Source organism: Akebia trifoliata, chromosome 1 (genome assembly GCF_017979445.1).
Source record: "Akebia trifoliata isolate Shusen 1 chromosome 1, ASM1797944v1, whole genome shotgun sequence".
NCBI classification, from domain to species: Eukaryota; Viridiplantae; Streptophyta; class Magnoliopsida; order Ranunculales; family Lardizabalaceae; genus Akebia; species Akebia trifoliata.
Window position 1 is genome coordinate 25389652 of NC_141375.1, and position 102928 is coordinate 25492579.

Below are 102928 nucleotides of genomic sequence, written 5' to 3' on the forward strand. Positions count from 1 at the left end.
ACATGATCCACGTATTTCGAAGAAATTAAAATGCATTTGTGGGTGTCTGATTTCATTGGTTTAAAGCCACGTAGATTTTGGTTTTTCTAGAATATATAACAACTATATCACTAATATGAATGGTCATTAAACACACCGTGACTTTGATCGGTGGATGTGAAACCAACCAACTGTTTATTTATCTAAATTCCAGTAATTTCTGGTTATAGCAATGTATTTCAACATGTGAATTTCAAATCTTAGTGGTAATCATATTTCTCCATACCTAACTATATCTCCAACCACAATTTATATAGTCAATAATTTGCAGAAGTAGGAAATGCAATCAAACCCACTAAGGGTTAGCTGAGATAGCAAGATTGACTGGGTTTACTCTCCACCTAGGCCTTAAGGGGGTCTAAAGGTGTCAATGGATAGTCAAAAATTTGAAACCGATTTGAATTCAAATTCGAAAACTCGGATATTATTTAAAAATTTCGAATATTTACATCTTGAATCCGATAATATTCTATCTGAAATAACATATGTCTGAAATAACATATATATAGGGTCCTGTTCGGCACCCAACCATTTACCCAACAATTTGCCCAACATATTTTGTCCTACATGGGTTAGAAGTTTTGGAATAGACTGATTTTTGGTGAAGATGATCTTTATGGTGAGGAGATCATCCGCACCAAAAATCAGCCCATTCCAAGACTTCTAACTCATGTAGGACAAAACATGTCGGGCAAATTGTTGGGTAAATGGTTGGGTGCCGAACATTTCCCATATATATATATATAGTGTCCCATTCGGCACCCAATCATTTACCCAACAATTTTCCCAACATGTTTTGTCCTACATGGGTTAGAAGTTTTGGAATAAGCTGATTTTTGGTGAAGATAATCTCTATAGTGAGGAGATCATCCTCACTAAAAATCAGCCCATTCCAAAACTTCTAACCCATGTAGGACAAAACATGTTGGGCAAATGGTTGGGTGCTGAACATTTCCCATATATATATATATATATTGAACGCAAGGTTTTATTTATTTATTAATTTTGATTTTGATACAAATGAAGATGAGGGTTTTTTTTTTAAATTTTGATTATGAAAAATTAGTCGGATTAAAAAAAAATTGAGATTTTTATTTTTTTCTCAACAGGTTATTCGAATTCAAATCGGATATTTTTGGATATTCGATAAGAAAATCAGGTTCAAATTTGAATAGTGTATTAGGGATATCTGTCGGATTCAAATTTCATATAAACTTTTCAGATTGAAGACAACTCTAAAGGGGTCCATCTCTTAGGTCTTCCCTAACACTTTTAACAATCTTGCTTAGGAATACACGTAAATTACACACAAATGTGATAAAGTTGTTATCATGGTGTTTGATAAATTGCATCCACTAGATCTAATCTTTTGAAAAAGAATTTAAATCGATCTATTAGAAATCATTCTCTAGGACAATTCTATAATATGGATGAACATCACAAATCAAACTGATCTTTTTTTGGTAGATTGACCAAAGGATGGACCACATATGCATGTGGTCAGTCAGTCATATGAAATGGCATGCAGCATAAAATGGGGTGCCACCTGACCTTGGCTAGGAACGGGACACGTAATTGGATCCCTACTCTAATTATATAATTGTTTAAAATAATTGTCCAAGTCAAAAAGTAGCGTAGATCCCTTTTGGCTAAACAATATGGAGACGCATATCATGGAATTGAGATTTGTTGTTTTGAAAGTAATGTGCTTAGCTGATGAACTAATGTCATGATACTAATGTCATAAAATGGGGTGCCATGAGAGAAAATTTGGGGGCAGCTTAAGTGGTTTATCTGTAGTAACTTTTCAGTACACATGGTATTGTGCCATTAGTTCATCAGTTTAGCGTATAACATTCAAAATCGCAAATCTTTGTTCCATTTCATGCATTATATATATACATATATAACAAACTTAGAGTGATTTTTAGCTTACAATGGTCAAACTCTCTAGCCTATGCCACATCAAGCCTAATGAGGGTAATTTTGTAAATTGGGGATGTCATTTAATACACATCAACACATGTGATTGGTGGATCCCCAATGCCGTGAGTAATTTTTATTTATTTTAAATTAATTATATAATAAAGTATTTTATTTATTTATGGGTAAGTTAGACTTGAACCCTCGACATCAAACTTGCTTTTCAAAATATCAAATCAACTAAACTATAGGTCTAAAAGTCCATATGATAAAAGAATCTTGGGATCACACCAAATTTATATAGGAGTGGAAAAAGTCCATATTATAAGCTGGACTTGAACCCATGACGAAGATCAATTAAACTATGGGTCTAAAAGTCCATATGATAAAAGAATCTTGGGATCACACCAAATTTATACTGGAGTGGAAAAAATCCATATGATAAGCTGGACTTGAACCCACGACGAAAATCAACTAAATTATGGGTCTAAAAGTCCATATGATAAAAGAATCTTGGGATCGCACCAAATTTATACGAGAGTGGAAAAAGTCCATATGGGTAAGCTGGACTTGAACCCACGACATCAAACTCGCTTTCCAAAATGCCAAATCAACTGAACTATGGTTATAAAGTCCATATGATAAAAGAATCTTGGGATCACACCAAATTTGTACTCTTACAAGAGTGGAAAAAGTCCATATGGGTAAGCTGGACTTGAACCACGACATCAAACTTGCTTTCCAAAATGCCAAAATCAACTGAACTATGGGTCTAAATTTATGGTCTAAATTAAATTGATAAGGTAGAGATTGTGACCTTTTGACTAAATAATGGAGATGCAAGAGTTGCTTCAAATAATTTGGGACCACACCAAATTCAAACCTAATCACAATTTCTCACCACGTTAAAATGCACCGCATTCTAGGGCCAAAAGAAAATTATATTGACACACCAAAATTTTCTTATGATACTCCCATTTTCTTGCTATCCCACCAAAGGATAAAGCCACCTGTTATATTTCTGTAATCTTTTTTTAGAATTTCAAGGGCATTTAATTTACCTTCTTTACATAGTGTTTAAAAGAGTTGTGTCGGATTTACCCCTATTTCACGCTGCTATAAAAAGATTTAGAGTTAAGGACAACGGAAGTGGTCGCGCGACTCTCAGTTGCTCTCTCACTCTCCCTCTATTTCTCTCCTTGGCGGATCAGGCCACGAGTAGTGGCAATTGGTCATGCATTATGTGAAAATTGGAAAATTAGATAGGCCAAGGCCACATATTTTAGAAATCGAATTTCAATGGTTCAGAGTTGTCTTAAAATTCTTGATGTTCTCCAAGTTAGATAGTTTAGAGCAATTGAATTTCTCCCATTCTTAATTAATTTGACGATTTCGACCTGTTGTAAAAATAAATTTGATAATGAAAAATTCGACCCTTTGATCCGTCAAATTTTATGAAATTCGAAAATCTTGTAATTTAATTTTATAATGGTCTGATACAAGAAAAGGTTGGTGTGGCAAAAGATTTCTTAAATTTTACTCTTTTGGTAAATGAGTAGGTAAATAGCAACTATAATATTTTACTAACATTATTTGTTAGAGTTTTAAAAATCAAAATTCTCAAGGTACGGTAGAATTTTTTTCATAACATTTTAATATTTAAATGAAAATTTATTATGATTTTCTCTAAAAAGATGTGGACAATTAATTTTGTCATAAATGTACCTATTGAAAGTAGTTAATTACATTTTGAAAGATCCAAACTATGACAAATAAACTTTGCATAATGCTGTAACGTCAAGATTGAACCTCACAGTGCACACTCTGACATGAAAGTGTATGGGAATCATAAGAGTTTTTGATCCGAGGAAAAACATATACGATTCCCATACACTTTCATGTCGGCGTGTGTGATCTGAGGTCCAATCTTGAGGTCACTCCAGCCTGACTCATAAATTTTCTAAGGGGTTTTTTTTTACTAAGTTGATATATATCAAATACGATTTTAAAATATTTATGTGACAAGATAAATTCATCCTCTTTCCGCTAGACTTTGGTAGTGAATTTACCTTTATACCATGGTATAGAAATAAATTAATTGAGAAGGAGAAAAAAAGCTGCTTTTTCTAAAAAAGTAAAGAAAAAAAATACTATTCTGTAAATATTTAGGCAACATTTACCCATATTATCCCTTTTCTGAGAGTGAGAAGTGAGAGAAAATATGCAAGTGCTTCAAATAAAATAGTTTGGAATGTCTGTTATTGTTGGTTGATTTGATCCAATTTCCCTATTTGGGTGATTTGGGTGCCCCCTTGTATCTAAATTTTTAATACATCGATGCCCGATAAACTGATAGAGGTCTAAAGCAATGAAATGGCATCAATTCGGGATCATGGATCAATTAATTAATGGTGGAGCCTTCCCTTCTCAATATATGACTTAATTATTATAAAATTTTAACCATGTGATTAGCAATTACAATGTGAACCTTGAACTTTCCCTTGACTTAGATTTACCCAAATCTCACTAACAAAGACAACTCCAAAATTTAATTGTTTGTTGGATAGAATAAACAAAAATTTGGAGTCATTATTACTTTATCATGAAACATGTAAAACTTAAAAATAAATGCACTGTCAGGTTATACTTTAAATATTTCATTTTGTTTCTTGATACTTTTTTGGGTCTCGTTCGGCACCCAATCATTTACCCAACAATTTGCGAAAACATTTTTGTCTTACATGGGTTAGAAGTTTTGGAATGGATTGATTTTTGGTGAGGATGATCTCTATGGTGAGGAGACATTCCTTACCAAAAATCAGCCCATTCCAAAACTTCTAACCCCATGTTTACAAGTTGAAAAATCGTGAACCATTCATTTTTTGTAAAGCATTTGTGATGGGGTTAAAAGTTTTGGAATGGACTGATTTTTGGTGAAGATGATCTTCTCGGTGAAAAATGATTGGACAAATGGTTGGGTGCTAAACATTTCCCTACTTTTTTATTTATTTTTTCCTACTTTGACGGGTCGCACAGAACAACTCAGCCGACAGGTGATGGGTGGCAGAACGACCACAAACTTACTTTTCAAGATGTCAAATCAACTGAACTACGGGTCTAACAGTCCATATGATAAAAGTATCTTGGGACTACACATATAAATATGCCTTTATATAAGCATGACTTAGATATAAGGAGTTCTTGAAGAAAAACAAAGGCAAGATGGATATTATTGATGTGGAGGGAGGAAATGAGTTACTTAAAGCGCAAGCTCACATATGGAACCACATGGGTACCTTCGTAAGCTCCATGTCACTTAAGTGTGCAGTTCAACTTGGCATACCAGACATCATACACAACCATCACAAACCCATGACCCTCTCACAATTATTAAAATCACTTCCAATCCCCCAATCGAAATCCGATTGTGTGTACCGACTCATGCGCTTATTGGTTCACTCTGACTTCTTTGCCCTGCAAAAAATTGATGGAGATCAACAAGAAGAAGGATATGTTCTCACACCTTCATCTAGAATTCTCTTAAAGGACCACCCTACGAGTTTATCACCATTCTTGCTACTGGCGCTAGACCCGGTCATTATAAAACCTTGCCATTTGTTAAGTGGTTGGTTCCAGGTGAATGAGCTTACACCGTTCGAGATGGCACACGGAAGGGGGCTTTGGGACTATGGGACACAACGTCCTGAGTTCAACAAGTTATTCAATGATGCCATGGCTTGTGATTCTCAATTGGTGATCACTGTAGTTATTAATGAATGTAAGGCGATGTTTGGGGGATTGAAGTCATTGGTTGATGTAGGGGGTGGCACTGGAGCTGTGGCCAGGGTCATTGCTGAGGCATTCCCACATTTGAAATGCACGGTGTTTGACCTTCCTCATGTTGTTGTTAACTTGCAAGGGAGTAAGAACTTGGAATTTGTTGGAGGGGATATGTTTGAGTCTATTATGCCTGCAGATGCAGTTCTATTCAAGGTATGGTTACCTTCTTTTCTTTTAATATTTCTTTCTCATGTATATGAGTAAATATTTTATATATCTATATATATATATTATCATGTGTGTATCGAACCATAGATCTTTTCCTTGTGTATCATGAGGAAAAAGATCTATAATTCTGTGCACATGCCACATCAGCGAGTGAGTTTTCAAGTGGCTTTTTATGAGTAGTTTATCGCGAGTCTTTATGAACATGTTGACGGGTGGATTCCAAACACATATAAGTCCTAAAACGGGTCGGATATGATCCAGATACAAATATATCCATATTTGAATTTTTTATTCGGATTCATATCCAGATCCGAATCCGACTTGGATCCTAATAGCTAAAATCATATCCGAACCATTTTACTTTTATCAAATCCATATTTGGATCCAATCTGATCGAATTAATTGATTCAGGGTCGGTTAGATTAGATAATGTAAAACCATTTGAAGTTATATTAAATAAAGTTGCCAAAATGTGATCAAATGGTGACTTAAACTCAAAACTACTCCATTTTAAATAGAAGTCTTGACTACTATTTAGTTGATGAAAATAACTTTAAAAATATAAAAATACAACTTACAAAATAATATATCATTCAAATTTTGGCAGATATAGTAATGAATCTGTATACGACCTGGATCTAATTCGGATCAAGGGACACCAACCCATATTTGAATCATATTTTAATTCAGATATATTTGATGAGACCAAACCCGTTAAATTTAGATTTTGTGCACTCGAATTTCAAATAAAATGCATTCCATTTTAAGCCTTAAGCACATATGACACGTCACTCATTTATCATATTCAAGAATGAATGGATAATTTTTTTTTACTTTCAGGAAAGTCAAACCAGGATTTCATACAAAATGTGAAAAAATCCCAAAAACAAAGGGGTCGAATTGGTGTCAAATTTTTCATTGTCAATTTTTTTTTCGATGGGTCAAAACTGTCAAATTAATGAAGGAGGGGAGAAATTCAACAGATTTAAGCTGGCAAATCTACAAATATATAGAATTTCGACAGTCTTAAACCGTCAATATTCAATTTCTAAAATTCACGGGCCTTGACCCGTCTATTTTTTCTGTTGAATTTTCCAGTTTCACATAGTGATAGAATCCTGAATTGACCAATCACACGAGCTTGTGCTTATTGTGCATCCCCAAATTACAAAATTACTCACATTAGGTTAGGCATTGTGCAATTGGTAGATTGGAACTTCATGAAATCCCGTATTGACTTTTTTTGGAGTAAAAAAATTCTCATTAATGAGCGTTTAATTTGTACATGGCTCACTTAGCATATTCTTCCATTGGTTAATTAATTTTTGACTAATGAAAAAATGACGTGCTAAAACGTAGGTAGTGCTGTGACAAATGCACAGAACCAAAGACCTTTTTCCTTATGTATCCCGAAGAAAAAGATCTATCGTTTTGTGCACTTGCCATGTCGACTGTGGACAGACTGCATAGTCTTGACACATCATTTTATTGCAACTCTTAACTTTTATTTCGATTGGTGATTTCAAGAGGTTCTGATTTTACTCACAAACATTGACTCGACAGTCTATTATGCACGATTGGGGCGATGAAGAATGCGTGAAGATACTGAAACGAAGCAGGGAAGCGATTTCCTCCAAAGCTGAGGGAGGGAAGGTGATTATAATAGATGTAGTGATCGAAGAGAGCAAAGGAAAATATGAATCAACTAAAACACAACTCTTTTTTGATATGATGATGATGGTTTTGGTGGCTGGAAGAGAGAGAACTGAGAAAGAATGGGAGAAACTCTTCTTAGAGTCAGGTTTCACTCGCTATAAGATAACTCCTATTCTGGGTTTTAGGTCCCTCATTGAGGTTTTTCCTTAATGAGGTCTACTCCCTACTATATCCATATGTGTGCTTCTATAGTTTATAAGAATATTTTAGTGAAAAATGTAAGGATATTTTGGTCTTTTCGATATTAGATGATTGTATTTTATTGAGAAATCCGACGATAGAGTGACAGGGGTCTACTTTTATATTAGGAATTTGGTCGGTTCCTACTGATCTGACAATAACATCACAGATTGTAAAAAACTCATATATTTATGGGTTTCATAAAAGTTGATGGGAATTACAAGCTATGTTTGAAAATAGGAGTTGTCTTCACCTGATCACATGTGCACAGATGTGAACCAAAGCCATGCATGCAGCTCACCTGGTGGGTTTGTAATTCTTTCTAGTTGGCATGAGAAAGATGACTAGTGAAGCAGCTTGTGAGATATTGGTCGTGCATCAAAATAAAAGAATTCACAAGATCCAATAGCCAAGTGTAATCTAATAACGAAGTGTGGTGCTGTCATGGAACATCGTTCATGTATTATTTACGTTTAATTTGATTTTTTATTTAGAGCTTGAGATAGTCGCACACAGCAATCTCCTCTTGCAAGGGAATGCCACGTGTCTCTTTTAGCAACTCATTCAGAAATAAGCATACATGGATCAAGATTATTACCCGATTATTTGTGGTATCCCTCATTAAAGAGGGTTGTCACCTTAGCGAATCCAGATTAGGATCCGACACAGCACCCATTTAATGCCTCAGAACACTAAGTAATTTGACTCCAAGGTGAATAGACTAATTGGCCCAAAATTTCAGTACTCTTTGCCACAAATTTCTGACTTTCCAAGGTGATCGATCGTTGAACGTTGGTCCTTGATCATCAGTACTTGACACAGTCATGTACACAAACAGTGATTAATCAACAATGATTGACAATCTCAAGTAAAAGATAAGACTCAATCAAATATGATCGGGTGATAGGAGTCTAGACGACTTCTACCGCGGTACAACAATCTGCCATGCATATGGTCAAAGAGGCGCCTCAGTGCAAATTTTGGAACCCCACACAAAGCCTCTAGTAACACTTTTACAACAGGGAAAAAAGGCACCTTAGTGGAAGTTTTGGAACAGCAAAAATCATGTAGCCTTGAGAAAAGGCTTGAGAAGTTTGAAAGATGCAATTCAATAGAGTAGATTGAAAATAAACCACTCATCCCCCAAGCCCAAACTCTCTTACCCGCTAAAAAAGAGGAAATATTTGCATCATTAAGCAAGCAATAAGGATAGATAGTGTCCAACACCTAATCATTGAGTTCCCTTACCAACCCAAATTCTAAGAGATCCCCTCACCTCCGCCATCCAAATGTTCAAAAGAGAAACTGGATTAAAGTTCATTCACTCTCAAAACCAGAACAAAGTAGGGGAAATCCTGGTTTCACCTGACCATCATCAAGAATTATAAAGAGATCTTTACCAGGCTACGCCCTCCTGCATAATGACTTCCTAATCCCCCCAACATGAACTTGGCCAAAACCCTACTCAACACTTACGAAAAGGATGTCAAAATATCAAATTTGCTCCAACTAGTACCTTTCTCAAACAACATACCTACTAAATATTTTTGACCATGCACGATGTAACTCAAGGGGGAAAAGCCAATGGATCCACTAATCACAAGGAAACTAAGATGCACAATATATTCATGAATATCACAGCCAACATGTTTCAATTCTCGATCATGGAAACTAAAATTATAAATAATATATCACGAAATTAAACTAGAATTTCATTTTTGTAAGCAGTCCAACGTGTGTTGGTTTAAAAATTAGAAGAAGTTAAGGTCCAAATTCATTATAAAAAAAAAAAAAAACATTGAAAGATTAAGGCAGAATTTAGATCATTAAAGTTCAATTTAGCATTTTACAAATAAAACAAATGAATAGCATGAGTAAGAGGGTTTTAAGTCCATTATAAGGCTCCTGTCAAACATCAACAGAGGAACAAACAACCTACACAGTTTAATTAATTAGCCAACCAAGCTTAACTTATATTAGGAATCCCAACACCACTACTTATAATTAATTTGAAAATGGCAATAACACAAGCAATACATAGAGATCTATAGTGGTTTTTTATGGTTTTTGAGAGAGAGATATAAGATTTGGAGTGGTTTGATCGGTGGCATTGATAAGTGAACTTCAGTTCTTTGGTTTTCAACTTGAGCTCTGAGAGATTAAAAATCTATTGACGAAGTGAGTTATCAATCCGAAATGGGAGATTGAGGGACGTGAGTGAGATTGAGAGATCGTTCGATGTTGAAATGGGAGATTGAGAGATCGTCCCGAGTGTCTGGTTTGATCGAATCGAATCAAGAGGGATTTTTGAGTTGCCGATTGAAATGGAAGAAATTCCTTCGAACTCAAAAATCGGTAAAGATGGCTGAAAAGGAAAATCGGTAAAGATGGAAGAACCTTTGCTCTGAGATCTACAACTTGGATTTGCTGGTTTCGTTTTCGCTGATGGCTGAGAATCAAAATGGGTAAAGAAGGTTTAAGGTCAAATTTTTTTATTGGGCTGGCAAAAATAAGCGTGAGATTTGGGCCGTCGACTTTAATGCTGTAATAGTTACGAATTGTAGCTTTTTTGAGGTAGTGCTTTGCTCTATTGAAGAAAATCCTTCAATGGTTCTTGATTTCTATTGGTTTATTTGTCTCTGTGCATGTGGGTGCATTTTTTTTTTAATAGATACGATAAAGAAAATAAACAGAACAAAGGGGAAGGTCAAGATAGCCCTCCTAAAAAGCAAACAAAAAATAAAACAACAACAACAATCACTAAGGCAAAGCAATGCTACAAATGACATCCCAACTTCTTAGGAAATTCAATTACTAATGCTCTTCTGATTGTTGTATTTTAATTGTAGTAATATGTTGTGCATGATATTTGAGTGATGGATTTTAATTAGTATCTTTTGCATGGTTTTATACAGGGCTATCAGAAATATAAGCAGGGAGACACATGTCTTGAGTTTTTGTGGAACATAAATCAACATATCCCAAAGAAATGAGTTGAGGTTAATGGCAGGGGACAACCTGTTGGCGATGATTAGCTTCTACTTCACATTGTCAAGAACAACCTTCTGAAACCAATTGTTGAGGTTTTTGTTGCTAATGGCAATCATTACAACCTGTTGAACTCTGCAGTCCTAGAACTTTTTTGAGTATATGCGGAAGGTACCCATCTCTCTTATACCTATCTTTTCCTGCATTAAGAGTACAACTGGATGTTGAACTGATGTTTAATTGTTTTGTACAGGAAACTCTTAGTACTTTAATTACATATTTAATTGATTCTTTCTGGAAACAATTAGCTGAATTTGAGTGCCTATCGATTATCCATGCACTAAAAGTTAAATATGAGCAGGTCTCTCTCTCTCTCTCACACACACACACACAGGAGGGGCATAAAAAGGAGACAATATCAAGCTATTGACAAGAGAACTCCAAGAAGAGGCACACTTGTTAGGCTTGGGACATGTGAAGAACTTGTTCTTCCTGCCCATGTTATAGGACCCCCACCTATGATATCTCCTCAGTGGCTGAGCCAAATAATCAAACTGAGAAGATGATCTTGACTTTCCTTTATACAGACATTTCTCTTGGACCCTGGGAGGTTCTAGCTATATCTTGTTACTATCCAAAGGAAAAGAAAGATTGTTAGAACGAGCCATCTGGATCAATATTTTGACCCAAAATATTTAGGTGGGAATCATCTAATTGTGTTTCCCAAGCGCTTGCATCGTTTGTGTCACATGGTCTCCCATCCAGACATTACTATTTTTCATCGAATATATTAGAAATTCAGTATACATAACTATGAAAGGCCTACAATAGCTAATGAACAATCCTCACACTCTTACTACTTTTTATCCTTTTTTTAGTGGATGCCAGTCGAGGAATTTGCAGCCCAACGTTGACCAAAGATCGACAAGGGGTATGCCGGATTTTCACCAGTGCTAACAACATCAGCTTTTTCTATTTGTCAAAGGTACATGTACCTGAACTGCCATGATCTGAATTAGTTTCTATTAAGTTCTAGTAATCGGAGCCTATGAAAAAAAAATAGTTTATTGGGTGATGTTAGATGCCAATATAACATTTTGGTTCTCTTTATTATTAGCATATTGTTTAATAGAGAGGGATTTGAGGGAGAGTTGTAGTCTTAGGAATTTTTTTTTTTTTTTTTAATTTATAAATTCAGAAAAATAATTTTTTATATATTATAAATCCAGAAAAACGACTGTCCAAAACCGTCGTTTTTCCGTCAGTCCACAACTTTTTTTTTCTGACGGTTGAAAACCGTCGTTTTTTCCATCTTTTATCCATGTGTTGTCTCCTAATTGTTGCATTATGATGTAGTGTTAGTCTTCCCACTCATCTATATATCCCATCATTGTTGCATGTGTTGACTCCTAATTGCCCAACATTTAGGTCCATAAAATCTAACTGCTCTTATACTACTTAAAAGTAAATCATCCTTAGACATGATCCACGTATTTCGAAGAAATTAAAATGCATTTGTGGGTGTCTGATTTCATTGGTTTAAAGCCATGTAGATTTTGTTTTTTCTAGAATATATAACAACTATATCACTAATATGAATGGTCATTAAACACACCGTGACTTTGATCGGTGGATGTGAAACCAACCAACTGTTTATTTATCTAAATTCCTGTAATTTCTGGTTATAGCAATGTATTTCAACATGTGAATTTCAAATCTTAGTGGTAATCATATTTCTCCATACCTAACTATCTCTCCAACCACAATTTATATAGTCAGTAATTTGCAGAAATAGGAAATGCAATCAAACCCACTGAGGGTTAGCTGAGATGGCAAGATTGACTGGGTTTACTTCCCACCTAGTTCACTGAGGCCTTAAGGGGGTCTAAAGGTGTCAATGGATAGTTGAAAATTTGAATTCAAATTCGAAAACTTGGATATTATTTAAAAATTTCGGATATTTACATATTGAATCCGATAATATTCTATCTAAAATAACATATATATAGGACCCGTTCGGCACTCAACCATTTACCCAACAATTTGCCCAACATATTTTGTCCTACATGGGTTAGAAGTTTTGGAATAGACTGATTTTTAGTGAAGATGATCTTTATGGTGAGGAGATCATCCTCACCAAAAATCAGCCCATTCCAAGACTTCTAATTCATGTAGGACAAAACATGTCAGGCAAATTGTTGGGTAAATGGTTGGGTGCCAAACATTTCCCATATATATATATATATATATAGTGTGTACCCAATCATTTACTCAACAATTTTCCCAACATGTTTTGTCCTACATGGGTTAGAAGTTTTGTAATAGGCTGATTTTTGGTGAAGATGATCTCTATAGTGAGGAGATCATCCTCACCAAAAATCAGCCCATTCCAAAATTTCTAACCCCATCAAAAATGGTTTACAAAAAATGGACGGTCCATGATTTTTCAACTTGTAAACTGGGGTAAAAGTTTTGGAATGGGCTGATTTTTGGTGATGATCTCCTCACCGTAGAAATCATCCTCACTAAAAATCAGCCCATTCTAAAACCTCTAACCCATGTTATGAAAAATGTTTTGCCAAAATGTTTGTTGCTGGACGGTCCACGATTCTTCAACTTGTAAACTAGGGTTAGAAATTTCAAAATGAGCTGATTTTTTGTGAGGATGATCTCTTCACCGTAGAGATCATCCGCACAAAAAATCAGCCTATTCCAAAACTTCTAACCCCATCAAAAGTGATTTACAAAAAATGTTTGGCACCAAACTTGGCAAACTTTAGGGCTGCTGAAGCGCTCCCTATATATATATATATATATATATATATATATATATATATGGAAAATGTTCAACAACAAACATTTTGGCAAAACATATTTCAAAACATGGGTTAGAGGTTTTAGAATGGGCTGATTTTTGGTGAGGATGATTTCTACGGTGAGGAGATCATCATCACCAAAAATCAGCCCATTCCAAAACTTCTAACTCATCAAAAATGATTTACAAAAAATGGACGGTCCACGATTTTTCAACTTGTAAACATGGGGCTTTAAGTTTTGGAATGGGCTGATTTTTGATGAGGATGATCTCCTCACCATAGAGATCATCCTCACCAAAAATCAGCCCATTCCAAAATCTCTAACCCATGTTTTAAAAAATGTTTTGCCAAAATCAGCTTATATATTGAACACAAGGTTTTATTTATTTATTAATTTTGATTTTGATACAAATGAAGATGAGGATTTTTTTTAAAAAAATTTTGATTATGAAAAATTAGTCGGATTAAAGAAAAATTGAGATTTTTATTTTTTTTCTCGATAGGTTATTCGAATTCAAATCGGATATTTTTGGATATTCGATAAGAAAATCAGGTTCAAATTTGATTAGTGTATTAGATATATCTGTTGGATTCAGATTTCATATAAACTTTTCAGATTGAAGACAACCCTAAAGGGGTCCATCCCTTAGGTCTTACCTAACACTTTTAACAATCTTGCCTAGGAATATACGTAAATTACACACAAATGTGATAAAGTTGTTATCATGGTGTTTGATAAATTGAATCCACTAGATCTAATCTCTTGAAAAAGAATTTAAATCGAACTAGTAGAAATCATTCTTTAGGAAAATTCTATAATATGGATGAACATCACAAATCAAACTGATCTTTTTTTGGTAGATTCACCAAAGGATGGACCATGTATCCATGTGGTCAGTCAGTCATAAGAAATGGCATGTAGCATAAAATGGGGTGCCACCTGACCTTGGCTAGGAACGGGACACCTAATTGGATCCCGACTCTAACTATATAATTGTTTAAAATAATTGTCCAAGTCAAAAAGTTGCTTAGATCCCTTTTTTGCTAGACAATATGGAGACGCATATCATGGAATTGAGATTTGTTGTTTTGAAAGTAATGTGCCAAGTTGATGAGCTAATGTCATGATACTAATGTCATAAAATGGGGTGCCATGAGAGAAAATTTGGGGGTAGCTTAAGTGGTTTATCTGTAGTAACTTTCAGTACACATGGTGTTGTGCCATTGGTTCATTAGTTTAGTGTATAACATTCAAAATCACAAATCTTTGTTTCATTTCATGCATTATATATACATAGATAACAAACTTAGAGTGATTTTTTGCTCATAGAATTTCTTGTTACAATGCTCAAACTCTCTAGCCTATACCGCATCAAGCCTAATAAGGGTAATTTTGTAAATTGGGGATGTCATTTAATACACATTAACACATGTGATTGGTGGATCCCCAATGCCGTGAGCAATTTTTTTTTTTTTAAATTAATTATACAATAAAGTATTTTATTTATTTATGGGTAAGTTAAACTTGAACCCACGACATCAAACTTACTTTTCAAAATGTCAAATCAACTAAACTATAGGTCTAAAAGTCCATATGATAAAAGAATCTTGGGATCACACCAAATTTATATAAGAGTGGAAAAAGTCCATATTATAAGCTGGACTTGAATCCATGATGAAAATCAATTAAACTATGGGTCTAAAAGTCCATATGATAAAAGAATCTTGAGATCACACCAAATTTATACAAGAGTGGAAAAAGTCCATATGATAAGCTGGACTTGAACCCACGACGAAAATCAACTAAATTATGGGTCTACATGTCCATATGATAAAAGAATCTTGGGATCGCACCAAATTTATACGAGAGTGGAAAAAGTCCATATGGGTAAGCTGGACTTGAACCCACGACATCAAACTTGCTTTTCAAAATGCCAAAATCAACTGCACTATGGGTCTAAATTTATGGTCTAAATTAAATTGATAAAGTAGAGACGGGTCTAAATTTATGGTCTAAAATAAATTGATAAGGTAGAGATTGTGACCTTTTGACTAAATAATGGAGATGCAAGAGTTGCTTCAAATAATGGATGTCCATTTCAGGCGTTATCTTGGGACCACCCCAAATTCAAACCTAATCACCACGTGAAAATGCACCGCATTCTAGGGCCAAAAGAAAATTATATTGACACACCAAAATTTTCTTATGATACTTCAATTTTCTTGCTATCCCACCAACGGATAAAGCCACCTGTTATATTTCTCTAATCTTCTTTTAGAATTTCAAGGGCATTTAATTTACCTTCTTTACACAGTGTTTAAAAGAGTTGTGTCGGATTTACCCCTATTTCACGCTGCTATAAAAAGATTTAGAGTTAAGGACAATGGAAGTGGTCGCGACTCTCAGTTGCTCTCTCACTCTCCCTCTTTTTCTCTCCTTGGCAGATCAGGCCATGAGTAGTGGCAATTGGTCATGCATTATGTGAAAATTGGAAAATTCGATAGGCCACATGATAAAAGTAACGACCACAAAATGTCAAATCAACTGAACTACGGGTCTAACAGTCCATATGATAAAAGTATCTTGGGACTACACATATAAATACGCATTTATATAAGCATGACTTAGATATAAGGAGTTCTTGAAGAAAAACAAAGGCAAGATGGATATTATTGATGTGGAGGGAGGAAATGAGTTACTTAAAGCGCAAGCTCACATATGGAATCACATGGGTACCTTCGTAAGCTCCATGTCACTTAAGTGTGCAGTTCAACTTGGCATACCAGACATCATACACAACCATCACAAACCCATGACCCTCTCACAATTATTAAAATCACTTCCAATCCCCCAATCGAAATCCGATTGTGTGTACCGACTCATGCGCTTATTGGTTCACTCTGACTTCTTCGCCCTACAAAAAATTGATTGAGATCAACAAGAAGAAGGATATGTTCTCACACCTTCATCTAGAATTCTCTTAAAGGACCACCCTACGAGTTTATCACCATTCTTGCTACTGGCGCTAGACCCGGTCATGAAAAAATTACCAAAACGGTACAGTTTTGGAAATTATTTACCAAAACGGTACACTGTAGCAATTAATTCCGAAAACGGTAAATTTACCGTTTTCGGAATTAATTTATTTTACCAAAACGGTAAAAACAGTAATCCATTGTTTTTTTTCTTCCGAAAATACCCTTTTATTACTTTAGACTGAAATTACAGTTTTATCGTCGCCTCTTTCATAAAAATTTCTATAATTTCAGTAGAAAGGGTTTTCTTGTTCTGCAAGAAGTCCAAGACGAAGAGTACTACCTCCCTCTTTCTCTCTCTCCGTTGGGGAGATCTTGAAAATATTGCAAGTTACCCTCTCTCTCTCTATCTCTTTCTGTTGTGAGAACGTGAGGAACTTGTAAGTTTCTCTGTATTTGTCTTTCTTTATTGTGGAGATTCTCCGTTGAGGAGATGTAGAAAATATTGCAAGTTTCCCTCTCTCTATCTCTTTCTGTTGTGGAGAACGTGAGAAACTTGCAAGTTTCTCCATCTTTGTCTTTCTTTATTTTGGAGATTGATAAAATAATTTCGATTCAAGTCTCTTTCTATCTCTCTCCGTTGTGGAGATTTTGAGAAATTTTAATCGAAAGTGTTTGTGTATGTGTTTTGGAGTAGTCGAACCCTAAACTTTCCATAATATTTTGTCTAAATTATTTTTTGACTTTTTATTAATTATTGTCATTATTTGCATGTTGTTAAATCTCTTTCAACAGGAACCTTGGAAAAATTGAATACTTCAAGGTGACAATTTTATTTGATTTTAATTTATAATTTTTTTCTTTCTACCAATGGAATGCAAATTATTCATAGTAAAAGTTTATTATTGATGAATTTAATTACGTTTAGGAGAAAAAAGATGTAGTCCTCGTATCATTAAACCATGATATTTTCAGGATAATGAAAGGGCTGTAACAAGGTGCTTTTTGACATAAGATCAAAATTATTTTAGTCAATGTCAAAATGTGCTTTTTGACATAAGATCAGAACTATTTTATTCAATGTCAAAAGACACCTTTTGACATTAGATCAGAACTATTTTAGTCAATATCAAAATGAGCCTTCTGACATTAGATCAGAATTATTTTACTCAATGTCAGAAGGCTCCTTTTGACATTAGATCAAAACTATTTTAGTAAATGTCAAAAGGAGCCTTTTGACATTAGATTAGAACTATTATAGTCAATGTCAAAAGGCTCCTTTTGACATTAGATCAGAACTATTTTACTCAATGTCAGAAGGAGCCTTCTGCCATTAGATCAGAACTATTTAACCAATGTCAAGAGGAGTCTTCTGACATTAGATCAGAACTATTTTAGTAAATGACAGAAGGCTCCTTCCGACATTATATACAATACATAGAGAATCATTTTGATATAATTTATTTTTGTTATGAATTTAATGTCAGAAGGTGATCGGTTGTAAATCTTGCTAAATAAATGCAGAGATTAAGATGTGAACTAAGACTTTGGGCAAGTCGAATTCGTTCCACAGGGACAACGAAGATTCAAAGATTCATTCAGTTAGAACCAAAAACAAAATTAGAAAACAGATTTTTCTTAAAACAAATTGATTTGTAAAAACAAAATAGAGAAGAAAGTAGCAACTAAGTTGTAAAAGAAATTGAAACTGAAAAAGAAAGATTGAAAATCTAAGAGAGAGAGATTAGAGAGTTCAATGTAGCCTTTGCAAACCATCCACGATGCAGATTAATTCTGAATCTAACTCAATCCATGTAGCAAGTCATTGCTCATGGACCGGAAAGTGGAGCCGTTTAATCAACGAAAGTAACTAAAGGTTATTCATGTAAATCCTAATCTGATTGAGATTGCTTAATCTATATTCCGATTCTTCACAGAGCATAGTCATTCTTGAACTTATCTAAGTAATGGCTATCAAAGTTGAATTAGAAATATAAGCTAATGAATCTAATCAAAGAAGAATTTACAGAATGTTTAACAAGATAAGCAAGAATAATGAATTTGAAACTATATTAAATGGATGGACTTGCTCTGGCATTATTGAACTCTCTAAGGAGATTCTAGCCACTCATTGCAAGATTCATAGTTGCAACAATACTAAAAATAAGAAGATAGATGGAAAGAAAATGTAAAATAGAAATGCAACTTGATTCCTTTCTTGATAATCTCTCAAAAGAGTTACAATAGAGCCAATGGCTTACTCTTGATGTTCTCACTACACTCAAAAGCTCACCCAAAGGAAAAATTACAGAGAAGAAAGAAAGAAAAATCAGAAATTATGGAAGAAGAGAAGAGCCCCCTTTTCTCTAAAATCAACCTCCCAATTTATAATGTTCATATTCGGGTAATCGGGGTGGTTTGACGGATGATTCGACTCAAATGACCCAATCAATTACAACCATCGAAACTTCTAGAAGCTTCTGTAAAAATCTCGAAGATAAATTCCTCGAAATAACCGCGGTGCGGTCTTAGCTAGCCGCGGCGCTCAAAATCCTCGAGATTTTGCCGGATGCTTCCTTTTTGCTCGCATGTTGTAACAGTAATTGTTACACCGTTTGTTGGTTTCCGAATATGCCATTTTTACCTGAAATTAGTAACAAACTATTGTTAGCCACATTAATTTGGGATTTAATAAAATTTATTATTATTTTAAGGGAACTAGTATTTATACGATGGTAATCTCGGTGAAATTACGGTCCCAAAGTGAGATTATTGGGACCTTATCATACCCCCAAACCTCAATTTTGCTAGTCCCGAGCAAAACTTAAATGTAAACAATTCCTTTTTCGTGAGGTTCCCGACTGCATTTAGCTTATGCAGTAAGCCCTTAAACCCCTAGTGAACGAGTTTGACTCGTGAGGGTTTGCAGTGAATATACCCACAAAATTCTAACATTTTAAAAGATAACAACTTCAAAATTATTGTATATAATGCCATCACACCAATTTTCAAAAATCAAGTCAAAGGTCTATTTGAGCAGAAATTCTTTTTATTCCTCATTTTCAGAAATATCTTGATTGTGTGCACAAATTTTTCTGATTGTAACATAGATTTTTCGGAACAAGGTTTCCCTTCTTAACTGCTAAGACGGTTGGGTCTGCCTAACTTCTAACTCGAAACTGAGCCTCCTGTCTGGGATTGTGAGAAGTATGGATGTTCACTTTAATACCTCTAAGGGGCTTTATCTGTGATATTCCAATGTACTCACGTTTTTACCATTGACGGCTTTCACCCTACTGAACTATTTTGGTCTCATTGGACTCTTTTCACAATTTGCACTTTTTCAGTTCTAACCTTCACATCTTTCTGCTTTTCTTTTCAACATTTTTCATGCTTTATCATTTTTTTTATATTCTTTTTTCAAAAAGCAGGTAGCCCTTTTCAAGGTACCCAGTCTAATCCTATGGTTGCTGTCTCAAAAATATCAACTACAGTTCTGTTTTTCTTCTATTCAGCCAACCAAATGACAAGGAGGTCAAAGTTCAGTATTTTTCAGGCTCTCCCTCTCATTTTAGACAGCGAAGAAGACAACTCTTAATCCAAAATAACATTTTCACTACAATCAGAAGTGACGTGAATTTTATTTTTCAAAATATCTTGTTTTTGAGGAATAAGAATATATAAACAAATTGAACATGAGCTTGGTTTAAAAATTCGTATGATGACAGTACATATAAAATTTTTTGATGAAGGTATTTTTGAAAATGTACCGAGAATAATGTACAAAAAGTGAAAATTTGAAATGTGCTATCCCACACCCCCAAACCTAAATTTAGCATTGTCCTCAATGATTAAAGAGTAGATGTTTAGAGTACACCTGAAAGCGGATGTCATTACGTTGCAAAAGTCGTAGGTACAACCAAAAGAAGTGTTCCACACATGGTGTAAAAGTGAAAAGCACACTACACAGGGTGTATACTTGCAAGAAAATGAGTGAATGCAGAAAGAATTGAAAAATAAATCCTATATGGTCACGTAGAAGATGTACAGAAATCAAGGGTTGCCTTCCGAAGTAGCGCTAAGTTTAATGTCTTCAATCAGACATGAAATTAGAGCTAATCTTGGTACACAAGATTACTCAAAAATGAATCTTTTTCAGATGAATAAGGGAGAGTCTGAAATGGCTTCAGCCTTTGACCATTGACTTGGAAAATATTTTCATTGGCTGGATTGAACACCTCGATGTTTCCATGATGGTGAATATTGTAGATTAAAAATGGTCCAGTCCAACGAGACTTTAATTTCCCTGGAAATAAATGAAGGCGAGAGTTATACAGGAGCACTTTCTGGCTTACGTGGAAAGATTTTCTCTGAATGTTCTTATCATGCTAGATTTTCGTTCGATTTTTGTAAAGTTTTGCGCTATCGTAAGCATCATTCCTTAATTCTTCCAACTCAGTGAGTTGAAGTTTTCTAAGCTCTCCGGCCTTCGCTAGATCAAAATTTAAATGTTTGATCGCCCAATAAGCTCGATGCTCGAGTTCGACTGGCAAATGACAAGCTCTACCAAAGATTAAACGATAAGGGGACATTCCTATTGGAGTTTTGAACGCTGTTCTGTAAGCCCACAAAGCATCAGATAATCGTAAGGACCAATCTTTACTAGTCGGATTGACGGTTTTTTCAAGAATGGTTTTGATCTCACGATTAGAAATTTCGACCTGCCCACTGGTTTGTGGGTGATACGGAGTAGCTACCTTATGAGTGATTGAATATTTGCGCATCAAGCTTTCGAAACTCGGTTACAAAAATGTTTCCCTCCATCACTAATGATAGCACGAGGGGTACCAAATCGGGCAAACACTGTATTTTTGAGAAATTGAACAACAACCTTATGATCATTCGTTCGACAAGCTGTGGCTTCAACCCATTTTGACACGTAGTCGACTGCGACTAAAATGTATTGGAATCCATGTAAAATGGGGAAGGGACCCATGAAGTCAATACCCCAAACATCGAAGATTTCGATGATCAAAATTGGTTGTTGGGGCATCTCATTTCTTCGATTGATTTTTCCTAGACGTTGACATCTATCACAAGATTTAGCAAAGAGATGAGCGTCACGAAAGATTGTGGGCAAATAAAACCACACTGTAGGATTTTAGCTGCTGTTTTCTTTCCTCCAAAATGTCCACCACAAGCATGATTGTGGCAGAACTCGAGAATACCACTCTGTTCTCTTTCATCAACACACTGACGAATTATCTGGTCTGGGCAGTATTTAAATAAATACGGATCATCCCAGAAGAACCATTTGGCTTGGGCGAGGAAGCACAGGTGATTTTGTTTACTCCAAGAGGTGGGAGTTTGACCTGTCACCAGGTAGTTGACAATGTCAGCGTACCAAAGTGTGTCAGAATTAGAAATTGCCATGATTTGCTCGTCAGGAAAATTTTCAGAAATCGGAAGAGAGTCAGAGAGAGTTTCAACTACTAGCCTAGATAGGTGGTCTGCAACCACATTTTCGCATCCCTTTTTGTCTCGAATTTCGAGATCAAACTCTTGAAGAAGAATGATCCATCGTATCAACCTCGCCTTCGCATCCTTCTTGGCAAGAAGGTATTTCAGCGCTGAGTGGTCAGTGAAAATGACTACTTTTGACCCTATAAGATAGGAACATAATTTATCTAAGGCAAAAACTGCTGCTAGTAGTTCCTTTTCCGTGGTGGAATAATTTTTTTAATATTATAAATCTAGAAAAATGACTGTCCAAAACCGTCATTTTTTCGACAGGCCAGAACTATCGTTTTTTTTTCCTGACGGTTGAAAACCGTCGTTTTTTCCGTCTTTTATTGGCAGTTGCAATTTAAATGCAATTCCTTTTAAAACGACTGTCCAAGATAGTCGTTTATTGTGCATTATGATGTAGTGTTAGGCGGTGTTTGTTTGCGCTATTTTTCAGCGCTTATTGCTGAAAAAAATTAAATTCAACACTTTTGTCAAAATAACGCGTTTGTTTACTTTATATTTTCAGTGCTTATTGCTGAAAATAAGTGAAAAAAATTCAACACTATTTTGATGCTAAAAAAAAGTGCTGAAGCGGCAAGCACTTCGCTTTTTTCAACACGGACAAGTATGCCCTTTATTTTTTTGAGCATGGACAAGTATGCCCTTATTCTTAAAATGATATTACCTCTTATATCCCATGGATAAGTATATAAACACCCCACAAATTAATAAACCCACGTCATAGCTAAATTATTTTGTCTTATATCGGTTAAAAGTTTTGGAATGAGTTGATTTTTGGTGAGGATGATCTCTACAATGATGAGGAGATCATCCTCACAAAAAATCAGCACATCTTGAAACTTCTAACCCTATCAAAACAAGTTCAAGAACCGTAAATTGTCCCTTTAAAAAAAAAACTATTTTTGATGAGTTAGAAGTTTCAAAATAGACTGATTTTTGGTGATGATGATCTCTAGACCATATAGACCATCCTCAGTAAAAATTTGCTCATTCTAAAAACTTTAACCCATATAAAACAAAACAAAAAATGACTATATTGTGGGTTGCCTTTATTAATTCATAGGGTGCTTTTATAATTACACATCCTTTATTTCCATCGAAAATTATTCATCCAAAATTAAGTTATTTTAAAGTTGATTTCAAATTTTGGTGACTTGTATGACATTATTATTTTTAATTTGAAATTTGTGGACTTTTATAAATAAAAATTATTATTTATAAATTGAAGATTTGAGTATTATTTATTATTTAAAAATAAATTATATTTTAATTTTATAAGAAATAATATATTTTATTGTGTTTGATAATAAATAAGCATTTGAAACATGCAAACAATGTATAATATGATTGTAAATGTAACAAAGATAATTTACTAGTTTCAACAATGTGTAACAAACATGATTCAGCATCTAAACAAACAACTTTTTCAGCACTTAAATTCAACGCTTAATGCTATTCAGCACTTATTTTTTTTAGTTTAACAAATAACACCTTAGTCTTCCCACTCATCTATATATCTCTTCATTGTTGCATGTGTTGTCTCTTAATTGCCCAACATTTAGGTCCATAAAATCTAATTGCTCTTGTACTACTTAAAAGTAAATCATCCTTAGACATGATCCACATATTTCGAAGAAATTAAAATGCATTTGTGGGTGTTTGATTTCATTGGTTTAAAGCCATGTAGATTTTGTTTTTTCTAGTATATATAACAACTATATCACTAATATGAATGGTCATTAAACACACCGTGACTTTGATCGGTGGATGTGAAACCAACCAACTGTTTATTTATCTAAATTCCTGTAATTTCTGGTTATAGCAATGTATTTCAACATGTGAATTTCAAATCTTAGTGGTAATCATATTTCTCCATATCTAACTATCTCTCCAACCACAATTTATATAGTCAGTAATTTGCAGAAGCAGGAAATGCAATCAAACCCACTGAGGGTTAGCTGAGATGGTAAGATTGATTGGGTTTGCTCCCTACCTAATCCACCTAGGCCTTAAGGGGGTCTAAAGGTGTCAATGGATAGTTGAAAATTTGAAACTGATTTGAATTCAAATTTGAAAACTCGGATATTATTTAAAAATTTCAGATATTTACATATTGAATCTGATAATATTCTATCTGGAATAACATACATATATGTATATATATAGGGTCCTGTTCGGCACCCAACCATTTACCCAACAATTTGCCCAACATATTTTGTCCTACATGGGTTAGATGTTTTGGAATAGACTGATTTTTGGTGAAGATGATCTTTATGGTGAGGAGATCATCCTCACCAAAAATCAGCCCATTCCAAGACTTCTAACTCATGTAGGACAAAACATGTTGGGCAAATTGTTGGGTAAACGGTTCGGTGCCAAATATTTCCCATCACCCAATCATTTACCCAACAATTTTCCCAACTTGTTTTGTCCTACATGGGTTAGAAGTTTTGGAATAGGCTGATTTTTGGTGAAGATGATCTCTATAGTGAGGAGATCATCCTCACCAAAAATCAGCCCATTCCAAAACTTCTAACCCCATCACAAATGATTTTAAAAAAATGGACGGTCCACGATTTTTCAACTTGTAAACATGGGGTTAGAAGTTTTGGAATGGGCTGATTTTTGGTGTGATCATCCTCGCCAAAAATCAGCCCATTCCAAAACTTCTAACCCATGTAGGACAAAACATGTTGGGCAAATGGTTGGGTGCTGAACATATCCCATATATATATATATATATATATATATATATATTTTTTGAACACAAGGTTTTATTTATTTATTAATTTTAATTTTGATACAAATGAAGATGAGGATTTTTTTTTTAAAATTTTGATTATGAAAAATTAGTCGGATTAAAGAAAAATTGAGATTTTTATTTTTTTCTCGACAGGTTATTCGAATTCAAATTGGATATTTTTGGATATTCGATAAGAAAATCAGGTTCAAATTTGAACAGTGTATTAGGGATATCTGTCGGATTCAGATTTCATATAAACTTTTCAGATTGAAGACAACCCTAAAGGGGTCCATCTCTTAGGTCTTACCTAACACTTTTAACAATCTTGCGTAGGAATACACCTAAATTACACACAAATGTGATAAAGTTGTTATCATGGTGTTTGATAAATTGCATCCACTAGATCTAATCATTTGAAAAGAATTTAAATTGAACTATTAGAAATCATTCTTTAGGACAATTCTATAATATGGATGAACATCACAAATCAAACTGATCTTTTTTTGGTAGATTCACCAAAGGATGGACCACGTATCCATGTGGTCAGTCAGTCATAAGAAATGGCATGTAGCATAAAATGGGGTGCCACCTGACCTTGGCTAGGAACGGGACATGTAATTGGATCCCTACTCTAATTATATAATTGTTTAAAATAATTGTCCAAGTCAACAAGTAGCATAGATCCCTTTCGGCTAAACAATATGGAGACGCATATCATGGAATTGAGATTTGTTGTTTTGAAAGTAATGTGCTAAGCTGATGAACTAATGTCATGATACTAATGTCATAAAATGGGGTGCCATGAGAGAAAATTTGGGGGCAGCTTAAGTGGTTTATCTGTAGTAACTTTTCAATACAGATGGTTGTGCCATTGGTTCATCAGTTTAGCATATAACATTCAAAATCACAAATCTTTCTTCCATTTCATGCATTATATATACATATATAACAAACTTAGAGTGATGTTTTGCTCATAGAAACAATGCTCAAACTCTCTAGCCTATGCCACATCAAGCCTAATGAGGGTAATTTTGTAAATTGGGGATGTCATTTAATACACATCAACACATGTGATTGGTGGATCCCCAATGCCGTGAGCAATTTTTTTTTTATTTTTAAAATTAATTATATAATAAAGTATTTTATTTATTTATGGGTAAGTTAGACTTGAACCCATGACATCAAATTTACTTTTCAAAATGTCAAATCAACTAAACTATATGTCTAAAAGTCCATATGATAAAAGAATCTTTGGATCACACCAAATTTATATAGGAGTGGAAAAAGTCCATATTATAAGTTGGACTTGAACCCATGACAGAAAATCAATTAAACTATGGGCTTAAAAGTCCATATGACAAAAGAATCTTGGGATCACACTAAATTTATACAGGAGTGGAAAAAGTCCATATGATAAGCTGGACTTGAACCCACGACGAAAATCAACTAAATTATGGGTCTACAAGTCCATATGATAAAAGAATCTTGGGATCGCACCAAATTTATATGAGAGTGGAAAAAGTCCATATGGGTAAGCTGGACTTGAACCCACGACATCAAACTTTCTTTCCAAAATGCCAAATCGACTGAACTATGGTTCTAAAAGTCCATATGATAAAGGAATCTTGGGATCACACCAAATTTGTACTCTTACAAGAGTGGAAAAAGTCCATATGGGTAAGCTGGCCTTGAACCCACCACATCAAACTTGCTTTTCAAAATGCCAAAATCAACTGCACTATGGGTCTAAATTAAATTGATAAGGTAGAGACGGGTCTGAATTAAATTGATAAGGTAGAGATTGTGACCTTTTGACTAAATAATGGAGATGCAACAGTCGCTTCAAATAATTTGCCTAACCCGACAAAGTAGTTTTTACGTCCTTTTTCCTAAATGATGGAGGTCCATTTCAGGCGTTATCTTGCGACCACCCCAATGATGGGGCCAAGGAATTTATTCTTTCTATGGTCTCAAGTTCAAATCCCACTACCCAATGATGGGGCCAAGGAATTTATTCTTTCTATGGTCTCAAGTTCAAATCCCACTACCCAATGATGGGGCCAAGGAATTTATTCTTTCTATGGTCTCAAGTTCAAATCCCACTACCTAATGATGGGGCCAAGGAATTTGTTCTTTCTTATGATACTTCAATTTTCTTGCTATCCCACCAAAGGATAAAGCCACATGTTATATTTCTCTAATCTTCTTTTAGAATGTCAAGGGCTTTTAATTTACCTTCTTTACACAGTGTTTAAAAGAGTTGTGTCGGATTTACCCCTATTTCACGCTGCTATAAAAAGATTTAGAGTTAAGGACAATGGAAGTGGTCGCGCGACTCTCAATTGCTCTCTCACTCTCCCTCTATTTCTCTCCTTGGCGGATCAGGCCACGAGTAGTGGCAATTGGTCATGCATTATGTGAAAATTGGAAAATTCGATAGGCCAAGGCCACATATTTTAGAAATCGAATTTCAACGGTTCAGAGTTGTCTTAAAATTCTTGATGTTCTCCAAGTTAGATAGTTTAGAGCAATTGAATTTCTCCCATCCTTAATTAATTTGACGATTTCGACCCGTCGAAAAAATAAATTTGAAAATAAAAAATTCGACCCTTTGATCCGTCAAATTTTATGAAATTCGACGGCCTTAGACCATCGAATATGAAAAATTTTCACGTTATGATGGATCTCTCTCTCTCATTTTAGATGAACAAAAGAAAATTAGAAAATGAGAGCTTATATTACCACACCAACTTTTATGAAGAGTACCCCAATTTGTGTGCTAATTCTTTGTTGATATCATACGAATTACGATGCTCTTACCAAAGGTTAGTGTGGCAATAGAATCTCTCTAGAAAAATTATTGCACATCATTACTAAAATCTTGTAATTTAATTTTATAATGGTCTGGTACAAGAAAAGGTTGGTGTGGCAAAAGATTTCTTAAATTTTACTCTTTGGTAAATGAGTAGGTAAATAGCAACTATAATATTTTACGAACATTATTTGTTAGAGTTTTAAAAATCAAAATTCTCAAGGTACGGCAGAATTTTTTTCATAACATTTTAATATTTAAATGAAAATTTATTATGATTTTCTCTAAAAAGATGTGGACAATTAATTTTGTCATAAATGTACCTATTGAAAGTAGTTAATTACATTTTGAAAGATCCAAACTATGACAAATAAACTTTGAATAATGCTGTGACGTCAAGATTGAACCTCACATTTCACACTCTGACATGAAAGTGTATGGGAATCATAAGAGTTTTTTATGAGTTTTTTATTCGAGGAAAAACATATATGATTCCCATACACTTTCATGTTGGCGTGTGTGATTTGAGGTCCAATCTTGAGGTCACTCCAGCCTGACTCATAAATTTTCTAAGGGTTTTTTTTTTTTACTAAGTTGATATCGAATCCGATTTTAAAATATTTATGTGACCAGATAAATTCACCTTTATACATTGTATAGAAATACATTAATTGAGAAGGAGAAAAAAAGCTGTTTTTTCTAAGAAAGTAAAGAAAAAAAAATACTATTCTGTAAATATTAAGGCAACATTTACCCATATTATCCCTTTTCTAAGAGTGAGAAATGAGAGAAAATATGCAAGTGCTTCAAATAAAATAGTTTGGAATGTCTGTTATTGTTGGTTGATTTGATCCAATTTCCCTATTTGGGTGATTTGGGTATTTGGGTACCCCCTAGTATCTAAATTTTCAATACATCAATGCCCGATGAACTGATAGAGGTCGAGGCAGATTCTAAATCAATGAAATGGCATCAATTCGGGATCATGGATCAATTAATTAATGGTGGAGCCTTCCCTTCTCAATATATGATTTAATTATTATAAAATTTTAACCATGTGATTAGCAATTACAATGAAAACCTTGAACTTTCCCTTGACTTAGATTTACCCAAATCTCACTAACAAAGACAACTCCAAAATTTAATTGTTTGTTGGATAGAATAAACAAAAATTTGGAGTCATTATTACTTTATCATGAAACATGTAAAACTTAAAAATAAATGCACTGTCAGGTTATACTTTAAATATTTCATTTTGTTTCTTGATACTTTTTTGGGTCTCGTTCGGCACCCAACCATTTACCCAACAATTTGCTTAACCATTTTTGTCGTACATGGGTTAGAAGTTTTGGAATGGATTGATTTTTGGTGAGGATGATCTCTATGGTGAGGAGACATTCCTCACCAAAAATCAGCCTATTCCAAAACTTCTAACCTCATGTTTTCAAGTTGAAAAATCATGAACCGTCCATTTTTTGTAAAACATTTGTGATGGGGTGTTAAGGTCCCAATAATTTCACTTTGGGACCTTAATTTCACCAAGATTATCAAAGTTTAAATGCTAGTTCCTTTAAAATAATAATGAATTATATCAAAATCTCAAATTAATGTAGCTAACAATAAATTGTTACTAATTTCAGGTAAAAAGGGCACATTCGGAAAACAACAAAAAACGTAACAATTATGGTTACAATACGCGAGCCGAAAGGAAGTATCCAGAAAAAACTCGAAGGATTTGACCGCCACGTCAACCCGTCGCGGCTAGGTATGATCGCGCCACGGTCATCTTGAGGAATTTTTCCTCGAGATTTGCACAGAAGCTTCCAATTACTTCGCTAGTTGTAACTGAATAGGTCGTTCGAATCAAATCATCCGTCAAATCAACCCGATTACGCGAATACGAATGTTATAAATTGGAAGGTTGATTTTAGAGAAGGGTTCTTCTCTTGCTCTCTTCTTCTGTAATTTTCTTTAATTTCTTCTTTAATTCTCTGTAATTTTCTTTTGAGAAATCTCTTATTGTTTGTAACTCTTTTGAGAGCTTTTAAAGGAGGATTACAGATTGATCATCATCTTTTTCACCCATGTTCTTTATTCTTTTGTTATATTCTGCAATTAGAACTCTTGTAATGATTGGCTAAATTCTCATTAGAGAAGTTAAGAAAACCAGAGCAAATTAATCCCTTAATGTAGATTTAGATTCTTACTTTGCTTGCATGTTAATATTCTGTAAATTCTCCCTTGATTAAATCCCTTAGCTTATATTTCTGATTCAGCTTTGATAGCCATTACTTAGATAAGTTCAAGAACGACTATGCTCTTTGAAGAATCGGAATATAGGTTAAGCAATCTCAATCAGATTAGGATTTTCATGAATAACTTTTAGTTACTTTCGCTAGATTTAATTGCTCCATTTTTCGATCCATGGGCAATGACTTGCTCCATGGATTGAGTTAATTTCAGAATTTATCTACATTATGGATTAATTGCAAAAGCTTACTTGACTTCTCTAATCTCTCTCTCTTAGATTTTCAGTCTTTATTTCCTGTTTTGATTTTAGTTTCAATCTCATTTCCAAATTAGTTGTTACCTTCTTCTCTGTTTTTACAAATCAATTTTGTTTTAAGAAAAATCTGTTTTCTAACTCTGTTTTGGCCTTTTTATCCGAATGAGCTTTTGAATCCAAACTGTCCCTATGGAACGAATTCGACTTGCCCAAAGTCTTATTTTAATTTCTATATCTCTGCATTTACACAACAAGTGTTACAATCGATCATGAGGTTAAAAGTTTTGGAATGGATTGATTTTTGATGATGATGATCTTCTCGGTGAAAAAGTGATTGGGCAAATGGTTGGGTGCTGAACATTTCCCTACTTTTTTATTTATTTTTTCCTACTTTTGCGGGTCGCACAGAACAACTCAGCCAACAGGTGATGGGTGGCAGAACAACCACAAACTTACTTTTCAAAATGTCAAATCAACTGAACAACGGGTCTAAAAGTCCATATGATAAAAGTATCTTGGGACTACACATATAAATACGCCTTTATATAAGCATGACTTAGATATAAGGAGTTCTTGAAGAAAAACAAAGGCAAGATGGATATTATTGATGTGGAGGGAGGAAATGAGTTACTTAAAGCGCAAGCTCACATATGGAACCACATGGGTACCTTCGTAAGCTCCATGTCACTCAAGTGTGCAGTTCAACTTGGCATACCAGACATCATACACAACCATCAAAAACCCATGACCCTCTCACAATTATTAAAATCACTTCCAATCCCCCAATCGAAATCCGATTGCGTGTACCGACTCATGCGCTTATTGGTTCACTCTGACTTCTTCGCCCTACAAAAAATTGATGGAGATCAACAAGAAGAAGGATATGTTCTCACACCTTCATCTAGAATTCTCTTAAAGGACCACCCTACGAGTTTATCACCATTCTTGCTACTGGCGCTAGACCCGGTCATTATAAAACCTTGCCATTTGTTAAGTCGTTGGTTCCAGGGGAATGAGCTTACACCATTCGAGATGGCACACGGAAGGGGCCTTTGGGACTATGGGACACAACGTCCTGAGTTCAACAAGTTATTCAATGATGCCATGGCTTGTGATTCTCAATTGGTGATCACTGTAGTTATTAATGAATGTAAGGCGATGTTTGGGGGATTGAAGTCATTGGTTGATGTAGGGGGTGGCACTGGAGCTGTGGCCAGGGTCATTGCTGAGGCATTCCCACATTTGAAATGCACTGTGTTTGACCTTCCTCATGTTGTTGTTAACTTGCAAGGGAGTAAGAACTTGGAATTTGTTGGAGGGGATATGTTTGAGTCTATTATGCCTGCAGATGCAGTTCTATTCAAGGTATGGTTACCTTCTTTTCTTTTAATATTTCTTTCTCATGTATCTGAGTAAATATTTTATATATCTATATATATTATCATGTGTGTATTGAACCATAGATCTTTTCCTTGTGTATCCCTAGGAAAAAGATCTATAGTTCTGTGCACATGCCACATCAGCGAGTGAGTTTTCAAGTGGCTTTTTATGAGTAGTTTATCGCGAGTCTTTATGAACATGTTGACGGGTGGATTCCAAACACATATAAGTCCTAAAACGGGTCGGATATGATCCAGATATGAGTATGTCCATATTTGAATTTTTTATTCGGATACATATCCAGATCCAAATCCAACTTGGATCCCAATAGCTAAAATCATATCAGAACCATTTTACTTTTATCAAATCCATATTTGGATCCAATTTGATCGAATTAATTAATTCGGGTCGATTGAATAGATAATGTCAAACCATTTAAAGTTATATTAAATAAAGTTGTCAAAATGTGATCAAATGGTGACTTAAACTCAAAACTTCTCCATTTGAAATAGAAGTCTTGACTACTACACCCAACTATTGTTAGTTGATGAAAATAACATAAAAAATATAAAAATACAACTTACAAAGTAATATCTCATTCAAATCTTGGCAGATATAGGAATGAATCTGTATCTGACCTGGATCCAATTCGGATCAAGGGACATCAACCCATATTTGAATCATATTTTAATTCGGATATATTTGATGGGACCAAACCCATTAAATTCAGAATTTGTGCACCCGGATTTTGGAAAAAATGTGTTCCATTTTAAGCCTTAAGCACATATGACACGTCACTCACTTTTCATATTCAAGAATAAATGGAGAATTTTTTTTTTTTTACTACCAGGAAAGTCAATCCAAGATTTCATACAATTTTTCATTGTCAATTTTTTTTTCGACGGGTCGAAAATTTCAAATTAATGAAGGATGAGAAAAATTCGACAGATTTAAGCCATCAAATCTAGAAATATCTAGAATTTCAACAGTCCTAGACCGTCAAAATTCAATTTCTAAAATTCGTGGGCCTTGGCCCGTCAATTTTTTATGTCGAATTTTCCAGTTTTCAAGTAGTGATAGAATCCTGAATTGACAAATCACACAAACTTGTGTTTATTGTGCATCCCCAAATTACAAAATTACTCACATTAATTAGGTTAGGCATCGTGCAATTGGTAGATCGGAACTTCATGAAATCCCGTATTGACTTTTCTGGGAGTAAAAAAATTCTCATTAATGGGCCTTTAATTTGTACATGGCTCACTTAGCATATTCTTCCATTGGTTAATTAATTTTTGACTAATGAAAAAATGATGTGCTAAAACGTAGGCAGTGATGTGACAATTACACAGAACCAAAGATCTTTTTCCTTGTGTATCTCGAAGAAAAAGATCTATGGTTTTGTGCACTTGCCATGTCAACCGCAGACAGACTGCATAGTTTTGACACGTCATTTTATCACAACTCTTAACTTTTATTCCGATTGGTGATTTCAAGAGGTTCTGATTTTACTCACAAACATTGACTCGACAGTCTATTATGCACGATTGGGGCGATGAAGAATGCGTGAAGATACTGAAACGAAGCAGGGAAGCAATTTCCTCCAAAGCTGAGGGAGGGAAGGTGATTATAATAGATGTAGTGATCGAAGAGAACAAAGGAAAATATGAATCAACTAAAACACAACTCTTTTTTGATATGATGATGATGGTTTTGGTGGCTGGAAGAGAGAGAACTGAGAAAGAATGGGAGAAACTCTTCTTAGAGTCAGGTTTCACTCGCTATAAGATAACTCCTATTCTGGGTTTTAGGTCCCTCATTGAGGTTTTTCCTTAATGAGGTCTATTCCCCTACTATATCTATATGTGTGTTTCTATACTTTATAAGAATATTTTAGTGAAAAATGTAAGGATATTTTGGTCTTTTCGATATTAGATGATTGTATTTTATTGAGAAATCCGACGATAGAGTGAAAGGGGTCTACTTTTATATTAGGAATTTGCTCGGTTCCTACTGATCTGAATATAACATCACAGATTGTAAAAAACTCATATATTTATGGGTTTCATAAAAGTTGATGGACTAAGGTGTCAAAATTTTCATTATCGATTTTTTTTTTTCCAACAAACCAATACTCTCAAATTAATGTAGGATGGGAGAAATTTGATGGCTCTAAGCCGTTGAATCAAGGGAACATCACCAATTTCAATGGCCTTGGAGTGTTGAAATTTGTCGGCCTTGGCCTGTTCTCATCAAATAATATACCCAAACAACTTTAAAGCATTTAATTGTTTACAATCTACATGAAACAATATTTTGAGATTATAGCCTTTATACATCCAATCCTGTTTGGAATGGCTTGACTCAAATCATATAATTTTACTTGACTCAAATTTGATGTGTGTCGAACCAATTTGAAACAAAATGGCTTAAAAACCATGACTCTAATACTAAAATAGGTAGTTCTCCATTACTGAATTTTTTCTAGTTAGTGTAAATATATATTTAAAAGGTATTTATTGAGATGAGAAGCTGTGAGCATAATATCTTTGTTAATTCAAAGGAAGTTTATAATTTAGAATTTTTTTTTTCTTTGGGAAAGCATTTTCTCCCTTTAATTACTTAGCTTTATCTTTGCTAAGATCATTCTTTTATTTTCTTGGGGTGTCATTAGAGATTCCATTAAAATTTAGGGACAATGAAGGCAAAGGCTTGTATTTTGAAAATATGTATCAAGAAGTCCCCTAGTAAAAATACGGACTCTTAATCTTAAGGACATGTTTTATAATATATTAATCTAAAATGGATATCTTGAAATATTCTTTGATTAAAATACCTAAATTATCCTTACAATAGTTATTTTAAATGTTTAAGAAAGACCGTGTTTGTATGAGAGGTGGTCCCTCCACGTTTTGATGAATATTTGAGATACCCCTATGTTGTAAAAATGATTACATGTCCCTTGACCTTAGTCTTCTTACATACTAAAGAAAAATGATCTAAATCAATACTAAAAAGTCATTGATTTTTCCCAAAATTATTCATCTTACTCTAAGATGATGATGATGACGATTGGACTAATTTTTGGTGTGTAGGTAGACTGATGTAAGCTCTAAAGTATTTAGAATCCTTCAAATATATATTGAATTTATTAAAATATATAAAAAATATTTTAAATATTCGAAACATATTTTTAAAACTTGACTCAAATCTCCATTGAATCGAATCAACCTCAAAATTTGTGTGTCGACTCAAATAAGTTAGATAATATTTTTTTAGTTTTATAAATATTTGAATATTTAAAATAAATAAAAATATATTTCTTGCTCTCCACAAAAATATTGTATATAACTAAATAACTCGGTCAAGTTTTTTAACTAACTCGATACATTTTCAAGCTAACTCGACCAAATTGGCTCAAAACGTTGGTTTCACTGAGTTTGGTGACAAGTCAGTGCAAAATTCACTCGAGTTAATAGTGATGTATAGTAGGGGTGCACACTGGATTGGGTAAATCCGAGAACCGAACCAATACGAAACCTTTTGGATTGGATTGGTTCGAATTGAGCATGGTTTGGTTCGGGGTGCGGATTGTTAAAAAAAAAGCCGATTGATTTGGTTAGCCCCCAAATTAGGAGCATAATAGAACCGAACTAATCCGATAACCGAACTAATCCAAAGTATCTATTATAATATATATTTTGTACTAATTTTTATCTGCTTTAACAATAGATTCAAAAAAGAACGAGTTTTTCCTAATGAATTTTAACTTCCTTTCTATTTCATTTTATGAGTGTTTTGTGTCACTCATATTTGAATATGATTCTAATATTTATTTTCTTTCTCTTTTCATTAATTACGGATCTTTGAATTATAAGATTTCTCTATCGATCACTCCTCCACTTGAAATATCCATGAAATTTTCATTTTTTATGATAAATTCCTGTAATTTTTGGTGCATAGGTAGACCGATATAAGATCGGACTAAGGGCTTGTAATTTTTGTGTTATGTGTGATGTTTTGTTTATGTTTAAGTAATAAGTTTGTTGATGTTTTATTTATGCGTGCTGTGTTATGCGTATGCTTTGCTTAATATTTATTTTGCTTAGTTTTAAGTTTTAAGTTTTTTAATTTTACTATTGAAAATAATAAGTATGAGAACCGAGATCCGATCCGAACCAAGGTTGGTTTGGATTGGCTCGGTTCTATAGGGTAATTGGATTGGTTCGGTTTTAAATTTGTAGAACCGATCATGTTTGGTTCGGTTTCAATTTTGTCAAATCCGAACCAATCCGGACCATGTGCACCCCTAATGTATAGAAATTGATTGGTCGAGTTGACACAATTAAATTTCACAGTGACTAGAGAAATTGACATAATTTATCTTATTGAGAAATCGATGTCTTACTCTATGGATAGTTGTCTAGTTACTTGTATCTTTTAGGTCCGATAAAAATCAAAGTTAGGGTCTAATCGGTGAAACCATGTCAATTCAAATTATGAATCAATTGTGAGTCTTCCCTCCCCAAAAAAATTGATCAATCAGAAATTTTCCTTGCCTGAACAGGTACTTAGATTTAACAAATCTTACTGATTAAGACAACTTTGTGATTTATAGGTAGAAGAAACAAAAACGAGGACCCATGAGAATTTAAAGAAACACGTGCAACAAATTGATCAGTCATAAAGATTATTATTGTAGGGCTAATCATGACAATGTCATCTACAATAGAAAATAGAGAAATTGGGAAGTTTTGAATAGGGATGTCAATGGGTATCCATTTAATCGGAATCATAACTTGAATTAGAATTGAAAATCCTGATTTTGGATTTCTTTTTATTGGAATCGATTAGAATCACCGGATCTCTTGGAATCGAACTAATTAAGAACTGTTACTATCGACAGGGACCATGAATTAGAATTGTTTAAGGAGAAATTTTTTGATGGTTCTAATTCTGTGCGTTTCCAGTAATTTGACAACCAAAACCGATAGCAACCAAAACTGATAAAATTTAAAGGAGAACCCCATTGACATTCCTATTTTGGACAATTTTTTATGTATTTTAAGTCTCTCTCTCTCTATGTCTCAAACGAGTGACAAATGATAAGCTAGGGTATGCCTTAGCCATGATGTATGCGATTGATAGGCAATAATTATATTTTTAATATAAATATATATTTATTTGTAAAACATGCGGGCCAAATCAGTCTGAAAATAGCCTCGAATACATGTGGGCTGGTTTGGTCTTGGATTAGATTTTTTTGGACACTTATGACACAGTCGACAGGCCAAAACTATCAAATTAATGAAGGATGGGAGAATATCGACAGTTCTAAGCCCTCAAATCTGTGAATATCTAGAATTTTGATGGTCCTAGATTGTCAAAATTCAGTTTCTAAAATTCATGGGCCTTGCCTCGTCAATTTTTTCTGTCGAATTTTCCAATTTTCATGTAGTGCGAGTCTGGCTGTTTCATACACGGTCCAAACCTCGCCATTGACAGTCCTACCACTATGTGAAAAAGGCCCATATTTGACGGTCTTAGCCCGTCAAATTTTGAGAAATTTGACGGACCTTACCGTCAAATATGCCCGTCAAATATTCTCTTGTAGAATTTTTTTTTTGACGGCCCTAGACTATCAAATTATTGGATAATGAACTTCAAAAAAAACAAACAAAAATCTATAGAGTATGACCGTCGAATTTAGAGGTTTAACAAACAATAGCATGATTATCTAATTCACCAATCATAATAAACGAAATAATAAAGAAAAAATCAAAAACAAAAGAAAAATCATAAAACAAACTCCAAATTAAATTAAACACCACCAAATTCATATTATATATTGAAATTCCATTACTAAACAAACTTTAATAGAAGCAATTAGGCTCTAACAATCCAGATCCCAAGTACAAGACTAAAGCCTCAAAATACCAATTCCAACAACTAAAAGTAAGGGAGTAGAGACAGATGCTAATTGCTTTCTTCCAGTCTTTTCATCAAGTGGTCTACCATTATTGCTTTCTCCTGAAAAACTCCTATCAGCACACCAATCAGCTCAAATTAAGATAGAAAAATAGACAGTTGTCCCAAAAGTATTTCATAAATGTGTAGTGAACTCAATATAAGATGGCATGTTGAGTTCCTTGGAAGCCATTAAAGGATCAATTTAACTTCACCTGAGGCAGAGTCCATGCTGGCATTTTTTGCAATGTCTTCAGCTACAAATGAAGTCGCGACACTAAGGAGAGGAATATTGAATATCTTGGATATAATGTTGAAGATTGATATAGAAACACCTGCTGAAGCTAACTCCACAGGGCCTCTTGAACACAAAACAGAAATGTAAAATCTTTCAATTATTGGATGGTGACTTAAATTTATACCTGGCATTTTAACTTCCATACTTGAAGAATGTAAGAATCATGGAAATAACTATGCAAACAAATTCAATAGGTTGATCCAGGGAGTCAATGAGAACACAACTAAAAGACAGGATACATATATGTAAGCTAATCCCAAACATAGGAAACAAATTGTCTACATCAAATATTGGAACAAAATTAAATCTGTAGCAACCAAACCAGCCAAATGACACACAAAAGCCATATGGATTTATGTTCCTCCATTCAATTTTGTCTAAAGCCATATCTTCTTTACTTTTCTAACATAGATCTCATCAGGTAAAATTACACCAAATATAAGGGTACTCACCATAACAACTTCAGGGAAGGGTTTTTCTTTTTTCTATTTCTTTTTTTTAAATGATCGGTAAAACTTCACGTAATTTAGTTTTCTCAACTTACAAACACCGAGAGGTTGTCAGGTATCTCTATCTATATCCCATTCCACATGATAAAGAATCATTATTATACTACTGAAGATATGTAATCCACCAAATTCATGAACTACTCATGCTGAAGAATCAGCATGCATCATCTCAACTTATAAAGGTACGTTGCTGAAGAATCATTACTCTAATGAAGTGGGTCACAAGTTATTTGATGGTTCTCATTACAAAGTAGAATGGTTGAAGCAAGCTGTTATTGAATAAAGAAAAGGCATGCATAATGGTTATGTTATTGAATAAACAAGTTAAACATAGAAGAAAAGAAACAGAATGTATCCAGAAATTCCAACATTCTAGTTAGACAAGCCCATCAGCTCACATGCTCAATGAGGTTAAGTTAGAAAGTGAGTACCTTTATAAGTTGATACTATGAGAATTCGATTGACCAGCAGGACTAACATTGCAATTATGAAGAATGGGAAAAGAGACAACATACGTTTCCCAGGCTTCACAAGATTGGCAGGTAGAGAACCCCAGGAAAGAGTATCTTTTGTTCTATTTTTGTTTCCATTTTCTGAGAAACAACCCAAGTTGAGGTTCTCCTGTTTAGTTGTGATTTGCTTGGGAGTTAAGCCCTTTGAAAGGATCGATGTCTCTTTAATGTTGGCTCCAACGATGTCTGCCTTTGTTCTAGCGGTGGCATCAGATTGATTGCGGGCAGGAGTTGTTGGCCGTGTCTGTGACACGCAATACTAATTATCATTGTTAAATCATGTTTACACTTATCAAATGTAAAATTTTCTAATAAAATTTGTAAATATTTAATGTATTTATGTATCAGGCTAGAATCATACCTGCCCTATAGCTTCTTCCATGGTTTTTGATGATCCAACCTTCTTACTAGGCCCACCATTTTCAATCCCATTGATCTTCCCAATGTTTGTGGAATCGGTTCCATTTCTTTTTGAATTCGAATTTGAAACAGTAACACTTTGCATGCATCTAGATGCAACCACCACTTTCTCCTCTTTGATAACAATTTTCTGCCTTGGGCTCTCCTCCTCTGTTTCTAATAACTCCCTTGATTTGTCTTCCTCTATATTTTGCTATGCACTATGAAATTTAGCTACTTAGTTTGATTTATGATGGTCTGAGTGCCAGAATGATTAGGACATCAGTCCTTCCCCAGACTCATCTCTTGATAGCACAAGAGGGTCCATAACAAAGCCTAGTGTGGAGATCAAGGGAGAAAGAAAACTACTCTCTTGTACAAAGGCGCAAGTGTATGGAAGAATTCAAGCAAGCCCATGCACAAATCATCAAGCTGGTGATAAGTAATAGAATCTTCAACTTCACATGTGTTCTTGGACATGGGGGATTGAAAATGATGGTAGAATTAGTATATATATATATATATATATATATATATATATATATATAAACTAATAATTGGGATGAAAACAGGTCAAACATCAAGCCATGTTATAGAATATAGATGACGCCAAATTCAAGGCAACCATCAATACTTGGAAATATCTAATTAAATCGTGACATTTCGATGACGTTTATCCATTAGCACCCACACAATACGACTAAGTAGATATCTACTTAAATCATGACATCCGATGACGTTTAAATAAAAATATTAAAAAAGAACCCTCCTAAAAACAATGGATTAATTCTTTTAAGTATTTTATTATTATTATTTTTTTTAAGGTGCAAATTAACTAAGTTTGTTTAAAGTCGTTGAGTGTCGATATTCGATACCATAACCATAAACCATGCCTAGCTATGCTTACCACCATGTAAAGTCCGGACCCAGAGATGTGAGTATGATCTGATGTCTCCTACAATGTTAAAACAAGAGTGATGATAAGATCCTAATATCACAATGCAGCAAGGGTGGTTGCCTCTTGTGGCTGTTAGAATGACAGTCTCACATCGCTTGTGGGAGTCTAATCTGTGCGGTATATAAGGAGAAGGCAACCCTCACCTTATAACCATGGTTTTGAGGTTGAGTTAGGCCCATGAACCTTAACAGTGGTGAGTTTCCATTAGAACAAAAAAATTCACCTTGCGATTCTCACTTGCAAACAAAATCTTAACTTGTTGCTTGCATGATGCCCAACAAAGTCTTTCAAAATGAAAGATCATACTTGTGTGTGAGTATTAAAAAATAACATACTTTCATAAAGGAATCTCACAATGTCAATAATTCACCTTTACTTCTGTGCTCCAAATGATTGGATAATGTAAGTGGCTCCTATTAGCCCTTGAAGAAGGAATGCACATCCATGGAAAAGTTTACAAGTTTGGATTTGATCCAATTAAGATAATCAGGTAAGAGGAATGCTTCACAAACCTTAACACCTTCGGCAATCAGACCTTGTGCAAGAACAACAGAGGTGGTTGTCACATCCCCAGCCTGCCTTACCAACTTAGCACCAATGTTCTCAACAGGGTCCTCCAACTCGACCTAAAAAATAGTTCTTGAAATGTTACAGGGAGGAAAATGTTTTAAATCAATAATTGGGTTCAACACATCTCAATATGTTTAAAAGTATTACACCAAAATCACACAAACTGTGTCTTAAAAAGAAAAGTAAAGCAACTAAATCTAATTATTTAGTGTTGTGCATGTTACGAAGTCTGCTCATGTGTCTATCTGCAGCCATGTAGTATCTGAAGTAATAAGTAATTATATTTTGTTTATTCTCAAAAGTTTTCCATTGAAATCGTGGATGAGCTAAGCATTCATTCAGGTCTCAAATGGTTTAGTAGTATATTCTACGCATGTATGCACTTCTACAAAAGTTTCTTGAATAAAACCTTATGTGTGCCATAAATCATGAGTATGAGCAAGATTACTTCACTAATTAAAGCTGAGCGAGAGAAATTTTAGTTGGAATGAGGTTTATGTCCTAACCTGTAGGGTTCCTTGCATACCGAGTGAACTTCAGTTTTTACTATCACAAGATCTAAAAATTGAACATCGTCAATTTTTCTCATTAAAATTTTCTCAGCCTGGAACATGGGAAAATCAGAGTTTAGTAAGCATGTAACCACATTGCAGGGTGATTTGACAACATTTGAGAGGACTACACCTAGACATTCTCTTCTACAGCCAATGTTTAACATATGGGTTGGAATGTGAAAAGGTGTGTATCTAGGAACAAAAGCAGAAAATAAGAACCAAGGTTTCAAAAAGGGCAGGCATGGACGTACCTTAATCTGATACATCTTAGTAGCTTTGCTAGAGGTGCAAAGACTTGCAATGTCTCCATTGCAATGTTGGACTGCATACAGAGTAATAATGCTTGATAAAAGACAAGAAGGGATCACCTATTAAATACCAAACCAAGAATTTCATTACTTGCTTATGCTCGGGCAAGTATGAAAGAGTATGCATGTTATGTAATTTGTCAGCTAATTTGACGATTATTACACGGACCTGTAAAAAAAGGCTGATTTAGTGGCCATTAGACGAAAAGGCATATCCATAATAAAAAATTGATTATTGGGGGTACCAATGGTTTGAACCTTCACCAAATTAAAAACTATCTAATCACTACTCTAGTAAACGTATTGGTCGTATACCTTCACCAAATGTATATAATTTACCATTAATTGACAAGAACTTACATGCTTCAATATGAATAAAAATCCTTTATAGGGATGATCGGGACGAACCTTCCTTTCTGCTTTAGTTTGCTACTCACAAATTGATTGAAGAAACACATTACCACAAAATTATAAAAATAAAAAGAAAGAAAATAGCATGAGAAATAGTCGAGTTCATATTCCCACATAAATATTGAATTTATCCAAATAAATGGATTCGTCCCAAGTTTTTGGTAACAATTAGGGTGCCTTTGGGTTATTGCTAATGATACCATTACAAGTCACCTTCAAACTATATAAATGAGTCCATAATGATCTCTCTTTTTTTTATGTCTATGAATTCTCTCTTGGTATTACTGCATCTAATGCAATGTTTTCCTATAGAAACTAGGGGGAGCAACTGCAGATATTATTTCTGACCTCCTACCCTTTGAAGCTTATAGGTAGAATTATAATGGAAATCCCATGGTTAGCTTGAGAATTATGATTTGTCTTTTAAGTATGCAGCACACTGCTCATTGATTACATGAATTCTCAAAGACATAATATGTGAATTGATTTTCTTTATTTCCATTCAGGCAATTCATGTGACAACATAGTAGAAACATTACATGAACTAGTATGAAGAAAATAAAAATGAAAGGTGGACTAAAATGAAAGAAGGGGATAGAGAAGGGGACATAGATACCTGTGACCACCATAAAAGAAACCTTATGATATGCCAATCTAAGTTTTCAATCCATCGTCGAAACATTAGAAACATAAACAATACCACTGCTAGTAAATTTGGAAGCAAATATAAAGTCATTGCCAACATATTCCCTAGCTCGCTCTCTCTCTCTCTCTCTCAATTGAGTTTCATTCTTTCCATTATGGACTCTTCCATCCTGACTAGTAAAACTCCTTAATATAGTGTTAGGATTCTCCCAAATATTTTCCTAATCGTTCTCTCTTTCGATAGTTACTTTAATAGGGGAATTGTTTCTCTATTAGGTCTCTATTTATTTGCTTTAGATAGGATTGTTCCTTTGAGGGATTTAATTCCCATTAGGATTGTTTCATTGGGATTATATAAGGATGTAATTGACTCTAAGAAGCCTAAAAAATTTAATAAAAATAACCAAGTTCTAAGGAGGCCAAATCCCCTATTGAGTGAGTAAAAATTCGTTTTTCTGCTTGTTTGATCCCTGAACCCTATTATATAGATACTAGATCCTACAATAAACACTTCTGATTTTTCAAACCTTCGATGAACCCAATGAAGGAAAAGACTTACAAATGTATCGGAGAATCAATTCACCCCGACAATGTTAATTTCAGTAAATCAGGTAAGTACACAAAAAATTACAATTATTAAGATAATTTCTGGATCGAGCACCGTCAAAATCCGATTACAAATATCTCGATTAATATATCAGGGTTCTTTAAGTGAGGGGAGAGGCAAAAGTGCATTTGGCATTAAACAACTAAATTTTTTTTATTGAACTTTGAATTATCAAACTGTATAAGATAATAAAAACATCTGATTGAAAACGTGGATGATCAACTCACCTCAACAATCAAAGTAAGGGAACTTTTTGTTGAGCTTGATCTTGTCTGGTTCTCTTTGATCTTCTGCTTGAAAAAATTCAACTAGAGATTTGTTCTCATCAACTCTTCCTTCAATATCAAACAAACAAAAGCTAAGTGTTGGAATCGTAAAAAACGAAAGGCATAAACCCTAGAAATCCAAAGAAATTCTCTTGCCTTCAGTATCCAGATCTCGTTTTCTAGAATGCAAAAAGCCCTAATAATGTCTTCTAGATATGTAGGCTCCAGTTAACCCTAGATCTCATCTTCACTACTTCATTTTCAATGTTGAGAGATCGAGAGATCAGATATAGAGAGAGATTGTAAAGAGAGATGTGATCAAGGGAGAGACACAGAGAGAGATTCTCACAATCGGGTGAGACTCTCACGAACCAGAGAGAGAGAGAGAGAGAGAGAGAGAGAGAGAGAGAGAGAAGGAAATCGCAGATCAGAGGGAGATTCTCACAAACGGGTGAGATTCTCACGAACCAGACAAAGAGAGAGAGAGAGAGAGAGAATCGCAGATCAGAGAGAGACAGTGGGAGAGAGACGAAAAAAAATTTATACAACTTTCTCTAAATTTCGTGCGCCCGCGCCCGTCAAATTTAAATTTCTAAAATTCGTCGGGCCAAGCCCAACATTTTTTTTAAACAATTTTTATGGTTTTCACGTAGTGTACTTATGGTAGTGTTGTCATACCATGACCACCAATGTATTTCCATTGTTATGTTTCATTCTTGGATTCCCTTATCAAAAGTTAGTCCATTTTCAAGGAAATATACTCAATCGACTCCATGACGTGGATAAGTTCGAGAACCGTAGATCTGTATGTCTCGGGATACACTTTCTACAGTTTTGAACTTATCCACATCACGGAGTCGACTGAGTATGCCACCTATGGCTTTACCTATGGTTCTAGTTCCGTGCGTTTCCAATAATTTGACAATCAAAACCGATAAAATTTAAAGGTTCTGGTTCGGTTCCTTTAGGAATTGAATGGGAACCAACCCACTGACATCCATATTTTGGACAATTTTTATGTATTTTAAGTCCCTCTCTTTATATTTCTCAAAGGAATGACAAATGATAAGCTAGGGTATGCCTTAGCCATGGTCGTATGCGATCAATAGGCAATAATTATGTTTTTAATATAAATATATATTTATTTATAAACATGTGGGCCAAACAAGTCTGTAAATAGGCCCGAATACATGTGGGTCGGTTCGGTCTTGGATTAGATTTTTGAGAGACTTACAAGTCTGGTTTGTTTTATGCTCGGTCCAAACCTCGCCATTGACGGCCCTACTTATGGTTGTGTTGTCACACCATGTCCACCAATGTATTTCCATTATTATATTTGATTGTTGGATTCCCTTATCGGAAGTTAGTCCATTTTGGAGGAAATATACTCAATCCACTCCATGACGTGGACAAGTTAGAGAATCGTAGATCTATACACCTTGGGATACACTTTTTATGGGGAACTGAAATCATGTATCCCAAGGCATACAGATCTACGGTGAAACATGTAGAAGTTAATTAATTAGGGAGCACTACAAATTGTTTAAGACATGAATATATCGTGAAACATGTAGAACTTAATTAATTATGTGTTAGGCTGAAAGAAACAAAAATGACAAGTCATGAATGTATAGTGAAACATGTAGAACTTAAAAAATTGCTCAAAATTATAAGTAGCTAGGAGTATTATTGTAGGCTACATACTCTTAAAATATTCTTTTTCTTTGCTGATTCATCAACAATTTTCACTACTATAAATGCATATGCATCTATACAGGTATGAGTAGTTGTTGAGTTGAAATATTGGGAAGATGAAGATCATTGAGGGAGGAAATGAGTTACTTAGAGCTGAAGCTCACATATGGAACCATGTATTTAGCTTTATAAGTTCCATGTCACTCAAGTGTGCAGTTCAACTTGGCATACCAGACATCATACACAACCATCACCAACCCATCACCCTCACACAACTCGTAGAATCACTTTCAATCCCCCAATCAAAATCCACTCATGTCTACCGTCTAATGCGCATATTGGTCCACTCTGGCTTCTTCGTGCGAAAAAAACTCGACGATGATCAATAAGAAGAAGGCTATGTACTCACACCTTCATCTAAGCTCCTTGTAAAGGACCACACCACAAGTTTGTCGCCATTCTTGCTAATGATGCTTGATCCTGTCTTAATAACACCTTGGCATTTCATGAGTGCATGGTTCCAAGGGAGTGAGATTACGGCTTTTGGAGTAGCACATGGAAAGGGCCTTTGGGAGTATGGGGCGGAACACCTTGAAATTAGTAACTTTATTAATGAGGCCATGGCTTGTGACGCTCGATTGATGATGCCTATGATCATTAATGAATGGAAGCCGATGTTCAGTGGGTTGAAGTCATTGATTGACGTCGGGGGTGGCACCGGAACTGTGGCCCGGGCCATTGCTGAGGCCTTTCCACACTTGAACTGCACTGTGTTTGACCTTCCCCATGTAGCTGGTACCATGAAAGGGAGCAAAAACTTGGACTTTGTTGGAGGAAATATGTTTGATTCTATCCCTCGAGCAGATGCAGTTTTATTCAAGGTATGGGTACCTCCTTTTCTTTTAATGTCTTTGCTTTTGGAATTATTATTTTTGTCCATGGGTGGATTACAACTTCCAACCATATGTGCTGAGACAAGGCACACCCATATCAGCACATAGGCCTAAAATACATAATAAATGGGCCTTTAAGTTGTGCCCCATGACATTGCTAAGAGTTAACTTGGTCACTTGGCATACTCTTCTAGGCCTATTGATTTATGAATTTTTATCCTGACTGGTGATATCGAGCATTCTTTTCATCATGGGCATGGAACCCACCCATGGGTACAGTTATGAAAATAATGGGTTTTGTTAGTACTCACAAACAGAGATTGCATGTACAGTGGATTTTGCACGATTGGACCGATGAAGAATGTGTGGAGATACTGAAGCGAAGCAGGGAGGCGATAATTTCCTCCAAAGAAGAGGGAGGAAAGGTGATCATAATAGAAATGATAGTGGATGACACCAAAGGAAAATATGAGTCAATTGAAACACAGCTCTATTTTGATATGTTGATGATCGCTTTGGTGACTGGAAGAGAGAGAACCGAGAAAGAATGGGAGAAGCTCTTCTTAGAGTCGGGTTTCACTCGCTATAAAACAACTCCTATTCTTGGTTTAAGGTCCCTCATTGAGGTTTTCCCTTAATGTGGTCTATTACCATACTATATGTATGTGTTTCTATGTTGGTTCTTGTATGCTGGTGTGATTCTCCTTGATGTATTCCTGTTGGTTTGCTTTAATAAATTCTTCTTCCACCAATTATTATTATTTTTTATTTTTTAATTTTTATAGCTATGTTACGTAACAAAATAAGATTTATTTCAAATAACAAGGTGATGAATTGAGTTTGATAATAAATTATTGAAATTGCTTCTTCAATCCAAAAATGGAGGGATGTCTAAGATATGATGCAAAATGGATCTTATTCTACCATTGACCGCTCCGCAACACGTGAATTTTAACCCATCCCTTGTTAAACCTATGCATCAATAATTATCCTAATTGGTGATATTACCAATCATTTCTCATCACCGAGCTCAAAAAATCCACATTTTCAATAGACGAAAGTTATAGATTTAGATAAATTTAAATGAAAGAAAAAGAGTAGTTGAACCAACTCTAAATATTTAATAGCGATTATGAATCAATTTTTACAATAATGTATCCATCAGTCGGCTTATTCACAATGTACACAACTTAATTGATAAAAGAAAAGGGTATACTAAAAAAATGACCATATACCCAAATCTATCTAACAATAATTAAACAAGGCCAAATAAAAAATGGGTTGAGATCCGTGGATTCATGAAGAATGACTTATATGCAAATACATGATCCCAACTGATTAGATACAAAATCCAACACTTGAGATTTATGCCTATCTTGATAACATGTATATCAGAGATACTTATTTAGAGGATAAATCTCAACCATTGGATTTATTCCCAAAATCCATTATCTTCAAGTTTAACCCTATTTATGTTCTACCCACCCATGGGTTGCCTATGTGGTAAGGGCGAGCACATGAAGTGTGGGTTAGGCGCACGTTACGGATTCAATTCCCCTCTTAGATTTTTTCATGATTTAATTGGGGGACCATGACGGTGGGTTGCTATGGTAGTCCTCCCCGAGATTAGTCGTGATGCGCGCAAGTTGACTGGGACACTCGGTTAGCCAAAAAAAAAAAAAAAACCTATTTATGTTCTTGAGATTTGAAAGTTGGCCAAGAGGTTGATAAGTAGAAAAAAAAATGTTACCACATTCAGGGATTAATTTTCCTTAATTTTTTTTTTTAATTGGGAGAATTTTGAGAGGTTGGGAGAGAGAACACCTTCAACTGTTCGACTAAATGCTTACAGATCGGCGAAACTTGTCTCTGCCCTCGCACGAGGTGCCGAGTCGGCCTGGGGACTTTTCAGGACCGAACCAATTGAAACAGCAGGTAGGCCCAACAGGACCTTCACGGTTACTGCTTAAGCATTGTGCATTCTCTTATTTTAGAATAAAATATAACTTCATCTCTGGTCGATGTGGGACTATTAAACTCGTTTTTGGATTTATTTTTCCACGTTATTTAATACCATATTATATACCGCTTCACCATCTAGGGGTGCACATGGTTCGGATTGGTTTGGATTTTGGCAAAATTGGAACCGATCCAAACATGATCGGTTCTACAAATTTGGAACCGATCCAATCCAATAACCCTATAGAACCGAACCAATCCAATCCAATCTTGGTTCGGATTGGTTCTCGGTTCTCATACGACGTCGGCAACAAGATTTTCACAAAGAGAGAGAAATTTCTTTTCTAAAATTGCAGTATGAACCGAGGAAACTCTTCGTTTTCGAGACGAACGAGAACGACGATGTCAGCGGCAAGGTTTTCACAGAGAGAGAGAGAAAGAGAGAGAGAGAGAGAGAGAGAGTTACCTCTTCGTTTTCCGTCGAGGTGGCGAGGTGGGGTGAGCGAGGGAAATGAACGAGATCGAGAACAACGGTGGCTGGGTTTTCGTTTTCGAGACGAACGAGAACGACGATGTCGGCGGCAAGGTTTTCACAGAGAAAGAGATAGAGAGAGAGAGAGAGAGTTACCTTTTTGTTTTCCGTCGAGGTGGCGAGGTGGGGTGAGCGAGGGAGATGAACGAGATCGAGAACAACAACGGCTCGATTTTCGTTTTCGAGACGAACGAGAACGACGGCAAGGTTTTCACAAAGAGAGAGGGAGAGAGAATTACCTCTTCGTTTTCCGTCGAGGTGGCGAGGTGGGGTGAGCGAGGGAGATAAACGAGATCGAGAAGAACGGCGGCTGGGTTTTCGTTTTCAGACTCTAACTGGAAGAAGAAGAGAGATAAAGAAAATGATTTTTTTTTTTAAAATAATTTAAAAAATATATATATATATATATATATATATATATATATATATATATATATATATATATATATATATATATATATATATATATATATATATATATATAAGTGGTTCGGATTTCGGATTGGTTCGGTTCTGTTATATCCTAATCCGAAACCGAACCAAATCAATCGGATTTTTTTTTTTCAATCCGTACCCGAACCGTGAGTGTGTTCAATCCGAACCAATCCAATCCAAAAGCTTCGGATTGGTTCGGTTCTCGGATTTATCCAATCCAATGTGCACCCCTATCACCATCCTCCGTATTTTAAAAACTCAGCATTCTATATACACTAATTAGAACGACCCCCCACCCCTTTTTTTTTCAATTGAAATCATTCACTTTGATTTTCATTTTCAACTTTAAGATTCTCTATTTCAACCTTTAAAAGTCAAGAAAAGATTGGATAATTGATGATCTTAACGCCTTCGTCTTTAATCTACAGCCAAAAACCTTCTCTACTTTTCTTTTTCTTGAAAATTGATCATTTGCAATTCTTGATTTATCTAAATCGGTCATTTTCTTCCTTAAAATTTTCAATTTCAACCTTCAATCCTCAACACTAGACACAATTTTTAGAGAAATAAAAAATAATAGAATTTTTGATAGAAAAGTCTGAGTTTAAGAGTAGGCAAGGGTGAAATAGATAGACTAATGATAAGATTGAGTAGATTAAAAGAAATTATATATACTAGAGGTTTATAGCGCTTGAAGATGACAGATTTTGTGATAAAAATCTAAACTTTTTATATTAAAGGTTGAATAGGAGGGCACTTAGGTCATTTAGTCTATAAGATCTTAAAAGGCTTTATGGAGGGCACATACTCAATTTGAAAACAAATGGGTATTTCAAAAATTCACCAAGGTGTGTCTAAATCACCCAATTTTTTATTGGATAAAATTGAAGAGGGGCCTCATCCTTCATTAATATTAAAAGAAGTACATACAAGAATGATAACAAAAACAAAACAAAAAAATAAAAATAAAAATCAATTATAGAATAAAAGCATACAAAACTCGTTTTGGAAGCCCAGAAGACGGAATCCATTCCACGACAGAACCAGCTGTCTGGCAGCTATTTTTACAAGAAAATCAGCTGCTTGATTGGGCATCAAACTTTGACCCAATCTCCCTCATGCTTTGTAGTTCATAGTTATTTTTTTAAAAAAAATTATTGCCTAATCTATGGTCACATTTTTAAACTTTTAGTGTCTTAATCCAATCCTGTTTATAATATATAAAAAAACTAATTATTCTTTAGATATAAATTTATCAAACATGTTTATACTAAGTTAACTCAAACTTGATGGGTAGCCATAGGTAGTTCCATTATGAATGTTTTGATTTTATAAAACTAATAATTAATAAGCCATGTGTATGGTATTTGTAAAAAGAAAATAATCATTGTTTTTAAAAAGTAATCCCTAACTTTTGAAAACTATATATTAAAAATAATAATTAATTAGCCATGTGAATGACATTTACATCTAAGGTTGGGTTCCATTGACTCAAGAAATAACACATGATCCCTATCCACAAACACAAAATCCAATGGTTGAGAACTATTACCAAAATAAGTATTATTGAGATATATATTATCAAGAGGCACATTAAATCCAAACCTTTCAATGGTTATTAAAAAAAAAAAAAGGCTAAAAAATAATAGTTCAAGCCATCGGTAATCAGTTATAATAAAAAAGAAAGATTCGTAACGCAGTTGATCTCAAACTATTCTTTAAAGGAAAGTTCCAGGAAAAGCTAGTTTGGGTTCATAGTTGCGCCTCTCACGAGCTTCCACCCACAAAGTTGGCAGCCAATGCCCTATTCGAGGAGTATATGAGGCCCTTTGTTTATTTCCTATATAGATATTTGAGATTTGGAGTTTATATAAGTCAGATTAGCCTGACTTTCAAAGTAAGATTTCATTATCAGATTAAAAAAGAAATCAAAAAATATATTATATTTTCACCTTGATCCAAGGTATTGAAAATGGATGATTACCAAACTCGTAAATTTAAAACAAAAATTTAACGGTGAATAGTAAAAATTTTCTTTAAAATTTTTATTTCAAAGTTCTTTGAAATCTATCCTCTACAACCCTGTGGCGTCGGATCATGTTATTGTATGCCACAAGCTGATGTGGTCAAGAAACTTTTCTTGCTAACTTAGGAAGGAAAGTGCTTTTATAATTTTATTGATGTGATTCATTTGAAGATGAGTGCTAATAATTTGACTTACTTTAAGCGCACGCACCTAACGCACGTTGACGTGGAAGCACATAACTTATTAAAAAAGAGAGAGAAAGTTTCTCTCTCTTACCCGTTTTTTGCCCACATATTTATTTTTTTAGATTTCAAATCTTAAAAAGGATTGTTGGGCCCACATTGATTATCACATTGATAATCCAACTAGATTTCATGAAAATATTCATATTTAAAAATAAAAAACAATTGTTTTTTGAGCTTAATCCAAGGTGTTTAAAACGGAGGGTTACCAAGTATCCAAATTTAAAAATAAAATTCAATAGTAAAAAATAACTGTTTTTTTATTTTTTTAATTTATTTTATATTTAAGTCCATATAATTTTATCATCTACAACCCCATATCATCTAATCATGATTTTGAATGTCATAAGGTGATCAGATTTGAAAGTTTTTATTTTGTTTTCATTGTGGGCAGGACAGAGAAACTCTCTTTTCCTCTCTCTTTATCTTAAAATAAGTTAAATGCTTCCATGTCAGAGTGCGTCAGGTGCATGCGCCATAAGTACATCAAATTATCAGCACTCTTTAAACAAACAATATATGATTCAGTATGAGATTTGATATTATCATATAATTCAATTTTTGGAGTTTTATTAAAGTAGATAATGATTTACATTTTTGGCTATTCAGTATGAGATTTTTTTTCCCGTCGAATCTAGGGAATATACAAAAATTCGACGGTTCTGGGCCATCAAAATTTGATTTCTAAAATTTGTTGATCTTGACCCGTCGAGTTTTCCTGTCAGATTTTCCAGTTTTCACGTAGTATATTGTATATCATTTCCTAAATTCTTTTGACTCCAGCAGCATGTAATCCATATTAAGAGACCCATAAATATAATATTATTTTTAAAAAAATTAGAAAAATGAAAATGGTATATCGAGTTTTGTTTTAAATTTCTATATGTTTTACTCACACCTTGAACCCTACATGATTACTTATTTAACTTAGCAGCAAGTACAAGAGATAGGCTTTCAGGGATTTGAAGATATATGTTGCATGCGTAGAATTTTATAAGTAGATGCTTCGAACCTTAGATTTGGTCTGTATTTCTTTGATTAGAAAAGTTATTTTAGTTTGGATTGTATGATCAAATTAATCTGGACTTGTTTATATGGTTTGATTGTAGTGTGAATTACTGAGAATTCAAGCAGGTTATTCGAAATGCAAAAACAAAAACTCTTTGTCAATGAAGGGAGAAAGTGATGACACATTTTGATTTAATAGATAATAATTTAATTAGACTAACTACATATATTCAAATATGAGAAAATTTGATGATTAATGGGCTTAGACCCATAGCTCAGTTCGTTCGACACATTGAAAACAACTTTGAGATCGTGGGGTTCAATTAAGTTTGGAGTTTAAAATGATTTAATCAAGAAAAATTCAAAATTAAAAGGTGGGAATTTAGGAATACGTCCAATACTTTAAAGGTATTGGATGAAAAGTGTAATTAAAAGGATCAAACGAAAATTTTAATTTAAAATTAAGGATTTAAATGAGATTACTTTTTAGAGGTTTTAAAAGAAAGATTTAATTTATGGGAAAGTTGGGGCAGTTGTGTTTTGGGGTTAGTGGTAAACCCACCAATTTGTATTTAAAATGGACTAAGATCCATTAAAAAACAATCCTTTTATTGTAATGACAATAAAAGTCCTTGTAACAAGGACAATGGTTATAAAGACACTTATATTTACATTGTGCAAATGACCACCTACCCACCATCCCTATTATATAAAATGAAAAAGAAACTTTTGTGACTTGTAAAAAGGAAAGAAAGAAAAGTAAAAGGAGAAAGGAGAGAGAGAAAAAAAGAGTTTGGAATTTAATGTTGGTAATTTATTTATTTAATAATAAAATAGTATCTTAATATTAAATGTAGGATTCCCATGGTTGTTGAATCCTAGTGATTTAATTAATGGTGTGGGTTAAAATGTGTAATTAATTAGTGGTACTCAAAGTTGCGCATATCCCTACGACGAAAGATGCTTAGGGATCCGTGCATCCTAGAACTATGCCTACTTGGATGGGAGTTAATGTGGATGTTGAGACGAGTTATAACGAGTAAGAGTAACTTATGAAAATACATGGATCGGATAACAATGTATCCCAAAGATCTTGAGGAAGATCATAGAGTTCACACAAGGGAAGCATGGTACCGTAAAAGATAACTATCAATTTGAGAATGGGAAAAATCTCTATAAATAGAGGTGTAATGGTAAGTGTTAGGATCTTTTAATGATAAACTGCGTAATTGTGATTTCAATATAACTTTTGCATAAAAGATTCTTTGGTAGGTACCACACCAATACCCCACATTGGAGCAAGCAAAGAAAAGAGAATGATTTGATTGTTTATGATGATCTCAAGGTGTATGAGGAGATAAATCACTTCTACATTAATTGTATTTAAAATATATGACTTATTGGATTGATATTCAAATTGTTTTTCGACTTTTGGTGATATTAAATAAGGATTCCGATGGTACTTGAGTTCAGGATGATATGTGAGCAACAGAGGTGACATATGGGTGAATTATTTTGTGTTTTGTATCTATTGTAAAATGGAATTTTGATACTCTAATAGGTAGCCCATTGAAAGAACGATATCATGTCAATATGGATATTCTAGAACAGCTCATCTCTGTTGAGAGATGTCTAGTATTCCAAACTAGAAGTAAAGGGGGCTATTCGCCCTGAACCCATAAATCTTACATTCTCTTTGTGATTTTTTTATTTATCTTTTTGGAAACATGTTGATGTGAGATTGGCTCTCTATAGAGGAGGCCTGTTAAAGAAACTACGCATTTTTTTTATATGAGATACACTATGTGAAAAATGGAAAATTCGACGAGCCAAGGCTCACGAATTTTAGAAATTGAATTTCGATGGTCCTGGATTGCTAGATTTTTTTATGTTCCCTGATTCAACCGGTTAGAGCCTCTAATTTCTCCAGTCCTCCATTAATTTGACGGTTTTGGCCTGTTGAAAAAACAAATTCCTCAATTCGATGTCTTGTTCAGTCGAATTTTATAAAAATTGACGATCGTGGGCCGTCAAATATGGGCTTTTTTCACTACCCTTGTAGGTGAATTTTTTTTCAAGTTTTTAATACGTGCAAATATTCAAATCATGGTTCAATGATGAGTTTTCCCTCCAAATATGTAATTTAATTATAAAATTGTAACCATGGGATCAATCAACCAGAATGTGAATCTTGAACTCTCCTTTTCCCGAAAAGGGTAATTAGATATAGCAAATCTCACTGATTAAGACAATTCTTGTAATTTAATTGTTTGTTAGGTAACAGAAACTAAAATGAGGAGCCATGAGTATATCATGAAACATGTAGAAAACTTAAAAAATAAAATATTCAAAAGGATGGTCATCTCTATGTAAAATATTGATTTTCTTTATTGGATGACCAAAGAAGAATAGTTATCTTCATCAGCTCTTTCATGACTACCATATATATATATATATATGCCTCTATATAGACATGACTTGGATATAAGTAGTTGTTGAAGGGTAACACTTGGAAGATGGAGATCATTGAAGGGGGGAAGGGAGTAAATGAGCAACTTCAAGCTCAAGCTCACTTATGGAACCACACATTTAATTTCATAAGCTCCATGTCGCTCAAGTGTGCAGTTCAACTAGGCATACCAGACATCATACACAAACATCACCAACCCATCACCCTCTCACAATTAGTAAAATCACTTCCAATCCCCCAATCCAAATCTGCTTGTGTCTACCGTCTCATGCGCATATTAGTCCACTCTGGCTTCTTCGCCCAACAAAAAATCGACAAAGAGCAACAAGAAGAAGGGTATGTGCTCACACCTTCATCGAAACTCCTCGTAAAGGACCATGCCACGAGCTTGTCACCCTTCTTGTTAATGATGCTAGATCCCGTCTTGGTAACACCTTGGCATTTCTTGAGTTCATGGTTTCAAGGGAGTAAGCTGACACCATTCGAGGCGGCACATGGAAGTACCCTTTGGGATTATGGGGCAAAACACCTTGACGTAAGCGAGTCCTTCAATGAAGCCATGGCTTGCGACGCTCAATTTGTGATGAGTGTGGTTGTTAATGAAGGCAAGGCTATATTTGAGGGGTTGAAGTCATTGGTTGATGTAGGAGGTGGCACTGGAACTGTGGCCAGGGCCCTTGCTGAGGCCTTTCCACACTTGAAATGCACTGTATTTGACCGTTCTCATGTTGTTGGTACCTTGCAAGGGAGTAAGAACTTGGAATTTGTAGAAGGGGATATGTTTGAGTCTATCCCTCGAGCTGATGCAATTTTATTTAAGGTATACTTGGTATCTCCTTATTTTATTTTAATACACCGACTTTTACTAACGCCACCCGAATTCATCAGTAAATCACCAAAGAATTAGCCACATCCTGGAGTGGCGTTAGCAAAAGTTGGTGTGGCAATAGATGCTCTCTTTAATTTCTTGATCTTAGATTCCATTTTTTTTTAATCATGGGCGGGCTTTATAAATATGGGTGGGTTCCAAACACATGTCAAGCGAACTTTTGGTGGGCTGCATGGACCAAACATTCATGGATTAATGATCCTTAATTTTATGAGATATTTACGAAAAGGTGGTCAACTTTTGGCGAATTTACTATTTTCGCTTAGTGCTCATATCAAAACGTGAATGATAACAAATTCGGAGGTTTTTAAAGTGATAATTTCACTTTAAACCTGCGAAATTGTCACTTCATTTTGATTTTTTTTTATAACAAAAACGTGATTGTTCACTTTTTGGTAATTAAAATGAACAATGAGCTGGAATCGTAAATAACTCATTTTCAGCCCACGAAATAGTAATTCACCTTAAATTCATACCATGTGGTGCTCCTAAGAGTTTGGTGATTTCGAGAATTTTTTCCATTGTGGGCTTGGAACCCATGTATGAGTAAAGTTTCGAAAACAATATATTTTGATTGTACTCACACGCGTCTATCAACAGTGGATTATGCATGATTGGACTGATGAAGAATGCGTGAAAATATTGAAGCGAAGCAAGGAAGCAATTATTTCCTCCAAAGATGAGGGAGGAAAGGTGATTATAATAGATATGGTTGTAGATGATAAAAAGGGGAAATATGAAGAAATTGAAACACAACTCTTTTTTGATATAATGATGATGGTTTTGCTGACTGGAAAAGAGAGAACTGAGAAAGAATGGGAGCAGCTGTTCTTAGAGTCGGGCTTCACTCACTATAAGATAACTCCAATTCTAGGTTTGAGGTCCATCATTGAGGTTTTCCCTTGATGAGGTATATTACCTTATAGTACATATGCGTGTCTAAGTTAGTTCTTCCATGCTGGGTTTGAGGTCCCTCATTGAGGTTTTCCCTTGATGAGGTATATTACCTTATAGTACATATGCGTGTCTAAGTTAGTTCTTCCATGCTGGGTTTGAGGTCCCTCATTGAGGTTTCCTCAAAGAGGTCTATTACCATATTGTACGTGTGTTTCGAGTTAGTTCTTGTATGATGTATCCCTGTTAGCTTGCTTTAATAATTTCTTCTTCTACCTAAGAAGGAAAAAAAAATTATAATAATTGATTTTGGAAGATAAATCTAGGGTTGAATACCATGGGCTCTTTGTTGTGCGAAAACGTGCAACAAATAAAACAAACAATGAACAATAAATTAAATGCAAACGAAATAGAGAAAATTAAAAAACATAAGACATGATTTACATGGTTCAGCAAGATGCCGAATGTCCACAGACAACGATGATCAATCTACTATCTTCAACGAAATTTTTACAAAGTTCATCAGAAACCCTAGTCTCCTTTTACACCTATTATTACTTTCTCTCTCTCTCTCTCTCTAGTGGTTGTCTCTTACACATTAAGAATGAACCTTAAAAATACCCTTTATATACTTAGAATTATAAAGAGCAGAAAACATGTCGAATCCAAATTCTTCAACAGTTATGCGAACAGATCAAATGGGCCGTTAACAGATCATCAAAATCCAGGTTGAAGTCATGACGATTCTCCAACACTTTTGTGAAATATATAAAATATGACAAATAAATTTTGAATAATGCTGAATAGACCTCAAGATTGAACCTCACATCACACACTTTGACATGAAAGTGTTTGGGAACCATAGGTGTTTTTGATTCGAGGAAAAACATATATGGCTCAATACACTTTCATGTCGGTGTGTGCGATCTAAGGTCCAATCTTGAGGTCATGACTCCAACACGACTCATAACTTTTTTAATTAAGGGTTTTTTTAACTGTGTTGATATCAAATATGATTTTAAAATATTTATGTGACCTGATAAATTCATCCTCTTTCGTCTAAACTTTGGTAGTGAATTTTACTTTATACCATTGTATAAAAATAAATTAAATTTTGAGAAGAAGAAAAAAAATGCTGTTTTTTTATTATTTATGAAAGTAAAGAAAAAAAAAATACTCCCATATTATCCCTTTTCTAAGAGTGAGAAGTGAGAGAAAATATGTAAGTGCTTCAAATAAAGTAGTTTGGAATGTCTGTTATTGTTGGTTGATTTGATCCAATTTCCCTATTTGGGTGATTTGGGTATTTGGGTACCCCCTAGAATCCAAATTTCCAATACATCAACGATGCCCGATAAACTGATAGAGGTCGAGGCAGATTCTAAATCAATGAAATGGCAACAATTCGGGATCATGGATCAATTAATTAATGGTGGAGCCTTCCCTTCTCAATATGTGATTTAATTATTATAAAATTTTAACCATGTGACTATCAATTACAAAGTGAACCTTGAACTTTCCCTTGCCTTAGATTTTGGCAAATCTCACTGACAAAGACAACTCCAAAATTTAATTGTTTGTTGAATAGAATAAACAAAAATTTGGAATCATTACTTTATCATGAAACATGTAAAACTTTAAAAAATGCAGTGTAAGGTTACACTTTAAATATTTAATTTCTTTACTGATTTTTTTTTGCTTTGACGGACCACATGTAACAACCCACCTGACACATGTACAACAGGTAAATAGTCACCTTTTTTTGTGGAGGTGTATATAGAAATTTGAAGTCATGACCTAGAGAGCAAATCCGATCAATCTTACCATCTCAGTTAACCCCTGGTGGGTTCTTTACTCAACATTTCCACTACTATATATAAAGTACGTCTATATAGGCATGACTTGGGTCCGAGGGGTGTTGAAAAAAAAAAGTGTGAAGATGGAAATTATTGATGTGGAGGGAGGAAATGAGTTACTTAAAGCTCAAACTCACATATGGAAGCATGTATTTAATTTCATAAGCTCCATGTCACTCAAGTGTGCAGTTCAACTAGGAATACCCGACATCATACACAACCATCACCTATCTATTGCCTTTTCAGGAATATCCCTTCAACTTTATTGCTTTTTATTTTTCGATTCAAAGCAATTATTCCACTGTAAATTAAACACTTCAATTAATAGTTCAAAAACCAGTCCACTTTAACGTTTTTTTTGAAAAATTTAGCCCATTTTTGAACATTAGCAAAGTAATTAAGAGATTGTTTTTTTGGTGTTGTTCATAAAAATACAAAACAACATTTAAAGATTTAAGATGAGATGATCAATATTAAATAAGATTTTGTGATTATTAATTAGAGTATTAGTATTCTTGCAAGTTATTAAAATGTTTTGAGATGCACAGAATCATATACAATACGTGAAAATTGGAAAATTCAATGGGACATGGGGATCATAAATTTTAGAAACCAAATTTCAAAGGCCTAGGGCCGTTGAAATTTTAGATGTTCCTTAGATTCAATGGCTTACAACCGTCAAATTTCTCCCATCCTCCATTAATTTGATAGTTTCGACTCATTGAAAACAATTCGACAATGATTGATCCGTCGAATTTTATGAAATTTAATGGCCTTGGCCATTGAATTTGGGTTTTTTTCACATTGTGATAGTTATGGTGGTAGGTTTACATTTTATTAACAACACTCTTTTTTTAAATGAATCTTTCCGAGATCAAGGTCATTTAGGAATTTCAGTTTATCTCAACTCTTCACATATAGCATCTATTATTAATCCAGTTTGTAATATGTATGAAAAGAAAACTGCGAGATTTTATCTGATATTAGTGAAATTACAAAAATACCTTGAAAACAATAAATATGGCATCAATTCAAATCAAGGGTCAATGGTGAGTCTTCCCTTCCCAATTTGTTATTTAATTATTTTAAAATTTTAACGATGTGATTATCATTCCCTTGCCTTAGATTTACACCAAATCTCACCAATAAAGACAACTTCGAAATTTAATTGTTTGTTGGATAGAAAAAAACAAAAATGAGTCATGATTTTATCATGAAACACGTAAAACATAAAAGGAAGTACTCAAAAGGGTATGATTGTAAAATTAAACTTTAAATATTTTTCTTCTATTCATCTGCCTTTTCACCCCTACACATATAAATATGCATCTATACAGGCATGACTTCGATATAAGGAGTTCTTGAAGAGAAACGAAGGCAACATGGAGATTATTGATGTGGAGGGAGGAAATGATTTACTTAAAGCTCAAGTTCACATATGGAGCCATATATTTAACTTCATAAGCTCCATGTCACTCAAGTGTGTAGTTCAACTTGGCATACCAAACATCATACACAACCATCACCCTCTCATAATTATGATGATCAAGGCATTGTATTAATGATACTACAAAGTATTCAAAATAACTTATTAAAACATATTATACCTGTATTACTACTCCCATTTCCAACTCTCATAGATGGTTTAGCTATACTAGATGATGCATCTGAGACTGAATTTGAATGGTTATTTCTCCCATTTATCTATTGAACCACCTGCTTGGATGATTTTCTACGCAACATATATAACCAACAATTTTTCAGATAATTAAAATCAATATATTCATCAAATGACAGAGTAATTTCATTTTATTAAAATGAACTACTACTATAAAAAAAAAATAACAATTTACACAATCAATCATATACTAGATGTAATCGTCATCATCATCATTAATGAAGTCTTGATCATCACCGACATATCCTTCGACAAATACTCCTTGGATATCGTTCATATTCCAAGTGATAACATCATCATTTGTATCAATTGTATTTTGATGCAACCCTACCTCATTATCTTGGAAAGGTTCTGCTACTACATCATCTTCCGGTTCCATATTGTATAAGTCTCGTGGTTGTGTATTTATTACAACACGCCAATCACAATGGGTGTTGTCTTTTATATAAAAAACTTGTTGTGTTTGATTTGCAAGAATGTATGGTTCGTTGGTGGTTAAGGTCCATGAAACATTCACACACTTGAAACCATATTCATCTTGCTTGAATCCCCCACGGTTTATGACATCCCACCAATGACATTTGAATAATATGAACCGATTCCCACCTGGATACTTCAACTCTAAAACATCATTTAAGATGTCATAGTATCCTACATTACCTGTCACCGAATTAATGTCATTAGCGCTTGCAAAACTATGTGTTTCTACAAAAACAAATACTCCACTATTTTGAGTTTTTCTCTAACTATCCATTCTTTGGTGTGAAATTTAAAGTCATTTACAATAAAACCTTAAAACAAATCACATTATGAGAAGGGCTGAGAGCTAACTGATAGATTTATTCATTTAGGTCTTCACCATTTAATCGCATTTGTAAAACCTATTAAGATTAAAGAATGAAATTAATACATTTATAAATATATTTAAGTGAGTTAATTTTGATGATATTTATTACAGACATGATGTTTAAACCACTCGACGAACTCCTTCATATGTTTTCGCTTCACATCTTTAACACTCATGTGATTATGAGTGTCTTTAATCATCTGTCTGTGTTGTCTGTATAATAAATTATTTTTTTTAATTAGGGACTACTATCAATTATGAATATAAATAAAAATGATTTGAAATGATTTATCTTACCGAAAAATTGAGCAATTTCATCACAGTTGTTTAGCATGTACAGACGAGCTTATTCCCACTCACTCTGTCCCAACATTTGTGAGATTGCTTTTCTTATAACACAACCATTTTCTTTGAAAATCGCCAATTTTTCACTTGAATCATCATCAACAACATCGTTATTACACACTGGTTGATTGAACCTTGTTTCAATCTCATGCAAGTACCTCGAGCAAAATGTCAACGATTATTTACAAATATACCCTTTAGCAATAGAACCCTCTGAAAGATTTTTATTATGCACATATGATTTTAACTTGTGCAAGTACCTTTCTATTGGATACATCCACGTATATTGCAATGGTCCGGTCAACTAAGTCTCACTGGCTAAATGAATAGGCAAGTACACCATAATATCAAAGAAAGCCGACGAAAATATCATCTCATTTTGCAAAGTGTTAATGCAATCTGAGATTCAAGGCGTTCTAACTCTTTTATCCTTAGAACCTTACAATATAATTGTTGAAAAATGTACACAACTCAATCAAAACCAAACACACATTCCTAGGTAAGATTCCTTTTAGTGCAAGTGGAATAAATTGTTGCATCAGAACATGACAATCGTGACTCTTGAGCCCTGATATCTTGCATTGTTTGACTTGAATACACCTTGAGAAATTATTTTCAATCCGTCGCTATAGTGCTCTACAACGACGGATACAATTTTACTGTCGCTAAATCTCGTTGGTATATATCAATTTTCCTGTAATGTTGGTACCTAACGAAAAATATCCTCCACAGATACTTAGATATAACAAATCTTATTGATTAAGACAACTTTGTAATTTAATTATTTGCTAGATAGAAGAAACAAAAGCATTGATCAATCATAAAGATTATTATTGTAGAGCTAACTTAAAATATTTAGTTTCTTTATTGGATAATTAGGTCTAGTGACTAGTCATGACAATCTCATCTACAATAGAAAATATTGGGGTCTTTGTTATAGAGAAATTGGAAAGTTTTGGATAGGGATGTTAATGGGTATCCATTTAACCGGAACCATAAGCTTGAATCAGAATTGAAAATCCTGATTCCGGATCGTTTTTTATTGGAATCGATTAGAATCATCATGTCTCTTGGAATCAAACTAATTAAGAACCGTTACTATCGATAGGAACCATGCATTAAAACTGTTTAAGGAGAATTTTTTTTGATGGTTCTAGTTCCGTCGTTTCCAATAATTAATTTGACAACTAAAACTGATAAGATTTAAAGGTTCTGGTTCGGTTCCAATAGGAATTGAACGAGAACCAACCCATTGACATCCCTATTTTGGACAATTTTTATGTATTTTAAATCCCTCTCTCTATTTCTCAAAGGAATGACAAGTGATAAGCTAGGGCATTCCTTGGCCATGATCGTATGCGATCAATAGGCAATAATTATGTTTTTAATATAAATATATATTTATTTATAAAACATGTGGGCCAAACCAGTTTGTAAATATGCCTTAAAAAAATTGCTCAAAATTAAAAGTGGCTAGGAGTATTATTGTAGGCCACGTACTCTTAAAATATTTATTTTCTTTGCTGATTCATCAGCAAATTTCACTACTATAAATGCATATGAATAGTTGCTGAGTTGAAACATTGGGAAGATGGAGATCATTGAGGGAGGAAATGAGTTACTTAATGCTCAAACTCACATATGGAAGCATGTATTTAACTTTATAAGTTCCATGTCACTCAAGTGTGCAGTTCAACTTGGCATACCAGACATCATACACAACCATCACCAACCCATCACCCTCGCACAACTCGTAGAATCACTTTCAATCGCCCAATGAAAATCCGCTCATGTCTACCGTCTAATGCTCATATTGGTCCACTCTGGCTTCTTCGCACGAAAAAAACTCGATGATGATCAACAAGAAGAAGGCTATGTGGTCACACCTTCATCTAAGCTCCTCGTAAAGGACCACACCACGAGTTTGTCGCCGTTCTTGCTAATGATGCTTGATCCTGTCTTAATAACACCTTGGCAATTCATGCGTGCATGGTTCCAAGGAAGTGATATTGCGGCCTTTGAAGTAGCCCATGGAAAGGGCCTTTGGGAGTATGGGGCGGAACACCTTGAAATTAGTAACTTTATTAATGAAGCCATGGCTTGTGACGCTCGATTGGTGATGCCTATGATTATTAATGAATGTAAGTGTCAACTAGCTAGCACCTGGCTTTTCAGCCTACTTCTTTCTCTCCTGAACGAACCTTTTAGTCGAGTGATTGCATCTCCTTCGGCTAAAGAAAGTTGCTTCCTTATCTTGCTGGGCCGTATCTTGCTGCTGGGCCTAGCCTACGTTCCGACCTAACTGACCTCAATAACCTGGGCATAAACTCAAACAGGAGACCTTACAGATGAGGGTGGTGAAGTTCATTAAGGTGAGTGTAGTGAAGACCAGCTCAACCAGCCGGTGGGTTGAAGTCATTGGTTGACGTACGGGGTGGCCCGGGCCATTGCTGAGGCCTTTCCACACTTGAAATGCACTGTGATTGACCTTCCCCATGTAGCTGGTACCATGCAAGGGAGCAAAAACTCGGACTTTGTTGGAGGGAATACGTTTGAGTCTATCCCTCCAGCAGATGCAGTTCTATTCAAGGTAATGGGTACCTCATTTTCTTTTAATGTCTTTGCTTTTGGAATTATTATTTTTTATCATGGGTGGATTACAACTTCCAACCATACGTGCTGCGACAAGGCACACCCATATCAGCACATAGGCCTATAATACATGATAAATGGGCCTTTAAGTTGTGCCCCATGATATTGCAAAGACTTAACTTGGTCACTTGGCATACTCTTCTAGGCCTATTGATTTATGAATTTTTATCCTGATTGGTGATATCGAGCATTCTTTTCATCATGAGCTGGGAACCCACCCATGGGTACAGTTTTGAAAATAATGGGTTTTGTTAGTACTCACAAACAGAGATTGCATGTACAGTGGATTTTGCACGATTGGACCGATGAAGAATGTGTGGAGATACTGAAGCGAAGCAGGGAGGCGATAATTTCCTCCAAAGACGAGGGAGGAAAGGTGATCATAATTGAAATGATAGTGGATGACACCAAAGGAAAATATGAATCAATTGAAACACAGCTCTATTTTGATATGTTGATGATGGCTTTGGTGACTGGAAGAGAGAGAACCGAGAAAGAATGGGAGAAGCTCTTCTTAGAGTCGGGTTTCACTCGCTATAAAACAACTCCTATTCTTGGTTTAAGGTCCCTCATTGAGGTTTTCCCTTAATGTGGTCTATTACCATACTATATGTATGTGTTTCTATGTTGGTTCTTGTATGCTGGTGTGATTCTCCTTGATGTATTCCTGTTGGTTTGCCTTAATAAATTCTTCTTCCACCAATTTTATTTTATTTTTTTTAATTTTTCCACGTTATTTAATACCATATTATATACCGCTTCACCACCCTCTGTGTTTTCAAAACTCAGCCTTCTATATACACTAATTAGAATGACCCCCCACCCTTTTTTTTTTTTTTTTTTCAATTGAAATCATTCACTTTGATTTTCATTTTCAACTTTAAGATTTTCTATTTCAACCTTTAAAAGTCAAGAAAAGATTGGATAATCGATGATCTTAATGCCTTCATCTTTAATCTACAGCCAAAAACCTTCTCTTCTTTTCTTTTTCTCGAAAATTGATCATTTTCAATTCTTGATTATTCTAAATCAGTCATTTTCTTCCTTAAAATTTTCAATTTCAACCTTCAATCCTCAACACAGGATATAATGTTTGGAGAAATAGAAAATAATAGAATTTTTAATAGAAAAGCCTAAGTTTAAGGGTAGGAAAGCGTGAAATAGATAGGCTAATGATAAGATTGAGTAGATTAAAAGAAATTATAATAGAAGTTTAAAGCGCTTGAAGATGACATATTTTGTGATAAAAATCTAAACTTTTTATATTAAAGGTTGAATAGGAGGGCACTTAGATCATTTAGTCTATAAGATCTAAAAGGCTTTATGGAGGGCACATACTCAATTTGAAAACAAATGGGTATTTCAAATATTCACCAAGGTGTGTCTAAATCACCCAATTTTTTATTGGATAAACTTGAAGAGGGGTCTCATCCTTCATTAATATTAAAAGAGGTACATACAAGAATGATAACAAAAACAAAACAAAAAAATAAAAATAAAAATCAATTATAGAATAAAAGCATACAAAACTCGTTTTGGAAGCCCAAAAGACGTAATCCATTCCACGATGGAACCAGCCGTCTGGCAGCCTATTTTACAAGAAAATCAGCTGCCTGATTGGACATCAAACTTTGACCCAATCTCCCTCATGCTCTGTAGGTCATAGTTTTTATTTATTTGTAATTATTATCTAATCTATGGTCACATTTTTTAAATCTTAGTTTCTTAATCCAATCCTGTTTATAATATAAAAAAAAAACTAATTATTCTTTATATATAAATTTAAATTTATCAAACAAGTTTATACTAAGTTAACTCAAACTTGATGGGTACCCATAGGTAGTTCCATTATGAATGTTTCTATTTTGATTTTATAAAACTAATAATTAATGAGCCATGTGCATGGTATTTGTAAAAAGAAAATAATCATTGTTTTTAAAAAGTAATACCTAACTTTTGAAAAATATATATTAAAAATCATAATTAATTAGCCATGTGAATGACATTTACATCTAAGGTTGGGTTCCATTGACTCAAGAAATAACACATGATCCCTATCCACAAACACAAAATCCAATGGTTGAGAGCTATTATCAAAATAAGTATTATCGAGATATGTACTATCAAGTGGCACATTAAATCCAAACCTTTTAATGGTTTTCTAAAAAAAAGGCTAAAAAATAATAGTTCAAGCCATCAGTAATCAGTTATAATAAAAAAGAAAGATGCGCATCGCAGATGACTCAAACTATTATTTAAAGGAAAGATCCAGGAAAAACTAGTTTGGGTTCAGAATTGCACCTCTCACGAGCTTCCACCCACAAAGTAGGCAGCTAATGCCCTATTCGAGGAGTATATGAGGCACTTTGTTTATTTCCTATATAGATATTTGAGATTTGGAGTTTGTATAAGTCAGATTAGCCTGACTTTCAGAATAAGATTTCATGAAAAAAGTCAGATTAAAAAAAAAAAAATCAAAAACTATATTATATTTTCACTTTGATCCAAGGTATTGAAAATGGATGATTACTAAACTCAAAAATTTAACGGTGAATAGTAAAAAATTTCTTTTAAATTTGTATTTCAAAGTTCTCTAAAGTCTGTCCTCTACAACCCTATGGCATCCTCTACAATCCTATGGCATCGGATCATATTATTGTATGCCACAAGGTAATGCGGTCAAGAAATTTTCCTTGCTAACTTAGGAAGGAAAGTGCTTTTATAATTTTATTGATGTGATTCATTTAAAGATGAGTGCTAATAATTTGACTTACTTTAAATGTACGCACCTAACGCACGTTGACATGGAAGCATATAACTTATTATAAAAGAAAGAGAGTTTCTTTCTCTCTTACCCGTTTTCTGCCCACATATTTATTTTTTTAGATTTCAAATCTTAAAAAGTATTGTTAGGCCCACATTGATTATCACATTAACTATTTCCAACAACATAGTCATCTAGATTTCATGAAAATATTCATATTAAAAAAAAAAAAAACTATTTTTTGAGTTTGATCCAAGGTGTTTAAAACAGACAACTACCAAGCATCCAAATTTAAAAATAAAATTAAATAGTGAAAAATAATTGTTTTTTTTTAAGTTCATATAATTTTATCGTCTACAACCTCATATCATCAGATCATGATTTTCAATGTCATAAGGTGATCAGATTTGAAAGTTCTTTTATTTTTTCACTATGGCAGGAGAGAACTCTCTTTTTCTCTCTCTTTATTTTAAAATAAGTTATGTGCTTCCATGTCAGAGTGCATCAGGTGCGTGCACCAAAAGTACATTAAATTATCAACACTCTTTAAAGAAACAATATATGATTCAATATGAGATTTGATATCATCATATAATTCAATTTTTGGAGTTTTATTAAAGTAGATAATGATTTCATTTTTGGCTATTCAATATGAGATTTTTTTTTCCCATCAAATCAAGGGAATATACAAAAATTCGGTTTTGGGCCATCAAAATTTGATTTCTAAAATTCGTGGGCATTGGCCCGTCAAATTTTCCTGTAAAATTTTTCACTTTTCACGTAGTATATTCTAATATCATTTCCTAAATTATTTTCACTCCAGCAGCATGTAATCCATATTAAGAGACTCATAAATATAATATTAATTTTAAACAAATTAGAAAATGAAAATGGCATTTCAAGTTTTGTTTAGCAGCAAGTGCAAGAGATAGGATTTCAGGGATTTGAAGATATATATTGCATGTGTAGAATTTTATAAGTAGGTGTTTGGAACCTTAGATTTGGTCTGTATTTCTTTGATTAGACAAGTTATTTTAGTTCGGATTGTATAATCAAATTAATCTGGACTTGTTTATATGGTTTGATTGTAGTGTGAATTATTGAGAATTCAAGCAGGTTATTTGAAATGCAAAAACAAAACCTCTTTGTCAATGAAGATAGAAAGTGATGATAATAATTTAATTAGACTTACTACATATATTCAAATATGAGAAAATTTGAACATACATTGAAAACAACTTTGAGATCGTGGGGTTCAATTAAGTTTGGAGTTTAAAATGATTTAATCAAGAAAATTTCAAAATTAAAAGGTGGGAATTTAGGAATACGTCCAATATTTTAAAGGCATTGGATGAAAAGTTTAACTAGAAGGATCAAACAAAAATTTTAATTTAAAATTAAGGATTTAAATGAGATTACTTTTTAGAGGGTTTAAAAGAAAGATTTAAAAATTTTATGGGAAACTTGGGGCAGTTGTGTTTTGGGGTTAGCGATGGTAAACCCACTAATATGTATTTAGAATGGACTAAGATTCATTAAAAAACAATCCTTATATTGTAATGACAATAAAAAGTCATTGTAATAGGGATAGTGGTTATAAAGACATTTATATTTATATTGTGAAAATGACCATATGCCCACCATCCCTATTATATAAAATGAAAAACAAACTTTTGTGACCAGGTTTGAAAAAATCAGCACTCATCCTCACAAAAAATCAGCTCATTCCAAAGCTTCTAACCCATGTTTTGAAAAATGTTTGGCAAACTTTAGAGCTGTTGAACCGTCTCCTATATATATATATATATATATATATATATATATATATATATATATATATATATATGGGTCACATTCAATGGCAAACTTTTTAGCAAACTTTTTGGCAAAACATTTTTCAAAACTTCTAACCCCATCCAGTTTACAAAAAATGGACGGTCCACGATTTTTCAACTTGTAAACATGGGTTAGAAGTTTTGGAATGGGCTGATTTTTGGTGAGGATGATCTTCTCACCGTAGAGATCATCCTCACAAAAAATCAGCCCATTCCAAAACTTCTAACTCATGTTTTGAAAAATGTTTTGTCAAAAAGTTAGCCATTGAACGCTACCCTATATATGGGAAATGTTCAGCGACAAACATTTTGGCAAAACATTTTTCAAAACATGGGTTAGAGGTTTTGGAATGGGCTGATTTTTGGTGAAGATGATCTCTATGGTGATGAGATCTTCATCACCAAAAATCAGCCCATTTCAAAACTTCTAATCCTATCAAAAATGGTTTACAAAAAAAGGGCGGTCCACGATTTTTCAACTTGTAAACTGGGGCTAGAAGTTTTGGAATGGGCTGATTTTTGGTGAGGATGATCTCCTCACCGTAGAGATCATTCTCATAAAAAATCAGCCCATTCCAAAACCTCTAACCCATGTTTTGAAAAATGTTTTGCCAAAATGTTTGTTGCTGAATGAGACCTATATATATATATATATATATATATATATATATATATATATATATATATATATATATATGGGGGCGGTTCAAGGGCCATATGTAAAAACATATGAAAAAACAATGGTTTTTCAAAATATGGGTTAGATTGAGCTGATTTTTTGAGAGGATGGTCACTATGATGAGAAGATCATCCTCACAAAAAATCAACTCAATCAGAAACTTCTAAATCCATCAAAAGTGATTTACAAATTATTGGTAAAAGTTGGCAAAAAATCGATAGTCCACATTCTAAATCACTTTTAATGGGGTTAGAAGTTTCAAATTGGACTGATTTTTTTTTCAGATGATCTTCCCATAATAGAAATCCTCCTCACAAAAAATCAGTTGAATCCGAAACTTCTAACTTATATTTTGAAAATTTATTAATGTTATATTGTTTTTTCATATGGCCCTTGATCTTGACCCTATATATATGGGTCCCGTTCAGCAACAAACATTTTGACAAACATTTTGGCAAAACATTTTTCTAAACATGGGTTAGAGGTTTTGGAATGGGTTGATTTTTGGTGAGGATGATCTCTACGGTGAGGAGATCATCCTCACCAAAAATCAGCCCATTCAAAAACTTCTAGCCCCATGTTTACAAGTTGAAAAATTGTGAACCGCCCTTTTTTTGTAAATCATTTTTGATGGGTTAGAAGTTTTGGAATGGGCTGATTTTTGGTGAGGATGATCTCCTCACTGAAGAGATCATCCTCACCAAAAATCAACCCATTCCAAAACCTCTAACCCATATTTTGAAAAATGTTTTGTCAAAATGTTTGTTGATGAACATTTCCCACCTATATATAGAGAGAGAGAGGGTCCGTTCACCACCCTACACTTACCAAACGTGTTTTATCCTACATGGGTTAGAAGTTTTGGAATAGGCTAATTTTTGGTGAGAATGATCTCTATGGTGAGGAGATCATCCTCACCAAAAATCAGCCCATTCCAAAACTTCTAACGCCATAAAAAATGATTTACAAAAAATGGATAGTCCACGATTTTTCAACTTGTAAACATGGGGTTAGAAATTTCAGAATGAGCTGATTTTTGGTAAGGATGATCTTCTAATCGTAAATATCATCCTCACCAAAAATCAGCCCATTTCAAAACTTCTAACCCATGGAGGACAAAACACGTTTGGTAAAGCGTAGGGTAAAGTGTAGGGTGTTGAACATTTCCCATATGTCCCATTTGGCACCGAACCATTTACCCAACAATTTGCCCAACATGTTTTGTCCTACATGGGTTAGAAGTTTTAGAATAGGCTGATTTTTGGTGAGGAGATCATCCTCACCAAAAATCAGTCAATTCCAAAACCTCTAATCCCATCACAAATGGTTTACAAAAAATGAACGGTCCACGATTTTTCAACTTCTAAACATGGGGTTAGAAGTTTTGGAATGGGTTGATTTTTTGTGAGGATGATCGTCTAACCGTAGATATCATCCTCACCCCATTCCAAAACATCTAACCCATATAGGACAAAATATGGTAGAGATCATCTTCACCAAAAATAAGCCAATTCCAAAACTTCTAACCCATTTAGGACAAAATATGATAGAGATCATCCTCACCAAAAATCAGCCCATTCCAAACCTTCTAACCCATGTAAGACAAAAATGATTGGGTAAATGGTTGGGTGCTGAACATTTCCATATATATATAGGGTAGCATTCAATGGCAAACTTTTTGGCAAAACATTTTTCAAAACATGAGTTAGAAGTTTTGGAATGGGCTGATTTTTGGTGAGGATGATCTCTACGGTGAGGAGATCATCCTCACCAAAAATCAGCTCATTCCAAAACTTCTAACCCATGTTTACAAGCTGAAAAATCGTGGACCGTCCATTTTTTGTAAACTGTTTTTGATGGGGTTAGAAGTTTTGGAATGGGCTGATTTTTTGTGATGATGATCTCCTCACCATAGAGATCATCCTCACCAAATATCAGCCCATTCCAAAACCTCTAACTCATGTTTTGAAAAATGTTTTGCCAAAAAGTTGGCCATTGAACGCCCCCCATATATATATATATATGCCTCTATATAGACATGACTTGGATATAAGTAGTCGTTGAAGGGAAACACTTGGAAGATGGAGATCATTGAAGGGGGGAAGGGAGTAAATGAGCAACTTCAAGCTCAAGCTCACTTACGGAACCACACATTTAATTTCATAAGCTCCATGTCACTCAAGTGTGCAGTTCAACTAAGCAAACCAGACATCATACACAACCATCACCAACCCATCACCCTCTCACAATTAGTAAAATCACTTCCAATCCCCCAATCCAAATCTACTTGTGTCTACCGTCTCATGCGCATATTAGTCCACTCTGGCTTCTTCGCCAGACAAAAAATCGACGCAGAGCAACAAGAAGAAGGGTATGTGCTCACACCTTCATCGAAGCTCCTCGTAAAGGACCATGCCACGAGCTTGTCGTCCTTCTTGTTAATGATGCTAGATCCTGTCTTGGTAACGCCTTGGCATTTCTTGAGTTCATGGTTTCAAGGGAGTAAGCAGACACCATTCGAGGCGGCACATGGAAGTACCCTTTGGGATTATGCGGAACAAAACCTTGACGTAAGCGAGTCCTTACATGAAGCTATGGCTTGCGACTCTCGATTTGTGATGAGTGTTGTTGTTAATGAAGGTAAGGCGATATTCGGGGGGTTGAAGTCATTGGTTGATGTAGGAGGTGGCACTGGAACTGTGGCCAGGGCCCTTGCTGAGGCCTTTCCACACTTGAAATGCACTTTATTTGACCGTCCTCATGTTGTTGGTACCTTGCAAGGGAGTAAGAACTTGGAATTTGTAGAAGGGGATATGTTTGAGTCTATCCCTCCAGCTGATGCAATTTTATTTAAGGTATACATGGTACCTCCTTAATTTATTTTAATACACCGACTTTTACTAATGCCACCCGAATTCATCAGTAAATCATCAAAGAATTAACCACATCCTGGAGTGGCGTTAGCAAAAGTTGGTGTGGCAATAGAAGCTCTCTTTAATTTCTTGATCTTGAATTCCATTTTTTTTAATCATGGGCTTTATAAATATGGGTGGGTTCCAAACACATGTCAAGCAAACTTTTGGTGGGCTGCACGGACCAAACATTCATGGATTAATGATCCTTAATTTTATGAGATATTTACGAAAAAGTGGTCTACTTTTGACGAATTTACTATTCCAGTTCACTGCTCATTTTAATTATCAAAACGTGAACAATAACAAATTTGGAGGTTTTAAAGTGACAATTTCACTTTAAACCTGCGAAATTGTCACTTCATTTTGATTTTTTTTATAACAAAAACATGATTGTTCACTTTTTGGTAATTAAAATGAACAATGAGCTGGAATCATAAATAACTCATTTTCAGCCCACGAAATAGTAATTCACCTTAAATTCATACCATGTGGTGCTCCTAAGACATTGGTGATTTTGAGAATTTTTTCCATTGTGGGCTTGGAACCCATGTATGAGTAAAGTTTCAAAAACAATATATTTTGATTGTACTCACACACGTCTATGGACAGTGGATTATGCATGATTGGACTGATGAAGAATGCGTGAAAATATTGAAGCGAAGCAAGGAAGCAATTATTTCCTCCAAAGATGAGGGAGGAAGGGTGATTATAATAGATACGGTAGTAGATGATAAAAAAGGGAAATATGAAGAAATTGAAACACAACTCTTTTTTGATATAATGATGATGGTTTTGCTGACTGGAAAAGAGAGAACTGAGAAAGAATGGGAGCAGCTGTTCTTAGAGTCGGGCTTCACTCACTATAAGATTACTCCAATTCTGGGTTTGAGGTCCCTTATTGAGGTTTTCCCTTGATGAGGCATATTACCTTATAGTACGTATGTGTTTCTAAGTTAGTTCTTCTATGCTGGGTTTGAGGTCCCTGATTGAGGTTTTCCTCAAAGAGGTCTATTACCATATTGTACGTGTGTTTCTAAGTTAGTTCTTGTATGATGTATCCCTATTAGCTTTCTTTAATAAATTCTTCTTCTACCTAAAAGGAAAAAGAAATTATAATAATTGATTTTGCCTGATAAATCTCGGGTTGAATACCATGGGCTTTTTGTTGTGCGAAAACGTGCAACAAATAAAACAAACAACCTACAAGAAATTAAATACTAACGAAATAAATAAAAAAAACAAAAAACAGAAGACATGATTTACATGGTTCAGCAAGAAGCCAAACGTCCACAAACAACGATGATCAATCTACTATCACTCTCTCTCTCTCTCTCTCTGGTGGCTGTCTCTTACAAATTAAGAATGAACCTTAAAAATACTCTTTATATACTTAGAGTTACAAAGAGCAGAAAACACGTCGAGTCAAAACCCAATCCATATGAGTCCAAATTCTTCAACACTTATGCTAATGGATCAAACGGGCCATTAACAGATCATCAAGAACCCAGGTTGAACTCATGACAATTCTCCGACACTTTTGTGAAAGATCCAAAAGTATGACAAAAAATTTTGAATAATGATAGACCTCAAGATTGAACCTCACATCGCACACTCTGACATGAAAGTGTTTGGGAACCATAGGTGTTTTTGATTTGAGGAGCAACATCTATGGTTCCAATACACTTTCATGTCAATGTGTGCGATCTAAGGTCCAGTCTTGAGGTCACTCCAACACGACTCATAAATTTTTTAAGGGGTTTTTTAACTGTGTTGATATCGAATACAATTTTAAAATATTTACATGACTTGAAAAATTCATCCTCTTTCATCTAAACTTTGGTAGTGAATTTTCCTTCATACCATTGTACAAAAATAAATTAAATTTTGAGAAGAAGAAAAAAATTATTATTTATGAAAGTAAAGAAAAAAAATACTATTCTGTAAATATTTAGGCAAAATTTATTATCCCTTTTCTAAGAGTTAGAAGCGAGAAAATATGTAAATGCTTCAAATAAAGTTGTTTGGAATGTCTGTTATTGTTGGTTGATTTGATCCAATTTCCCTATTTGGGTGATTTGGGTATTTGGGTACCCTAGTATCCAAATTTTCAATACATCGATGATGCCCAATAAACTGATAGAGGTCGAGGCAGATTCTAAATCAATGAAATGGCATCAATTTGGGATCATGGATCAATTAATTAATGGTGGAGCCTTCCCTTCTTAATATATGATTTAATTATTATTATCAATTACAAAGTGAACCTTGAACTTTCCCTTGCCTTAGATTTTCGCAAATCTCACTGACAAAGACAACTCCAAAATTTAATTGTTTGTTGGATAGAATAAACAAAAATTCTTTATCATGAAAAACTTTAAAAAAAAAAAAAAATGCACTGTAAAGTTACACTTTAAATATTTAATTTCTTTATTGATTTTTTTTTTTTTTGCTTTGGCAGACCGCACGTAACAACCCACCTGACACGTGTACAGCAGGTAAATGGCCACCTTTTTGGTGGAGGTGCATATAAAAATTTGAAGTCATGACTTAAAGAGCAAATCTAGTTAGTCTTGCCATCTCAATTAACCCCTGGTGGGTTCTTTACTCAACCTTTTCACTACTATGTATAAAGTACATCTATATAGGCATGACTTGGGTCCAAGGAGTGTTGAAAAAAAAAAAAGAGTGAAGATGGAAATTATTGATGTGGAAGGAGGAAATGAGTTACTTAGCTCAAACTCACATATGGAAGCATGTATTTAATTTCATAAGCTCCATGTCACTCAAGTGTGCAGTTCAACTGGGAATACCCAACATCATACACAACCATCACCAACCTATTGCCTTTTCCGGAATATCCCTTCAACTTTATTGCTTTTTATTATTCGATTCAAAGCAATTATTCCACTGTAAATTAAACACTTCAATTAATAGTTCAAAAACCAGTCCACTTCAACGTTTTTTTTGAAAAATTTAGCCCATTTTTGAACATTAGCAAAGTAATTAAGAGATTGTTTTTTGGTGGTGTTCATAAAAATACAAAACAACATTTAAAGATTTAAGATGAGATGATCAATATTAAATAAGATTTTGTGATTATTAATTAGAGTATTAGTTTTCTTGCAAGTTATTAAAATGTTTTGAGATGCACAAAATCATATACAATACGTGAAAATTGGAAAATTCAATCGGTCATGGTGATCATAAATTTTAGAAACCAAATTTCAAAGGCCTAGGGCCGTTGAAATTTTAGATGTTCCCCAGATTCAATGGCTTACAACCTTCAAATTTCTCCCATCCTCCATTAATTTGATAGTTTCAGCTCATCGAAAACAATTCAACAATAATTGATCGGTTGAATTTTATGAAATTCAATGGCCTTGGCCATTGAATTTGGATTTTTTTCACATTGTGATAGTTATGGTGGTAGGTTTACATTTTATTAACAACACTCTTTATTTAAATGAATTTCACTGCGATTAAGATCATTTAGGAATTTGAGTTTATCTCAACTCTTCACATATAGCATCTATTATTAATCCAGTTTGTAATATATATGAAAAGAAAATTGTGAGATTTTATCTGATATTAGTGAAATTACGAAAATACCTGGAAAACAATAAATATGGCATCAATTCAAATCAGGGTCCATGGTGAGTCTTCCCTTCCCAATTTGTTATTTAATTATTTTAAAATTTTAACGATGTGATTATCATTCCCTTGCCTTAGATTTACACCAAATCTCACCAATAAAGACAACTTCGAAATTTAATTTTGTTGGATAGAAAAAAAAACAAAAATGAGTCATGATTTTATTATGAAACACGTAAAACATAAAAGGAAGTACTCAAAAGGGTATGATTGTAAAATTACACTTTAAATATTTTTCTTCTATTCATCTGCCTTTTCACCCTACACATATAAATGGGAAATGTTCAGCACCCTAAGTTTTACTGCACACTTTAACAAACGTTTTTTGTCCTACATGGGTTAGAAGTTTTAGAATGGGCTGATTTTTGGTGAGGATGATCTCTATGATTAGAAGATCATCCTCCCAAAAAATCAGCCCATTCCGAAATGTTTAGCCCCATGTTTACAAGTTGAAAAATCGTGGACCGTCCATTTTTTGTAAATCATTTTTGATGGGGTTAGAAGTTTTGGAATGAGCTGATTTTTGGTGAGGATGATCTCCTCACCATAGAGATCATCCTCACCAAAAATCAGCCCATTCCGAAACTTCTAACACATGTAGGACAAAACGCGTTTGTTAAAGTGTGTGGTAAAACTTAGGGTGCCGAACGGGACCCTAAATATGCATCTATACAGGCATGACTTAGATACAAGGAGTTCTTGAAGAGAAACAAAGGCAAGATGGATATTATTGATGTCGAGGGAGGAAATGAGTTACTTAAAGCTCAAGTTCACATATGGAGCCACATATTTAACTTCATAAGCTCCATGTCACTCAAGTGTGCAGTTCAACTTGGCATACCAGACATCATACACAACCATCACCAACCCATCACCCTCTCACAATTAGTAAAATCACTTCCAATCCCTCAATCGAAATCTGATTGTGTGTATCGACTCATGCGCATATTGGTTCACTCTGGCTTCTTCGCCCAACAAAAAATTGATGGAGATCAACAAGAAGAAGGATATGTGCTCACACCTTCATCTACGCCTCTCTTAAAGGACCACGCTATGAGTTTATCACCATCCTTGCTAGTGGCACTAGACCTGGTCATGATAACACCTTGCCATTTCTTAAGTGGTTGGTTCCAGAGGAGTGAGCTTACACCGTTCGAGATGACACACGGAAGGGGCCTTTGGGACTATGGGACACAACGTCCTGAGTTCGGCAAGTTATTCAATGATTCCATGGCTTGCGATGCTCGATTGGTGATCACTGTAGTTATTAATGAATGTAAGGCGATGTTTGGGGAATTGAAGTCATTGGTTGATGTAGGGGGTGGCACTGGAACTGTGGCCAGGGCCATTGCTGAGGCCTTCCCACACTTGAAATGCACTGTTTTTGACCTTCCCCATGTTGTTGGTACCTTGCAAGGGAGTAAGAACCTGGAATTTGTTAGAGGGGATATGTTTGAGTCTGTCCCTCCAGCAGATGCAATTTTATTTAAGGTATGGTACCTCCTTCCTTCTTTTATTTAATTTCTTGCTCTTAGATTTCATTTTTTTTTTTTTTTTTAATTCCAAACATATGTAAGTCTAACTTTTTGGTGTGTTGGGTGGACCAAACATTCATAGATCAATGAGCCTTAAATTTGTACCATATAGCATTTCGAAGAGTTTCTTCACTTGGCATACTCTTCCAAGCCCATTGATTTATGAATTTTTATCCCGATTGGTGATATCGAACATTTTTCCATCATTGGCTTGGAACCGACCCATGTGTAAAGTTTTGTTATTAATTTTACTCACAAACATTGACTCCACAGTGGATTATGCGTGATTGGACAGACGAAGAATGCGTGAAGCTCCTGAAGCGAAGCAAGGAAGCAATTTCCTCCAAAGATGAGGGAGGAAAGTGATTATAATAGATATGGTAGTAGATGATAAAAAAGGGAAATATGAGTCAACTGAAACACAACTCTTTTTTGATATGATGATGGTTTTGTTGACCGGAAAAGAGAGAACTGAGAAAGAATGGGAGAAGCTCTTCTTAGAGTCAGGCTTCACTCGCTATAAGATAAATCCTGTTCTGGGTTTAAGGTCCCTCATTGAGATTTTCCCTTAATGAGGATTGTTGTTACTCGATGACACTATATTTATGTGTTCCTACGTTGGTTCTTGTATGCTGGTTTGAGTTATTATGACCCCATGTACCACCCCTATATGTATCCTTGTTGGTTTGCTTTAATAGAATTTTCTTCCACAAAAAAATTAAAATGTGTTATGAAAAAGTAAAACAGAACGAGAAAAAAGAAATCAAGATGCAAACACACACAAAATTCACGTGATTCCCTCAAGACCGAAGTACATCCACTAGTTACACCGATTCTACCATGCAGAGAAAACTCGTAGTTACAGATTATACGTATATATATATATATATATATATATATATATATATATATATATATATATATATATATATATATATATATATAAAACATGACCAAGATTTACATAATACTAGTGAAATTACAAAAATACCCTTAGAAAAAGTTGTGTCTCCACTGTGTTAAAAGATGAACATTACTCCTGGTTGATTAGTGTCGTCAAGCTCCATAAATAATAACAAAATGTACTTAATACTCCAAGTTGGAATGGATTATAGTCCCTCAAATGTGTTAGTTTCACATCTATGATTGTCATATAAGGATTGGATGTCTCCAATTCTACCTTATTTAGTCCTACAACCTACATGACTCTTCAATTCCCAAGTTGGAGTTCAAATGCGAGAAAAATCTTTGGAGAACCCTTCCCTTTGAAAATTTCCAGAAACTTGGAAGGGGAGGAATAATAGACATGTTTCCAAACGAAAGGAGTTGGGGATTAACGGATTAATGACGTTGATAAATTTTTTTTAAAGTTGTTCTTGTTTAAATGGAAGTTTGTGTGTAGAAGTTAAGGGTTCCACTCCTTAGAATATATTGGTTAAACTTTTAATATTATCTTTACCTATAAAAAAAAGTTATTATTATTATTATTGTTGGGTTTGGTGATATAAAATCACCACTCTTTTGTTTCTTAAGGTTAATAGGTTTTGTCCAAGGGTGTTTTGGGTAATATAATTTCATTAGTTTAAGAGAAATAAAAAGAATTCCTAGATGGTAGTTGTTGTCCATAAAAGAGATTTCTCTAAAAGGGGACTTTCTCTTTATTAAAGAGTATGAGAAAACATTAAGTCTCTATGTATATATTTTTCCTTTCTTGTAAAACCTTGATGCTCAAGGTTCTTGTGGGTGATCTTTACATGGTTGTTGCGGATTTATGACAACGAGGGTGGGATCAATTTCTTGTTTGAATTATTACTAGAGTTGGGTGTAGAGATTTTGTGGGTTTCACTGGAGAGTTGGAGGTAAGTATAAACCTCCATACTTATAATTTCTTCCTTAAATAGTGGATTTCTACTTGCCAGCTTGCCCATGGATATAGTCTCATTGTAGGTGAATCACGCATATCTTGTGTTGTGGTTGTGTTCATTTCTCTATTTTCTTTACTATTACTTGTATTTTCTTTACAACACATTTTGGGGTTTGGTTGTTGAAATTGATTGCTTGAGTGTTAGAAGGAATTAATTTCAATAATCGGATTTTCGTGTGTGGCTTGGGATCTAGGCACAACAAGTGGTATCAATGTGTCTAGGTTGTGTATGCAAGGTGTTTGCAAAAAAAATGGTGATTATTTAACTTGAGGTGGAGAAATTTGATGGGAAATTTTTTTTTGAGTTGTGGAAGATGAAGATCCATGATTTGTTAATTCAATAAGGATAACACAATACTTTGTATGAGAAAAACACGTAGTTGAAACAATGAGCAAAGATGATTAGGAAGAACTTGATTTGAAGGCACGGGCAACTATTCATTTGTCTTTAGCGAATGAGGTGTTATTCAATATTATCAGGGAGAAAACAACAAAAGACTTATGGGTGAAGTTAGAAGGCTTATATCAAACTAAGTCTCTAACTAGTCAAATTTTCTTGAAGAGAAAATTGGAATCCATGAGAATGACGGAAGGCACAAAGATTTAAGAGCACTTAAATGAGTTTAACAACATTATTTGTCAATGTGAAAGCATTGGTGTGAGGATGAAAACAGAGGATGAGGTGGTGACTTTAATATGCACATTGCCAAAGTTTTATGATAATTTGGTTATTACTTTGAGTTACACCAAAAAAGATGTTATTGACTTGGATGTGGTGTGTAGTGCATTACTTGCTGGTGAGCTTCGAAGGAAGGCATCTTTGGGAAGCTTGGGAGACCCAGATATAAAGGTTCACATGTCAAGAAGCAAATCCAATCATCAATCAAAATTTAAAGGTCATTTTGACAAAAAATGTTGTTGGTATTATGGCAAAATAGGACATATAAAAAGGGATTGTTGCAAAAGAAATGAATCGAGTAAAGATTCAAGTTCCAACAAAAAAATGGGTAACGAAAAGCAAAGTACCGAAGAAAAAAAAAACTAATCAAGTTGAGGAGTCTACATCCAAATTTATAGAAGATGAAAGCTCATGGCTCGAGACAATCCCATGTTTTAAAAAAATTAGATTCTTGATAGTGGTGCTACTCATCACATGTGCCCCCATCGATCTTGGTTTAGTTCACATGAACCATGTGAAGATGGTTCGATTTTGATGGGAAACAATTCAACTAGTAAAACGCTTGGAGTTGGCACGTTAAGGTTAAGAGTGTTTGATGAGATGGTAAGAACACTTAAAGGTGTTAGACATGTGCTGGAGCTAAAGAAGAGTTTGATTTCTTTTTCCAAATTAGATTCTAGTGGTTACAAATTCACTGGGCAAGATAGAGTTCTCAATATCACCAAAGGATCATTGGTTATCATCAAATATGTATAGGTTGACAATTTATACAAGCTAATTGGATAAACGGTGGTTGGAGATGCAAACATGATGGGAGAAAATAATAACTATCTAATACGGTTATGGCATCGAAGGTTGGGACACATAAGTTAAGAATGCATTGTACGATTTATAAATGTTGGAAATAAGGAGAATTTAACATATATGCTAATAAAGACAGTTCAAGTAGAGAAGTTCGAAAAGAGCTCGACTTCTCTAGGTTTCAAGCTAATGTAAGTTTGGTTGTTTGGCAATGGTATGTAGGTGATTTTCTATCAAAGTGGAGATTGTTGGGTTTGGTGATATAAAATCATTATTATTTTGTTTCTTAAGGTTAATAGGTTTTGTCCAAGGGTATTTTGGGTAATGGCATTTCATTAGTTTATGAGAAATAAAAAGGATTCCTTGATGATAGTTGTTGTCCATAAAAGGAGTTTCTTTAAAATGGGGTTTTCTCTTTGTTAAAGAGTGTAAGAAAACATTAAGTCTCTATGTATGTATTTTTCCTCTCTTGTAAAACCTAGATACTCAAGGTTCTTGAGGGTGATCTTCACATGATTGTTGCGAGTTTATGCAAATAAGAGTGAGATCAATTTCTTGTTTAAGTTCTTACTAAAATTGGATGTAGAGATTTGGTGGATTTCACTAGAAAGTTAGAGGTAAGTTTAAATCTCCATACTTGTAATTTCTTCCTTAAATAGTGAATTTCTACTTATCGATTTGCCCGTGGATGTAGTCCCATTGTAGGTGAACCACGTATATCTTGTGTTGTAATTGTGTTCATTTCTTTACTTTCTTTACTATTACTTGCATTTACTTCGCAACACATTATTGGGGTTTGGTTGTTGAAATTGATTGCTTGGGTGTTAGAAGGGATTAATTTCAATAATTGGATTTTCATGTGTAATTTGGGATCTAGCCACAACAATTATCTTATGTATGGACCAAAAGGCATAAAGATATGTACCTCCATCTCGATTGGGGTATGGGCAGCTCTCATCACTAAGAATAGAATAAAGGCATTGTTGATAGAAATGCACATCTTTATAATGAAATAGAATCCTTTGTTTTAGAGGTTTTTGTTGTTATTCTTAACTAAGTGATAAGGTCCCAATTATTCGATTTTAGAACCATAATTACACTAAGATTATCACCGTATAAATGCTAATTCCTTTAAATAATTGCAAAATTAAATTATTTATCCAAATTAATAGAGCTAATGAGATATTATTGTTAATTGTAGATAAATAAGTGCACGTGGAAGTTATCAAATCGCGAAACAAAGACGATTACAATACGCGAGCAAAAATGAAGCATCTAGCAAAATCTCGAGGAATTTGGGTGCCACGTTACCGCCCCGCGGTTAGGCCTTGGTACTCCGCGATGATTTCGAGAAATTTTTTCTCGAGATTTGTGCAAAATGTTCTAGACACTTCGATGGTTGTAACATAATGGTTCTTTCGAAGCAAATCATCTGGAAAATCAACCCAATGACCCGATTACGAATGCTATAAATTGGAGGATTGATTTCAGAGAATGAACCTTCTCTTCTTCTGTAATTTTTGGTTTTTCTTTCTTTAATTCTCTGTAATTTTCTTTTGAGAGAGCTCTTGAGTGTAGTGAGAACATCAAGAGTGATCCATTCATACTTTTTGTAATTCTTCTGAGAGCTATTAAAGGAGAATTACAGATCGATCATCAACTTCTTCACCCATGTTCTTTGTTCTTTTGTTATTTTCTGCAATTACAATTCTTGCAATGATTAGCTAAATTCTCATTAGAGAAGTTAAGAAAACCAAAGAAAATTAATCCCTCTAATATAGATTTAGATTCTTATTTTGCTTACATGTTATCATTTTGAAAATTCTCTTCTGATTAAGGTAATCTAGCTTATATTTCTGATCCAACTTAGATAGTCATTACTTAAATAAGTTCAAGAATGACTATGCTCTGTGAAAAATCAGAAGATAAGTTGGGCAATCTCAATCATATTAGGATTTTCATGAATAGTTTTTGATTACTTTCAAGGATTTAATTGTTTCACCGTCCGATCCATGAGCAATGACTTGCTCCATGGATTGAGTTATATTCAGAATTTATCTACATTATGGATTAATTGCAAAAGCTTACTTGACTTCTCTAATCTCTCTCTCTCTCTTAGATTTTCAGTCTTTATTTCATGTTTTGATTCTAAATTTTAAGTTGATTTCCATCTTATTTGTGCAACAAATATGTTTTTAAAGAATCTGTTTTCTAACTCTGTTTTGACCTTTTTATCCGAATGAGCTTTTGAATCCAAACTGTCCTTGTGGAACGAATTCGACTTACCCAAAGTCTTATTTTAATTTCTATATCTCTGCATTTATATATCAAGTTTTACAATCGATCACTAAGGTTAATTTGCGAGTTATAAATTCCACTATTTCAAAACTTAGTTCGAACTACAGCTTTTCACTTGGTATATGGAGAAATCCTCAATTGATATTGTCTTTGGACATTGTTCTAATGGCAAATTGTATAAATTTTAATCTTATTCACAAAAGTTTTTCCAATTTTCTTTTCCTATCATTTGTTTTTTTGTCTTTTGAGTCTGTATATATTTTGCATCAATGCCAAGTGCTTTGAAACAAAATTTCTAGAAATCAACCAATAAATTAACTCCGACAATCCATGGAAATCCAAGAATCTTGTGCAAGACAAATAAAACAAATTTAGAGAAACAGATAAAGAAAGAAAAATAGCATACACTCACAATATTAGGATTTACGTACAATAGGTATAGATCCACACCAACCAGGGAAAAAGAAAAATTTACTATCAAAGGAGAGATTACATTAGCAATGAAAAATTAAGTTATTCTTACCTCCGCAAACACAAGTGAAACCCGCCTACAAAACTCTCCACCTTAACTTCATTTGAAACCCTCAACAATGTTGCCCAAGCATGCAATAACCTGCCTTCAACCCCCAACAACCTTCTCATGTAACAACCGTATGTAGCTTTCCGGAGACAGACATTTTCACTTGTGAAAAAGCTATCTCGTTCCAATCCCATCTCCTGCCATAAGCTAAGTAGCTACCTAAGGAGCGCTTGGCTCATGTGTAGTCACTTTTGCTACAAACATCTTCGTTAGCAAAAGGTTGTTACATTTTGTGATTTATAATATAAAAAAATGTGTTTTATGGGATTTGAGATCAACCTTTGGCCTTAGGTTCTTCGATGACCATCAAGTAATTCGGTATGGGTATCCATTGACATTCCTACAACTTTGGAAGGCTATCAATGAACGTAATTTTGTTTTTCTATATCAATATGATAAAACATAACATTTCTCTTCCCAATGGTAATTTCCCCATAAGAACAGGATTAAGATTTAATCTCCCTATGAATCTTAATGAACAATTTGAATTTATTTTGTTTCTCTCTTTCAAGAGTATTCCTTCAATTTTATTGTCTGTCATCTTCTACTCCTTCCTAATAGAGTCGTGCTTGGATGACACAAAGGTGACAAAATGATGTGGTGTCACGTACATTACCGTAGATGTTTTTCTGCACGAGTAAAAAAGTATTTACGATTATATGCACACCAGCACATCATATCATTTTTGTCACTTTTGTGTCTCCGTTTGTGTCATTCTAGTATTTTCCTTCCTAATAATATCTAACTTTTTTTTTCTCTTCAGTCCTTTTTCAATAATGACCCTCAACTTTATTACCCTTCAACCCTTTTTCCAATAAATACCCTTACAATTTTATTATCTTTTCTCTTTTACCCCCCTTAACCCCAAAGAGGATGATAAAGTCGTACGCACTCGCAAACTCTAGTAGGGTATAAAAGAGAATTATCAATTATTATTATTTTTGCTTGTGAGTCTATTTCTAATGAGTTCATATATAATTTGGTGCCGTTAGGGGATTTGAACCCAAATTTTGGTATCACCAATACCCAAGGACTTTACCAACAAAGCCAATTGGCACTTGCATCTATTTTAGTTACTGTTGAAATTTTATTGTATTGAAATCAAATGATAAAAATGGAGAGTTGCTATTGGCACCCTAACTTTTACTTATTATGACCCAATTTCTTAAATTATTTATCAAACCCTAATTAAAGATTAAAATATACCATTCAAACATTATAGAAGGCATCTACGTCCAAGTTAATATTTCAACATTACAAAACGTTTATCACATTGAAACAGCTTTTAAACCCAACGTTTATCACACCCTATTGGCTGTTTATCACCTTTAGAAGTTATTATTTCTTAAATGTAACAACGTTTGTCACACCCAGTGGCAGTATATAGCACCCCAACTTTTACTTATTCTCAACAAGAAAGCTCCTATAAATTAAAATAGGTCTCTATGTGGTAGTGAAACGCTTTGATTAGTGTTTAAAAACACTTCGGACTCCTAAACAAGCCGTTCATGAAGCCTAATGTGTTTATATTCTTAATCAAATTGCACCATGTAGACGCCGATTTTTTCTATAAAAATGGGATACAGTATGAGATCTCGACTATCTTTATTTTACGACTCAGATCCAACACAGTGTCCAGTTCCTATTTTATAGGAACGGTGTCTATGTGGCACGTTTGGATTAGTGTTTAAAATTCCTCAGCTCTCAACTCTTGGAGGTGATCCTTTGTAGCCCTTTCTCGTGTAGATCTTGTTCTGCAGTCCATAGAACACCAAATTGATGGAAAATAACAACATAGACCTTTAGGATTCATGGTTTAGATCATATTTGAAAAAAAAAAAAAACGAACTTATTTTTGGCCTTAATCACATGTTTGAAAATGGACGGTCACTGAACTCCTCTATTTAAACGATTGGATGCAACCATCTTGATGACATGGCACACCCTCATACATTGATATGGGCTTCAGGAGAATCGTGCTACAGAGGATCTGCCATACATGGAGTCCAATCTGTATTTTCACCAATCTAAATGTGCCACATAGGGGGGGGGGGGGGGGGGGGGAGTGCAACTCTTATTTTTGTTTGGGGTGCAATAAGTAACAGTTGGGGTGCCAATAGCAACTCTTTAAAAATGTCGTTAGAAAAAATATAAAAAAGAAATAAAAAACCTTACAAATAATAAAAATATCATTTTGGTGAAAAAATAAAATAAAAAGCCTTACTGGTACGATAATTTCACCATCTCTCTTCCTTTTTGGTGAATTCTGATCTCTGGAGTATAAAAAATAAATAATCCTTAATGTAACGGGCATGAGTTTCCGAATTAAATCATGGCTCTGGCTCAAAAGAGTTTAGATAGAGAGTCAACTCTAAATTGAAATGAGTTGAGTCAACTCCACTGAGTTTGAAGAGTTGTTTATAGAGTTGAGTACAAGCAACCCATCCATGACGTGCAGGTTGTTTCTTGGCGGTTGCCTCACGCATTTAGCTACAACCAATCTCAGATAGATGAGACAAAAATCCAAAGCTTTTTTTTGAAAAATTAAAGACATCATCATCTTTAATTTGAACTTATTTTTAATACCGAAACTTGGAAACAAATCTTTCTCTCTCTCTCTCTCTCTCTCAATGTATAATTCATAAAGAGAGAGGAAGGGACATGGGATTGCACAAGGAGTACTTAGATATGGTGTTGGTCCCTTGTGGGTTAGTGCTAATGTTTGGGTACCATCTTTTCCTTCTCTACAGAATCATAAGGTTTCCACATACCACAATCATTGGTTATGAGAATCACAACAAGAAAGCATGGGTTGAAAGAATGATGCAGGTTTGATTTCTCTCCTCATTTCACTTCTCTCACTTTAACCAATTAATTCAATTGACATCACCTAATAGAAGAATCGATTGATTTTAGTTGATGTGATTGGAATAACCCAAATAGGGTTTAGACAGAAAACTGAAGAATTATCCTTATCACAATTAATTCTTATCCCAATCATATCTAATATATCTCATGGTAAGCTTTAATTATTTGATTTAATCCTAAAAATATATATGATTGGATGTATCATAGTACATCTTAATTATTACATTCCTTCATAAGTTCATACTCTAATATCACCTTTCAATTAATTCAACTTAGTGAAAGCAGCACAATTATCTTAAATATCTCATAATTTTACATAACTTTTTATTTTATTTTTATATATAAAATACACCAATTGATGATGTTGGTGTCTTGGGGTACAAATAATTGTTATGTTTGTCATGACTGCACTCTCTCTTTTTCGATCTCTTCTCTTTTTTTGGATTTCTAAATGAGTTGTGATAATATGAAAATCCCCCCCCCCCCCCGCACAACCCCATCACATAATCGGTGATCATTTGCCTTGGGATACACAAGAAAAAGATTTGTGATTATGTGTATCCTAAGGCAAATGATTAACAATTATGTGATGAGGGCGTAGGGAGGCATGCGTCAGAGGGGGGGTGTCAGAAAATCATTACAGTTTCTAAATATAGGATTAAGATGCCTACCGCTACACACAGTGGAATAGGCTAACCAAAGTCATGTCGTGTTGTCGTCAATAGTTGAAGATCAAAAAGACCCAAAACTCATTGGGTCTTTGTGACGTGAGTGAAGCTTGATCGATGGAGAATTGAAGGTTGGAAGTTGTCACATTACCATCACAGTTGCTCTCAGCTTCCTCTTTTATTTTCCATAACCACTTTTTCATTAATTGGTGTCTTATGAAAATAATTAATTATCGTACGAATTAACCTCTCTTATTAGATAAACTAGAAGGTGGCATTTGCAAACCTACATGTATCGAAAGGTTCTATTTGTAATTTAAAATATTGATTAAAGAATTTTTGAATATTAAATAGTAAAAATGGATATATATATATATATATATATTGAAAACTAAGCAATTTGCTTTGAGGGTCGTGGGTTGCAATTTTCTTGTTTTTGACATCATTTCACACATTGCTGATAGGGAGGTGTGTACATAACCATAGATGCTTTCACTCATATCTCGATGAAAAGCATTTATGATTTCGTACACACATCCACGGCAACAATGTGTGATGTGAATTTTAATTTCACTCTAGCATTTTCCTTCAAAATTTGGTGTCCAACCACTTCTACTCTGATTATCTCATTACAATAGTAATTAAAGATGTGTGCTCATGCTTATTTGATATGTTATATAATTTTATATGGGCAGGATCGTGATCTAGCATTTTATCCAACGTGTTTTGTAAATTGGGGATAAATTTTTTAAAATGAGCTGATTTTTTGTTAGGATGATCTCTATAGTGAGGAGACCATTCTCACCAAAAATCATGTCATTCTAAAACTTTTAACACTATCAAAAGTGGTTTACAAAAAAAGGACGGTCAATGATTCTTCAACTTGTATTACTGGGGTTAGTAGTTTCAGATCACCCTCACCAAAAATCGGCCCATTCCAAAACTTGTAACCCCAATTTACAAAATACGTTGGATCTTGATCCTGGCCCAATTTTATAAATTGAAATGTTATAAGAAAAGATGGCTCGCAATATAAGCTAGCTTTCTAATTTTAGTGGGGTATTTTCGGGGGGCAGGTTGATCCTGATTTGAAGAATACCACGGTAGCTCTACAGGTGATCTCGAGCAGCACTGGGGCAGCAACCTACCTAGCCTCCCTTTCCATAGGTCTAAGCTCCCTCATCGGTGCATGGGTCGGAAGCTCATCAAACAATATCTTCATGAGCAACCTAATATACGGAGACACGAGGTCGTCCACCATTACCATCAAGTACATCAGCCTCCTTACATGTTTCCTTCTAGCTTTTGCTTCGTTCATTCAATCTGCAAGGTACTGTGTCCAAGCTAACTTCCTAATAAGCACACCGAACACCGATATACCAGTTAAATGTGTGCAGTTAGCAATTATAAGGGGAGGCAATTTCTGGTCACTTGGCCTTCGAGCGCTATACTTCTCGACAACCTTGTTATTATGGATATTTGGCCCAATCCCGATGTTTGTTTCATCGGTTATTATGGTGTTACTAATGCACTTTCTAGATACCAATTCAGTCCCGTTGCATCAGTACAAGCCTCTAAACCAAGCTTTGGGAAGGAGTGTGGTGTGCAAATAAAGGTGTGCCTAAAGTAATCTAGCATCTTGGATGGTAAGATTAAGATGAGATTGAGCTCACAACATCAGCATTTGAGAATTTGCAGATTCAGTAACATTTGTGATCAAACATTGGATGGAATGATATGAAACTAAGTAAGAAATTGTGACAATGGATCTCGGTCCTCCAGCAATAGCAAATATATTCTTGCCTTCCATTCCTTCAAGTTCAAATTAATGCTTTTGCTTCTTCAAAGAACCTTTATAGAAACTGAACATGTCCCTAAGATGCTATCTCCATTGTATTTGAATTTTAAATTTAAGAGTTCTATGGGTATTTTCAAAGTTATTAATTGATCAAGCAAAAAAGAAAAAGTTATTTTTTTTTAATTTTTATGGGCTCAGGCGCTTGGCATATGCCCTAATGAGGATTGTCAATTAGATTTGAATCAAGATCTTAATCATGCTCGATTCTTATTGGATCAAAATCAGAATATCCAATCGAAATGGAGCCACAAATATAAAAATAAATACATATCATATGTGGAGGACATTTTTCTAAAAGACGCCAAGAGATGACACGTGGCACCTAGTGATTTGAGTAAATTCTGAAAATACGAGCCAACTTAGTTGGACGAAGTCAAAAGTGTTAAAATCTTGATATGGGAGAACCATAGAAAATAAGGATTGAATAAGGAAAATATCTTGATTAGATATATTCTTAATCAAGATCCACCTTTTAAATTGGATGAAGGTCAAATTGACAATGAGATCTAAGGTAATCTTAGAGTTTTACCTCTATAAATATAATGACAGAAACACCAAAATGTATGTTTTCACCTCCCTACATTATTATTATTTGTTTTATTTTTTTAATAATCGGGTATCCTTGTAGACAATGGACCAGGCTTATATCTGGGCTTTGCCCAATCCATAGACTATGGTATTGTCTAAGGACTAGTCCCAGGGCATGTGTAACGCCCACACCTCACACGCGCCAAGTACGTGAGGGTGGGCCCTGAGAAATTAATGCTCATACTATGTATCGAACTCACAACCTACAGGTATTAATTGCTCATCAATTTGAGATTGTCATTGAGTCAACCCGTTGGGATTTCCTCCCTACATTATTACTCCATCATTTTTTCGATTATACCTGACTTAAGCGTTAGAGAGATTATGTGTTGAGCACACCCAAGGTACAAGAGTTGCTGATCTCAAACCAGTAGTGCAAATCCCAAAGTAGTGCAACTTTTTCCATCTACATAATATATTTACTCAAATACCACAGCTCCAAGGGATTGGCCTGGTGGCAAGCCGAGACTTGATAAGCTCCTCAAGTGTTTGAAACCCCATGAAGTTATGATTTTCTTGGGGCCACCCTCCAGAGTCCAATTGACCTCAACTCAACCTGTTACACGTAGGACTTTCTAAGGGGGCGGTGCATGTGACCGCGGGATTAGTCCCACTCAAAGGGTGGGGGACGATATCAAAAAAATAAAAACTAAAAATATTTACTCGAATATTACAAGATCAAATCCTTATCAAATCAGGTTCCTATCTGGTTCCAATCCTTGATGATTGAAACCTTTAGTTACCATATTGGAAATTTTTAAATTTCAATTTTCATATGATCCACTTATAACCCATCAAGCGATTTTGTACTCTTCGTAGGATTTATTGTTACTCTTGTCAACATTCCCACTTTTGAAGACTAAAGCGTCACGAAGAGAACCCGAGTCCATGGTCATCGACCAAGCCACCCAAGTCATAAACTAGGTGATTATTTTTATTTTGAAATAAAACAAAGCAAATTAAAATACTAACATAGGCAATTGGCCTCACCACTTCCTCGTTCAAACCAAGTATAAATAATTTATAAATTTAATAGAAATATTGTAATAAAAAAAAATAAAATAAAAAACAGATTAATTATGGAAATTACAATGATTATTAGATGGATTAGATTATTTTAAGTTTTAACACTCCTGACGCACATTAGATGCCACAGCTCTAGCCCAAAATTTTAGTTGTGCCTTCTTGTCACCTACATCACTGATCTGGTCAATCCAATAGGGTATTTGAGGGAAGGATCTCTGTACAAGCCATGCTTCAGAGAGATAAGGCCTACTCACCTTGTCGTTTTCCCGGTCAATGCTCTTGCTTTGTAAACCTGGAATAATGTTAACCACACTTGGGTTTAAGGTATCCTTGTCGAATACAAAGCCTAAGTCTTTAAAACCTTGGACTTCCTCGAATTCGAGTTCACTTAGGCTCTTTGAGATCTTCTTTTGACTTGAGTTCCCATAAATTGATTCTTTCGTTGTCCATGGATGGTCTCTGATATCCTTAGTCGCACTTTCCATCTTCGATTCTCTTCGTGTTCGATGCCTTGGAATGCTGGGACTTGGTGTCATGGTCTGTATCCAATTTAGTAAAATTAGTGAACGATATATATAGAGAATAAAATTAGATACAGTTGAATGTTGTAAAGTTTGGACCATATAGCTAATTAATCCAAAAATAATAATTACAGGATTTGAATTTGAAGGTCTACATGATTATGCATGGAAAATAGATTGGAAAATGATTTTTCATAAAAAAAAAAAAAAAAATTTGTGTGTGTGTGTGTGTGTAGAACTATGTATTTTCCTTATAATTATGGAAACAATAATTATGCTCCCCATCCCATTCCCTGGGAAAATGATTTTCCGACATCTTAGTGCCATTCTCTCATAATCTCCCTCAACAGCTTAACCATAAACCCAAAAATCATAGTTTTAAAACTTGGAAACTCGACTCGACCAGGATGTGATGTATCGAGTTAACAACAACTCAAGAATCACTTGGACTAGTATCAAATAAAAATATATTAAAATTTAAATATTTAAAAATAACTTTTAATATTTTTGAAATATATAAAATATTTAACTTTTGTTCTTAACATAACTTGCTGATTTTTGAGTTGACTTGGTCGAGTCGAAAAGTTGAGTCAATGATTTGACTGGCCTTGTTGGTTCTAGTGATTTTGGGAAGAGTCGTGATAATATCACTCGCCAGGTAGCATACTCAATCAACTCCCTGATGTGGAGAAGTTCAGGAACAATAGCTATGTATGCCTCAGGATACACTATTGCACTTCCCCATTAAAAATAGTGTATCCCGAGGGAATCATGTATTTCGAGGCGTATAGATCTGTGGTTCCTGAACTTATCCACATCAAGGAGTCAATTGAGTATACCACCTGGCGAGTCATATTATCAAGACTCTTTCGGGAAAGGATCACCTCAATATCCAATGAAGTTTACTCTAACAAGTTTCAAATTAAGCTAAAAGCCAACTCTCTATTGATATTTTCTACGTGCAATCAATCGGTGGAAATCATTTTCCATGATATTCATTTTAATTTCCATGACCATTTATCTAAGGAATCCATATTGAAAACAAATTCCCAACAATCATATAAGATCAAACCTTTATTATGTATGCTATTGTACCTTAGAAATAGATAGCGGAGGCATGAGAAAGATGTCCGAAGAATTAAGTGAGGCTTGCTTTGTTAATTTGCTTGATCGACGAACGATTTCTTTATCACGAACCATTTTTTCCCTCCCTACATGAGGAGGTAATGAAGGAGTCCGATGAAAATTATGACGAACGAAGCCATTATCAGTAGGGAGATTGGTGGATGTTGAAGACTGTTTGACATCAGCGACGATAACTTGAATCTTGTTTGAGGAAGGATATGGATCAAAAGAAGACCTAAACATCCTTACTCCTCCATGAAGCAAGTTTTTAAAAAACCAAAACTCATCCAAAAGCTCTATAGCTTCAACTTCTTCATCTCTACTAGAACAAGATTTGGAAGGATCAATAAGCTCCATAACTACCAATCTCTCATCACTACAAGTAAAAGAACAACATGAGGTTTTTTCTTTTTCTCCTTGTGTTTCTATATAGCCTTTAAAAGGTGTGCAAATGGGTATGAGGGAAGAATCCATGTGAACTCTATTATCTCTTTTATATATATATATATATATATATAGGTAGTAAGGATCATGTGTGGGTAAGACTTTATGGAAGTGTTTGATTAATGCCTGTGAGAGGGTGCATTTAACACAAACAGCTAAGAAATATGGGGTGGTGATTTGCTTTGGCTGCCAATGATGGGTCATGACAGCACACAATACATGTGGTTGGCTTTTGTTTATAAAGAAACAAAAGAGTGTCCTTCTAGTGATGAGACAGCTTAAGGTAGTGACATTAACAAATTGGATAAGAATAAGAGGGGCTTGCTTAGTGGTCATGATGGCTCAAAGTTTGTAAAATGATTATAAAGGTCCCTGATCTGACATTAAATATAAATAAAACCCCACCTTTTTTTTCCTTTTCAGGATATTTAGGCGGTTGGAGCAGAATAGTAATGATCTACATCATCAATCTTAATCCATCCATGGATTCCCTGGACAATGACTAAATGGCCCTTATTTGTCATTTGAGGGCAAAACAGTAAAATGTGCCTTATTTTTCATTTTCTTTTTAATTATTAAATATAGGACTTCTTCAATAATTATTCAATGAATTGTTATATAATATGTAGTTCATTTACCATGTAATATCATTCAAGTTCCTTTTATTTAGGGATTATGAGGTTCATAAAGAATGTTTAACTCATAATTGGTTATGAGATATGTTAATGGCATTTGATATTATTTGTTTAATCAAGTAATTATCAACACCAGATCACTCGATTATTTACCAGAGGGCCCATTAGGTCTATTTTTTTTCATGAAAATATCTTATTGAGAAATAGTAATGAAAACATTAATTACTCAACCCCTTTCAATAGATGATTCAAAACTTCGAGATTGACAATTCACATCATTGCAATAGATCAACAATTCTCATTTTCAACAATTTGAATGATAGATCTCAACCATTTTTTGTCCTTATCAAATAATTAAATTCTGAAAATCTATTTTAAAGTGAAAAACGATTTTCGAAAAAATTATTTGTTTGAGAAAATTGTGGGACAAGAGAGCCATAAAATAAAAGGAAGCAATTAGCAACCTTAATAGATTATTACAGGCAACAAATTGAGTAATTAATTTAGTATGGTAATCATTGTGTCGTCTGGTGGAGTGGTCTGGGCCACCTCAAATAGTGAATGTTGCGACCAGTCAATTATTTTTTATATATCTTTTCATAATTTTTGTGGGTGATGGCCGGTATTCCCACCATGTCCCAACTCCCAAGTCCCATCTGGTCATCTTTTATTGATCCTCATGGGTGGGTCACCTTGCCAATCAGGCATGTCAATCGATTTGATTGCTACCAACTTGGTACAAATCCGATAAGAAATTTATTAGATCAAAACCCGATCTGGATCTGATCAGATCTATCGTTCTAAGTTTGGATCCGATCCAACATGACATGGATTGTTACCCCTGGGTTAGAAGATTTGCGGGGTTCAGAACATGAAAAAATGCCATATTTCATAGTCTTGGGCAATCAAATTTCATAAAATTCAACGGATCAAGACGTCAAATTTTTCATTGTCGAATTTTTTTTTTTTTTTTAACAGGTCGAAACCGTCAAATTAATGAAGGATGAGAGAAATTCAACGGACGTGGGCCGTTGAAAATTTTTTCATTTTTCACATAGTGATAGCATATGCCCAGGGTCTTGTCCTTGGATAAGATCATGGTCTATGGATTGGGCAAAACCCAGATACGGCCCAATCCACTATCTAAAGGATCAGATCATTATAGAATCAAGAGATGATTATTAAAAAATGATCCAATAAGTTATCAAATTAATTAAATTATTAATTGGAAAATTATGGTTGATAAATTAGATAGCCACTCATTGTCCGGCCCTTCTGATTTGATCGAGCTTCAAGCCCACAAGTTTAAGAAGGAGCACTCGGATAGTATGGTTGATTAGACTTGCTGTTATGTCTCATATGAACGGTAGGGCCCATTAGGAATTAACTTATCTTAGATCCATTCCATCTACACGTAACTGTAAGAGAAACAAGCCTATCCAAAACAAAGCTTGACTTAGACATCCCTTAGTTTTGGTGAATATTATAGAGTACCTCCATGTTTTCAAACTGAGGCATATCCCTTGACCTCGGTCTATTATGGAAGATTATCAAATCAATCTATAAATTTGATTATAACATTATAGTTTTATAATATCCACATATATTTGTCAATGTTTGTGATAAAACCCTTATGACCTTATGGATTTTGATAAAACCCAACATTTGTAGAATTAAGTTCAATTTTCTTATATTTACAGGAATTTTGGTTACCCTTTATTCTTTTAAGAATCGTGATGGAGTGACCTCAAGATTGGACCTCAAATTGCACATATAGATGGCCCATAGGCCATAATTTTTTTTGTACTCCAGCCAAATCAAGCTCAGAACTGGTCAGGATTTCCCACCAAACTAGGCCCAAGCTTGACCCATTTATATAGACTAAACTCCTAGAATATAGCCCATGGGCTATAGATGCAACGGAAATACCTCAACAAAAAAATAGTCCAAGCATGGAGCCCATAGAAATTTCAAAATGTTCCAAAATTTATACTAGTGCTTTAGAAAATTATGTTAGTGTTATTTTTTCTTTCTTTTAATATCTGGAATCTTTTTCGTGAATTATACAGGAATTATTTATAATAAAAAAATGATTCACTAAGTCTGAAATGATCACAACTGAGGATGGAATCAGACGTTAATTTCATCAAATGATTATCACTTATAGGGTGGCATGCACATACGCACATGTATTTAAATTCTAAAGGACTCATTTGTAATTTAAAATATTAATTAAAAGAGTGGTTTTGAAGATTACATAATATAAAAAAAAAAAAAAGATATTCTTGTAATTTTTAAAAGTGACCAACATGATTTAAGGGACGCGACATTTCAATTTTCTTAATTTTTTTTATTATCAAAATAACCCTGATTATATTAAATTTAAATATAAAAGTGATTTAGACATGCCCCCACCCCCTACATTTTTGCTAATGTTAGAGATACCCTGCTATGTTTTGAAATTGACGACATTCATCCCTTGACCGTAGTTTTTCAAATAGACTAAAAGGAAAAGATTCTAATGCTCTCATCTCCGACTTCTAACCAAAAATCCAGATTTTTCTTCTCATAATTAGTCATATTCAAGTTCTCTAACCTCCACAGTATATCTGCTCAACTTAAAACTGACCCTTTATCTAAAATCCTAATTTTTTCTACCCAAAATCCCATCATTTTCAATTTCTTAAAAATCTTATTTATTTTTCTTCTCAAAATAAGTCATCTTCAAGTTCTTCAACATCTAGAGTAACTTTAATGTGTTCAACCTTATTTTAATTCATCATTTTCTACATCGACTTCTGTGTAGAAGACCCGAGATTTTTCAACTCAAAATTTCATCATTTTATACTTCCTCAAAAATTATATTTTTACCTTGAAATTTGAAGGTTGAAGTAATTAAAATCTTAAGATAGATAATAAGAGTTAAAAATTTTATCCAAAGATGTTGAAGATGACTAATTTTTAGAAGAAAAATCTGAATTTTTGACTAGAGTTTGAAGATAAGAGCATGTAAAAGACTGAGGTCAAGGGATGCATGTCATAATTTTTAAAACATAGTGGGATATCTCTAATATTTAGCAAAATGTAAGGGGGCATATCGAAATCCTTAAATATAATTTAATCAGGATCATTTTGATAAAAAAATTGAAGAAAATTACAACCAAGACCGTATGATAAAGTATCATTATTGTACCATATATGTAATCTTAAAAAATCTTTTAATCATTATTTTATATTATAAATAAGCCCTTTTTATATATTTCGGATTGCACATGCCAACTTCTAATAGAAATAAAAAAAATTGATCTGAAAATATAATAAATTTATAACTACGTCTATTGTGTGCAGATACATGCATCACTATGAGTGCATAAATATTTTTTTTTTAAAACATACATGGGGTTGGGTCCCAAATAAAAGTAGTTGAGAGTCGATTACGACCGCAATCAAGACAAACAAATATAGCTGGTTTTAGTTAAAGGATCTGAAACTATTCTCATATAATAATAATAAGTTTTAAAGAAGACTTTAAAATCATCGTAACGACGAAACTATACTTCATCATGATATCATCAAATGAAAGCCTATATATATAGGAAATTACTTTAAATACTCTTTTTATGATTTTTTATTTTTTTTAATAAATATTTTAGGGTGAGACAACTGAATGAGTCCCATTGACATGGTTTCCAGCTACCCTCCTTATCTCTATTAGCTATTATTTATTATCTATTACCAGTCACTTGTGATTTAAATGTGAAGTTGGTCACATAAATTGATAAAGGATCTAGGTCCTCATCATCGTCTACTATACTTATCTCCAATGTTGGTATGATAAGATCAGTTCAATTTCATCATTTAATTTAAATTAAATTTAGATTACACTTATCTCAAATGCTGACATGATGATGCAATTCAATTTTGCCATTCAATTCTATCGTCTATAGTTTTATCTTTCATCATGACATGTATTTGTAATTGTTTTTCACTATTATGATAAGTCTAAACAAAAAGTTAAAAATATGTTCATACATATCCTAACGGTGAGACTATTGTTTGAATAAAAAATTAGGAATTGAATCGATTTTTAAGGATCTTGAGTAGGATAACTAGAACAAAAGCCATTAATTCATTAATCTAATCTTCTCCAGAGCAAAAAGATCTTCAATTCTAGGACATGCATCGAACTATGTTGAAACGATAAATTCCAATCATTAAAGAGGTATAGGAGACGAGAGGATATCTACCGTCTTGGAAGGATCCCATAAGGGAGCTAGAGCATAAAAGACTAGCGTTTGAAGATTGTAAGTCGAAGATATTGTATCCATGTGCAATTAAAGATGAGATTTGCAAAACATAGCAATCATTGAAAATTAAAGAATAAAAAGATTAAAAGAAACTAATAAAATTTAATTGTAATCAAAGGACATTTGGGGTTCTCCATCACCATGTGAAAAAGGGGTAAATTTAGATAACAATGCTTGTCAAATTTAGCTCTTTTTTAAAATAGTTGCATCGAATTTACCTTTTTTTTTCACGTAGTGCATCAAACAAATTGCTCAAATAAAAAGATGTTACCTAATTTGTATTGTTCCTGAAGAAACATGCATTTTCCTCTATCTCTTTAATGGAGAACCTCGAAATGTCATTTAAGACTACAAAAATCTGTATTTTAATTTAAAAACAAAACATGTATAACATACTTTGAATGAAAATAAAAAATAAAAAAAGAACCTTGGTAAATTAGGGATTATTTTATACATAGTAACCATCTGTTTGCCTATAATTGTAGCTCAATTCATGTAAAGTCATGTATCAAAAACTCTAGAGTCATGATAATATGACTCGTCATGTGGCATGCTCAATTGACTCCTTGACATGATAAGTTCAAGATCATAAATCCATACGCCTAGGGTTACACAATTACGCTTTCCTATAAAAATGCAATCATGTATCTATAGATGTATAGATCTACAATTTTCAAGCTTGTCCACATCAAAGAGTTGGTCAAGTATGCCACTTGGAGGATCATATTATCAAGACTCAAGAATCTATGAGTTAGTTGCGTTTTACAATTGATGATGTAAACTATGTGAAATAATATTTATCTCAACAGATTATTGCTGCTGCTAAACACCTCCTTAACCATTACATGTAAATAGAAGGTGGAATGTGCAAAGTGCACAAATATCTAAAAGGTCTAAATGTAATTTTAAATATTAATTAAAGAATTATTTTAAAATTTATAAAATAAAAATGATATTTTATAATTTTGAAAATTAATAATATGATTTGAAAGATTAATTTTTTATTTTTAACAAAACGACGAGCATTTGTTGGAAGGAATCCAAATTTTGATGTCCAACCCAACCGACCCTCCACCTTCTCTCATTATAATAGTAAAGACGACGAGTGCATATTTTGATTTTTGAGAGATGGAGAGCGACTGTATGAACAAGGCCTTTCATTCAAACGTGGGTGACGTAACCGTTGGAGTGAGAAACTATAGTTTAGATTCAGTACGGATCCGTATGAGCCGTACCTACATTGACTTAGATTTTTCCGCACACGTGTGGGCGACAGTGTTCTCTCTCTCTCTCTCTCTCTCTCTCTCTCTCTCTCTCTCGTTTAAAAAGCGACAGTTCGATTTTCAAAGGAAAGTTTAGATCCTGTACTCAACGGAGTGGGTTGGTTCCTTGGAACACATTTTGGGCCCATTAATGCATGAATATTCTGGCCTTCATCAAACATGAAAAACCAGCATGATTGGTGATTTCTGACTTTCAAATCATGGTCTATACCAAACAAATAGACACGTGGACGGATCTGATTCCACGATTGAAAATATCAATCCAATCGATCAGTGATTGGGTTGATTTTTTTAGAGTTTATGTACGATTAACCTTGTTTGGTCAAATTCAGCTGCGGGACCCACTGTTTCTATTTAATCAAAAGTTTATATTAAGTCTAACAGCTGGTTAGATAAATTAATTTGATTAGTTTCCTATCCTGAAAAGAAATGTTGATCTATAAATTGCAAGGAGTCAATATATACTAAAATTATAAATAATAATTAAAAACTTGAAATATATTTGTTAACATGGCACTAAGAGTCAAAAGGAATACCAAATTTAATGTAATTTGACAAGTTCACGAAATTCTACAAAGAAGAGTCGACTCTACAAACTTTGGGGAATGGCTCATAATGAAATAGTTGTGAAATCCACTTTTACTTTTGATTATGTTTTGGTTGTGGAATCAATGTTCCAGCCAAAATAAACACCAATACAGCTCCAATTGAAATATTTTGAGACAATCCATTTTTCCCCCCTAAACATTAGATATTTCGAAGTTAACGTTTTGTTCTGATTTTAGCATAAATCAGAATGTTCCAGAAGAAAAAAATATATGAAACTTAGAATCATAATAGTACTTTCAATTCATGAAGACATCATGTAGGGGTTGTCCTTATTGAATCCAATGAATGATCTTTTGATTTCCAAGATTCGGAATTTTCTAATAAATGTCATGTGAATAAAGTGGGAGCTAAATCCAATATTCAATGCCAATGCACTAGACGATCTCTTTGTAGCCGAGTTCGCTATAGAATTTTGTCAGAGAATGATAAAGAAAAGGCACCAAAAAAAAAAAAAATTGTAAAAGAGTCAAACAATTAGTTTTTCAATATGATCTGAATGCAATGAGATTTTAATTTAGTTTGGTCTTTCTCTTTTATGGGCAAACAAATTTTGTGGCTCATGATTATTAGGTGAAGACATGTTTTGAACTCAAGTCGTGATATCAACACTTACAAATTAAAACTGGCGTAGTTAGACCGGCATCCTTGTAGTTGGGCTAATTTAGATTTTTAATAAAATTTGTAATATGAGCTTTTCTAAGTTATTTTCTTTTATTGCAAAATTTGATCGAACTAAGTACTTGGTCAAGGTTATAGAACATTGGTTTGATCAAGCACCTTTGCAAAATTTCATGACTTAACATAAAATCAATTTTATTGATCATTTTAAGTAATTGGTGAGATACCAATTCCAAGAATTTAATGTTCTCCTAAAGAATTGTACTTGGTCCCTTGTCATTAAGTTAGAGGGGTATTGTTGAAAAATGAGGTGTTGGAGGATATTCTTGAAAAGGAAAGTAAATAATATTGGATGGGTATTTTTGAAAATGAGAAGAATATAATAGGACATAAAGTGGAGAGTTGTCATCGAGATTTATGCATGGGGAGATTAATCTCAACCCCTAGTTATGTGGGGGTAAACATTGGAAAGTGAATCTTAATTTGTATTTTATTATATAGATTAGAGTTTACTTATGCCTACGACATAAACATCACCTTTGGGGTTCATAAGGAGTAGAAAAGAAAAATAATAAAGTTAGAAGGATATTATTAAAAACATTTGGGGTTAATTCTCATTGGGCTTAAATGGATAAAACAAAATGAATGATAGTAAAATTAGATAGGTATTATTGAAAAATGATAATAAAAAAAAATTAAAAATATTATAAAATAAAGGGGGGGGGGGGGGGGGAGAGACAGAGAGAGAAGAAGAAAAAGAAAAAAAAATTGAAATGGTAAAAAGAAAAATAATTAATTGAATAAAGTGATTCAAGAGGTAAAAGAGAAAAGACACTCAAAGTTGAAAATTTGAGGAAGGAGGGGTGGAGTATAAAATTGAAAGGGTGAAAAAAAAAAGATAATAAAGCGAGTAGAGTGATTCAAAGGGTAAAATAGAAAAAATAGTAAAATTGTAGGGATATTATTGAAAAATAAAAGAGGGATAGAGGAAAGAGAATAAAGTTGAAGTTCTAAAAACAAAAGGCAATTAAGTAAATATGATAGACTCGACAAAATTATAATTCAATGGAACGTTTATTCCTTATAGAACTACAACAAAGTAAATCCTATAATTGTATTTTATTATATAAATTAATTATGATGCACCATAATAAGACATAAATTAAATAAAACACCAATCATTCTTATAAGATTAGAGTTGGTGTAATCAAATTAAATTAAACTTTGTGTACTTAGGTAGCCTTTATTTCTATTTGGATTTCTCTTATTTTATTTAAATCTTATTATAGTTCATTGCATGGTGTAAAAACTCGAATGCCTATCGAGTTGACTTGGATGAGTCAAACAAAAACATGTTGAATTTATAAGACAGATTCTATTGGAACACCATATTTATTTTAAACAATCTAATCCTTTTGAAATTAAATATCCACATGCAGATTGGTGTGTTGATAGAAGCTCTCATTTACAACTATTAAAATAAAATTTGTAATTTTGATATAAATAAAATAAATTTTAATGTTCTTCAAAAAACTCTTATATCTAGCCATATAACTTGGTCAACTTCGGGCATTTTCTAGCTATTATTTTAGTTGGTTCCATTAAGTCTTGGATCCAAATCACCTAAATTTGAAATGATTTGAGTCAATTTAACGAGCTTTAAAATTATAGTGGATTGTAATGTAATCACTACAATTAATTAAGAGAATCAATAGAACTACATTATTTCAACAATGCCATCTCCTAGATGTACCTGGAAACCTCATAATTTTTTTTTCCATGTTCATCGTCAATGAATCGGGGTCCAAATCGGATTGGAATTGATTTGGTACTGATCCAATAAGATTCGAATTAGATTCAAGACTGATCCGATAAGTATCAGATTGGATCTTGCCGGATCAAGTTTTTATAAAATCAGATATTAAGATCCAAACCCGATCCATTAACAATTGGATCAGGTCTAGATTGGGTCAAATCTGATTTTATATACAAAATCTACATAAACTCCATATATCTCAACAAATATATCAAATAAATTATATACTTTCTAACATATTATCCAATCGGGGAATAATTAATTCAGATCCGATCTAGTAAGATATCAGATCGAAACCTTATCAGAATCCAAAACATTGATCCAGACCCGAAATTGTCGGAACATATCAGATTTTGGATCTGATTCGATCCATTTATAGCCCTAGTTGGCTGGGATTGAAATAAGTCATAATAAAGCAGTCATACCAGCCGATACGTGACACTAGAATTTGATAAGGACGTAGACATTTTCTTGCCCTCTGTACAACTTGTTTGACCTTTCGGATCTTATGCCACATCTTGGCAAGTTGTCAACTTAACTAAATCTGAAAATATTTATGTTTATTATACCAAAGGAAGTAATACTTCTTGAGAAAATAAAGAACTCACAATCGGATAAGATGGCACAACACCAAGTTAACAGGTTACAAAATCGTTTTAAAGGAGTATTCAAGCTTAAAGTTGATATATTGTCATATATTAGTCATGACTTCGTTATATGAGACTATTTTCATCGACCACCGTATTTTTATAAAGAACTATTGTTTTTGAAAATTTTATATAAAAAATAAGTTAACTAAATAGTAGGGCAGACTCAACTTGATTTTCTATTGAGTTGAATCAGCTAGATGACTTAAGTGA

General features: G+C 34.1%; 8 protein-coding genes and 2 pseudogenes across 26 annotated transcripts; 8 read left to right on the forward strand and 2 right to left on the reverse strand.

The window, feature by feature from the left end:
- Positions 1–5144: 5144 nt before the first annotated feature.
- LOC147411212 (trans-resveratrol di-O-methyltransferase-like) lies at positions 5145–8364 on the forward strand. Its single transcript, XM_086445926.1, has 2 exons — positions 5145–5955; positions 7534–8364. The coding sequence occupies exons 1-2, from the start codon at positions 5185–5187 to the stop codon at positions 7834–7836; spliced, it is 1074 nt and encodes a 357-aa protein (XP_086302052.1). The 5' UTR covers positions 5145–5184; the 3' UTR covers positions 7837–8364.
- A 22424-nt stretch (positions 8365–30788) lies between these two features.
- On the forward strand, positions 30789–33725 carry LOC147411213 (trans-resveratrol di-O-methyltransferase-like). Its single transcript, XM_086445937.1, has 2 exons — positions 30789–31601; positions 33150–33725. Exons 1-2 carry the CDS (start codon positions 30831–30833, stop codon positions 33450–33452), a joined length of 1074 nt encoding a protein of 357 aa, XP_086302063.1. The 5' UTR covers positions 30789–30830; the 3' UTR covers positions 33453–33725.
- Positions 33726–37415: 3690 nt separating this feature from the next.
- Positions 37416–44252, reverse strand: LOC147411214 (uncharacterized). 17 transcript variants are annotated; one of them, XM_086446001.1, is made up of 10 exons: positions 43777–44246; positions 43582–43689; positions 41783–41860; positions 41635–41705; positions 41336–41433; positions 40772–40885; positions 39264–39772; positions 38822–39161; positions 37799–37942; positions 37416–37646 (listed from the first exon to the last, which is right to left on the reverse strand). In XM_086446001.1, the coding sequence occupies exons 7-10, from the start codon at positions 39405–39407 to the stop codon at positions 37537–37539; spliced, it is 738 nt and encodes a 245-aa protein (XP_086302127.1). In that variant the 5' UTR covers positions 39408–39772; positions 40772–40885; positions 41336–41433; positions 41635–41705; positions 41783–41860; positions 43582–43689; positions 43777–44246; the 3' UTR covers positions 37416–37536. The 17 variants fall into 17 exon arrangements, with proteins under 17 accessions (XP_086302127.1, XP_086302119.1, XP_086302096.1 ...); XM_086445993.1 differs by adding an exon at positions 42052–42120 and having other exon boundaries at positions 41635–41860; XM_086445970.1 differs by adding an exon at positions 42052–42120 and having other exon boundaries at positions 41635–41949.
- Positions 44253–45413: 1161 nt separating this feature from the next.
- LOC147411215 (trans-resveratrol di-O-methyltransferase-like) lies at positions 45414–46943 on the forward strand (annotated as a pseudogene). The gene is made up of 2 exons (XR_015179344.1): positions 45414–46196; positions 46541–46943. The product of XR_015179344.1 is annotated as a trans-resveratrol di-O-methyltransferase-like (transcript).
- A 7943-nt stretch (positions 46944–54886) lies between these two features.
- LOC147411216 (trans-resveratrol di-O-methyltransferase-like) lies at positions 54887–56690 on the forward strand. The gene is made up of 2 exons (XM_086450097.1): positions 54887–55700; positions 56370–56690. Exons 1-2 carry the CDS (start codon positions 54927–54929, stop codon positions 56673–56675), a joined length of 1080 nt encoding a protein of 359 aa, XP_086306223.1. The 5' UTR covers positions 54887–54926; the 3' UTR covers positions 56676–56690.
- A 6284-nt stretch (positions 56691–62974) lies between these two features.
- Positions 62975–64730, forward strand: LOC147411217 (trans-resveratrol di-O-methyltransferase-like; annotated as a pseudogene). The gene is made up of 3 exons (XR_015180458.1): positions 62975–63536; positions 63791–63979; positions 64325–64730. The product of XR_015180458.1 is annotated as a trans-resveratrol di-O-methyltransferase-like (transcript).
- Positions 64731–71366: 6636 nt separating this feature from the next.
- Positions 71367–73449, forward strand: LOC147411218 (trans-resveratrol di-O-methyltransferase-like). Its single transcript, XM_086450184.1, has 2 exons — positions 71367–72174; positions 72844–73449. Exons 1-2 carry the CDS (start codon positions 71401–71403, stop codon positions 73147–73149), a joined length of 1080 nt encoding a protein of 359 aa, XP_086306310.1. The 5' UTR covers positions 71367–71400; the 3' UTR covers positions 73150–73449.
- A 3098-nt stretch (positions 73450–76547) lies between these two features.
- Positions 76548–78111, forward strand: LOC147411219 (pluviatolide O-methyltransferase-like). Its single transcript, XM_086450284.1, is given in 3 exon segments — positions 76548–77376; positions 77694–77781; positions 77784–78111. Coding segments are annotated over 3 exon segments (1068 nt in total). The 5' UTR covers positions 76548–76605; the 3' UTR covers positions 77993–78111.
- An 8165-nt stretch (positions 78112–86276) lies between these two features.
- On the forward strand, positions 86277–89050 carry LOC147411220 (uncharacterized). The gene is made up of 2 exons (XM_086450392.1): positions 86277–86531; positions 88315–89050. The coding sequence occupies exons 1-2, from the start codon at positions 86364–86366 to the stop codon at positions 88849–88851; spliced, it is 705 nt and encodes a 234-aa protein (XP_086306518.1). The 5' UTR covers positions 86277–86363; the 3' UTR covers positions 88852–89050.
- Positions 89051–90683: 1633 nt separating this feature from the next.
- LOC147411221 (uncharacterized) lies at positions 90684–92855 on the reverse strand. The gene is made up of 2 exons (XM_086450505.1): positions 92327–92855; positions 90684–91249 (listed from the first exon to the last, which is right to left on the reverse strand). The coding sequence occupies exons 1-2, from the start codon at positions 92828–92830 to the stop codon at positions 90809–90811; spliced, it is 945 nt and encodes a 314-aa protein (XP_086306631.1). The 5' UTR covers positions 92831–92855; the 3' UTR covers positions 90684–90808.
- Between the last annotated feature and the right edge of the window lie 10073 nt (positions 92856–102928).

What these genes read in the sequence shown, in the direction of transcription:
- LOC147411212 (XM_086445926.1), top strand. Translation starts at nt 5,185, where the DNA reads ATGGATATTATTGATGTGGAGGGAGGAAATGAGTTACTTAAAGCGCAA. An exon ending in CAGATGCAGTTCTATTCAAG is followed by an intron (nt 5,956 to 7,533) that starts GTATGGTTACCT and finishes TTGACTCGACAG; the next exon opens with TCTATTATGCACGATTGGGG.
- LOC147411213 (XM_086445937.1), top strand. Translation starts at nt 30,831, where the DNA reads ATGGATATTATTGATGTGGAGGGAGGAAATGAGTTACTTAAAGCGCAA. An exon ending in CAGATGCAGTTCTATTCAAG is followed by an intron (nt 31,602 to 33,149) that starts GTATGGTTACCT and finishes TTGACTCGACAG; the next exon opens with TCTATTATGCACGATTGGGG.
- LOC147411214 (XM_086446056.1), bottom strand. Translation starts at nt 39,407, where the DNA reads ATGCAAAGTGTTACTGTTTCAAATTCGAATTCAAAAAGAAATGGAACC. An exon ending in TGGAAGAAGCTATAGGGCAG is followed by an intron (nt 39,162 to 39,263) that starts GTATGATTCTAG and finishes AATGATAATTAG; the next exon opens with TATTGCGTGTCACAGACACG. An exon ending in CAGCATGGACTCTGCCTCAG is followed by an intron (nt 37,647 to 37,798) that starts GTGAAGTTAAAT and finishes GGAGTTTTTCAG; the next exon opens with GAGAAAGCAATAATGGTAGA.
- LOC147411216 (XM_086450097.1), top strand. Translation starts at nt 54,927, where the DNA reads ATGGAGATCATTGAAGGGGGGAAGGGAGTAAATGAGCAACTTCAAGCT. An exon ending in CTGATGCAATTTTATTTAAG is followed by an intron (nt 55,701 to 56,369) that starts GTATACTTGGTA and finishes GTCTATCAACAG; the next exon opens with TGGATTATGCATGATTGGAC.
- LOC147411218 (XM_086450184.1), top strand. Translation starts at nt 71,401, where the DNA reads ATGGAGATCATTGAAGGGGGGAAGGGAGTAAATGAGCAACTTCAAGCT. An exon ending in CTGATGCAATTTTATTTAAG is followed by an intron (nt 72,175 to 72,843) that starts GTATACATGGTA and finishes GTCTATGGACAG; the next exon opens with TGGATTATGCATGATTGGAC.
- LOC147411220 (XM_086450392.1), top strand. Translation starts at nt 86,364, where the DNA reads ATGGGATTGCACAAGGAGTACTTAGATATGGTGTTGGTCCCTTGTGGG. An exon ending in GGGTTGAAAGAATGATGCAG is followed by an intron (nt 86,532 to 88,314) that starts GTTTGATTTCTC and finishes TTCGGGGGGCAG; the next exon opens with GTTGATCCTGATTTGAAGAA.
- LOC147411221 (XM_086450505.1), bottom strand. Translation starts at nt 92,830, where the DNA reads ATGGATTCTTCCCTCATACCCATTTGCACACCTTTTAAAGGCTATATA. An exon ending in CTCCGCTATCTATTTCTAAG is followed by an intron (nt 91,250 to 92,326) that starts GTACAATAGCAT and finishes AATTGGATACAG; the next exon opens with ACCATGACACCAAGTCCCAG.